The 144,179-nt window shown below is 41.3% G+C and overlaps 2 protein-coding genes across 6 annotated transcripts; both read right to left on the bottom strand.

Annotated features, from left to right (window-relative positions):
* Positions 1-35,476: 35,476 nt before the first annotated feature.
* On the bottom strand, positions 35,477-129,035 carry Txnrd1 (thioredoxin reductase 1). 4 transcript variants are annotated; one of them, XM_090328542.1, is made up of 15 exons: positions 128,932-129,035; positions 99,004-99,155; positions 61,594-61,716; positions 58,741-58,813; positions 56,034-56,153; positions 53,390-53,532; positions 51,350-51,465; positions 49,982-50,207; positions 47,066-47,158; positions 46,282-46,358; positions 45,351-45,507; positions 42,517-42,624; positions 42,031-42,126; positions 40,562-40,696; positions 35,477-36,020 (listed from the first exon to the last, which is right to left on the bottom strand). In XM_090328542.1, exons 3-15 carry the CDS (start codon positions 61,678-61,680, stop codon positions 35,952-35,954), a joined length of 1,500 nt encoding a protein of 499 aa, XP_090184668.1. In that variant the 5' UTR covers positions 61,681-61,716; positions 99,004-99,155; positions 128,932-129,035; the 3' UTR covers positions 35,477-35,951. The 4 variants fall into 4 exon arrangements, with proteins under 4 accessions (XP_090184668.1, XP_090184669.1, XP_090184667.1 ...); XM_090328543.1 differs by lacking the exons at positions 99,004-99,155; positions 128,932-129,035 and adding an exon at positions 79,889-80,036; XM_090328541.1 differs by lacking the exons at positions 99,004-99,155; positions 128,932-129,035 and adding an exon at positions 78,815-78,980.
* Positions 67,354-69,986, bottom strand: Eid3 (EP300 interacting inhibitor of differentiation 3). Of its 2 annotated transcripts, XM_090328539.1 has the most exons (2): positions 69,076-69,986; positions 67,354-67,790 (listed from the first exon to the last, which is right to left on the bottom strand). In XM_090328539.1, the coding sequence occupies exons 1-2, from the start codon at positions 69,975-69,977 to the stop codon at positions 67,781-67,783; spliced, it is 912 nt and encodes a 303-aa protein (XP_090184665.1). In that variant the 5' UTR covers positions 69,978-69,986; the 3' UTR covers positions 67,354-67,780. The 2 variants fall into 2 exon arrangements, with proteins under 2 accessions (XP_090184665.1, XP_090184664.1); XM_090328538.1 differs by lacking the exon at positions 67,354-67,790 and having other exon boundaries at positions 68,710-69,984.
* Positions 129,036-144,179: the final 15,144 nt, after the last annotated feature.

Below are 144,179 nucleotides of genomic sequence, written 5' to 3'. Positions count from 1 at the left end.
AAATACTAGGCTAGGCTGGGAACATAGGCTAGGGGTAGAGTGCTCACTTAACATGCATAAAGCTCTGGGTTCAATTCCTTGGTACCATATACACAGAAAAAGCCAGCAGTGGTGTTGTGGCTCAAGTGGCAGAGCGCTAGCCTTGAACAAAAAATGTCCAAGGACAGTGCCCAGGCCCTGAGTTCAAGCTCCAGGACTGGAAAAAAATACTGGTGGCTCACTGGTGCACACAATTCTTCAATAATAGGTGATACCTCATCAATGGGCTGACTGACCATATTCTTCACTCATTCTGTGTTTGGTCCTGGAATATTATTCTATTACAATTTTACTGGAATATTATGTTCTTGCCAAATGTGTGGAATTTCTTTATCCAGATCATAATTTTTCCTATCAGGTAAGGTGCTTCCAAGATGAGGTCTCACTATTTAGCCTTGGCTGGCCTCAAACTCCCCCTACATCAGCCTCCTGGGTGTTCAGATTACAGTCTTTGAGACTCTAATAGCCATTTAAAAGCAAGCCTTCCCTATCTCACCACCAGAGTCTGCAATTCAGTGTCTTTTTCTTTGGGCAAGCATCACCAGTCGGCACAAAGGTCATGGATGTGAGGCTCTCTTTATGAAGAAAAGCTCCTTGGTGTGCTAAAGATTGTTTAAATGCTAGGACAAATACCACGGACTGGATAACTCAACAGCGTTTCTCACTGTCTGCAGGCTGGAAGTTTAGGATCAAGGACCAACACAATGAGTTTTAAGAAAGGCCTTCTTCCAGGTTTGCAGATAGCTACCTTCTTGATGTATCTTCACATAACAACATAACAGGGAGATGATTGATCTCTTCCTCCTCCTCTTCCTCCTCCTCCTACTCCTCCTCCCTTTCTTCCTCTTCTTCTTCCTCCTCCGCCTCTTCCTCCTTCATCTTCATCTTGTTGGTCATAGGGTTGAACTCAGAGTCTGGATATTGTTCCTGAGCTCTTTTGCTCAAGGCTAGTGCTCTACCACTTTGAGCCATAGCTCCACTTCCAGTTTTCTGGTGGTTAGTTGGAAATAAGAGTCTCGTAGGCTTTGATGCCCAGGCTGGCATCAAAATGCCATCCTCAGTTTCTTAGCTTCTTGAGTAGCTAGGATTATAGGTGTGAGCCTAGCATCTCTTCTTATAGATTGAGGGCTCTCCCCTCAATCTAGTCACCTTCCAAAGTCCTCACCTCCCATACTAACACACTGGAGACAAGGGCTTCAGCATGTCCATTGGGGCAGGGCCCAAGCATATAGGGAGTTTAGTTTCCCATCACTGACTTGCAGTTTCAGTTCTTCCATGAGGTTCTTCCTCCGTCACCTACCAGGACAGTCCATAGGCAAAGATCTAGATGCTTCCTTTCACTCCACACCTTAACTTCAACCCCCTCCACAGAATCCACCAAAGAGTTTATAAAACACAAGTATACAACCATTACATACCAACTATGATATGGGATTATTTTGATTATCAGTGTCTTTGCAGTCACCTGAATTAATATTATTTCTGCACCAAACCTACCAATCATTCTCTTCCTACCCATCTCCCATTTATAACAGTATTCACCTTTATCCACAAACCACAGTGGTGTTAAGGGAATTCAAATTTGTACCAAGTGCTTAAAGAAGCCACAGATACCCAAAACCTTTTCATTCTGTCCATCACTAGCTGTAGTCCTGCATTTAGGGTCTTTGAAGAAGTTACTTTATATTAGTAAGGGTTCTTGGGTTGACAATTTTTAAAGACATATACACATTATTTTAAGAAAAGTAACTTAGTCAGTAGTGACTTATATATAGTGGTATATACCTATAATCCTGGCACTTGAGAAGCCAGGAAGGAGGAATTTCATTGGCCCATAAACCAAAAGCTCATAGTTTCTTGTCACCACCAATAATCACATAGTACTGAGGTCAAAGCCAATGACAGCAGGTGAGTAGAATAAAAATTGAAAGGGAAGGGGCTGGGAGTTTGGCCTAGTGGTAGAGTGCTTGCCTAGCATGCACGAAGACCCATGTTCAATTCCTCGGTACCACATACATAGAAAAAAGCTGGAAATGGTGCTGAGGCTCAAGTGGTAGAGCTCTAGCCTTGAGAAAGTCCAAGGACAGTGCTCAGGCCCTGAGCCCAAACCCAAGACTGGCCAAAAAAAAAAAAATGAAAGGGAAGAGATAAAACCATCACAATGTACTTAGGAAAAAAAACAGTCAACAAATGAATTATTAGAGCCTAAAAGCAATGTTTCCCAATATAGGATTAGCCCATAAAACTCAATAGCATTTCTAAGCACCAGCAATAAATCAAAAGGAAAAATAACTGCAAAACACATATTAGTTTTACATCTTTATGTCTCTAAATTGAGATGCTTCTTTTGTGGGTGGAATGACCACAAAATAGGAAAAGGAGATACTGTTCACATTCTCAGATAGTATGTTGGGACTAATAAGGAATAAATGACCCTCTATAGAGACACTTTAAAATTCCTAAAAAATAAAGGCAATGAAAAGTGAGTTCCATGAGTAATGTGACTTTCTCATTTTGATGGTATGTTTTTGTATTATGAGCTTGTTTTTTTTTTCAAATTAACCTATAGATTGATACAATTTCAGTTTTGAAAATCCATGTGGATTTTTAGAGAAACTTGCTAAACTAAAATCCTTCCTAAAGTTCAGGACCTCAGAATGAGAGATGAAAACACAGAGGTAACAAAAGTCAAGAGAAGCTGACCATTATGATACACAATGCAAGGTTTTGCAACCTTTTTTTGTTTCTGTTTTCCTTTGAGACAGGATCTCATAATGTTACCCAGACTGGTCTCAAACACTTCGACTTAAGCAATCTGCCCATCTTAGCCAACCAAGTGGCAGAGACCATATATACAGTGGCAAACATTGGTTAAGTTATCACCTCCTCCAAAGTTGTCGTCGTCTTCTGCTTCTTCTTCTTCGTCTTCTTCTTATTATTATTATTGTTGTTGTTGTTGTTGTTAAGAGTCTTTTCCCTACTTATAGCCTGCCCTAATCCCCATGAGAAAATCTAATCGCACATTTACAGTGATTTTTCTATTTTTATACTGGGCATAGATCAATTTTATACTGACAAAGAATTAAGATTTTTTTTGCCAGTCCTGGGCTTGAGCTCAGGGCCCAAGCACTGTTCTAGAGCTCTACCACTAGAGCACAGCACCACTTCCGGCTTTTTTCTATGTATCTGGTACTGAGGAATCAAACCCAGGTCTAGAGTACTAGGCAAGCAGTCTACCACTAGGCCAAACTCTCGGCCCCAGAATTAAGATGTTTTTAAACCTCCCCACAACCGATTTCCACTCTCTTGGGGGGTAACATTGCCTCTCATTGTACTAGCCAAAAATGCATGCTGCATAGGAGAGAGAGCCTTTAAAATATCTAAAATTACTGACTTGTAAATGTGATTCCTCTTTAATCATACTCACCAATAAATCACCAGTAAATGTTCACACACACATACACACAAGACAAATGTGATTCTCAAATTCATTTCCTTTTCCTACTATAACAGATTAGCACACATAAATCAGCATTCATTTGCCCAGCTGGTACCTGGCTTAGGTCCACCAGGCTAACATCCATGCATGAGTCTCTCTGGAGGGTCTGAAGGAGGCTTGCTTCTGGACTTAGCTGTTGGCCAAGTTCAGCTCTACACAACCATGGCATTGAAGTCCCACTTACCCACTGGCTACCAGCCCAGGATCTTTCTGAGCTTCTAAAGACTATCCATATTCATCTCAGGGCCTCCCTCCTCAGTGTACCAGGCCAACCGTATCTGATCAGGTTCTTTTCCTGACTCAAATCCCTCACATCCTTCTCTCCCTCATTTTTCCTCCTATATCTCTTTGAGGTCAACTTGGTTGGTGGAGGAGGGGGTTAGGGGATCAAATAAACATCCTTGCTTTTAAAGACAAGGCCCATCCGTATCATCTGGAATCATCTTCCAGTTTTGATGAGTGTAATTTTATTTATTAGTTTTAGATTTTTATTTTATTTGTAGGGTGATATATAGAGGGGTTCCAGTTATATTCCATTATGGGAAAATTCCTGTTGGACTAATTCAAGAATTTTATCCAGTGTGTACCAGCATAACTTTATTTAGAGGTACAAAGTTCCTTCTCTACAGTGCCCAGGTTAGTGTTCAATTATACAATCAGGGAACAGATACCTTGGGCCACTTCTTCAGCATATTGGCAGTCATTCTTTCTGCCTGTGATATATCGATAGAGATAAATCTGTGAATTTCCAGTGGATGCTTCTGGCCCTCTGTGGGGAGCACAGGCCGGCATGTTAAGCTGTGAAAACTGATTCCTGTTTCTTAGCTTGTCCCCAGGGAGCAGGAGCAGGTTGCTTTCAGAAGATACTGTGTGATGAAATGAGTCCTCATATTTCATAGGCAGAGGGAAGGGACTAGCACCACAAGGTGCATGGGAACCAGATTTAAAGGACAGTGAATATATATTCTCTTCCTCGCAGAGGCAGCATTGAGTTTTGTGCCTCATCTTCCATACATGGAACCACCACTTGGCACATGCCACATGCTAAGCTTTTTCACTTGCTGACTTCATCAAGAATAGCTTCCTGTTCTTTTGTCAGTCCTGGGATTTGAACTGATGGCTCTGCACTTGCTAAGGATGTGTTATACCACCTGAGACATGCCTCCAGTCAGTTTTGCTTTTGGTGTTTTTCAGTTAGGGTATCAAGCTTTTTCCCTAAGCCAACCTCAGACTGTGGTTCTCCTTTCCTCTACCTCCCACATAGGTGGGATTAAAGACATCTTGTTGAGATAGCGTCTTGCTAAATTTCTGGTCTAGAACTAAGATCCTCCTATGTCTGCTTCCCACGTAGCTGAGATTTACAGATACCAGCCTTCCCCCCACGTCCCCGGCACACACAGAAATCTGATGCCTCTCTTTCCCTTCCTTCTTTACTTGACCCCCTCTCACTCCATTCATGCACCATTTTCTACAAGAAGCCTTCACCCAACAAACAAAACTCCTTAGGGAAGTTGTGCATTGTTCCATCACTGGTCCTTGTTTCAGATGCATATTTACATCTCTGCCCCCATGAGACAGTGAGCTCCTGAGAACTGTGCCTAAGTAGGACTGGACTGCCTGAGGCCACACATTATTGGCCTGTAGGAAGTGCAGAGTAAATTTTGACTCAGGGAAACAAACTGGCTGTGAAGGGTGCTAAGCCTTAAACAGATCAGTAGAGACAGAGGTGATCAGAGAGCCACAAAGAAACTTAGGGCCTATGGAGGAGCCTTGTGTTTTGATTATGCTGGTGGTTACAGAATTGTATAATTTGTCAAAACTCACAGAACTGTCCACTTACAATTGGCATATTTGCTGCATCTAAGTTATATATTAATAAGTTTGATTTTAAAAACTAAAAATAGCCAGACACTAGGATACAGGCCTGTAATCCCAGCACTCAGGAGAATTGTTGAGAATGAGGCCAGCCTGAGCTGAAAAAGTAAGACTCTGTCTCAAAGGAAAGACAAAGAAAAACCTCCCCTTGCCAAGATTCTGGTTCTTCCATCCTGAGGTGGTGTCCTTTTTATGAAAGAACATCCCCTGTGATTCTCATCTAGGTGGCCAGAGGCTGAACTTGACTTCATGATCTGAGAAAATCTAGAGAGACTAATTCCTTGGTTCCCAGAAAGAGCTTTATCCACTGATAACCTGCATTCTTGCATCTGCACGCTTTTCCTTTATCAGCCAAAAATATTTATGGAACTGTGGCATCCAGAGCCAACCTTTGCCCCTATGGCCTACAGAGATAAGGAACGATTTCAGACAGGCCCACAGAAAAGGTGGGGCTGCTTCATGGTTGAGAAACAAGTGGCCCAAATGCTTTCCTCTCATTTTTGCTTTGTCCTCAACCTCAAATGCACATTACCCCTTGCTTGTGACCCTCCCATTGGCCCATGCAAAACCCTCATTTATTTTAGTAACATAAATTTAAATGTAGAAAAAACTAGGTTAACAACTTCCTAATTTCAGAATAAGATTTTTCTTAAATAATATGCATCAAACATATCTTGGAATGTAGATCATTTTAATTATATTAAAATTAAGACCTCCTAAAGGAATGCCAAGTCCAGATACAATGATACTGGTAAATTTGTATCCACAATTGCACTATTCACAATAGCTAAGCTGTGGAAGAAGCCCTTCAGCTGATATAGACATGCTGGAATATTATTTAGCCATAAAGAATAATAAAATCATGTCCATTTCTCAGATAAATGAATGGAACTGGAGATCATAATGTTGTGAGTAAATCACATATCTTCTCTGATACGAGGACATTAGACCTAAAAAGTAAGCATCCAACAGAATGTTGTTTCGTTTCCAGGTTTCTGAGTGTATTCTGTGGTTTCTTTAGTGGTTGAGTTCTTGTTTTATTGGTCAGGTGGAATACAGGGGACTTGTATCTGTTTTCTCACATTTTCTGAGGCTTGCTTTAGCTACTAAAATACAGTGGGGCAGACATCAAACAGAAATACAAAGTGGCACATCATTCCAGTTGTAATTATTGTTACAGAGGAAAAGTAGGTTAGTATGAGAATATAAATGAGAGAAAGATGGTATCTAATATAGGATGAGAAAACATGAGAGACCTCCCTGTAGAGGTGATATTTAAGCTGAAGCAGAAGATGGAGTGTGTGTGTGTGTGTGTGTGTAGACATTGTTTATAGGGTTCATGCATTTGCTTAACATGGGCTCAAGTTCAGAAAGCAGAGGATAGCCAATAGAGCAGGGCAGAATCATTGTACATAGCATAGTTAAAACATGCAGTATGAAGAGCAAGGAAAGAATACTGCAGGCTTCAAAAGAGAAGTACAGTCACACCAAATGGCAAACCCATCAGAATAACAGCAGATTTCCCAACAGAAGCCTTAAAAGCAAGGAGGCACTGAAATGATGTGTTCAAGAGCTGAAAGTAAACTTTCATCCTAGATTCTCTACCCAGCAAAGCTAGCATTTATAACTGAGAGACAAATAAAAATACTTCGTGATGAACAAAAGCTAAAGCAAAGCAAGGCACTGGCGATTCATGCCTGTAATCCTAGCTATTCAGGAGGCAGAGACTCAAGATCCTGGTTTGAAGCCAGCCAAGGTGAAAAAGTTCATAATTCTTACTTCTAAGTAACTACCAGAAAATCTGAAGTGGTGCTATGGCTTGATGTAGTAAAGCACTAGCCTCGACAGTGCCCAGGCCTTGAGTCAAGCCCCACAACTGACTAAAAACAAGACAAAACAAAAACACTAAAACAATTTAAAACCATCAAACCAGCATGGCAGGAAATACTCAAAGAAATCCTACCCACACAAGATAAAACTAAGCATAAAAGTAAAGAAGAAAGGGCTGGGAGTTTGGCCTAGTGGTAGAGTGCTTGCCTGGCATGCATGAAGACCTAGGTTCAATTCCTTGGTCCCACATACATAGAAAAAAGCCAGAAGTGGTGCTGAGGCTCAAGTGCTAGAGCGCTAGCACTGAGAAAGTCCAAGGACAGTGCTCAGGCCCTGAGCTCAAGCCCAGGATTGGCAAAAATAAAGAAATAAAAAAAATAAAGAAGAAAATAATTTTACCAGATGAGTACATAAGCAAATGACAATCAGGAAACTCTCGTGTATCTTACTGTGCCTCAACTCCTAGTGCTGTGACTAGATGAAGTTGTGCTGAAGGCTGAGTGAGTGGATGAGCTGCTCATCCTAGGCTCTTACTTTTGGAGAGACGATGTGTTAGAGTCAGAGGGCCAATTTCCTTCTCTTCTATCTCCTCCTCTTCCTGTAAATTTATGGGCACCTCATAGAATTTTCTTTCACCCAAATCTTGTGACTGATCATTTTATATAAAAAGATCACTGTTAAAGTGGAAGCATTTGTTTGGACTGTAATCTGTACTTGATAATACCCTGCATGGTTTCCAAGTAAGAGATTCTTCTCCATGGTCTCTAAATCACAACACAAGCACGAGAGCCAAAAGCTGCCCTTTCCCACACACTCTGCTACCCTCTTCAGAATCCATTTCTCCCTGAGAGCTGTGTTAGAGGACCCCTGCTGCTTCTCTGCTAGGGCTGGAGTCATTCCAACAAAGCAAGAACTGGCAACTTCAGCCATGTGGAAAAGTAGCCAAGACCAATAGACCTTCTTGGGGGTCATGGGGGTAAAGCTCTGATCTCCAGTGACTCCCTCTCCAAGCTAATTACCCAAATATTCATTAGGTAATTAACCTGGTCAAGGTTCACCCTTGCTTTTCTGAGGACTTTACCAGTGAGTTTTTCTCCTCCTGTCTTTTGAGTATATATTTTCTAAAGTTCTGATGGTAATCTAGATGATTTCAGACAAAAAAAGGAAGCCCTGTTTTGCCTACTTAACTGTCATTATTCCATACTTACCAGTTTAATACAATCACACACATTCTCTTGGATTTTTATTTTATTTTATTTTTATACAGGCTTGGTTTATTGCTATTTTTACAATCATAAGTTTGAGGCACGCTTGGGCTACATATCTAGATTTTTTGGCATATGTGATTTTTTCTTTCATATATTTTTATTGTAATTAATAGAGGGGTTACAGTTATATTTGTCAGATAGAAGGATCATTACTTCTCACACTTTGATACCGCTTCTCATGTTTTTGTCCCCATTTCCCTCCCCCCACCGCCTCCCCTCATCTTGTTTTCCCCCCTTCCCTTTCCTATTTCAAATAAACAAATAAACGTATATACAATATACCAGATAACAAGGTAAGATACTGTAACAATATGAGAATAACCAAGGAATAACAAAAGAGATGAGAAATGACATAGTACATTAAGAACAACAATCACATATTATATAGCTCTTGTTTCCATATCTTGGAGGTCCTCTCATTTAGCCTCATCCTATATGGTCTTTTTTAAAATATATTTTTATTGTAATTAATAAAAGGGTTACATTATATTCACCAGATAGGAGGTGCATTACTTCACATACATTGATACCCTTTCTCATGTCATGGTCCCCATTTCCCTCCCCCACCCCGCTCATCTTGATTCCCCCCCTTCCCTATCCTATTTTAAATACCCAATTAAGCATATATAAAATATATCAGATAACAAGGTGAAATATTGTAACAATTTGAGATCTATATGGTCTTTTGTATCTAGGTTTTAAGCTGTTGTAAACCTCTGCTAGGAGAGTCCAAGGTGTGTACTAATTATTACAAATAAGGGACACCATTGAGCCTATGTTCCTTTGGGTCTGCCTTATTTCACTTAATATGATTTTTTTCCCACTCTTTCCATTTTGGATTTTTATTTTTGTTCATGGTGCTTGTTTTTCTTTCTGAGATAATAGAATTTTCCAGAATGTTTGAGATGGGTAAGAGTCAGCTACCTTATTCTCAGTTATATTGAGAGTGAACCTCAGATGAAATTCTACGAGGCCTCACAGATGTATTTCTGGGTGAGCATGAAATTAATAAGCATATTGCAGCACATTAGTAGTAAATTTGGTAAAGTTTCAGTTACCTGACTTTTTTTTTAAAGGTAATATGTTCACACGTTCCAGCAAACATTTTCTTAAGGATTAAACAGCAAAATTCAAAGGCAGGAATTATTGCCTTAATATTAGACAGCCAGCCCAGTTGCTTTCCCTGACTGGACAGGAGGAGGTGAGGAATTGAGCCTGGGGCAACAGCCTTGTGGATGTAGTACAAGCTTTGTGAGCTTCTCAGCCTCCAATCACCCAAGCATGTGGTGTCTGAAACATACCTCATCTTGACTAACACTAATTTTATAAAACAAGAGTCCATTTCTAACATTGACCATGAATTTCACTAATAAAAACATACTCCCACTATTCTCTCTGCTAATTAGTAAGACATCTGGTGCCAATCAGATGGAAAACAGAAGAACTGGCAGCAGGTGTCGTCAGTGTGATGCTCTGATACTAAGTTAATCCACCACCCCAAGAGTGAATGTGGATTCCCCAGGCTTAGTCAATTTTGTAACAGAAACCATAGATTGGATGTGCTGCAAACCAAACATCTCCATTCCACACTTCTAGAAGCTGGACGATCCAAAGTCAGTAGTGCCAGGTGGGGGCCTTATTTTAGGATTGCAACTGCCCCGCCCCCACTCATGTTCCCACTTGGCAGAACAAAAATGATCTGCCTTTCCCGTCTCTTCCAGCAGAGCACTGGCCCCATTCATGAAGGCTCTCTACCATTTCAACCTAATCACCTCACAGAAGTCTCACCTCTCATACCATCAAATGCACTATTCGTGTTCAACAACTGAATTTTAGGAGGACACCTGCATTCCATCTACCCACTAACACATACATTCATAGCACATTGCCTACAGCTAAGGATCTTATAGTGAGTCCCAGGCTTTCCAACACCAACGCTTTTACTAACCTCAGGTGCATGAGCCCTTAGCAAGTTCATGTATCTCTAGTTCAGGGCCCAGGATTCAGGTGAGGAAATGGCACCCCCCACACACCCCTCCATCTTCTTTCTTGATCCCAGCCTACTCCTACCATTGCATCTGTTCCCTTCTTCCCTTTCTGGAAGAGCAGGGAAGAAACCACTGGTACTGGAGTCCCACTCCACACCGGCTAGGTGAATGCCTTTCTCCCTGAGTTCCCATTACATCTAGTCAAAGCTCGGCACCCCTACCAGATTAAGTACCAGCTCCTCCTTTGGAGCTCTCTGCAGGTGGTCCCCTCTTACCCACCATTTCACAATCTGTGACTTCAGTTACCCGGGAAAAGTCAATATCTACAAGAGGTTATGTGTAAAACTTTAAAAAAACTAAACAATTCATAAAAAATTTAAAATTGTATATCTGAGTAGTGGGGCGAAATATCAGGATTCCCTGTTGTATCCTACATGGGATGAGACTCAATCCTTTCAACCCGGGTTTCCACACTGTATACACTACCCACTCACCCGTCATTTAGTAGCCATCTCTTTCATTAGACCAACTGTCAGTATGGGTTTCCCTTACGTAGAAGTCTAACTTTGCATTAGTCATTCATGTCACATCTTGCCATGTGGACACTGCATGTTTTCACACTGCAGGAAGGATGAGCACAGTATACTGGTATGTTTATGAGAAATAGGGCCAGGCTCTGGTAGCTCACATCTGTAATCCTTGCTACTCAGGAGCCTGAGACTGCTAAACAGAAAAGCCTGTGAAACTTATTTCTAATTAACCACCAAAAAGCTGCAAGTGGAGCTGTGGCTCAAATAGTAGAGCACTAGCCTTAAGCAAAAGCTCAGGGACAGCATCCAGGCCCTGAGTTCAAGCCTCAGGACTAACTCTAAAGGAAAGAGGAGAGAGGAGAGGTAGAGAGGAGAGAGAAGGAGAGAAGAAAGAGGGGAGAGGAGAGGAGAGAGAAGAGAGAGAAAGACAATAGTTACATGATGTTTACAACAGTATATTGTTACCATGTTATTTTATTCATATTGTCAATCTCTTACTGTTACCTAATATATCAATTAAACTTTATCAGGGGTGTTTGTACGTATAGGTAAAACATCACACATCTGTGCTGGAGGTTGGGGAGGAGTCTTCAGGCTTTCACTGAGGTCATGGGATGTGAGTCCCCACAGGTAAATGTGGGGACTTCTGCTCTGACACCAGCTGACCCGGGGACACCCTGTGCTCCCCACTTTTGCTCATGATCACTCCTCTATTAGGTAGATCCTTTCTGCTCCTTGTCTCACTGCACTCCACCCCAATTTACAATTGCTGAACACCTATCATAGCGGGCACTGCCGAGAAGGAAGAATGACGGAGAGCACAGGTCCATCCCTTACGAGGTCTTCCTTTCTACTGCTGAAAACAGAAAACAAATCAGTCAACATGACAGTCACAGCCTGGGTAATTGCCGTTAACAGGGAGGAAGGGAGGGTGAACAAGTGCAGTCATGCTTCTCAGCGTACAATATATGGGCAAGGACGGGAGGCAGAAACTGGAGAATATAAAGGAAGAGGTAGCATTATCCAAAAAAAATGTACTCAGATGACCTGACTTGTGAAATTGTAACCCCTGTACAGGACATGTTAATAGTAACAATAAAGCTTAAGAAAAAATAATTGAGTAGGTGGGTGCCTTTCCCTGAAATTCCTGCAATGAGCTAGAATAGATTATAAGTGTGCAGACCTGAGCCCGGGCTCTTTTCTTGTCCACAGGCCTCATCCACTATCGAGTGAGCCCTGGAAAGTGTCCTATTCTACCTCCACCATGATAAAGAGAGGCTTGAGAAGACCAAGAGCTGGAGAAGAGCCCTCCAGATTTGCCTGGGGTTTGGCAATTGGACTAAGATGGAAGGGAAGCTTTTTCTGAGCCAGGAAGGACACTGTAAAGAAGGCATCGGGGTAGGCAAATGTGGGTGGTAGGGCTGGGTGTGGCAGTGCACACATGTGGTCTGGAAGGAAGCTAGGCATATCTAGGTCTGAGGCCATACTGGGCAAAATTGTGAGACTCTATCTGAAAAGTAAACTGAAAATCAAAGGGCATGGCTCAAGTGGTAGAGTTCCTTCCTAGCAAATGTGAAGCTCTGAAGTCAATCTTCAGGCTTTCACCACTCAAAGAAAAAGAAGAGAAGAGAATGAAAAGAAAGTGAGAAAAAGGTAAGGCACGGTGGGAGGGGAGGGGAAAGGAAAAGGGAAACACAACCCATGAGGCTGAACAGAGCTCAGTAAGGTGTGCGAGTGCAGGTCAGGAAGAGTGGAGGGGTGGTCTCTGCTCATCATGCAGCCTTCCCCCACCACTGCAGCCCAGCTTAGATGAGAACGCCATCTTGCCCCAGATCATCTGAATCATCTATGCAATTTAATAAGGGTGTTGCCAGAGGAGCAGAAGATAGGACACTAAGTAACAAAGGAAGCCATTTGTTCCTATAGGCATCATAAGTCAGAATATTTATTAACCTATAGGAAAATTCCTAAGGTCTTACTCAGTGAAGAAAAAAAAACACAAAAGAAGGCTGCAAAGCACTACCATGAGACGATACCATTTGGGGTGTAAGAATATATTTTAGGGGTCAGGAGTTTGGACTAGTGGTAGAGTGCTTACCTAGCATGCACCAAGACCCAGGTTTGATTCCTTGGTACCATATACATAGAAAAATGCTGGAAGTGGTGCTGAGGCTCAAGTGATAGAACATTAGCCTTAAGCAAAAGTGTCCAAGGACAGTGCCCAGGCCCTGAGTTAAAGCCCCAGAACTGGCAAAAAAAAAAAAAAGAATATATTTTATTCTGTGTTGTTTGTGTGCCTAGAATTAAGAAAGGAAGGATAGTAATGCAATTTTTGAATGTATATACTGAATATCTAGCTACTATATTTACCATTACTTAACATGGATATAAAATTAAGGTATTTGTGATAGTTAATTTTATGTGTCACCCTTAAATATTGAACCCCATGGTGCCCAAATACTTGGTTCAGCACTATTTCTAGATGTTTCTGTGAAGGTGTTTTTATGGATGACATTGATACTTGAATCACTGCATTCTGAGCAAAACAGAGTGTCGTGCAGACTCCAGGTGGGTCCCATCCAAACACTGGAAGGCCTGAAAGAGCAAAGACTGATCTTTCCTTTGCAAGAAGGAATTCTGCCAGCAGGCTGCCTTTTGCACTTCAAACTATAATTCTTCCCACAGTCTCCATTAGATTCTAGAAACACACTTTCCAAGCCTTGACAATTATGTAAGCTAATTTCTAATGTTCTAATGTTCAATTTCTCCCCATACATACATGCATGAGAGCACACACACACACACACACAATCTGATTCTCTGAAGAAACCTGCCTGCCATACTTCTATCATCAAAAAGGAAGTCTGCCTTTGCCTTAGCCTCTCAGGGGAGGCCCCTGGGGCAGGAGTCTGGTTTTTCCCACCATGCCAAGCAGCCCTCAGCCAACTGCTTGAGTTCTCAAGAACCCTCTATAATGCTCAAGGCAGCCAAAAGGGCCTGTTGGGCCAGGAAGGTAACTGTGAACCCCTCTCCATAGCCCAATCACTCTCACAGCCCTCGGCTGTAGCAACTCCCTGAGCCAAGCAAAAGATTCAAAGGTTTCTTCACTGTACTGAAATGATATTCATAGATTATTTCACCTCGCTGCACACACAATTTAAAACAAATCAATCGAATGTGTTGTCTGTAATAGGAAAGAAGAATAAAAGTACTTTGGAATGAAAATAACGGTAATTTAGAATAGAGTAACACCCAAGCTTCCAATCATTCCACACATTTATGAGCACCCCCGCCAGGCATGGTGGTAGATGCTGCACACTGAAGAAAACTGGCAGGAAGAAAGATGGGGCACCTGCGGGTGTGGGTTAACAACTTACGCAAGACCTTCTGGAAGTCTAACGAAATAATCGGTTTTATGCTCTTCTTAGGGTGATGTGTAAATATTTACTGGTGGTGTCAGAGCCTGGCACTGCCCTATGAAGGAGAGGGCAGGGAGTCGGAAGTAAGCCAGTTCTTCCCCTGATGGCTTGCCAACCCCAGGGCACACATTGGAATAGGGGCAGAATTCGGTTCTCAGCAGCTATTGGAGGTTTGCACAGATAGAAGAAAAGCAAGGGTTATACATCCCTTCAGGATGCGCAGGGGAAGAGAGAGAACAAGAGAAGTGTATGAGATGCCACTAGACTTGCTGGATCTTGGGGCCTTCGTAGAGCAAATCACCTTTCAGGCATCCCCTCAGCTCCCTCCACATCTCCTCCATTCTGGCTTCTCTGAGCAGACTTGATTCCCTACTGCATTCACATGACATTTAGAATTTCCCTCGGGCCAGCCCTGGCCACTGGAGCAAAAGAGTTCCCACCCATCCCCATCACAGCTTAACACTCACTCCATTTTATCTTCTCATGTTCACAGTTACTGTGTTAACTATCTGTCAGCTCTACTTTATCTCAATATCATTAGGGCAGGCTGAGGACATGGCTCAAGTGGTAGAGTGCCAGCCTGGCCTAAGGTATCAAATCCTACATGTGTATTGTGTGATGTTGTGTTGGTAACTGAAAATCATATATTTACATCATAGTAATTGTCCAATGCTCTATCAAGAACCACTCCCCTCCCCAATACACATATACACATACCACCCCCCCACACACACACCTAGAAGTAGATGTTTAAACACTGGCTGAGCTTTGGGTCCTTGGACCCCAAACCCCCTTTATTTATTCTCATTATTATTTCTTCTACATATTAGGTTTTGATATTAATGTGAAAATGCATTCTCTGTGACACTAGAACCATCTCATCTAAGGGATAACCTTTTTTTTCTTTTGGTCCTAGTAATTTAAAAAATAGCAATGGTTAGACATTAAAACTGGGAAGCAAATAAATAGCTGTGATAATGACTCCAATTTTTTTCTCTTTAGAGGAAACAGCAATACAGGACATAGTCATTTCTGATCTAGAAAAGATGTAATTATTGCCAGAGTACCTCATTACCGCTCTCTAGTCACAGCCTCAGCTTTTGCAAACACCATCCATTGTTTACAATGATCACTGGAAAGCAGGCTAGACTCTCTTGATGCCCAGAGGCTGCCTTGGAAGTTGGGCTTCTCAGTGCCAATTGTGAAAACAAGTCTGAAAAGATAATATTCTCCAAAAAGCCTAAAAGGGTGAGAAAAAAAGTGAGCAAGTATTTCTCCTGCACACTCACCAGGGAGGGGCAGCTGTAGGTTTAGAGATCTAATTAAGAAATGTTCAGAGCTGAAAGCCAGCTGGTAGACTCTGTCCACCGGCCACAGGGCTTCTTTCATGTCTAAACTTGATTGAACCATGCTTCCCAGGAAGGCAGCCCTAATGGAAAACAAATTCCACTGGGTTCCAATGGAGCCATTAATGTCTCCTTCCCCATTGCCAGAGATATTTATTTGCTTTAAAATACACACACTCATCTCAGTTCTATTAGGAGGCAGAGCCAGATCTGCTTAGAAGTAAGATTTGTTTCTGCCCCTCTCCCATATGGCTCTCCTTTCCCTGGCAGGGTTAGGAGACAGGACAGGGATCCACGATGGGGCCTTCAGGGTCTGCTTGTGAGCTAGAAGAAGAAGCCTCATCATTACCTCGAATTCTAAATCCTAACAACCCCCAAATTCTGTTCCTTCATAAGCTAACAAGCCACACTGCACCTCACAATCTTTCATCCAAATGCTTAGAGCAATGGGGGTTTCTGTCAAATCTTGAGATATCTTGGGGATGTAATCTATATCTATACACGAACATTCATTTATATGTCATATGAACCTCATATTCAAGGAGTGAAGGTAATTTGATACAATACTTTTAAAAATATTTTGAAGGTCGGCATGGTGGCTCACGCCTGTAATCCTAGTTTCTCAGGAGGCTGAGATTTGAGGATTATGGTTCAAAGCCAGCCCTAGTACTAAAGAACATGAGATTCCAATTAACCACTAGAAAATGGAATGTGGCACTGTGACTCCAGGGGTAGGGTGCTAGCCTTGAGCTGAAGAGCTCAGGGACAATGCCCAGGCACAGAATTCAAGCCCCATGACTAATAATAATAATAAATAATAATAATAATTTGAGGGGCTAGAATGTAGCTCAGTGGCAAAGCACTTGCCTAGCAAGTGCAATACCCTCGGTTCGATCTCTAGTACCAAAAAATAAAAGACAATAATAATTAATTGGGGCATGGATTGAAGTTTTACCATGCAGAATTTTTTTATATGAGCCAACATGTTGTCACTCCAATGTGAGATTTTGGGGGTTAGAGATACCCAAGTTGTATCAATGATTGGGAAAGATGATTGAAACACCTCAGAAATGTGTGTCCAAATCCTGGCTCTGGAATTCAGGTCATCTTCCTCCCCTCTCTAAGTCATGGTTTCTCATCCATTTTCCCCCTGGGGGTATGGGAAACTGTAATGGCACCGGGGGGCAGCTGCAGCATTGTTTAGTGCAATGCACAGGACTGCCTTGCAAAAGTTGCTTCTGGATGCAGCAAGCCTCCCCCGCCCTCCCCCCCCCTGCTACCTTGGAGCCCTGGCTATCTCAGGGGGAGGCAACAACCAAGCACTTTCTACATTAGCTTCCCCTAACTCCCAACCTTACAATGCCCTATTGTGAGGCACAAAGGGAGTGAACAGCCCATAGAAATGGGGACTGAAAGAGGTTAAGTCCCAGGTCTGCCTGTGTTACCTTTCAAGTCACTCTTCTTCCTCCCTCTTGTCTTCTTCTCTTCCTCCTCCTTTTCTTCTGGAAGTACTAGGGGTTTGATCTCATGGCATCATACTTGCTCGGCAGGTACTGTGGAATAACTTTCCTTGTCTTCAGCTGAGAAGAATTGTTCTTAAAGATTTAGGCCAATTTGGGTTTAGGAGTCAATAATAGTGATGAAAATAAATATATTTGTACATAGAAAATATGTCCAGAGGAAAAATGAAAGAACTCTTTCTACAGACATGCCAGTAGAAATCTCCTTAACATCTTCTGACGGGAATGATGTCACAAGCCATTCTCAAGCCAGTTATGGGCAAAGACTACCCAGGGGGATTACCAGACTGGCTGAGTTGAATCGAGTGTCATCTCTGGACTTGGGTTTCGATCTGGCTGTTCTGACTACCTGATACAGAATCAGGAAACAGCATGGCACTCTCTTGGAGAGAAAGATGCTTCTTCCTTATTTCCATTCTCTGTGACCATCCAGGTGGCTTACCTTCATTTCTCTACTCCATACTTTATGTATCTTACATGGGGACTGAGTTGGTTAACATAATTCAAAAGCTCAATGAGTTGGATAAACTTCTAATAGGGAATGGCTTTTTTAAATTATTAGTATTATTCATTCTGTCAAGAAGCTCTTTTATCTATAGATATACAAGTTTTATCCTGGTTTTTGTGAGAATCATTTTTTAAAAGAAAGTCTCAAAATAAGACAGAATTAGTAGATTGGTACTATATCCGATGTTCTCCGTTTTTAGAAATCATTATGACTCAAATGATTGTAGAATCTGATTTTCAAAGATGCCTTAATTAACTTTATCTTAAATTGCTTTGTGGGAGACACATATCATTTGAAAAATTGGTGAGAAGCATTATCATAAAAGCAGAACTGTGTGTATATTGTACATATCCAAAACCAAGCTTACAATTTTCCCACCCAAAGGATCACACACACACACACACACACACACACACACACACACACACTAAACACCCTCATCTAGCTAGATGTGGTAGTACACATCTGTAATCCCAGCATTTGGGAGGTTGAGATAGGAAGATCATGAGTTTTAGGCCAGTCAGAACTACAAGGGGAGTGGGGGGAGGGTAATGGGTATCAAGACATGTGAAAGGGTATCAATGTATGTGAATTAATGCACCTTCTATCTGGCAAATATCATGTAACCCTTTTATTAATTACAATAAAAATATATTTTAAAAAAAAGAACTACAAAGCAAGCATTCATTCATTTCAGGAATGGTAGCTTTATTCTTCCAGTTACCATGACTACAAACCATTTATATTAGTTACGTGCTACTACATAACAAATGCTCTAAAATTTAATACCAAAGAAAAAATCATGCATTACCTCACTGTTTCCTGGGTGCAGGATCTGAGCCGGGCCTCCCTGACTCACCTGCTCCCAAGCTCTTTCAGTATAGTCCCTCTGCTCCTGTGTCAGTGCTCATGTGCGGTCTGACCTGTTTCTCACTCAGGGACTTGAGTTTCAGTTCTCCCTGGCTGTTGCCCAGGTGCTTCCCGTGGTTCCTTGCCACGTGGATCACTCCAGCAAGATGGCTTGTTTCACTGAGATGTGCAGACTGAGAAGGTAACAGAATGCGCCATGTAGAAGAAATCCATTATCTTTGTAACAGAAGCGAGATCTCACCAGTTTTGCCATAGTCTTCTCATTAGGGACACATCACTAAGCTGGGCACTGGTGGTTCATGCCTGTAATCCTAGTTTCTCAGGAGGCTGGTAGAGCACCAGCAGTGAACAAGAACATGGGGCTCTGAGTTCAAGCCTTGGCAACAACACAAAAAGAAAAGGAAGGAGGAGGAAGATGGAAAGAAAGAGGAAGAGGGCTGGGAGTTTGGTCTAGTGGTAGAGTGCTTGCCCAGCATGCACAATGACCCAGGTTCAATTTCTCAGTACCACATACATAGAAAAAAAAGCCAGAGGTGTTGCAGAGGCTCAAGTGGTAGAGCTCTAGCCTTGAGAAAGCCCAAGGACAGTGCTCAGGCCCTGAGTTCAAGCCCAGGACTGGAAAAAAAAAAGAAAGAAAGAAGAGGAAGAGAGAAACATAACATGTCACTCAATCTGTCTGTAACTCAAAAGAAAAGGAGGAGGGGCTGTAGAAGGAGGAGGAGAAAGCACATTACTAACATTACTAAGCCCATTTGAAGCTCAAGAGGCGAACTGCTCCATAAGGGCCAGGGTACTGGCAGGCAGGTATGCACATAACAAACTGTAGATGATGCTTTGGCATCATTTCCACTTTTGCTCCTACCCTCATAACCTCAAAAACCTAGGATGGCCTCTGATTTATCCCTGAAAACCATGCAACCTGGACCTCCACAGCTAAAACCACCGAGAACTCTCAGCCAAGAAGCCCTCAATTCTGAAGACCCTGTCCACCAGTGAATGGGCAGACCACGATTATGGGTGGAAAGCCGTGGAAGACAGCCAAGGACAGAAGGAACTGGGCTTATTTTTCTGCCAGATGACCAATACCAAGATGATCAAGGGGCTCTTTGTAAAGCAGAGCTACTCAAACTTTTCCACATCAATATCCCTTGGAGCAAAGGAAATGGTCACTCAAATTTGGGGGCTGAGGGTTGAGTCTGAAGTTGACCAGGAAACCAGAAATGTAACCACTAGTTTTAATTTCATGTTCAAATTCTCTCCGATTTTACATTTTCCTTGATAATAGAGCCGCATTTCTTAATTACTTAGAAAAAAAATCTCCTAAAAGTTCCTACCTTCTTTTTGATGTATTTTGTTGTTGTCATTCTTCAGCTGATGAATACAATGCTAAAGTAGCAAGGACAAAAAAAATCTAGGCTGAATTGAGGTGAGCACATGTTCCATTGGGGGAGTCAGGACCTAGCTCTGTGGCTGTATCTTCTACGTGCCTCTGTTTCTCCATCTAGCAAATGGGGCTACGGACGAGGTGCAGTGAGAGCTGTTACTAGATCTCAGTGCACCTATAATGTCATGTCATGTTGTGTACAATTAAGAAGAAAAAAGTATTACTAATTAAACTATAATGTAACTATTTGTTAAAATGTCTATTTTAGACTTACTGGAAGTACTTTTTTTCTGGTGCAGAAGCTTCAATTCAGAGCCTAGCACTTGCTTAGTTTGTTTGACTGGAGTTCTACTACTTGAGCCATGCCTCTACCTCTGAAAATACTCTTTCACTCATCTAGAGATACTGCAAATCACTCCTAGGATAACTAAAGAGGAAAATAAAAGTAAACTAATTGGTGAAGTAATTCCCAAGACCAACACCCAGAGTCTACATCTTAGTGATTTTCAGCTGTCTTATTAGTAGTCGTTCCTTTTTTCCTTCTTTTCTTTCCTTTTTCCTTCCTTCCTTTCCTTCCTTCATTCTTTCCCTCCAAGCCAGTGGCTCACATCTATAATCATAACTACTTAGTAGGCTGAGATTTGAGGATTGTGGTTGAAAGCCAGATAGGGCAGGTAAGTCCGTAATACTCCAATTAACCAGCAAAAAGCCAGAAATAGGGCTCAAGTTTTATTTCTGCTGCTTTCTCACAGTGTCAAGCAATAATGACAAATGTGTGCTATCAACCACTGATACTGATCACAAGATATATCCTAACTATACAAATGTGAAAATTGAGCAAGGTGCAGTGCTCATATCTGTAATCTTAGCTACTGAGGAGGAGATTGAGGTCTGAGGATCACCACTGGAAGCCAGCCCACCCAGAAAAATCCATGAGACTCTTTTTTTTTTTTGATGAGTCACATGAATTCAACTTGACTGTCCCTGAGCTCTTCAGCTCAAGGCTATCGCCCTACCCTTGAGCCAAGCCCACACTTGCCATTTTTTAGAGGTTAATTGGAGATACCAGTCTCAGGTCCTTTTGTGCCCAGGCTGGCTTTGAACCTTGATCCTCAGATCTCAGCCTCCCGAGTAGCTAGGATTACAGACATGAGCCACTGTGTCCGGCTAATCCATGAGATTTTTAACCACTCAAAAACTGGAAGCAGCACTGTGGCTCAAGTGGTAGACTGCTAACCTTGAGCACAAAGAGGTTCAGGGTCAGTGCTCAAGCCCTGAGTTCAAGCTCCACAACCACCCCTACCACCACCAACAAATGTGTTATATATGTTGTGTGGGGGGTTTTCATCTTAGAATCAATGAGGTGTATGAATATTGCTAACTTATCTATGATAATGCTATCATAGCTCTCATTATGATAGAGAAAAGAAGGCTTGCTAATGGCTGTGTCACTAATGCCCATGTCACTTCTAATTGTAAGATAAAGCACGTTAACGTTGCCCTCCCCTCAACCAGTTGTTCAAGTGTACTTTGTGAATATGTTCCATTTGTTACTTACTCCACAAGGGTGCAATTTTTAGTTTGGTTACTTAGTTTGACTCAAATCAAGTCTTCAACAATCCATCTCCTAAGATGAGTGGGTCACTATCCCAGGAGTTCTGGAAAGGAAACTTCCAGATGGGTTTCACTTCTGTGTTGGATGATATATTTGAAGACAAAAGAAGCAAGCCCAATATGGTGTCCTTTTAGTCATTCCTCTCAGCACTCTCTAACCAGTCTTTGCAGGCACATGCCTCTGCATAAAGTTGCATGGTGAGTATAGTGAAGGCAGAATTGTTGTAGGGCTAGAACAAACCAGGCTTTGGAAAAGAGATACAGGAACACTCCTTCCAGCAGTTCTGACAAAATCAGAGTTTGAGAGTCACAGATGCAGAAAAAATAATGGTAGGCAAACTGAACAAGCACAAGACAGGCAAAAGATGGAAGAAGGGATAGAGGTGAGGGGTCATTTTTGCAGAACACATTCTCAAAAGAGGGCTCTTTTCCAAAGGCTTCTTGAAGGAGACATGTTCACTTAGTTATGAAAATGCAGTGGCAGATGTAGAGGAAGCTGGTTCTGTTAGGTTGGAATATTCCATCCCAAATCCAAGTGCAGTTGGAAGAAGCAGTTGGGAAGTGTGCTGTCTGATCAAGGAAGACATAGCAGAGTGGGCCTGCAACGTTCTAAGCATTGAGTTCCCTTGTCCCTTTCTATCCCTCCACCCTGCCACATTCAGAGCTATCTTCCTCCGAAGGCTGGAACCCTCACATATGGATGTGACTGACAAATCAAAGCACCATGATCACCAAGCAGAGCCTGGAAATGGCAAACTGGTCTACCTACTCAGAAATCACTATAGGTCTCTGGAAGAAACAGAGCAGAAATCACTGTAAAACAGTTGAAAGACTATTTTTTATTTTAACTACATGTAACCCAGGTTGCCTTACAAAGTAATTATTTTCATTTCATTTATTAATTATGGTCTTCTAATTTTAACTTTTATAAACCCATATAATGTTTCTGTGAATGATTTTTCTCCTCATATTATTCTGTAAACCTTTCTTCAAATTTAATAGTTGCTATATTATTTGTAATAACGGCATGACCTTGCTTTTTATTGATACATCACAGCTTATTTAACAAAACTCAATGATTTCTTCCAGTTGTTCACCCTTACAGGCAATGCTATGAGGAAAATCTTTTGCATATGGCATTTTTATGGGTCTACTTCTAAAGCTGCTTTTCATTTTCTTTCCTGCTTTTTGGAAAAGACAAAAACTTTCCAGAAGCCTTCAGAAAGAAAATAAATTTTCTCAACAGCATGATTTCATGGGTCCATTCCTGAACCAATCAGGAGAAGCATAGGAAGATCCTGGCACCACTCACTCTCACCCTAGAGCTACTCAGAATAGTGCCTGGCCCTCAGCAGGTACTCTATAAATATTTGGTGAGTGAATAAATGAATGAATAAGTGAGTGACAGCCTAGCACCAATGAGCTATTGTTGAATAAGAACATCAGAACAGCCTAGAGTTCTGGCATCCTCAAGTTCTTACCTAGGTTTGTTATACACTTACCTAGTGTTATACACTTGTTTGTTATACACTTACCTAGATTTGTTATACAATTATTGTCTAAAGGGTGTAATTCTAGCTACTCAGGAGGCTAAGATCTGAGGATTGTAGTTCAAAGCCAGCCTGAGCAAGAAAGTTCATGAAGTACAGCTGTAGTGCAAGTGATAGAATGCTAGCCATGAGCAAGAAAAGAACAGACTGTGCCCAGGCAAGCCTCAGGATAGCACTAAATAAATACATAAATAAATACCCATCCCTTCCTCAGCTGCCTTCCTCCTTTTAATCCCCTCCTCATCTTCCTTTTAATTTATCTACAGAGAAAGAATGTGTCCCCCAAATGTCCACATTTGAATCTTTGAGATTTGAACAAATATGTGCTGGGTTTTTGTTTTTGTTTTTTTGTTAGTCATGGGGATTGAACTCTGGGCCTGGACACTGTCCCTGAGCTCTTCAGCTCAAGGCTACCGTCCTACCCCTGAGCCACAGTGCCACTTCCAGCTTTTTGGTGGAGATAAGAGTCTCGTGGACTTTAGTGCCCGGGCTGGCTTTGAACCATGATCCTCAGATCTCAGCCTCCTGAGTAGCTAGGATTACAGGTGTGAGCCACTGCACCTAGCCAATATATGCTGTTTTTAAGGCACTAAGTTTGCACATATTTGTTACAGGGCAACGGGAAACAGGGTTGGGATGGGAAAGGAATACAAATTGATAACAGGAGTGATAACCGCAGGCAAACAGACATCAAGTGCTTAGCTGTGCTGTGCACCTGGCATACTTGAGACCAGTGTCATTCTTTTTTCATCTTCCAGGTATGAACCTAAGGGCCCCAGAGGTAGGTGGCTGAGGTGGGATTTGGACACAGGCCAGGATTTGGCAAAGATGCTGTACAAGTCTTGCCCAAGGCACAAGTTAGTGACAGAGTCAGAATCAAACTTCAGGCCTCCTTCTGGGATCCTGGTGACTCAGTCCTTGAAATGTCCTGGTGGGGTGACTGGATATGGTGGAGAGGGTGGCTCTGAGCAAGGCTGCTCAGGAAGGAGATTGCATTCAAAGACATCTCTTCAAGATTCTAGTCCAATCCTGGTTCAGATGGCTGCTGCCTCCTAACCAGAGACTCCGTGTGGCCATTGCTATGTATGCTGATCTGTTTGAGCCTCCAGGCCAGCTCCATCTCTCAATCTACCCTGCCTTGACAAAGGGTTACCAATACACCAGCCTAGAGCACTATGAGTCCTTGCAGATTCTCAACTCCAAAGCTGAGAAAGAACAACACCTCATTTTCCCATAACCCACCCTTAACTAGGCCTGCCTTGCTGAACCAGTCTTCTAAGCCACTGTTGGCCTCTAGGAGTATCTGCATGTCCTGAGCGCCATCTAGGGGTACCCAGAGTGGCACTGGGTTTCGCATTCTCAAATCTGGTCTTGGGGAATGGGGCAGGCTTTCTTTCCTCTGAGGTCTCTCCAGAGAGGCAAGGATGACTTGAAAGGACACCAGCCCCCTCTGATTCTAGGGTACATTACAGGAAACCAAGGCCAGTTGGTTCCTGAAACTCTGAATTTCCTTTAGGACAACCCATCTTGGATTTGGCCTGAGGGGTAGGAGTTTGTAAAAGCTTCCTGAGCACATATTCCTTCATTTGACAACTTACATAAACCAGACTGATTCCTTGAAAATACCAGTATGAACCAGATCGTTTGAATATAGCTACAACTGCTAAGAAAATTGAATTTATAATTTTAAAATGCATGAAACGAAGTCTCCAGAGCCAGATGGCTTTGCTGGAGAATTTTACCAAATGTTTAACACCATCTTCGCATGTTATCTTTCAGAAAATAGAAAAGGATGCACTCCCCAACTCATCTTATTAAACTAGCAACACAGCGATAGCAAAGCCAGAGAAAATTCAAGAAAGGAAAGCACAGATCAATATCTCTCACCAACATCATTAAGAAAACATTAATGGCAGTATTCATCAGTATCTGCCAAGAACTGTATGCCATTGCCAGGGAAGTTCATTTCACAGATGCAAGACTGGCTGACTGGCTGACTGTTTGAAAATCAGTCAGTGCAACCCATCATATTAATGAGCTAAAAAAATCAGAAATCACATCATATGAACTAATACAGAAAGAATATCATCCTATAAAATACATTGCCCATTCATAATTTTAAAAACTAAATTCAGAAAAATGAAAATAGAGTATTTCTTCAATAAAACACTTACAAAACCTATATTTAATAGTAAAAGACTACATGCATTCCCGTTCAAACTGTGAATGAAGCCAAGATGTTCAGAACTACAAACTTCTGCTGTGTAAAATATTTTGCGAAAAGGGTAAAAAGATAGGTATAGAATGGTAGAAAATACTTGTCAGCAACATAACGAAGGACCAGTATCTGGACTATATATAGAATTCTCACCAACCTCCATAGCTCATGCCTGTAATTCCAGCCACTACAGCTAACATCCACACGTGCTGTGACTCTAGTTCTGACTGTATAGTATTTTTATTAACAGATGTTTCTCCCCTGTTACATGGACTATATTCTACTCACTATACTGACCATACTTATGCAGAGACTAGAGGGTAAAAGAGTGGCCACTGAGTCCAGTCTGTCTCAGTTCAAATCCTAACTCTATGAATAAGGAGCCATATAAACAAGCCACATCTATTTCTTCTGTCTCATTGTCTGCACGTGAAAATGGATACAAGAAGCACACAGGGCCTGGGGGAGGGGGAGAGGGAGAGTGGTGGAGGCCTGGTTCAATTGGTACAACTGGTAGAGCACTAGCCAGTGAGCAAAAGCAGCAGGTACAGAGCTTGAGCCCCAGCCTCTGATCTAAAAGAAAAAGAAAGAAAAGAACCAGAGAAGGCTTGCTACATGGTGTTGTGGCAAGAATTTATCATGAATTACTGCATGTCAACTGTCAGGTCTGCCGAAAGGAAACCCCACATAGTTCAGTTGCGTGAAGAAAGAGCAGACTCCTGCCGCCCAAGATGGAGTCGGGCTAGCAAGAGGACTTATGGCAGGAAGTGAGAGATTATATAGGGGGAGGGGTATAGCCACAATGGAAGTGGATGTGATCTCAGAGGATGGGCAAATATCTCAGACTGGGAGACCTCCCACTGCCCCCAGCATGCCAGTTGCCAGGGTTACAGGTGCTGGGCAGGTATTTCCAGGAGAGTCTTCCAGGTGGACCTAACATCAACCACTTAGAATGGTGCCTCGAAAATTCTCCGGCTGGGAGTTTGGCCTAGTAGTAGAGTGCTTGCCTAGTGTGCATAAAGACCCAGGTTCAATTCCTTGGTACCACATAAATAGAAAAAAGCTGGAAGTGGTGCTGAGGCTTAAATGGTAAACTCTAGCCTTGAGAAAAGTCCAAGGAAGTGCTCAGACCCTGAGCTCAAGCACAGCACTGGCAAAAAGAAATTACAGAATTCTCAATGATGTGAATTATAGTTATCATTAAAGCCATGGAGTCTATCGAGAGACTATCATAGTCACCCGGAAGCAGCAGTTTAAAGTTTTCAGGATGGCAGATGGAGGCCTCCAGCTACCTCTAAAAAGGGTCAGGAAGATGTCACAAGAAGGATACAGGCCACCACTGCATGTCCCTTGCCCATGTCCCCTTTAACGGGTGTGCAGTCATTTCTCCATGGAGATGGTATCTAGTGTCCCTGGGGGTCTCGGGGCTCTTGGTCACAACTTCCTTTTATATGTTTCTCACTTGAGGGGGCCAAGCCCTTCTGGTCTTTTCTGAGTCTTTCAAACTTAGCAAGCCATACAAAGTAGGCACTTTGTAACAACTTGTTAAATGTCCCTGTTTAAAATAGATCTAAACATCTTTGCTTGCTTGCTTTTCCTTCCTTCCTTCCTTCCTTCTTTCCTTTCTTCCTTCCTTCCTTCCCTCCCTCCCTCCCTCCTCTCTTTCTCTTTCTTTCTTTCCTTCCTTCCTTTCATTCTTTCCTTTCTTTCTTTCCTTCTGTCTTTCCTTCTTTCTTTCTGTCTTTCCTTCTTTCTCTTTCTTTCTCCAAGACTGGGCCTGAACTCAGTACTAACACTATCAACTGAGCCATGTCTCCAACCTTATCTAAGCTTTTCAATATCCATCTCTCCCTGCTTCATCTCGGGACCTGCTCTAACCAAGGGTTTCCCAGCCACATCCTTTCTGTTGAGTCATGAAACAGGAAGGTCTTATATTCACTTGAGAAATCTTTCCCTAGGATTCTCCTAATCCCTTCTCCCACTTAAGAGACAGCAAAGACAAAGGGAAATTGCTGGATTAAGTAGTTAGGAATCTAAGTTGCTTCTTCGTTTTAAAGGATCGAACACAAGAACACTTTATGTCGACTCCTTAGTAATACTCGACGGCCTAGTGTCACTAAGTATGGAGCTAGGCAGTAAGCACACCCACCAGGAAGAGAGTGCTTCTAAGATAGATCTTTGAAGGCTAGATTGGCACCCGTTTGTCCTCCCTCTCCCCTTTCTGACCAGTTGTGCCCATGGACACACTACCCAAACTGCTTTATCCAGGTTATTTAGGTATCCATCCATTTCCTTTCCAGATACAGTGGGCACACTGTCATGTCATTAAATCCACAAGGCCAAAACCTTAAAAATGGCTGCACCATGTTCCCATGTCATGGACCACTCCTTTCTTTAGTTCCTTGGTTTGAGATTTCAGACTGCATCCAGATTTTCATAGCCATAAGTATCCTTATCCCAAAAATCTCAAGAAAAGTCTCTAGAGGAATTGCTGTGTCCCAGAGTCTCTGTTTTTTACAGCTGTCAGTATTTGGTGATTAGCATGACCACAATTTCTCATGGTGCAGAGAGGCTGTCACACTCATATTCCATAGCACTGCCTGCAGTTGTGGGCAGACCCATGATGCAACCCAGACTTCGTATTTCCTTCCTGAAGGCACAAGGACATCTGCAGTAAGTGAGATGAATCAAGACTACAAACGGTCTCAGGAAGGTTCCAGAGCCAGAAGTACAAAATGAACTTTCAGTCTTCAGAATGTTCACAGTTTGGGTTTATGGAGAAAGAGCATTCCTTACTTACTGAATGTTCTGGCACTTTTGGCAAGGAAGACTGGTCTAGGATGAGAGGAGGTAGTGCAGAGTAAGGACAGGTCTCTTTCTTGGAAGTCCAGATCTGTGCTAAATCCTGGCTTTACCTATGATAAGCTAGCTCTCAATGGCTTGACACCTCTGGACTTCAAGTTTTCTCTTCTCTGACAGAGCTGAGAAGACTACAAAGGATTAAATGTATGAAATACTGGTACATCCTTAACTGGCATTGAGTCAGCATGAATCAGGTTATTAAACTTGACTTAGGAAGCCAGGTACCAATGTTCATGCCTGGAATCCTAGCTACTCAAGAGGCTGAGATCAGAGGATTACAGTCTAAAGCCAGCCAGGCAGGAAAGGTTGTGAGACTCTTACCTCTAACTACCAAAAAATTCAGAAGTGGCACTGTGACTTGTGGCTCAAGGTAGTAGAATGCTAGTCTTTAGTGAAAAAGCTCAGAAAAAGTGCCTAGGCCCTGAGTTCAAGCTTCACGAAAGAAAAGAAAAGAAAGAAAGACCTTGACTTAGTAAATAGCAGAGCTAGAATTCCACAGCTCTGGATTTTCCAACCATCCTAATAAACACCTAGACCAATTCCCACAGAATTCGCCCAATTAGGAGGCCAGAAATCTAAACGGGGAAAAGGCCCACCAGAAGCTGTGGAATTTTTTCAGTGGTTCCAAGTGGCTTCTTTTCACCACGAGCACTCTGGGCACTCGGCAAACTGATGCCCTTGTGGAATGGGGCAGGAGTCCAGGCCAGCCATTCAAAGGCCTCTTCAGAGACCTCTTTTGCTGTCCCAGAGTATGGAGGTTAAAAAGGACTTCAATGGAGCCAAAGCAAAGCCAGCCAAACTCTGGTCAGAACACCAGCAATTCCCACTAAGTGCCAGTGTCATCTAGAACAGCAGCCACCCAGGTTTGGTGCAAAGGTGTTTGTTTGATGTCTGGTTAGGCTACAGCAGACTGCTGGATGGGAGGGTATCAGGGTGACCAGGGTGTCACAGATATGCAGGGACAGTGTGACACGGGAGAGAGGGGGCAATGCAAGAGTACAGCCACACGTTTATCCCTACACATACCTGGAAGAACCCATAGCAAGCTCTGGATTGTTTGTTAAGTTTGAGGGAAAAGGGAAAGGGAAGGGAAGACAATGGGAAACCAGTGTTGTCCACATGGAGTCAAGAACCTTGCTCACACCAGCTTGTGTTTGCCAAGGGTCATTCTGTCAGACCCAAATTGCCTTCTACCCAGAGGGTGTGCATGGAAAGTTCCAGAAGCCCCCTGTCCAATGGCGCCTTTCACAGTTCACCCAACAGATACTAGGAAACAGAAAACTAGCCATCTGTTTAGCAAGTCCCACAAGGGGCTGTGCCTGACCAGGTATTTAACTTAGGGCCCATGTTTGCTAGGCAGGCACTCCAAAACGTCAGTCACATCTGACTCTAGCCTCTTGTTGCCTTTTTTCTGAGATAATGTCTTGCATTATGCCAAGGCTGGCTGTGATCCTCCCATTTGGGCTTCTTTTGTGTCACTGGGGACGACAGGCACATACTACCATGCTTCCCCAGGAGCTGGGACAAGACCCAGCACTGCACGCAGATATTGGGTGACAGAGGTTCTCATGAATTTTTATGGCTGGCCTTGAACTGAACCTTCTGATCTCTGCCTCCTAAGTAGCTAAGAGTAACAGGCATAAGCCATCAGTACCCAGTTGCAGGGGCTCCTTTAAGAGTGCTAAACCCTGTTCTAGAACTCTTCTCTGTGAAACATTATCCAAGGGGTGTATTCGTTGTTCAGAAGCAATGATTATTAGTAAATATGTCACTATCGATTATTCCTACAAATTAATTCCCATTGGGAGATACTATGGTGGGTACAGATGGGAGCTTTGAGAAGTTAGATACCAGTGGCGCAGTTCTCTAACCTAGCTAATCTCAGAAGGCTGAGATCTGAGGATCGTAGTTCAAAGCCAGCTCGCGAAGGAATTCTGTGAAACTTTTTTTTTTTTTTTGTCAATCCTGGGACGTGAACTCAGGGCCTGAGTGCTGCCCTTGGGATTTTTCAAGGCTAGAGCTCTACCTCTTGAGCCACAGCACCATTTTTCTGGCTCTATCTATCTATCTATCTATCTATCTATCTATATCTGTATGTGTGTGTGTGTGTGTGTGTTTATGTGTGTGTGTATGTGTATGATACTGAGGAAATGAACCCAGGTCTTTGTGCATGCATTCTACCAGTAGGCCAAACTCCTGGCCCTCTGAAATTTTTATCACCAATTAACTACCAAAAAAGCTGGATGTAGAGCTTTGGCTTAAAGTGGTAGAGCATTAGCCTTGAGCAAAAAAGCTCAGAGATAGCACCCAGGCTGAGTTTAAGCTCCAGGCCTGGCATGTGTGCACACACACACACAGAGTTGTCTTACCCAGGGAGTCGCTTCATTATAAAAGTGGCTTTGCCTGCCACAAGGAGCCAATAGCAACACCCAGCTCTGTCTTCAGTGTGACAAACGAGCTGCTTCCAGCCCTTACAACTATCCCAAGGAAAGAAAACCTGTTCTGGCTGAAGGCCACTGCTCTGAAATTACAGGACTGGAAGCCCCAACATGGTCTACCTGTCAGTTCATCAAAAGCAGTCCCCTCGGCCTCCCAGAGCACCACAGCTGCAAGTGGCCCTGCAGACCACACACAATCCCAGCTTTCTATGCTTTAGTGAAAATAGGGGAGAAATGGGTCTCACACATTCTCTTCTTTAAAGCATCCAAACATTCAAGCAAGGACCTGCCACTACAGAAGAGCCAGGGACATGAGCCCTCAGTGGTATCTCACCTGTTCTGGGACAGCAGGTGAGATCAGACACCCCCATTTCCCTGTGGCCAGGAAGGTCATCCTTCCATCCCAGCCTGCCTTATTTCACAAGTATGTGACACAGGATCACTAGATAAACTCTGGAGCCATAGCATCCTGTGTCCCTGGATGTATACACCTTGCCTCGCAGAGCGGGAGAGTGCACAACTACCCTAACAGGCAGCAGGCCTGGAAGGAATTTTGTCAGTGTTAGTTCTCCACACCCCCAAATTATTTGCTTTTATTCAATTCCCAAAGCAAAAGGTGTGAATAGCCACATATAGGAAAATTCATTCAACATCGCCCCTTTCCCATGCCTAGTTACCAGCTCTGTATAATTACTACAACTCCTGTGTACCTGCCAGAAAAATTCTATGCATGTGCAAGCAAACACAGCTCTTGGGTTTTGTATTTACTTTCAGAATTAGTCTCCACAGCAAATGAAACTGCTTTCCATTTGTGATCTTAGTTCAAACAAGAGTGTTGACACTGAAAAGAAAGGGGGATTTGCTTTAGAGCACAGTGCTAGGAAACAGGGAGGTAATGGTGAGATGAGTGAGGCCCCTGATGACAGCAGACCCCTCCAAGTTCCCTGGGCTGGGGGCAGGGGTAGAGAGGGAGGGGGGAAGCAGCGCAGGGAACCTGGTTCCCCTCTCCTCAGGGACACAGACCCTAGAAAGGGACTTGTAAGAGGCCCCCTGATGAAAAGTCATCTCCTTCTCCCACCACCTCTGTTCATCGAGGAATAACAGATAGCTTAGGCAAGGGGCACAACCCCAACACAAGGCCACTGAGAGCCCATGCAATAGACCTGAAAGAGACACCATGATCACTTGGACCAGTCTCTCTTCCTGTAAGTGATGGAGGTTTATATAAATCGCTGACCTTACTTCCCTTCCAGAAAAACATCTTGTGAACATAATCCATTCAGAAGCTGCATAAAGCCATGGGGGAAGGGAGCAGCATTCTAAGTGTGCACGAACATGTCTGGCCCCACTAATGCTTTTGCTCTTTTGTGCTTTGAGGTCTAAGTTTAAGGAATCTTTGGGGGCTGGGAATGTGCCTTAGCATGCATGAAACCCTAGGGTTGATTCTTCAGTGCCACATATACAGAAGCCAGAAGTTGTGCTGTGGGTCAAATGGTAGAGTGCTACCCTTGAACAAAAGCAGCTCAGGGACAGTGCCCAAACCTTGAGTTCAAGCCCCAGGACTGGAGGAAAAAAAGAATTCTTAGCTCCTCTAGTTTGGAGCTATTTTTTTTTAAATATCAAATCCAGTTGATTTGTTAATAAACACTCAGATTTAAGTGTGTTAAGTAGTGTTAGTGTAGTGTTAAGTAGCAATCCTATTTTATAGAATCATCTCTAAACTAATCATCTCTAATTTTTGCTTTAATTTCTATGTCCTTCAACTTTTTAACACTGTGTCTTATCCATGTAAGCAAAGTTTGTCTGGGAATCTGGCAGAAATGTGGTCTGCCATCCCCAGAGGTGGACACTAGGGGGCATGCCTTTTCTTAGGTTGTTGAAAGTGCTTGTGTGTAAGTAAACTACATAAGCAGAGCTTAGGCAAAGAACTGATGCCAAATCCTATTTTCTCACGTGAAAATGAGCCCATGCCAGCCCTGAAGGTTCAGACAAGATTGACTGAAGCAATGCATAGCAAAAGTCTTAAAATGTGTAGTTCTTCCTCTTTGACCAAATTTCCTACCCATAATTTTCCATGTTTTTCTCTCAAGTTCCTTGAAGGCCTTCATTCTCCTATGCACAGTGCCAAGGATCTACCCATTACCTTTTCTACAATCAACAAATGCTCTCAAGATTCCTAACTGCACTCGTATGCCACATGGCTAAGCATATTTAAGCATGTAAGGGGGAACTGCAAAGGAGGTGGCATGGAAACACACACAATTGGAAAAAAGAACTGACTTCTGGTGCCGGCAGTTCCATGTTTAGCTGTTTCACCCTAACATCAACTATCTAAGTAACAGGCTATGCACATGTTTCTCCACTGGGTAACAAGTTGGTTTTCTAGTCTGATTACTTGCCACCATCAACCACAAATATTACAATTGTTTCATATCTTTGCAAACATTTGACACCATCACTCTTCAGTCTTGATAGTTGTAATAGCAAAGGTTCTCCAGAGAAACAGAACCTCTGTGTGTGTGTGTGTGTGTGTGTGTGTGCATGTATTATGAGAAACTGGGTCACAAGATTATGGAGCTGAAGAGGCCCCACGGTTCCATTCCCACCTGCAAGGAGGCTCAGGAAAACCAGTGGTATGGTTCCAGTTCAAAACCAAAGACTTGTGACCAGGGTAGCCTTTGGTGTCCCAGACTATGGCCAAATGCCAGAAGTCTTAGAAGCAGCTCAAGGAATTTGTCCTTCTTGTTCTATTAGGACCCCTCAAGGACTTGTACCAAGAACATGAAGGGAGTTTAACTCGGTCTCTTTCAAAATTTTCATTTTCAGAATGACCCCTTACACTTCGGAAATAACACCCTGCCATCTATTGGACAGCCATAACCTAGCCACATGGATACTTAAAATTGATCATCAGAATGAGTATGAACTGACATCTCACCACAGTGTATTTCACATACTTTACTATTTGAGAAACATGTGAATCAACCATTGCTGACATAAAAGAAAGAGATTAGGCACCCCCACTGAATCTTCCTGAGTTTACAGGCAGGGATATGGTGCTGACAGTGTTGACTCCAGCCTCTCTATACCCAAAGGACTTCTGTATTCTCAGTTCAGAGATGAATAAAACATTCCACAGCCTTGCAGTGCTCATGAGAATCAAGAACACCAGAGCTGGTGGGCAAAGAACTGGGCATCAGCTTTAATGGAGTGGCATGGTCTCCTTCCAGTTCAAGTTAGAACAAGCTGGGAAGTGGAACCAGAAAGCCAACAGCACTAAAGTGTAATCCTCAGCAGGTGCCACCTCAGCTAACTGTGTGACATCACTAAGACGACTTCAACACCTGCATATTCAGCCCAAACTGGAACCACTTGACCTGCCTTCCAAAAGCCCCAGACCATCATGCAGTAAGAAGGCACATGTGACTATGAGCACTTTTAAATATTTCACATTGCTTTATTATTTTAGAAAATTTGTAACAAAAATACTTGGAACTGAAACATGAGTTACAGTACAGTGGGTAATTATGAATCTAAACAAGACAAGTCTATAACGTCTAACCCTCCTTGTGGGGACAGAACATTCCATTCTGCTAAGAGAGAATCACAACATGATTAGGCACAATTACCTCATACTGCCCTATTGTTCTAACCTCAGAGACTGTCAGACTTGAGGAGAGGGATTAAAAAATAAATAAAACTCAACACAAGTCCATCAGTTCCCCTTTCCTCCTCCCATTGTCTTCACCTGCAGAAGGGGCAAACTGAGGTGGAGCCTGTGAGGTGGCTTTGGGTTCTGCTGACGTGTGGGTTCCCTGAGGTGGCTCAGAAGTACACTGTAAAACAACCACTGGTGCAGCAGCGGAGAGGCACCAGATAAGGGAGGGCACGGGATGGGGGGGTATGAAAAGAAGCTATGAAAACCAGACAGGAAGTCTGTTGTCCACAGCGTGTGTTTGCAGCCCAACGTACGGCTGAAATAACCATAGCCAGTACATTTACACACAAGTGCCTGAGGAGTCAACATCTCTATCAAAATACAAGGTGGAATCCATATACACTTGTGCCAAAATTCCATCATCTTCAACAGAAAAAGTCAAAACTGCACGGCTTTAAATGAAAAATCCTTCACATCCACCTGTGTTCAAAAATAATAATTTATGGATTAACATCTTTAAAGCAATTACCACAAAAGATGTAAGTCATTAAGCATGGAAAGACCTATTTTTTGATGAATGCAGTTCTTAGCAAGGGATAGGATGATACGACAAAAAAAAAAAACAAAAAAAAAAAAACATGGTATTTTGTGATTTTAGCTTAAAAGCTAAACCCACTAAACAAAAACAAAGTTTTAAGCAAATCAAGTATTTTCCACTGTGAATGATCTCAGCTCACTTAACTCAATGCACAACACACTAAATTGAGTGAGACAGTTGGTGTTTTCCCCCCAGGCTATGCATCTGCCTCTAAGATGCCTGACAGACAGTAGGAATGCTGATGCTGGGGAGCCTGCACAATGATAGGCTGCTCTGAGAGGGCTGATCAAACACCACTTCCCTTCCTCAACAGAATCTGGTACTAACAATCAGTGACCTTGTGCGTGGGGGTGGATTCGCTGAGTTACTTGCGGTTTTACCTGTCTGGACATAACTATTAAAGGAGACAATGTGAGCCAGTCAGAAAAATGTAAGCATACATTGTAGTCATCCAGGGTTCTCTTTTACAGACAAATCTACTCAACCAAACAGTATATCTGGATATTGTAGTCATGACTTGTTTTATGACAAAAATAGATTGCTATTACCTTTCATCTCTAGAATCACTAACCTCCTGGAGAAAAGAGAAACATATAATCAACATTCACTAGTTGAGAATGACAGTAAGAAAACCTACATAGGAAAAGCATGCTGAACTGATTCGACAGCTGTTCCGTCACTGCCCACCACTTGGGCTTGAGGCTGGTGACTTCATGGACGCATCCCTCTGATGCACTGCCGAGAGTCAGCTCAAGTCCGTTACGGTGACCCCAGTGTGATGCTGCCTGCCTTCTGCCCAGAGACCCCGGGCCTTAGGAGCCAGTACGCATAGCATCCTATACAAGTGCCCAGAGCCTTCTTCAAGACTTCACCTTGGATGTTGGCAAGGATACAAATCAGTGGTGCGCAGTTTTGGCAAGAGCATCTACACTGGGGTTTAACCTCAGCAGCCGGTCTGGAGGATGTTTCCCCCAGAGCGTTTGGTCACCGACAACGTGGTAAAAATCTGTATGGAAGAAAAAGGAGGCAGGGCATTGTCAGACTCCTGAGCAAACAGGGTGATAGGTTACATCGCATACTTTAAAAATGACTTTGGAGACCATTTTTGAATGAACAGAACAGGTAAATGACCAAGGATGTCCTCTTGCATGTTACAGGCCAGGCCAGGTAAAAGGAAGAAACTTAAGTTCTAGTTTATGAACGCTGTTTGCATGGGATAAACAAAACCAATGTTACCTAAGTTGCCTGGCAGATCTAAGAGAAATTCCTGGAAAAATAATAAAACTGATGAGAAGATATAAAATACCCTGTTTCAGATGCTTAGCAATAAAGCAGAGACAAAGCCTGTTGTTTTTTTTTTCCCTATACAGTCAACAAGCTCAGAATTAAGTAGTATCTTAAAATTTTTAAACATGAATCCAGAAGAAAATAAGGACAGTCCATATCCCAAACATAAGGTATTCATCCTCATCAGCAAAAATACAAGCTGGGTGTGGTGGCTCACGCCTGTAATCCTAGCTGCTCAGGAGGTTAAGATCTGAGGATTAAGGTTCAAAGCCAGCCCGGGCACAAAAGGACTTGAGACTCTTAGCTCCAATTAACCTCCAGAAAACAGGAAGTGGGTCTTGGCTCAAGGGTAGGATGGTAGCCTGGAGCTGAAGAGCTCAGGGACAGCACCCAGGCCCAGTTCAAGGCCTATGACCCACAAACAAACAAAGAAACAACAAAACCATATAGACTCCTGAAATTCCCTTTTATACTAAAACTACATTCATGCTAAATTTTGTAATATTTTCCTTAGCATTCTTAAATTCAGTGCAAATGGCCTTAGTAAACTAGTATCACTTTGTTGAAACACAATAAAATTCCTTTGTTTAAAAAACTGACTATGGATAAAGACCGAGAGACAATACGAGATAATGAAAATAGCTGTGTGAGGACCTCAGTATTATGCACAAATTAAAGTATCATCAAATGTTTTCTTTTACATTTTTTATCCCATTGTAATAGGAGGGAACATATTTAAACAAATTCCAGGCGCATGAGTTTGCAAGCTTAAACTCTTTGTTTTTCAGGGAATTGATTTAGAAATAGATTTATACAGATCCAGCAAGAAATAGAAGCCTTTGTTTTTTTCTATGCTAATAAAATGCTTATATTGAGAAAAGGAAGCCAAGCTATCATTGTTGATTAGTCTAAATGATGAATAAGATTCATTTCTATCAAGATTTCTCTCATATACAACTATTTTATGACTTTCATAAAAGCACCTTTTTGGGTTTAAGAAAACCCAAGCAGCCAGGTATTGGTGGTTCATGCCTAGAATTCTAGCTACTCAAGAGGCCAAGATCTGGAGATCATGGTTCAACAAAGCCAGTCTGGGCAAAAAAAAAGTCTACAAGACTCTTTCTCTAATTAACTACAAAAAGCTGGAAATGGAGCTGAGGTTCAAAGTGGTACAGTGCTAGCTAGCCTTAGAGCATAAAAGCTCAGGAAGAGTCCAGGTTCCAAGTTCAAGTCCCAGGACTGGCAAAAAAAAAAAAAAAAAGAGGGAGGGAGGGAGGGGAAAAGAAAACCCAAGCATTGGGTACAGGTATTCACAGAGGCCAAGCACTGGCAATGCACTCCTCCTCTCTGCCAGCCACACAAGGCTCTCCCTCCAGAATAGAATCTTTGTTGTTAAAAGAAATTAAAAGGTTGGGTGCTGGTAGCTTATGCCTGTAATCCTAGATACTCAGGAGGCTGAGATCTGAGGATCGCAGTTCAAAACCAGCCCAGGCATGAAAGTGTGAGACCCCTCTCTCCAATTAACCACCAGAAAACTGGAAGTGGTGCTGTGGTTTAAGTGGCAGGGTGCCAGCCTTGAGCTGAAGAGCTCAGAGACAGCACCCAAGCCTAGAGTTAAAGCCCATGACTAATCAAAAAGAAAAAGAAAAAAACAAAACAAAACTAGATATGCACTTCTAATATTAATTTAAAACATTTTTACTTATTTTTTTATCTTTAAGTTGTTGTATAAAAGGTTTTAATTCAACATGTCAGTTTATATTCCAAAGAATTTTTTCAAATGTTCTCTTCTTTTGAGCAACTGTTTTTCTCTCCTACAAGGAGACCTGATTAGTTGAAATTACTCCTCAAAGCACAATGTAATCAGTGTCCTATTCAGTGACTGCAGCCTCCAAATCCAGAAGACAATTTTACCAGCTGTCTCAGCCTGAGTAAAGTTTGGCATTGCTGCCAACTACCCAAGGAGTTAGAACCTAGCACCTTAGCATAGAAGAGATTCCCCAAGACTACCCTAACAACCAAAGTTGTTTCATATGATTAGGAGTTTCACAAATTCCTTTGTGTTTTTGTTTTGTTTTAATTCTGGCTTCTAAACATGTAGAATTCACAGCCAGGGATAAGGAATGAAAACCAAACCTTCCAAAGAAGAACTACTACTACTACTACTACTACTACTACTACACACACACACACCTCCCCCTTCATTTGCATCTTCTATAAAGTACTCCAGAAAAATATAAGTGAAACATTCAGCTTCTGCCTACATATCAAAGGCCAGAGTTCTCCGAGCTGCTGATATGGAGCATTTCCAGTCAACTCTGTATGTTGGGTATTATGTCCATCTTATTAATTTGGAAATGCTGTGAGAGATTGGCCAGGTTTCACCAAGATGCATTTGTTGAGGGAAAAGATAACTCAGGTCTGTCATCTAATACATAAATTTCCACATTTTCTCACTGTGGTATGTTTAATTATGGTAACCTGCAAAATCAAGTGCTAACTCAGATCTATGAAAGTAATCCTACTTGAAAACATCTTTGCAGATAAAATGAAGTTAAAATGAGATTGTTGGATTAGTGATCCTTAATCCAATGTCTGATGTCCTTGTAAGAAGGAAAGCTGACCATTGAACACATAAGGAAATACAGCCACACAAAGACATAGGGAGGCAAACTGATTGGAAGGAGGCAACTTATAAGCACAGGAATACCAAGATCCAGTAGCTAGGAGCTAGAAGAGGCAAGGAAGGATCCTTGTTCTTCGCTCAAATTTTTGGCTCCTACTTACACTTTGGTTCCAGATTTCTAGCCTTCTGGACTATGGCGCTTTAACCATAGTCCTACAAAACTAACTCACTCAAAAAGCAGTTAATTGGCTCCTTCTCTACACTGATAGCCTTGATACATAACACTGAAGGAAAGACATATCACACATTCCCTCAGAGCATTCATCTAGACTCTTGGTTTGTAGGGTTTTGTTGTTGCTGCTGTTGTTTTTGCCAGTCCTGGGGCTTGAGCTCAGGATCTGGACACTGTCCTTGGCCTTTCTCAAAGCTAGCGCTCTATCACTTGAGCCACAGCACCACCTCTGGCTTTTTCTGTGTGTGTGGTACCAAGGAATTGAACTCAGGGCTTTGTGCATGCTAGGCAAGTACTCTATCACTAGGCCATACTCCCAGTTCCAAAATAGCAGATTTCTATGAAGTATGGCCAATCATTATCTAGCATACCTCCTTAGAGAAACACTAATATTTTATACTTCCAACCAAGTCAGGTGCACACTCAAGAGCTAGACACCACTTCTAATCAAGGGAAGGCAAAGCAAGAGGAAGCTCAAATATTTTTCATATCCTTTTAAAGGTGGACTTTCACGTACTCAATTGTGCATATGCATCCAGGAACAAAACTCAACAAACGAGATCGGCTAGCTGCCAAATAAAATCTGGCTTGAATGGATACATATATGAATTCACATAAGCAAGTACAAGTATGCACACAGTGGAAAACACTGGCTATGGCAGACAGACAGAGCTGTGATTAAAACTCTACACTTGAGCCACCACCTCTCACATAAGCCCTCATCTGGGCAGCCAGCATCACAATGCTCAATCCCTGTATGATCAGATACTGGAGAAACACTGACACCCAGAGGCCTACATTGGTCAACTTCCACCACAGTCATTTGCTTTTTTTTTTTCTTTTCCTTCCTTTTTTATTTATTTATTTATTTATTTATTTATTTATTTTTTTGCCAGTCCTGGGCTTGAGCTCAGGGCCTGAGCAATGTCCTTGGACTTTCTCAAGGCTAGAGCTCTACCACTTGAGCCTCAGCACCACTTCCAGCTTTTTTCTATGTATGTGGTACCAAGGAATTGAACCCAGATCTTCATGCATGCTAGGCAAGCACTTTAACCACTAGGCCAAACTCCTGGCCTCTTTTTTTTTAAAGTATCACTTTCTACTCTCATCTTTTTTGGAACAGAGTTTAAAAGGCAGATATCATTTAGCCTTTAAATTACGCTGGGCAACTACGAATTTCTAGATGTGAATGGCATTATTAACTAATCATGATGAAAACAGTTTAGGAGATAAGCAAAATAAAAGAGATATCTCTATAAACCATTCTTGAAATATTTACCTTTTTATAGCATGAGTTTGTATCAAGAACAGGAAATATTTGTAAAAGGAAAGCTCATTTTTAGAGATAGCTCTGGCAGAGCAGAACAGCAGCATCATAGCTGGTAAAGTGTAAAGGACCCACCTCTGCACAGACAGGGTGGATTCCAATTGTGCTGTCCAGCTGTGCTTTGGTCATTCCACACTTGAGTGCCGCTGCGAAGCCCTGGGTCACTTCTCCAGCATTTGGACCCAGGACATGAAAGCCCACAACACGTTCCTACAACATAAATAATAAGAGGTAAATTTGTTTTTCTTCCCCTTTCATCCCATCTCTGCAGCCTGGATTACTTCCTCAACTTATTCCAAAAGTCATGCACTTCAGAAACAGCTAGAACTGCAGGCGTGGTGGCTCACACCTATCATCCTAGCTACTCAAGTGGCTAAGATCTGAGGATCACGGTTCAAAGCCAGTACCAGCACTAAAGTCCATGAGACTCTTTATCTCCAATGAACCACTAGGACAGGAAATAGTACTTTGGCTCAAGGGGTAGGGTTGTATCCTTGAGCTGAAGAGCTCAGGGACAGTGCCCAGGCCCAGAGTTCAAGGTCCACAATTGACAAAAAAAAGGAAAAAGAAAAAAAAAAAAAAAGAAAAGAAAAGAAGAAAAAGAAACAGTTAGACTTGTATTTAGGGTAAAGACTCTTACATGGGCCAAAGAGCGTCAAGTGACAATAAGGAAAAAAGCCCAATGTAAAAATGCCTGCAGTTCCTAAGCTACTCAACTACTACAGGAAACATGGTGAAAGGTCAGAAGTGCCCTCCTGTCCTCTAGATGTTTTTATCAGTGGTAATTTTGTGAGGCTTATATGCAGTTACTCAATAAAACATAATGTAACTTAACGAATGATTGTTGTCCTTAATGTACTATGTTATCCCTCATCTCCTTTGCTGTCCCTTGGGTATCTCATATTGTTACAGTATCTCACTTTGTTATCTGATATATTGAATTTATTTGTATTTGGTTATTTGAAATTTGATAGGGAAGGGGCGAAAACCAAGACGGGGGTGGGGGAAGGGTAATGGGTACCAAGACATGTGAAAGGGTATCAATGTATGTGAATTAATGCACCTTCTATCTAAGATCCTAAAAACAGCAACAAGACCCTACTAGTACAAAAACACTTTTAAAAGCAAAAGGAAGATACCTGCAATTTTAAAATACCTCAGGTGACTGCTACAAAAGCAGAGAAAGGCACTACAGTCTATAGCTCAGTTGACAGATTTCTTTCTTTTCTCTCCCTCTCTCTTTTTTTTTGGGGGGGGGGGAGGGGGCCAGTCATGGTGCTTGAACTCCGGGCCTGGGCACTGTCCAGAGCTTGTCAGTGCAAGGCTGGTGCACTACTACTTAAGTCACAGCACCACTTCCAGTCTTCTAGTGGTTAATTGGAGGAAGAGTCTCTGGTACCCAGAATGGCTTTGAACCACAATTTTCAGATGACAGTGTCCTAAGTAATTAACTTTACAGATGTGTGTCATAGGTGCCAGGCAGGTGACAGATTTCTAGAACAACTCTCCATTCTCATCTCCTCATAACAGAGCATGGTACTTACATTATCTTTAAGATTGCAGATTACTTTTGCATAACACCTGTTGTTATCTCTTGATGGAAGTGTCCATTCCAATGGCCAAAAGAAGCTATGGTAAACCTAAGAAGATAAAAGTACAATTTACACTCCTTACCTTCACTAGCTTATCATCCAACACTAGATATGGCAAACAACAGTACATATTCTTTAATAGCTAGAACAATAAAATGCATGAAATAAATGCAATCTCAGGATCACAGCTCAAAGTCCCTGTGACTCTTATCTCTATTTAGTCAAAAAGACAGAATGGAGCCATGGCTCAAGTGGTAGAGTTCAAGTCTTGAGCAAACAAACATGAGGACAGTACTCAGACCCTAACTGCTAAAGCCCCAAGACTGGTGGGCACACATGAACACATGCGTGTGCACACATACACTTTCTAACACAAAGTCTGGAGGAAAAAATAAAGTAGTAACCTAATATAGGAGAAGAGATGAAAAGAGAACTTACTTCAATGTTTTCTTCCCCAAATTTCTCTATAGCTTTCTCTTCAGAAAGCCCACAAGAGCCATATTCCAAAGGAGTAAAAACAGTTGTTGGAACGTTTTCATAGTCACACTGTTGAAAAAGGGAGGAAAAAAATTAATAGGCACAATTGTAACTTACCAAAAAAAAGTTGTACTTCAAACAGCTCAATATTGGGAAAGAGACTTAGAAATTTCTACCAAAAGCATACAAAAGATTTGTGTGATTTCTCTATTGATCTACCAACTGTTGCTATGAACAATAACCATGCTTTCTTGTCTTACAAAAGTAGCCATAAACAATTCAAGTATACTGATAATCTCAATTACCAGTGACAAAAACAGAAGTCTTGGGAAGCTCAACTAGGTAATATTATTAAAAGTCCCATAAAAGCATTTTACATCATTGGTTCAATAATCCAGAGATTATTTAAAAAGAAATCTTTAAGGTAAAATCAGTTACTGAAATCATATTACACTAAGAACAACTTAATATGTTGACAAAGCTCCACATATTGATCGAGTTTTGATTAAGTATTATCAATATTAACAACATGGTAAAGACTCTGAAAAAAAAGAAATCCCAATAATTGGGCAGTGGTTCGCCAATGCATACTCTCAATGGACTATTATGCAAACATTCAAAGAGCAGTGAAAACCAAAGAAGCAAAAAGAATGCTCATGATAAAAATTTGTGGGATCAGGAGTGTGGCCTGGTAGTAGAGTACTTGTCTAGCATGCATGAAGCCCTAGGTTTGATTCTTCAGTACCTTATACACATGAAAAAGCCGGAAGTGATGCTATGGCTCAGTGGTAGAGAGCCTTGAGAAAGCTCAAGGACAGTGCCCAGGTCCTGAGCTCAAGTCCCAGGACTGGCAAAAATTAATTGTGAAGCATATACACAAGTTTCTCTCCTCTCCAATTTCACAAAACTCTCAAATTCAATGTTAATTGTAAAAACAAAACAAAACCCTACAATGCCAAAGAGCTATCTTAATGCCATTCGGTAAAACCCTAGCAGCTATATCTGTACCTGGCTACGAGCCTAAGTAAAATTCTGCATTTAAGATAGAACTTAAATCATCAGTCACTAATTAAACAATAGGGTAGGATGATCTACACTAGAAATGATATAATTCTTTTTCTCTAAAATGAATACTGCTTAGAGTTCTCTAACCCCAAAGTAAAGGCAGACATCCGTTTCTAGCCATAATAATGTATCACCAAGCAGATTTGCCCTCCTGCTTTAAATCAGAAAACCAGAAGAAAGAAGTATTTTTAAACACTGACAACAGATGGCACAGGTTTGTGACTCCTTAAAAGAAGGGGAACAAATGAAAGTGGCGCAAGAAGTAGAACTCCAACAAAGCCCACAAGTCTTCCTCATAGGCAGACAGAAATCGCAGTTCATGGGGCTCTCAGATCTGGGGATGTCTTCTAATATTATGGGTAACAAATGGGAGAAATGCTCAAAAGAAAATGAAAAGAAACACTGGCTTTTCCCTTAGGACTTCTGTGCTATACAGTGTGAATAACTGACATAGCTGTGATCTCTTGCATGGTCACCGAATAGTTATTGCTGGTACAGTAAAAAAAAAAATCTTCTATCTCAGGAAATCACAAACTCTACATTGAATAACAAACTAAATGAATTTAAAACTCTATTTCTAAATGTACCTTCTTGATTTACCAAACAGTAACTACCACAAAGAATATAAGACTAATTAGTTTTATTCTACTCTGGTAACTCAAAGCCCTCCTACTTCTAAGCTATTTATTTCACATTATGAGATTTTATTATGACATAATCCAAAATAACTCCCAGTTACTAGCATCATTCTGTGATGTTTATGGTACTGTAACCAACCGAAATAATCATGTACACACAAGGAAAATGTTTAGTAACTAAGTATTTTGTTTCTAGGACCCTTTTAAGAACAATTAGGGTATATTTAGCCACCCTATCTATGCAACATAATGAATTTCGAATTCTTACAGTGACTTAATTTTTTTTTCAAACATTAATATTAGCATATACTACATTCTACAAGAGCAAAAGATACTTTTTTTCAGGGTTTTTGTTAATATTTTTTATTGTAATTAATAAAAGGGTTACATGACATTTCCCATATAGAAGGTACATTAATTCACATACATTGATACCCTTTCACATGTCTTGGTACCCTTTACCCTCCCCCCTACTGGCCCCCAAAAGACACTTTTTTTTTTTTTTTTTTTTGCCAGTCCTGGGCTTGAGCTCAGGGCCTGAGCACTGTCCTTGGACTTTCTCAAGGCTAGAGCTCTACCACTTGAGCCTCAGCACCACTTCTGGCTTTTTTCTATGTATGTGGTACCGAGGAATCAAACCCGGGTCTTCGTGCATGCTAGGCAAGCATTTTAACCACTAGGCCAAACTCCCGGCCCCAAAAAAGACACTTCTTAGAAAGGGAAATAATGCCCAAACAAGCTTAAACCATCTTTCCCTAATTTACCCAAACCTTTAAATTTACCCAAACCTTTACCCAAACAGGGTCCAAGAAAGCTTTAGAAATTGTACTTACAGTGGGAGCAATGAAACCTACTACAATAACAATCTGGGTTTATTCTGAGTGGGATTCCAATGACCATTTTCTCACAAAATTACAAATGTTATGTAACCGCAACACACTGATTGGGATACAGCTAAGAAACTAAATCAGGATGTCATTACCAAAATAACCAAATTATCCAAGACACAGAAAAGTTCTCAGCAGCACCCCCTAGAGGGAACTAAAAGATTATTAAAGAGTAACTCAGCTGAGTGACAACCACAGCACTTACCTTCACAGTGGAACCAGCATAAAGCCTTTGAGCCAGCAATCTGCCTGCCTGGATAGCCACTGGGGTAAGCTCCAGCTTTCCCTCCAGTATGTCACCAATGGCATAGATGTAAGGCACATTAGTCTGCTCTTCATCTGTGACCGGAATTTTTCCAGTCCTGCAAATTCAGTTAATTAAAACTCATCAGTTATCACTATGAATCAAACAGAACTAAATTCTCTTTCTCCCTTAAAAGCCCCAAACTGACATCATCTGAACACAATATTCAAAAGTACTAGACAAAACAAAACAGCTCAGAGGAACCAAAATGTTCAGTGACAACTTGGCCTCAAAGAAATAATAATAATAATAAAAAAAAAAACTAAAAAAAATCTTATATCATGCTGGTTAAGAATAAAAATTCTAAGTTGTAACAGTCACCAGAACAAAACCAGTGAGTGCCATTTAAAGTTTTCTAAGACTAAAGAGAGAATACTTATCGGTGCCAAGTGGCTCATACCTATAATCCTAGCTACTAGCCCATAGTCTATAATCTCAGGAGGCTGTTACCTGAAGATCATGGTTCAAAGCCAGCCCTGGCACTAAAAAAGTCTGTGAGACTCTGTATCTCCAATTAAACACCAGAAAACCAGAAGTGGCACTGTGGTTCAAGGGGTAGTGGTAGCTTTGAGCTTTAGAGCTCAGAGACAATATTTAACCCTAGAGTTCAAGTCTCATGACTGTCAAAAAAATAAATTAATAAATAAAAACAAAAATAAGAGCAAACAAAAAAAAACCTAAACAATTCAGAAAAAGTGCCCAGGCCCTGAGTTTAAGCCCCAAATCGGCACACTCCTCTTCTTCCTCCCCCTGCCAAAAATAAAGAAAAAGAAAACGAAACTATCAATATTGTGCCTGAAACAGTACAAAATATAACAATATTGTTTCTTACTTTTCATTTATCCTCACGCCCACAGTTTCTAAGCCAATACTTCTTGTACAAGAGTCTCTTCCTATTGCCAACAACACCTGAAAATGTAATATACTATTATTAACAAATTGCTGCAAGGTATTTATATTTTTTATTATTAATCTAAGCCCATCTTCCATATCTGAGAATAAGTATTAATTTAAAAAAGCTGTATGGAGTTACTTGTGAAGCAAAGTTAGAAGGATTGTAGTCCAAGCAAAAAGTTAGCAAAACCTTGACTTACTCACTAAGCCAGGTACAGTGGTTCATAGCTATGATACTAGCCATCTTTAAGGAGAAAGAAGGATCATGGTCCAAGGCCATCCTGGGCAAAAATGACATGATATAGCAGGAAGCCTTTCCCATTTCTTACAAAAAGAAAGGAAATAAATGTCTAAATAAACCTAGAAGAACTTGCCAACAAAGACCACAGAATCTGTGAATGAATTAACTTGTCTTCTAAACAGCAGGAGATGTGAAAGGAAGAATGCAGGACAGGAATGTTCCAGCTCACTCAAAACTTCTACTGCCTCTTAATGGCCATTCTTGTAACCAAATTATAGTGTAAGATACAGTAGAGACAATATGAAGCCATTTGATGCCCAAACAAATTACAATATCAGAGTAATTCAAGTATCTTCAAATGGGCATGGTATTCATGCAATACAGAAATAGTAGTCATTCCCAGTATACAATCGCTAGGTGTAAGCATGTCATCCGTATCATCTGTGTTTTGATGAAATACTGACTTTAGCCTATTCCTTACCGTATTGTACTCTCCTTCAATGGTCTCTTCACTGTTGGTGGACTTAGATATTACCCGGAGTCGTCCTGGTGTTCCTGCTTCAATTTGTTCAATCTGTAAAGAGATAAAGTTTTGCTCTGAAATAAAGACAATTATCAAGAAGGATAATTGCACTGTTCCCTTTTATCTAGTTAACCTAAAGCTGAAACATAAAATGTGGCCTAAAACATTTGCCAGGTGCCACTGGCTCACACCTGCAATACTAGCTACTCAGGAGGTGGAGATCTGAGGACCACAATTTGAAGCCAGCTTGTGCTGGAAACTTGGTGAGACTTTTTTTTGGTCAACCATGGGGCTTGAACTCAGAGCCTGGGCACTGTCCCTGAGCTCTGATCTACCACTTTGAGCCACATGGCTACTTTTGGCTTTCTGGTGATTATCTAGAAATAAGAATCTCACAGACTTTCCTGCCCAGACTGGTTATGAACTACGATCCTCAGATCTTGGCCTCCTCAGTATTTAGAATCATAGTTAGGAGCCACTAGCACCAAACTCTATGCGACTCTTATCTCTAATTAACTACCAAAAAAAAAAAGGCTGGAAGTAGAGCTATGGCACAAGTGTTTCCCTTGAGGGAAAAGAAGAAAAAAAAAAGTCTGGTATTAAAGCTCTTCTAGTTCCCATCTCCTTCATTTTTAAACAACATTAGAATGTTAAATAATTAGTTTCAATAATTAGTTTTAATAATTAGTTTAATTCTCCCTTTTTAATGTTGTTCCCTAAAGGGACTCTGGATTCCAAATGGTTCCTAAAGAATAAAATACAGATATGAAAATAGAAAAGAAGAAATCTAGTTCCTAACAGTTAACCTTCAGCTTTTCATAGTTTCTAGTCTCAATTTACCTAGAATTACTAGTCCTATTGAGAGACTCTGTTACCTAAATTCAGATTCCCTTTCTGACAGTAGATGTCCAGAATTCATTAACAAAGGACAGATATGAAAGAGGCCCACAATGATTTAATAACATCTAGAAGGACCTAAAAATCATAGTGGGCAAGGAGCTATATGTTTTTTTTTATCATACAGTGATTCAACAATTGGTAAGGAAATAAAAAGGAATGCGCCATTGCTGATACTTGTGCTATGGCAGGAGACAGGACAAACCAGACTACTATACTCAGTTGTCCACAGTAACCTACAGACCAGTAGCTACTTAGAAACTCTACCACCTGGAAACACTGTCAAGTTTGTAGCTCATCTCCAGCAGCCAAATCACAGGGTTTTTATTAAGTACTAGCTGGGGAAAAAATCACAATGATCGTGGACATTTTCTATGCTGCCTTAAAAATACAATTCTGAGAACACTGACAAAAGTCATTTTATTTTTGACATCAATAAATAGGAAACATTTCTTCTTGAATTCCCTTTTCTTATATAAGCTAAACCTATTTTGAATACACTGAAAGTCATTGCTGTATAAACAAATAGTCTAGCTTTCAGTAAATGTCTACAGCTTAGGATATTTGTTTTAAAATAAAAAGGCCTCATCCAGTCTCTACCTTTATTTAGTTGGCTCTAGTCAGGACTTTTCTGTATCTACAGAAATTTTTACACAGAGCCTTTAGTAAAACACAATTATTTTCTCCAACCAAAATGCTTTCTCTTTCATCCCTCTCTTCTATCATTTTACTATGTCACTTAACAATACAACATAAACTCTATACCCAGTTAAATCAGACACCATGAGCACTCTAGTCCATCAGTTTTTCAACAACTCACATTATATATATATATACTAAAATATTATATATTAAATATAAGATGATACTTTTCTGTCAATATTCAAATAGTTATCTCCTAGTTACAACCATAATGTAAGCGTAGACCTACACCTTCAATCCCTAAAAATGGCTAAAATTATACAAGTACTGGTAACTCCCAAGATAGCTGAAATTTGATCCTCATAACAATATGATATGAATTCACTATAGACTTGTTAAGTGGTTGTTAATGTAATCCTCACAAAAACTCTTGAGACAGGGGCTATCATCAACTTCACTGAGGCTTCAAGGTTAAATACGTCTTAAGTCATATATATGGTAAGAAATCAGCAGAACATACTGGTGTGGTGGCTCACACCTGTAATCCTAGCTACTCAGGAGGCTGAGATCTGAGGATCAAGGTTCAAAGCCAGCCGGAGCACTAAAGACCATGAGACTCTTATTTCCAGTTAACCATTAGAAAACCTAAGTGTTGCTATGGCTCAAGGGGTAGGGTTGTAGCCTTGAGCTAAAGAGCTCAGGAACAGCCCCATGATCCACACAAAGAAAGAGGGGTTGGGGGGAAGACAAGTCAATCAATCAATTCATCAGCAGGATAGTATTTAATTCCAGGCTATGAACCCAAAGCTCACTATCTATCAGTAAGAGATTCAAGGCTGTGCAAAGCATTCAGAGTAAAAAAATAACTGAATCTCTAAACTTTAATAAACAGTCCCACCTTTACCTGCACTAGAGCAAATTTTCTGAGGTATAACTAAGTAATAAATTTTGTCAACCTTATGAGGCATGTTAACAGACTCATTATGGTAAGTTAACAGACTATGCCATATTCTCAGGGAAAATGTCTAAGGGGTGGGGAGGGATCAGTCATCTTAAAGCCCAATAATCATCTCTAGTCCTATTAGGAAACAAAAATGGCAAACCTAAGAGAAATACATGGTAAAGACCCAAAGGAAATGAACCACTAATCTATGAATAAGAGCAAAGCTATCTAAGCATCAGATAAGTACAAGTTCATGTGTATTTGACAGCTAAGGTATCACAGCATTCCTGAGTGTTGGTAATGTTCAAAGGATGCCCTCACCTCTGATCGCAACTCTCTTTTTGCATTTTACAGGAAATTAGAGTCAACTACCCCTAGATAATCCTACTTACCTTAGTTGGTACAAACTGCCTTATAAACTTGATACCGTGTTCTTCCATGTGTTCACCAATTTTGTTGGCCATATCTTGGTCAAATCCTCTCAGAAGAATGGACCGTACCATAACAGTAACATCTAAACCAATACCAGCAAGGAATCCAGCACATTCCAAAGCGACATAGGATGCTCCAATCACCAGGGTCTTACCCGGGCAGTAAGGTAAAGAGAAAAGATCATCACTGAAAAAAATTTAAGAGAGGAAATGTTTATATAATGAATAATGACTAAAGTAAATTGCTTTACTTTCATGAGTAGGAAATTTGAAATATTTAAATTAGCTACATATACAACATATGCAAGTTTTCATAAGGTCTTAGATGCATTCATTTTCTTTCTTGTCACTTAGTAGCTTTAGAATTAGTTCATGCTGCCACAGACCAATTGCAGCAAACCTTATAACTTCTGATACTAGTTGAATCTAGCCACACAAAATAATGATTAACTACCTAGAATACAGTATATATTTGCACACCTAAATCATATTCCCACCCTCATCCTATGACTCCACTTTGTCCCAAAGTGGAAAACTCATGTTACTTCTAATCTAAAATAACCATTATTAGTCGAAAGAATGGTAGGAAAAAATTTTCAAAATCTTATTTTTGTAAAACTTAAAAAATTCGGGCCAGGAGTTTGGCCTAGTGGTTAAAGTGCTTGCCTAGCATGCATGAAGACCCGGGTTCGATTCCTCGGTACCACATATATAGAAAAAAGCCGGAAGTGGTGCTGAGGCTCAAGTGGTAGAGCTCTAGCCTTGAGAAAGTCCAAGGACAGTGCTCAGGCCCTCAGCTCAAGCCCAGGACTGGCAAAAAAAAAAAAAAAAACTTAAAAAATTTAAAGTACCAAATACAAAAATGGAGCCTGATGACCTGACTGTTTATGGCCCTCAAAATTTCAATGCTGAAATCCTAGCCCAAAGTGCAGTTTTGAAAGGTGATTAAGTCATAAAGGTAGGGTTCTTATGGATGAGATTAGTGCCATATAAAAAGGACCTATAATCCTAGCTACTCAGGAGGCTGAGATTTGATGATCAAGGTTCAAAGCCAGCCTGGGCACAAAAGGAGACTGCTATCTCCAATTAACCTCGAGAAAACAGGAAGTGAGGCTTGGCTCAAGGGTAGGGCAGTAGCCTTGAACTGAAGAGCTCATGGACAGAGCCCAGGCCCAGGGGTAGGGTGGTAGCCTTGAGCTGAAGAGCTCAGGGACAGTATCCAGGCCACGTTAAAAAAAAAAAAAAAAAAAATCCAAGAAATGAACTAAGAAGGTTTAAAGAAAAAAGCAGAAGCACAAATATACCCTGGGATTTCCTATTTCTCCTCACCTGCTGATGCAGTATTCTTTGTCACCAGGGATGCCCAGGTAACGTGGTCTTTCACCAGTTGCAATGAGAAATCGCTCTGCTGTATAAATTTTTTCTTTGCCTTTATTATTTGTTGCCTGTAGGGGAACAAATAAGTCATTTCTAAAGAAGTAACTTATCCCTTACAAATGTAAACTTCATAGTTAACAAAGGGTGTTCAGCAGTGTCTCATTTGATCCTCATAAAAATCTCACAAGGTGCCTATGGACTGAAGTTTAAAGTCAGCCTAGGCAGGAAAGTCTGAGAGTCTTATCTCCAATTAACCAGTAAAAAGCCAGAAGTTGAGCTCTGGTTCAAGTAATAGAGAAATAAAACTCAGGGACAGCACCCAGGATGAGTTCAAACCTTCAAATGGTATAACAACAACAATTGGAAACTCAAACTGGGAGCTGGTGGCTTAAGACAACAATACTCTGGATGCTGAGACAGGAAAATGGAGGTTCAAAGCCAGCGTGGGCAAACAAATCCTTGATATTCTTATCTCCAGTAAAAAGCTGGAAGGGGACCAGGAGTTTGGCCTAGTGGTAACAGTGCGTGCCTAGCATGCACGAAGACCCTGCTCCAGAACTTAGATCATAGTCAACCCAGGTGTGGCCTGGAAATCTGAAATTCAAATTTCTGAACAGTATAGTGTCTGGCTCATTACCTTCCACCTCTAAAAAAGAGAGAAAGAAAAAGAAAGAAAGAAAGAAAGACCAGCACTCTAAAACTTGAACCAATCCTCCAGCCCAGCTTTTTGCTGGTTACTAGAAATGGAGTCTTGACTTTTCTGACTAGGCAGGAAAGAAAAGGTTGGAACAGCATTCCTAAATGTCTCAACCTCTCTAGCAGCTAGGTCTACAGGCATGAACCACTGGGGCTGACCATTTAAGTGTTCCTGCAAGTACCACATACATAGAAAAAGCTGGAAGTGGTGCTGTGGCTCAAGTGGTGGACCTCTAACCTTGAGAAAGCTCAAGGAAAGTGCTCAGGCCCTGAGGTCAGGCCCAGGACTGCCAAAAAAAAAAAAAAAAAAAACCTGAAAGTAGAGATGTGGCTTAACCTTGAACAAAAAAAGTAAGAACTCAAGGATAAATTTCTTTGAAGTTCAAACCTCAGTTACTGACAAGAAAGGGAGGGAGTGAGGAAGGGAAGGAGGGGGGAGAGAAAGGGAGAGAAAGAGACAGAGATGGAGGGAGGGGGAAAGGGGGCAAGGGAGAGGGGGAGGGAAAAAGGGAGGGGGAGGAGAAGTGGGAGAGGAAGAGGGAGAGACAGAAGTTGGTAACTAAAGCTGAGTAGTTAATGAACTCACTCAAAGTCAAAATGCTAACAAGTAACAAAGTCACATCTCAAATGCAGGCATCTGGTCTAGTGTGCTTACCTTATTCCAAAGGCCACAAAAGATGTGACAGCAAAATCATCAAACTGGGGGCCAGGAGTCTGGTCTAGTGGTAGAGGGCTTGCCTAGCATGCATGAATACCTGGATTCAAGTACCCAGTACCACATACATAGAAAAAAGCCAGAAGTGGTGCTGAGGCTCAAGTGGTAGAGCACTAGCCTTAAAACAGTCCAAAGACAGTGCTTAGACCCTGAGCTCAAGCCAGGACTGGAAAAGAGAGGGAGGGGGGGATTATGAAACTAGGGGCCAGTGGTTCACGCCTGTAATCCTAGCTACTAAGGAGGGTGATATCTGAGGATCTCGGTTCAAAGCCAGCCCAGGCATGAAAGTCCGTAAGACTCTTATTTCCAATCAATTACCAGAAAACTGCAGAAGATCTGTGGCTCAAAGTGGTAGAGAACTAGCCTTGAGTGCAAAAGCTCAGGGATAGCACCCAGGCCCTAAGTTCAAACCCACAACTGACAAAGCAAAACAAAACAAAACAACAAAAAAAACCCACAAAACTGGATAGCCTGGGTTACAGTGGCCTTTCATTTTATTATAGTACTTTACAATATTTTCTACCTACAGTTACTTATTTAGGTCTACACAGGATTGTTAAGATTATCACTATTACGATTACCTTAATCCTGTGAGGACCAATGAACTTCCCATAAGCATTCTCATAGGTGACTTTTTTCTCCCGGAGAGCTACTCGGTAGCCCCAGTTCAGAGAACCAATATGATTCTGTACGGCTTCTGTCATCTTGTCCCAGTCATGTTGAACTACGTAAGAAAGTAAGACAAAAAACACTTAGGTCTTAAACTGGTAAGTCTTTTAGTAACCAACTGCATGGAATCACGGGTACTATGGGGAGTGTGGACCAAGCCTGCCTTTCTGGCCTCTGACTACAAAAAGGAATGGATGAAAATGGAAGAGTGTATACCCCACCCAGTGATCCAACTACACCAATCATCAATGTTTTACTAAACTGTGTTCACATACCACTCTTATTTTTTAACCAGTGTTACAAGTATTTTAAGCAAATCCAAGATATATATCATTGGTCAATGAATTAGGGATGCCCCCATCATATAATGCTAAGTATTAGCTCTTTATTACCTTAGTCATTGTATCTTTATTAGTTCTGAATTCAAGGTTGAAAATAAAATTTAAAATGTCATAGCTACATGTCATGTTATATGACAACTACAGAAATACTATTTTGCTAGAAAAGATCTGCAATTTAGAAAGCTGTATGTTACTACCTATCTGACTAACTTATTAAAATTATACTTATCAGAACAGAAGAAGTTAAATGCAAGGCCTAAAGTTCAAGCCCTGATACCAGTACAAAAAAAAAGTAAAACAAAAAAAGCTGGTAACTTGAGGGATGAGTAGGGTTAAGAGAGATGAAAAGGATGATGGAATAATGAAAGGGATTACACTTATCAAGATGCATTATACTCATAAACATGTTAAGCTGAAATTCCTTTGCACAACTATTTATATAAAGATCTATGAATAGGTAAATATCTACATATAGATGCATATATATATATATCTTCATAGATACACATATATAGATATATATCTCTGGGTAGAAGAATATTCTCTCAAATGCCCTTCATACTACAAATCTCAAATTACAGTTATAGATTAGTGTTTCACTGTTCAAGGATTAGAGCAAATATACCAGTAATCATACAAAACTGATTTCTACAACTTTTCAAGTCACTGATTCTACCTTCAACTGATCTAGGGATTCTACGTCCTAAATATGTTTTAATCCAACATAGTCTAAACACACTCTGCTTCAACAAATAATGTCCCCCATTTCATCATGAAACCAACTTCTTTAGAGATAAAAAAGCAACACCTTCCAAAGAAAACAAATGTAATCTGTACACTTTTCATGCTATGAACTCTTCATGTGTGACACATACCATCTGAGGATTCAGTTGAAAGAATTGTCATTTCCCATTTAGAAGTATCATATTCCACACATGCTTGCACAAGTATCACAGTCCACACATGCTTGCCTAGCATGCACAAAGACCAAGGTTCGATTCCTCGGTACCACTTACATAGAAAAAAGGCCAGAAGTGGTGCTGAGGCTCAAGTGGTAGAGCTCTGGCCTTGAGAAAGACCAAGGAAAGTGCTCAGACCCTGAGCTCAAGCCCAGGACTGACCAAAAAAGAAAAAAAAAAAAATGAAGGCAAAGCCAGTGGCTTATCACGTTTATAATCTATTTACAGCTCCTGAGAAAAAAATTCATGACTACTTCTTACTTTACAGCTAAGTGTAGTAACATCCACCTGTCATCTCAAGCTACTTGAGAAGCTAAGGGAGGATAGCAGTTCAGGCCAGCTAGCCATAGGAAAGTTTGGGAGATTCCACTTCAATGGAAGAAAGCTGAGCAGCTAGGGTAGAACATATCTATCAACCCAGCTGTGGAAAGCTCAAAATAGGTAAACCTATATATGGTTAATTAAGACCTTATCTCAAAAATGATCAGTGCAAAGCCAGGCAGGTGGCTCACACCTGTAATGCTAGCTACTCAGGGAGGCTGAGATCTGAGGATTAAAGTTCAAAGCCAGCCTGGGTACAAGAGGACCTGAGACTCTTATCTCCAATTAACCTCTAGAAAAGAGAAGTGAGTCTTGGCTCAAGGGTAGGGTGGTAGGATGAGCTGAAGGGCTCAGGGACAGCACTCAGGCTGAGATCAAGCCCTATGACCCACAAAAAAACAAAAAAAAATTCAGTGCAAAAAAAGGACTAAAGACATGCCTCATCTAACAAATGTTATGTTCTGAGTTAAGACTACTGTACTGCCAAAAGAGAGAGACAGACAGACAGAAAGGGAGAAGAGAGTGGGAGACAGATGAGAAGGAGGAGAGAGCAAGAACAAAAGAAAGAAAAATATATACAATAAAAGCAATTTTTCCAGTTATTTGCTATCCTCAGTAGAGAGCCGTGCGCAGTGGCTCATGCCTGTAATCCTAGCTACTCAGGAGGCTGAGATCTGAGCATTGCAGTTCAAAGCCAGCCTGGGCACTAAAGTCTGTGAGACTCGTATCTGCAATTAACCACCAGAAAACTGGAAATGGTTCTGTGGCTTACAGGGTAGGGTGGTAGCTTTGAGCTGAAGAGCTCAGGAACAGTACAGCGCCCAGGCCCAGAGTTCAAGTCCCACGACCGACCCTCACCCCCCAAAAAAGATAGTACATTGCAAGATCATAGTTCAAGTTCCCAGAACACAAAGGTAAAGCTTTTCTTCCCATACCGGTATCTTCAACTTTCCATCCATAAGTGCTTGAGTCTTTCAGAGCTTGTCCTAACAGAGCTGCTTGGTGCATCAGTTTTTTAGGTATGCAACCCACGTTGACACATGTTCCTCCAAGACCTGTAACAACATTGAGAAGTCAGCCTGTAGCCTACTTTACAGGCTTGCAAAGAGCCAATAATGAAAAAGAATCTTATTTTTGTGTGCTTAATGTTGCCAATAATTTTAGTCCTAAATCTCATGACAATTCTAAGCTCAGAAAGCTTGAACACAGTAATATCATTCTAAAACAAAACAGAAAGGCAAATTTCCATATACTTTAAAGATTAAAAGTATACTGATATTATTCTACATTGGCTCACGCCTATAATCCTAGCTACTCAGGAGGCTGAGATCTGAGGATCAAGGTTTAAAGCTAGCCTGGGAACAAAAGGCCCAGAGACTCTTATCTCCAATTAACCCCTAGAAAAAGGAAGTGGGGCTGGGCTCAAGGGTAGGGCCATAGCCTTGAACTGAAGAGCTCAGGGACAGTGCCCAGGCCCACAGGTAGGGCACAGCGGTAGCCTTGATCTGAAGAGTTCAGGTACAGCGTCCAGGCCGAGCACCCATGACCCTCAAAAAAAAAAAAAAGTATACTGATGATACCAGAAAGTGAAACTTTACTGTGTATACAACTATTGCTATTGAATGTGTGAACAAAACTGATAAAAGGGTTGTTAATGCTAAGCATCGGCAGACTGCAGGGTATCTGAAATTAAGCATGACAATTTGTTTTGATGTGGGGTTTTTTTTTGGAGGGGGGAGGGGGGAGTGTTGGTTGTGGGACTTGAACTCTGGGCCTGGGCATTGTCCCTGAGCTCTTCAGCTCAAGGCTACTGCCCTACCCCTTGAGACACTGCGCCACTTCCAGTTTTCTGGTGTTAACTGGAGATAAGAGTCACATGGATTTTAGTGCCTGGCTTTGAATTGCAATCCTCAGATCTCAGCCTCCTCAGTAGCTAAGATTACAGGCATGTACCACCACACCTGGCTTATATGTATATTTTTAATGAGGTAGCCTATAGTATTAATTTAATCCTTCAAAGGATCCACGCTTCATTTCCTGCTTTCTTCCCTTCCCTAGAAGGTATTATATCTCTGTACTTAAAGAACATTGTGCTAGCTTATGACTATCAGGACAAAAGGGAAGCAAGGTGCCTAAAATGACAGGAGTCAGAGTACAAAGAATGAAACATAGGACAAAGGCATGTCCTTTGAGACCACTACTATGAAGTACCTACTCCACAGGCAGGGGGATATATCTAGCACCAAGAATGGTGCCTGACACAGAGTGACAATAAGTACTTACTGAATGGATAAATTAAGAAACTGTAATGTCTGATTTCAACTTCTAGCTATTGGCCTCCTTCTAAAGCAAGCAACTGTATGTCACTCTAGATAAAATTTACCTATTCCTTTATTCTCCTGCCTTCAGTTCCTCAAAGATTTCTACTGTGTGCTTGGATTAGTACCAAGTCCTGGTTCTAGCCCTACTTCAGAATAACCCTCTAGTCCCCACAAAACATAACCATATCTCTCGGAGCCTACTGAGAAAGAAAGAAAAGCTGTGTGGAGGTTCTGCTTCTGTGTTTGGCATAACTGGCTCGTTCTTGCTCTTTAGGTCTCTTCTTGATGTCAGCACCCTTGCTTAATAAACTGCTCAGGTTAAAACTGTCCTTCAGTTCTTCTTTACTCCACTATGTATAATTTTACAGAAACACTTATCACATTTTGGGTAAGTTCTTGCTCATCTTTTGCCTCCACACTAGAATATAAACTCCAAAAGGACAAAAACTTTTCTCATACTGTGATCACGGTTCCATCCTTATGGCCCTGGTTTATAAATAATAAATACTTGTTAAACTGATAAATAATAAACATATAGTTCACCAAGAATCAAACAGCAAGGCTAACCATTCAATTATCTGTTCCTAGTTAGTTCTCACTGACTGGAGGGGATAATATTTAAAATAGAATGTTCAAAAAGTTCAAAGTTTGAAGGGAAAACTGTAAGAGAGCAAGAGGAATGACATCATCCAAAAAGAAATGTACTCTTTACTTGAACTATGTAATTGTAACCCCTCTGTACATCACCTTTGTAATAACAATGCTTTAAAGTACATATGTATCTATACATATATATGTATATATATGTTTATGTTTATATATATACATTTAACAGACACACACACGTATTTGTTGGGTTTTATTTATTTACTTTTTTGGATCAGCTGTGGGGCTTGGACTCTGGGCATGGACATTGTCCCTGAGCTCTTCAGCTCAAAATGCCCTACCCCTTGAGCCACAGAGCCACTTCTGGTTTTCGAGTCGTTATTTGGAAATAAGAGTTTCACATCTTTAGTGCCCAGGCTGACTTTGAACCATGATCCTCAGATCTCACCCTCCTGATTAGCTAGGATTACAGGTGTGAGCCACCACGCCTGGCTTAAAAATATTTTTAAAATTACTTTAGCCTCTTAAGTATGGAATATTATGTGGATACCTTGACTATCCCATAGAATGTATATTTTCAGCATTTAAGCTGAGTCCAATTTAACTTAGCTCAAGTGAGAGAATTTCACTTTTCCAATTGGATTTTAGTGCCATTCAGATCACTTTCAGAAAAATATGCTTCTAAAAGTCACTCTAAAATGTTCTAGAGGCTTACCCCATCTAGTTCCAAGAGGAGTTGGAGTGACAAAATCCAAAACCATCACCTTCTTGCCATATTTGGCTGCCTCCTAGAAAATAAAATTATAAACAATAGTCTGGAAATGAGTTTCTTAAACTTACAGTTTTTATTAAGCTGTAATGCCTAAAGCATTATAATTACCGGTTACTAATACTTGGGAATTTCATATACTAAGATGATCAGTTCCAACTCCAAGATAAAAATTAAGGATACTAAGACAGATGTGATGGTAGTTTTAAAGTTTATGCAGATAATGTCTGTGTAACTGTTACAAAGCTAGAAATCTCACTGCAGCATTATTCACCATAGCAAAGATATGGAACCAATCTAGATGTCCCTCCGTTGATGAGTGGATCAACAAGATGTGGTATTTGTACACAATGGAATGCTATGCTGCTGTCAGAAAAAACGACATGGACCCATTTGTTAGGAAATGGAAAGACATGGAAAAAATCATATTAAGTGAAGTAAAGCCAGACTCAAAGGAACTTAGGCTCAATGGTTTCCCTCATTTGTCATAATCAGTAGAAACCTTGGGCTCTACTAGCAGAGATTTGCAATAGAGCAAAACGTTGATACAAAAGGCCATATAGTATGAAGCTAATTGAAAGGACCTCCAGGATATTGAAACAAAAGCTATATAATGAATGATTGTTGTCCTTAATGTACTATGTTATCTCTCATCTCTTTTGCTGTCCCTTGGTTATATCATATTGTTACAGTATCTCACTTTGTTATCTGATATATTGGATATATTTGTATTTGGTTATTTGAAATTGGATAGGGAAAGGGGGAAAACCAAGATGGGGGGTCAGGGGGAGGGAAATGGGGACCAAGACATGTGAAAGGGTATCAATGTATGTGAATTAATGCACCTTCTATCTGGCAAATATCATGTAACCCTTTTATTAATTACAATAAAAATATTTTTTAAAAAGCTAGAAATCTTAGAATCCTACATAATTCCATAATTCCATGCAAACAATAACAGATCAAGCAGAAATCTAAAAAAACAACAAAAACAAAACAAAACAAAAGCAGTCATTTCCAAGCCAGGATAAGTAGCTAGGAAAGCCAGTTTACCAGCCTACAGCATTATCTCAACTTGATACTATAATATGTCTTCAAACATATTTCCAAGTTTTACCTAATTTGCTACGTCAGAATATTAGGGAAGCTTTTCTTCTAAAACTTGCCTAATATTTTTAGGAATGTTTCTATTTCTATTTGGGAGGAGTGAAAGGAGCTGGGTTCATTTTTCAGAGTATCTTTATCTTTGTGGGAGAATAAATTCTGTATATACTGGGGCCACTCACTTTCCAAAGGTTATTGGAGAGGACTAAGTCTGCCAGACTACCTTTTACTGACTGTAAGCCATAACTTAGTGTATATAATCATTTTATTTTAAAAAACCTGTTACGGGGGGCCGGGAGTTTGGCCTAGTGGTAGAGTGCTTGCCTAGCATGCATGAAGCCCTGGGTTTGATTCCTGGGTACTACATGCACAGAAAAGGCCAGAAGTGGTGTTGTGGCTCAAACGGTAGAGAAACTAGCCTTGAGAAAACTCAAGGATAGTGCCCAGGCTGAGTCCAAGCCTCAAGACTGGCCAAAAACAAACAAAAAACAAAACCAAAATCAACAACAAAAAACCTATTGGTGAGGATGACAGGCATAAAGGCTCTTCAAAGGGGCAATATATAGAATCAAGAGCCTTACTCCTAACCTTGCTCATTTATACATCTTCATTCTAATCATGTCTAGGCCTACTACTCATCCTCTTAGATCTCATATACAGCCAGCAAATCATTTGTTTTGTTTCGGTGTTTGTTTTTTTTAATGCCAGTAGTGGGCTCTAAACTCTACATATAATCAACTGGTTTATTCTGATCATGGCTACCACTTAAGTCACTCTCCAGTCTACTTTTTGTTTTTTGGTCCATCAGGGTCTGGGTGCTGTTACTGAGCTTTGTGGTCAAGACTAGTTCTACCACTTTGAAACATAATGCCACTTCTGGTTTCCTGGTGATTAACTAGAGATAAGAGTCTCATGGGCTTTTTTTCTGCCTTGGCTGAAAACCAAGATCCTCAGATCTCAGTCTCAAATTGGTAAATTACAGACATGAGCCTCTAGGAGGGGCAAATCTTTTTTTTTTTTTTTTTTTTTTTTTTTGGTGCCAGTCAAACTTAGGGCATCTTGGTGCTATCTCTGATCTTTTTTGCTCAAGGCTAGCACTCTACCACTAGAGCACAGGTCCAATTAGAACATTTTGGAAGTTTATTGGAGGCAAGTGTAGTGTGAACTTTCCTGCCTAGGTTGGCTTCAAACTGTAATCTTCAAATGTAGTCCTCTTGAGATGGTAGGATTATATTTCTGAGCTACCAGCGCCTAGTGAGGCAAATTGCTTTTACTAAGTTTGGGAAATATGACAGCTCTTTATCCTTCCACAGGGGAAGAGAGGTTGCAAATAGGGAAAACAACAAAAGTGAAGGGCAGGGGGAATCAAATATCAGTAAAGAATAAGATATATTTGCTACATTTAAGCAATTCTTATACAACTTTATCTCTGAAAAAAAATTAAGCAAAAATGGATAAAAATGTGTCTTAAACCATTGGCCAAGTACTTGGTATTTTAAAAAACCAAACAAATATTTCAATTTGGAAAAGTGATTTATAAAGTGGTCCTCTAACATGTCCTGCCAAAGTTAATATATCAGAAAAAAAAAATCTCAAGAATGGATCAAATAAATTCTTCAAAGAACTGGGAGATCTGTGCCAGCATTTGAGTATTTTATCCATGACCAAATAAACCCAGAACAGAAGGAGGCTTGCCTTAGCAGCTGCCAGTCCTCCAGATCCGCCTCCAATGATGATAAGATCAAAGTCATAGGACCCAGGTTGGTCTTTAGAGCTGTTCATTTCTAATGGCTTTTGAAGTTGACTTTCCTGATAAGCCTAAAGAAAAAAACAATGGAAGAGAAAATAATTTAGCTTAAAAGAAGCAATGCCACAAAACCTTTAGAGGAAAACTTTCTCTAAAGAAAAACACAATTTTCAAAGACATATGGTATTTGTCTTCCATTACAGTCTACAAACAAATATCCTACGCTCCCTTAAGTGTTAGCTAATATTCTTCTTTTCTGTTTGGTTATGACATTCTCAAAGCTTCCCACATCACTACCACTCACTTTGGTTCATTTAGTACTTCTACATATACGTAGAAAGGATCCTGACAGGCCAACAAAATCAACTTAGACCTAAGTGAAGTTAGATTGTCAGCCTTTGATTGCTAGAATTATTTAAATATTTTTATTGTTACTATACAGGTGAGTTGTACAGAGGGGTTACAGTTTTCATGATGTACAAAAGAGTTACATTTCTTTTTGGATAGTATCACACCTTTCTTCACTCTCTCCTAGTTTTTCCTTCCTTTTATTCCTAGAATATTTTTTAAAGAATTTATTAATATTGATTTTTACATCATATTTCAAATGACATGTTTAACAAACAAGTGTTCAAGAAGGGAATCTCTATATACAATCACTGGCATGTAGTTTTTAGAACATAATCAAAATTAGGCTAAGGCCTTGTATATCATAGATACATATTAATTTATGAAATAAAACATGTCTATGGAGTCATAGGTTTTTATGTCTATGTACTTGTTTATATTTCCAATACCATATCCATAACATTGGTTACGCAAATATTGAGTTCTCGCTCTTGTACTCTTTGGATCTAATAGCCACATATTAAGGATACCATGCGCCTTTTGTCCCTTTAGTCTTGACTTGTCTCACTCAACATGATTCGTTCTAAGTTCATCCACTTTCCTGCAAATGCCATTATTTTACCTTGTCTGTTGGCTATGTAGAATTCCATTATATATACATATATACACATTTTCTGTATCCATTCATCTGCAGTAGGGTATCTGGATTGTTTCCATAGTCTGGCTATTGTGAATAGTGCAGAGACAAACATAGCTGAGCAGGTGTCCTTATCATATCTTGGGTTATGATATTCAGGGTAGATGCCCAGAAGTGGTATGGCGGGATCGTAGGGAAGATCAATTTTCAGTTCTTTAAGAAACCTCCACACTGCTTTTCAGAGTGGCTTAACTAGTTTACAATCCCACCAGTAGGGTTCCTTTTTCTCCACAACCCCGCCAGCAACTGTCATTGTCTGAGTTCAAAATCTTGGCCATTCTTGCTGGGGTAAGGTGGTATCTTAGGGTTGTTTTTATTTGCATTTTCTTTATGACCATAGATGATGAACATTTTCTCACATGCTTTTCTGCTATTTTAATCTCTTCTTCTGATAAGTCTCTCTTTAGTTCCTTTGCCCATTTAGTGAATGGTTTGTTGGGTTTCGGGGGATTAGTTTCTTGAGTTCCCTGTAGATACTGGATATTAAACATTTGTCAGATGTATTATTGGTAAATATCTTTTCCCAGTTGGTTGGCTGTCTCTCTACTTTTGTGACTATGCTTTTATCTGTGCAGAAACTTTTTATTTTTAGGTAGTCCCATTTATCGAGTCTCTCTCCAATCTGTTGTGACTCTGGGAATCTTTTGCCTGTGCCTATGAGTTCCAGTGTCTCTCCTACGCTATCACATAGCAGTTTCATGGTTTCCGGTCTGACATTGAGGTCTTTGATCCACTTTGAGTTAATGCTTGTGCATGGCAAAAGGCTAGGGTCAGTTTTTAGTTTTCTGCATCTGGCTGCCCAGCACCAATAACTGAAGACTGTGTTTGTTCCACTGTATATCTTTGTCAAATACAAGTTTACTATAGGTATGTGGTTCTATTTCTGGGTCTTCTATTCTGTTCCACTGATCTTCTGGTCTGTTTTTGTGCCAATACCAGGCGGTTTTTGTTATTATGGCTCTATAGCAGAGTTTGAAGTCTGGTATTGTAATACCATCAGCATTGCTCTTTTTACAATTGTTTTGGCTATTCTAGGTCTTTTCTTATTCCATATGAACCTTTGGATTGTATCTTCTATTTCAGTAAAGAATGTCTTGGGATTTTGATGGGGATTGCATTGAATTTGTATATCAATTTTGGCAGTATAGCCATTTTCACTATGTTGGTTCTCCCTAGCCATGAGCATGGGATATATTTCCATTTCCTAGTGTCCTCTTTAATTTCTTTTGTTAGGCTTTTATAGTTTTCATTAAATAATTCCTTTACATCTTTGGTTAAGTTAATTCCTAAGTATTTTATTCTTTTGGGGGCTATTGCGAATGGGATCATTTTCTTGATTTGGCCTTCTGTTTGTGTATTGTTGGTGTACAAGAAGGCTACTAACTTCTGAAGGTTAAGTTTGTATCCTGCCACTTTGCTAAAGTAGTTTATTAATTCTAGGAGTTTGGGAGTGGAGCTTGTTGGGTCACTCAAGTAAAGGATCATGTCATCTGCGAATAGGGATAGCTTAATTTCTTCTTTCCCTATGTGGATCCCTTTGATGTCCTTTTCTTGCCTTATTGCTCTGGCTAAGGGTTCCAGCACTATATTGAAGAAAAGTTATTCCTAGAATTTTTGACCCAAGTTTTATTTTTCTCTCGTTAAGGAAATAGTGCATGCGTGCATGCGCGCATGTGTGTGTACTACTTTGAACTGAGGACCCTGCCTTCTCAGCTTCTTCATTCATTCTTCCATTTGAGCCATGCCTCCAATTGCAGCTTTTTGTGTTAATTAATTGGAGATAAGTCTAACAAATTTGTCTGCCCAAGCTGGCTTTATACCTCAATCCTCAATTTCAGCCTCCTGAGTAGCTGGGATTATAACCACATTAGAAAAAAAAAAAGCATTTGTTTGAGAGTTTTTGTTGAGTTTGTTTCAACACTGAAATCAAACACCAGGCCATGTGCATTCTAGCTAGGTAAGTGTTCTACTATCGAGTATACCTCCAGCTCTGGCAAGGATTTTTAAGTATGATTCCTTCGACTGACATATGCTTTAAGTCTCAGTGTCCATATACTTGGCATGTGACAGGTTTTATCATTTAAATGTTAAATTATTTTAGAATTCCTTTCATTCTACTAGTTTTCAAACACATTAACTGTATTTCATATTACTTTACAGTTTTGGTAATGTATTTAATACTGCCTTTTATTGAAATAAATACCAGTACTAACAAGAAAAACTTACTGAAAAAATTAACATGCACATATTAGAATATTATTTTTAAAAACAAACTTTTAACCTCAATAACTAAAGTCCCCCAAACTTACCGGCTCATTCTGTACATTTTTCTCCTGCCTACAATCAGGTGTGGGGGATGAAAGGACGAACTTGGGGTCAGCAGAACATGGTGCCTGAAGTACGGAAGGGGATGCCATGGAGGAATATGGAAGAGGAAGCACAGCCCTGTGGGTGCCCCTGGGCAGCATACCAGATGCACAGGGTATCTCAGGGGCTGAAGGGAGAATGCGTGGAAACCAGCAGCAGTGGGGACAAGTCTGCACCACCCTGACAGTCTGCACAAAAGGTCTAAGGTGAGAAACTGGTAAACACAGCCAGTACTCATCAACGGGCATTATAGCTGAGACTCCTCCTTCAATGCAGAGCACTGTGGGGGAAAAATAAATTGGTAATAACTGCCCCTCTTTACTGGCATGCATAGATGATGATAAACACAAAAACCTATTGTTGTAAAGGAGAACTACCTGTTCTTGGAACCTTCTCCCCAACAACATATCTAGTAAAACAAGTGAAAGCAAGCATATACGCATGCTAAAAACGCCACATGCTACTCAAAGTTTATAATCTATTCTATTTGGCATTGTAGGCCTCAACTAGGTCCTAGGCGCTGTCCTTGAGCTTTGGTGCTCAAGGCTAGCATTCTATTACTTTGAGCCACAGCTACAATTCTGATTTTCTGGTAGTTAATTGAAGATAATCTCACAGACTTTCCTACTCAGACTGGCTTTATGATCCTCAGATCTCAGCTCTAACTAAGATTAAAGGCGTGAGCCGCCCAGCTATAATCTATTCTTTACTAAAACTCTGTATCTGAGCTGGGTTCTTACAGTTCAACCTTAAAGTAAAATTCTATAAAATTTTACCCCCCAAAAGGGATAGTTAAGGCCAATGCTTCTGTTCTAGGGAACAACTGATCCTAGAACAAAGCATGTTTTTAACTTTTAACCTAACTTGAAATTGCTATCATTCAGTAAATGGTATCCCAACTATAATATAGTATATATTAATATAAGATAGGGCCAGCAATAACACATACCTGTCTGTAATTCTAACTATTCATGAGAGGCAGAATCAGAATGATCATAGTTTAAGGTCAGATCAATCAAAAACCAAGATACTTGTATCTAAACCAAACTGGTTTTAAAAAAAATGCTTGTCATCAAAGTTACACAAGAAGTACAGGTAGATCCTGATCCAAAATGGCCTTGGGCAAAAAAGACCCTATCTAAAATATAAAGAAAACAACAAAAACTACAGGTATAGCTCATGCAGTAGAGTGCTTTGCCTAGAGTTCAAAGTTCAGTACAGCCCAGAACCAAATAAAGTAGGATGGATGGAAAACAGCTCTATGAAGCAGCACATAGACAGGGTAAACAGAGGCAAGAGAAAAATGTCCAAACTCTCCTCCAGCTACAATAGCTCGAAACAGTGACTACTAACGGGAGTTGAATGAATTCTCAAACTTTTCAGTTCCAGGATCCCTCTATTATCTTATTGAGGATTCAAAACAACTTTTTTGTTAATGGGTTTTAGCTACTAAAATTAACTACATTAGAAATTAGAAGAAAAAAAAGAACCAACTTTTCAGACTAGTGTGCTGTTTTTTCCTTCTACTACGATATCTCTGGTGTGGAACTGAGTTGGGTTAATGTATTGCTGCTCTAGACTAGGTGACTTGGACTAATCATCTAATCCTGAAGGGTCTCTTGTATTTTCTTTTTTTTTTTTTTACAGTCCCCAACCCCTATATTCCCAAATTGCTGGATTTCAGAGACATAATTCATGTTACCTAAGTGGCTAGAAGAAAGAATCCCTTTAAGCTACTAGTTCATCCTTTCATACTGCCCTGGGCTAAGTCAAGCAGCTCTGGTGTGTGTGTCTGGTAGGCAACCCACTCTCCATGAAAATAACCTCTCTGCCAAACCTGATCCAGGAGACAGGTTATCTTATTAACAGTGTGGTATCATTCTAAAGCATTCCCCCAGATATCTCACCAACACTGTTTTATTTATCCATCCCACAATTCCTAAACAATCTCCTTTCTTAAAATACCAATTATACATATTGTCAAGGCACTTAGCACAAACTGTTTCCCAACATGAATGTTCTTTGCTCCATTTCAGCTAATCCTGTTTTTTTTTATAGATTTTTATTGAAGGCTGACAGTCCATTTAGGTGTTCTTTGTCTGGAATCCCTACTGTCATCACACCGTCTCACCAACTCCATGGATCAGTTATCTTCCACTTCTGCATTCTCAGTGCCACGTGAACATGCGTGAATGAAGGCCTAGCAACCAATCTCTATATGTACTAAATGGCTAAGCTCCAGTTTCTTCATAAAGTTAAAAATATAGACAAAATAAAACTACAGAGTAGGACAAAATGGGTTAGGCGCTTTCATTTATTCCAAACGTGACCTAACTTTGCCATTTATAGGTGATCTTGGGCTAGAATGCCTAAACTGTCCTGGCTGCTTTGTTTATAAAATCAAAGATATACTTATTCACTCCATGTCAGTGTGATGTAGAACCTGTCACACAGAAGTCTTTAAATACATCAACTTCACAGTAAAGCACAACCAGAGACCTCAGAAATGATGGATGAGCTTTCTATCACTGAGCTTACATTCCCCCTCCCACCAAATAAACCCCTGTATGGTTTTACACTAGTGACAAACATTTTGATAAATTAATATTTTCAGCAGAGAAATGCCTAGCCCTCTAAGAAATGCAAGCTTAATTGGAACAAATATTCCAAGTTGTTGCATGATGAAACTTGGTATAGTATGTGCTTCTCAAGGCCATTCTGTACTAGCAAAAACTGCAAAGGTGTGTCAAAGAAATTAACCAAGAAGATAAAGCTTACAACAATGTTTAAAGCATGTTATAAAAATATTTTCTGCTACCTGTAAAAATAGATGTCATTTTAAATTATTGCCCAGCTTAATAGTCAGCTTGTTCCCATAAATATGGTGGTTCTCTCACATCATTTGTCACAATTCCATGCACCCAATCTTGTTATTACCCTACCTACAATGCTTTTCCTGTCTTCTAATTCTTCATGTGTCAGTCCTTAATGTTTCAACTACTTAGCAGTATAGCAGTTTTTGTTGGATCCATTTACAGGAAAAACTATTTGGAATACACTACTCTTGACTAATAAAGCATATTATCTGGGAATTTTAGTCTTACTATGGCATCTTTACTACTTTTTTTTTTTTTTTTGCCAGTCCTGGGCTTGGGCTCAGGGCTTGAGCACTGTCGTTGGACTTTCTCAAGGCTAGCACTCTACCACTTGAGCCTCAGCACCACTTCCGGCTTTTTGCTATGTATGTGGTACCGAGGAATCGAACCTGGGTCTTCATGCATGCTAGGCAAGCACTCTACCAATAGGCCAAACTCCCCGCCCCATCTTTACTACCTTAAAGATAACTTTTCTTGATCAATTTTTTCACCTACACTTTCCCAATTTGTTTAGGAGCTCCTTACAGGATTTTCTTAGTTCACTGTAATAAGGCTTAAGTATTATTATAGAGTATTTTGATTTTTTTTGCAAGCTGGCCAATACCTTCTATGAAATTCAAAACTTACTAACAATCTTATAGGGCATTCAAAAAAAAAATCCCCATAAGTGTGCTGAGAACCTTTCATTAAAACAATAATCTTATAAGTTACAAAAAAAATACACTGCACAAGACAATTTCAGATGCTCTTAGAAATGTAAAAGGTAACATATAGTATGTGCTTCCATTTTGATTCTATTTTGAGATGTTTCAGAAGAATAGGTTTCTATACATAAACAAAAATCTTAGTATGAGTTTTTGATCATAGCCTCTGAAATTTCAAAAGTTGCCACAATGTTTTTCCAGTCCTGCAAGCTCAATGATATAACCCCTTGTTTTCTGCCAAAGAAACCAGGATCATTTTCTTCATCCATCTGATTAATATTAATTGGCTCTAGTATTGGCAACCTATCTTGATCAAGCCTTATTCTTGCAAAACCATCTCTTATAATAAAAGAAACATAGAATATATTTTCCACAGTCCTAGAGAATGAGTGTGGATCAACCACAAACTCAAAATAGGAGACAGGACTATCAGGATACTTTTGAAAGCAGGTTTGCAACAATCCCAAGATTCTTTCAACTTCTTTTTCTGTTGCCTCTTGGTTAGAACTCGGGTCCAGTTTCCTCAATTTTGTAGGCATAGCCCCATTTCCTTCCAGTTTGCGCATTTTTTTATGATGGTCAAGTCGGGGCTTTCGTGAAGAAGGTTCTGGCTTGAATGAACCAAAAACAAAGTGAAACGACTCGGCCTGCATTATCCAGGATGTTGCTTCCTTCTGCACTGCCTTCCAGAAGGAAAGAACGACACTGTCATCACAAACACTGAAATCATCACACTCATCGTCCAACCAATTCAGGCCCGCAGCTCGAAAAAGAAAGCCACAAAACGCTGCCTGATTAAAATAGCTCATACCAGAATTCAAGTGCTTTGCTTTTTCTTTACCCAAATCCGAAGCCAAAACAAGAAACTGAGCATCAAGGGCCGCCTCCCTCGTTCGGTTCACTGCATCAAAAAGCACATTGGCTTCCTCGAGGGCCTCGGTTAACGAGTTGCTGGCCGTGTTCACGATGTCGTCCCGGTTCTGCTGGACGCTGTTGATGAGCTGCCGGTACTGCTTGCGCAGGATCCGGCATTTCCCTTCGTCCTCCCGGGCCGCCAGCAGCTCTGGGTCCAAGTCCTCCGAGTCGGCTGAACTGAGGTAGTCGGAGCAGTCACCCGCCCCCACCACCACATCCAGCTTCGCCGTTTCTCTCCCCTCCACCTGCTTAGCCCAGCGCTCCCCACAGGAGAGGGGCTCCTCCAGTTTCTCAGGGCCTCTCTTCAGCGGCCCTTTCTCCTCCGACATGTTGGCAGCCGGCAGTAAACTACCAACACCTCTCAAGTCCGTTGGGCAGGCCACTGGGGCAGGTAGAGTTGGAGCCGTTGGAGGGCTCCTGCACATGCGCACTACAGCTGTCCCGCCCCCAGCCCAGCCCGCAGGACAGCCCCGCCCCCTCTACACCTGCTCTGTGAGCACACTCAGGGGCCCTAGTGCCCGAGAGAAATTCCCCTACAAAGACCCGCTACTGCAATTTTTAACCATTACTGGCAATTCCATCGATCTTCAAAGCAAACTTTAGGGCCTTGTGACAAAATTTAAGGAAGATTAAAGACTGTCATGCCTACTACATCTTCTTACAATGGTCGACAGGTGTGTTTTTTGACTGGCTGGCCGGCAGCAAGCTTGAATTCAAGGCCTTGCACTTGTTAGGCTGGCACTCTAACACTTGGTCTTGATCTTGAGAATTAAACTTAGTGAAGGCAAATTTCCTATAAGGCTACCAGCTTGAATATGAAGAGTCTTAACAGTTAATTTGCAAGGTAGATCCTTGGTATTTGCTATACAGTCTGTCTCCACCAATCCCCAAAGCCAAATTCTCTCCCATTTTCCCAATCTCAAGGACCTGGGAGATGTGGACAGGACTGCATGTATGTGCCAAGATAGGGGTCTCACAAAAAAAACTGTTTATCTACAAGTCCGCCACAAGCCACTGACTCTAGACAGATCTGAATTCTGAAAGGTGTACAAAGCCATGAAGATATTAAGACACAACTGGAAACCTATGGGAAGCTGGAAGAAGGGGTCAAGTTACTAGGCAAGTAGGAAATCATACATGACAATGGAAGGAAAACATTTTGCACACTCCCAATTCAAGAGACAACAAAAGCTTTCCATTAGGGAAAGTGACAATGAGGATGAAAACTACAAACGTGGAAATTTCACAATGAAATCCTCCTGTAATAAGTTAATATTTTATAGCTTTTCATAACCATAAGTGCCTACACATAACAAGAAGTGTGCATTGTCCCTGTCATTAGAAGGGTTTTAGAAGTCTAAGAACTAAATCAGCCTGACATTAGCAGGAAATTTCTGAGAAATGAGTGAAGAGCCTAGTAGTTATTCCAAAATCTTTGTTACTTGGGTATATACATACAGTATTACCTTGCCCTATTAAACTGTTAGGTTTTTAAAAATAAACACTGGACTTAAAATCTTCCAAACAGGGCTGAGAATGCTTGCCTAGTATCATGAAGCCTTAGGTTTGATTCCTTGGTACCACATACACAGAAAAAGCTGCAAGTGGTGCTGCGGCTCAAGTGGTAGAGCACACTAGCTTTGAGGAAAGCCCAAGGACAGTGCTCAGGCCCTGAGTTCAGGACCCAGGACTGGCAAAAAAAAAAAAAAATCCAAACAGTTGTTCATACATGCAGCACCTGAGTACCCTCTGACTATACATATTAATGTATATCACAAACTGTGTTTCACATGTTCTTAAGTTTTAGAAAGTCCAGAAGCCTTCCTCTTGCTTCTCCTACCTCCCATTAAAAAGTCTGCCTTACACCTCCAATGAAATCAAGGGGAAGAAAAAAAGAAAATCACCCCCACTCAGGATAATTAAAGAACCATATTCTTCCCAAGTCTGGCAATTATAAACTAATATTTAACCCTGTTTTAGATCCTTTGGTGAAAAATCAAATACCCAAAGATCCATATCCAAAAAAGTTTTCTGTTACAGTGGACCATATGCAGTAATTATATATATATATATATGCATGTACATATATCCAATTATATATGCAATTTTAAAACTTAACAAGAAGGATCAAAAAGTTAAGACAACCGTCCTACCCTAAAATCTCTTGCTTTCCTGGCTCAGAGTAAACTGATTGTCTACTATAAAACTTATCTAAGAATTTCAGAATGTATTATAATCATTGATTCTTCAAATCATTAATACCATTTACAGGTTTCTGAGGTGACAACAGCCCAACACAAATTGCTAGAATAACAGAATGTATCAAAAATTATGACCAAAATGGTGGTTGCAGCAATGGAAAGGAGACAGAGGCCAAAAGCCCTAAGTTCAAGACAAACCTAAGCAGTAGGGAGACCCTGTCTCAAAAATAAAACAAAGGGATTATGGGCATGAAGCAAATGGTAAAAGTGCTTACCTAGCATGAAAGAGGTCAGGAAGAAAAAGAAGACAGGGGAGGAGGAGGAGGAGGAGGAGGAGGTGGTGGTGGTAGAGGAGGAATCAAGTTACTAAACTGCTGAAGGTCAGGTATCATGGTACATGCCCATAATTTCAGCAGTTGGGAGGCCAAAGCAGAAAGACTGAGAGCTTGAATCTAGGCCAGGCAAGCAAAATCCTGTCTCCAAAAAGGATCTCTTCCAATGTTAAATTCATTCTATGAAAAATCAACTTGCCAGAGTAGCAAGATATGAGGAACCTTTTTTCCACCTTAATTTTCTCAAGAACATTTGCATGTTTTTGCCCTTTTTTTAAACATGTCAAAAGTAAACACCATGCTCAAGATATATATCTCTGTTTATACAATGAATTTCTTTCAAAAAAGCATGGACTGTAGAAGTTCTGGACTTAATCAATTCATTAGTATTACTGTAAGCAGGCTGCTTACCTGTGGCCACCAACTAATTTTAAATGGGAATACTAATTACAATTTTCAATATTACTGCAAATTGAATCATGACTTCATAATGGGTCAGACAGCATTTTTAAGAATGAGAAGATAATGTGAAAGGGTATCAATGTATGTGAATTAATGCACATACATTGTGCATTAAAAAAAAAAGAATGAGAAGATACTTATTGAAACCTAACATTTCAAAGATGTAACAAAGTTTAATACGTATTTAATACATAAAAATCCTGTATTCCAGCCAATCCTTTAATTCCCATTGCTGCTTCAGGAACAGAAAAATATTATTGATGGTTGTCAGTAAAAGGGCAATATAGAAATTTATGTCACAATAACAAAAACCAGTAATAAGAATTTTATCATATAAACATTTTAAACCTACAAATATTGGAACTTGTAAAAAGTATGTGTAGAACTTTGAAGACTAAACTTCTTTCCCAGATATTCTGGAGAGACACAAAAAACAATCCTGACTTTTTATTTTTGTCTAAATGGCTTCTTAGATTTCAGCAAATATTTTTAAAGTATAGTAATCAATGGCTTTCACCTGTAATCCTAGCTACTTCGCATGAGATCCTAGTCATAAGTAAGTTCTGGCAGGGAAGTCCATGAATCTCTTGCCTCCAATTAACCATCTGAAAATGGAGCTATGGCTCAAGTGGTAAAGCACCAGTCCTAAGTAAAAAAGCTCAGGAACAGTGCCCAAGACCAGGCCGCACAGGTACACAAACAAACACACACACACACACACACACACACACACACACACACACAGGCAGTATCCAAAAAAGCTTTGAATAACTGCCCTATTCAAATACTACTGGTGTTATTATTATTTTGCAGTGCTGAAATCAATTCCATGGCTCATGCTTGTTAAGCAAGTATTCTACCACTGAGTTACTTATACAGTCCTAGCCCATAACTCATTATTATGGGTGAAGTCAAAAATAAAATGAAAGTCAAGCCAAATAAGTAATCTGAAACATCTGAAAGCACATTAACATCTCTATTCTTGCTCTGTGGCCAAGGCAAGCACCTAATGATACTTAAAACAGTGTGAGTTACAGTGTCAAGCTCAAGATTCCTTTTACCCCTTAAGAAGTCAGCAATGATCAGAGCACGGTGTAAATGGATGGAGCTTGTGGGGACCCTGGGCTCTGAAGCCTCAATTCAAGTAAAAAAATCAAGTGCTTCCTTAATTTCTACTATTCAGTATGATTTCATTTGTAAAATCATTCTACTGCACATTTTAAGTTTGCCTACAAACAGTTGTGATTTGTGATTTGCTTTTTAAAGCATCATACACAACTGTTAGTTGACTTATACATATCTATTTTGACAGTTTGGGGGGCTGAATGCAGGCCTTGTGCATGCTAGTCAACCACTCTGATACTGAGTTATATCCCTATTCTGATAAATATATTTTTAAATATATACACTATCTTACAGATTTGCTGCACACAAAAACAGTGCCTCACCAGTGTTGAGATAGCACTGAGATAGATACACTTGGGTAAAATACTGAAGGCTGACAATGTTACTGTCATACAGCTTCTTAAAATTCTAAACTACTTCCCAATATGCTGCTGAACAACTCTGTAACAATTTAGTTTCTATCTCTACCACCATTCACTCAACAAATATTTACAGAATGCATGTTATGTGTTTTTAAAAAATGGAAGGTAAAGAAAATGTATGGTTCCTTTAATTTAGTAGGCACAGTGGAATGAAGTTCCAATCTGCTAGCCTCCAAAACCTCAAATGAATGTGTCGCTGGTGAGCCAGAATTATCACAAGAATGCCAGGATTTGCATGTGTTCAATCCTAACTGGTGAAGTAACATTGCCTAAAGGAGGCAGACATCCACCACAGAAGTAACAAGAGAGCCAGAGGCATGAGAACACTAGAATGGGCTTCACTGACTCTGTATGATCTCTAATACCTTTAACCCTCAAGGCCTTTATTTTTCTCCCTGCAATAGTAGCTAACATCACTTCCTCCAGTGAGCATTTAGAACCTAGCACATGAGAAGCGTTCAATAAATGGCACCAACTATCCAAAGACATTCACTTAGATGGGAGCACTAACATACACTTGCAACTACACAGAAAAAGCCCAGCTGTCCACCCTTTTTATATGTAAGCCAAAAACTTACTACTGACAGAATTCCTCATTTTCCAGAAACAAAATTTGGAGGAATGCTATGGGGACACAAGAAGATGGAAGCAATGGCCAAATGAGGTCTTGTATTCCCAACAGGTAGGGAACTGGAAAACTGGGTTTGGACAAAAAGAGATGTCAAGAATTGAAATGTACATGAGAAGGAGTAGCAATGATTGCTAAGAAATGTATCTTCTATCTGGTGAATATAATCTATCCCTTCTATTAATTACAATAAAAATAAAATAAAAATTTAAAAATAAAAAGAATTGAAATGTAGAACAGAACAAGGAAGAAACTTTTATAGGGACTCAGGAGCCTACAACAGTACAAAAGCAGAAGAGATGACCAGAAAAGCAGGTTGGGCATGACCCCAAAAGGCACACTAAATAGTGTGTCCTTCATTCTTGATGCAGAGCTAGTGTCAGGGAAGTAATAGGAAGATCAGCTAGGGGGAGGGGGAGGAGTTCTAAGTAGGAAGCCAGTTAAAGATGTGGAGATAATATAAAGAAGAGGAGGTAAGTACCCCGATACAGGCAACACTAAAATGGAGGAAGTAGTCAGACAGACTTGGGCAAGTAGATGGGAAAGGCCAGAGGAAATTTAAAGCCTGGATCACCAAAAGAATGGTGATACCACTGTAATCAATTTGTGGACAAAGCAAAAAAATTTGTGTTGTCACTGAAGAGAAAGAAGTAAAAGGACATGTTTCATCTCCAAATGGATTCTCAGCACCAGGAACATTTATCTATAGCCCCAACAATCCATGCCTCATCCATTCTTCTTATTTGCCATACTGGGGATCCAACTCAGAGCTCTGTGATGCCATCAAGTGATCTACCACTAAGCTATATCCCAAGCCTGTGACCCACTGAAATCTCAGTAGTACTTGCCCCCTATTTTCCTCTGAAGAGGTTTCCTCTCAGAGGTTCTCTGAGCCAGAGAACCTTTCTACTTTCCGTACCTTGAAGGCAATCCTTCAAGTAATTACAGTACTAAAAGTAGTCACAGTACTACTTATTCTCCAAAAAGAAGTAATTATCTCAAAGAAAAAAATACAGATAAATACAGTTTTCTGCCTGTTTGGCAGTGTTTGGTAGAGCGGTAAGAAAGAGGATGGAAAGAATTAGTCACTACTCACTTCTTGAAAGCTGTTTAGTGAAGAGTCTGACATCTGGTAACTTTAGAAGGCAGACTTTATACAGCAGTATCTACCTCCCAAACGTGGACAGTGGGGACAGCAAGCTTGAGAATAACATGATGTCATGTACCCAACTGTCTGTACAATTACCATTTACATGTTAATAATGCATTACTTTATGCCTGCCATCTCTTCCATTATGTTAAAAGAATGTCTAAGTCCCATGTTGCCAATTTTAGTCTTACTGTCCAAAATGTTTGTATCTATTGATATCTTTTTTGTGCCAGTACTGGAGTTCCAAGTCAGTGCCAGATGTTCTTGCGTGGCATCTAGATCCTCTCCAAAAAAGAAACAGCCAGGCACTGGTGGCTCATACTTGTAAACCTAGTTACTGGGGGCCCTGAAGGATCATAGTTCAAAACCAGACCAGCAGAAAAGTCCCATGAGATTCCAAACCATAAAAATGCCACACTGGAAGTGTTGCTGTAGTGGCAGAGTGCCAGCTGTGAGCAAGAAAGTCTAATGAGAGCAAGAAGACCTGAATTCAAGCCATTGTCCTGGCACCAATGAATGAAAAGCAGCTCTTAGGCCCCTACCAACAGCATATTTAAAAGAATTCCAGTAAAGCCCAGCCAAGGACTCATATTCTATGCAGGTGGTAGCAGGCTTCACTTTCAGAATCCCATGACTATATACTACACTTTAGACATGTTACTTATGCCTACCAATTCTTCCCTGAAGGGTTTTCCTTCACTCACCTATAACAACTCATCTGGAAAATGAGGTGGATTTTGCTGTTGCCATTGTGGTGGCTTAGAGAATAAGAGAAGAAACAATGTGAAAAAGAGGAAGGAAAAATAGACATTTTAAAGTGTTACCTCTACATTATTTATCCTATAACTAATGTATGAAACTTTTTTTTTTTGGGGGGGGGGCTGTCCCAGGCCTGAGCTTAGGGCCTGAGCACTGTTCTTGGGCTTTCTCAAGGCTAGAGCTCTACCACTTGAGCCATAGCACCACTTCCGGCTTTTTCCTATGTATGTGGTACCAAGGAATCGAACCTAGGTCTTCGTGAATGCTAAGCAAGCACTCTACTAGGCCAAACTCCCAGCCTAATGTATGAAACTTTATAAGCCATTTTTAAAAATAAAATAACAGTTGACCTTGGGACTGTAGCACTAACTGTTAAGTACTCAATTTTCTAGTTTTTTTTTTTACATTGGTGTGGGGCTTCAACTCAGGGCCTGGACATTGTCCCTGATACTCTCTGTGCTCAGTTAGTGCTCTACCACAGGGACTTTTCTGCCCAGGATGGATTCGAGCTGCAATCTTTAGATCTCAGCCTCCTAATTAGTGTCCAGTTTAGATGATAGGTTTTGAGATTGCAGAACTTTGGATTTGAGTGAAGAAATTGCCTTGAAAAAGTTAAGTGGAGGCCAGGTGCTGATGGCTCATGCTTGTAATCTTACCTACCAAGAAGGCTGAGATTTAAAGATCATTGTTCAAAGCCAGCCCCAGCAGGAAAGTGCATGACAATCTTATCTCCAATTAACTACAAGAAAACTGGAAGTGACACTGTAGTTCAAAGTGGCAGAGTACTAGCCTTTAGCAAAAGAGCCAGGGACAATATCCAGGCTCAGAGTTCAAGCCCCTCGACCAAAAATTTTAAAAATTTTTAAAAAGCCAGGTGCCCATGGCTCATGCCTGTAATCCTAACTACTCAGGAGGCTAAGATCTGAGGATCAAGGCTCAAAGCCAGCTTTGGGCACCAAAGTTCATGAGACTCTTATCTCCAATTAACCACAAGAAAACTGGAAGTGTCACTGTGTCTCAAGTGGTACAGTGCTAGCCTTGAGCTGAAGCGCTCAGGGACAGCGCCCAAGCCCAGAGTTCAAGTCCTACAACCAGGGGGAAAAAAAAAAACAACTCTTTATTCTCACTGATGTTAAAATCAGAAGCATAATCCAAAGCATCAATAGGATTATATAAAAACCAAATGTCTATGTAACTGTAAATTTATGACACAAGTGAAAGAAGGATCAGTCATGAACATTAATAGATCTCCTTCATTTTAGTTGCAAACTAAAGATCTGAGTAATACAATTCATTTAAAGCTACAACCTTCTTTAATTTTCTTCAATTATTTTCCATTATTTTGCTATATGTCTTTGGTTTCTAGCTCCATTTCCTCCACTCAGTTATTTAAAAAAAAAAAGGAAGTAAGACTCTTTTAGAAGAAATGAGTTACTAAATAATGAAATAATGTCAACTAGTTGTTAATATCCTTCTGAAAGGCACACAGGAGGTAATGTTCAAACGTGAGTCCCATTTCTCTTCTGCATAAATCACGGCGGAACAATCCGGCTACTGGGGTTGGCAGACTTTCTCACTTGGTAATTATCCAGAGCAGCTGTAGACCAGCACCAACCAGGTTGTCCATTCTGGTGACACCCAGTGGCCCGATCCCGGCGGCCAGGACCCTGTCACCCCGGGAGGGCTTGCGAGGACTCGCGGCCAGCCACAGAGGACGGACTCTCTGTCTCCTCCCCATCGGCTACCTCTCTTGTGACCTCAGGGCGTGCTGAGGCTCTCTGAGCCTGGGTTTCGGGGCCCCTCGCCCTCAGAAGGTTAAAAGGGAGGACGACGGTCGGGGCCTGCCTCGAGAGGAGGAAGGTAAAGCCTTTCCTGCCTCCTTTCTCGGGTTGCCCTCAACCACGGCCTCCACGCCGCCGCCGGCGAAATGCCAGGCTGCTTCCCGTGCACGGCGGAGGAGAAGGAAGGCGGTGAGGAGGGGCGGGCGGGGGAGGCGGAAGGAGGGGTCCCGGGGAATCCCGGAGAGGGAGCGGCGGCGGCGGCGGCGGCGGGGAGGGGGGAGGCCCCACGGAAGGTGCGGGCGGGTCTGGGGAGCCGAGGACCGGGCTCCACCGGGGGCTCGCAAGAAGCCTCCCGCGGCGCGCGCACTCGGGGCTGGGGAAGGGGCCACGTGGCTCCCCTACCTCCAGGGCTGGGCCGCGGCGGCCTCCGTCGGTCCCTCCGTCGGTCCCCAAGCCCAGGCTGCCGTGGGTCCCGGCGGCGGGCGGGCGGGCCGGGCCTGCTTTCTGCGGGGCGGCGGCAGAGGTGGCGGAGGTGGCGGAGGCGGCGGCTGAGGTGACCGCGGCCGCCCGGCAGTGGCGGGAGCGCTTTCCGCGGGGCGGGGCGGGGCTTCCGGCCCCCGGAGACTTCCACCAGCGCCGCCCACCCCGCCCCGCACTCTCCGCAGAAAACATGGCCTCCAGGCTGCCGGGAAAGCGAGGGCTTGCGAGGGGTTCCAGCGGCCGGGCCGAGAGATCCCGGGGAGGCGCCGCTGAAACGAAACCCACGTGCCTAGCGCCGGCGCCGGCTGACTGACCTCCGCTCGCCGGATCACTCCGCACCCGCGGACCCTTCGGGGGACTTGTTCAAAGGAAAGGATTTGAAGATGGGGCCGGGAACTCAGGGCTCACAGACAAAGGCGGTGGACGGCAAATGAAGGGCAGGATGAAGAACTCCCCCGGACGCCGACATCTGCCCGGTTCCCGTGAGGAACGGGTGGGGGCGGCCGACACCTCGGGAGCTGGACGGGACACACGACCGCACTGGACCTGAAGCCATCCCCAGCCCCGCCGAGGGGGGGACACCGAGGCACAGAAAAGGCGGGACTCGAGCCGGGCCCCCCCACGGTGGTGGTCTGCGCGGTGGCCCCGCCGGCCTGCTGCGGTGGGAGCTGCCCGTGCCGAGGCGCACAGCACCCTGATGACACCTGCTCGGCCAGGTTCCCGGCGTCTGCGCGTCCGGGCAAGGCCGTCCTTGGGTCACCCTGTCTCCATGCTGTCAAGAGTCCGCCCTCCGCGTTCCCAGACTCCACTTCCGCCGGGTCTGCAAACCGTCTCCGCCGGGGAGGTGGAAGGCGCCGGCCGCCACGGGCCGCCTCGCCACCCAAGGCCGAAGTTGTCGGGGGGGCGGGGGGGGAAGGGTTTCTCTCCCCCCCCAACCCCCCGCCTCCAGCGCCCCGGTCCCCGCCCCGGCCTCTCCCTTCTCCCCCATGCACTCACATCGTGGCCGGGACCCAGGGTGACGGGGTCGCCGAGGCCCGGGGCTGCCGCCCACTCCGGACTCCGAGCAGCCTGTCTCCGCGGAGACTGCGAACGCAGTGCCCGGGCGGGCACAGACCCCGGGAATGGGCACCCGGAGGCCGGCGGCCACGCGAAGCCACGCCCTGACCGGGAGGAGGGCGGCGAATGGCCCGTGTCAGAATGACAAAGCAAAATCCAGCCCACGTGCAGCCCGGAGGAGAGAGCTCACGCCCTGGTGATCGTGTGTGTGTGTGTGTGTGTGTGTGTGTGTGTGTGTGTGTGTACACTAAACGACCTGGAGCCAGAATCTAGTGATGTGTGTGTGTGTGTACACTAAACGACCTGGATCCAGAATCTAGTGATCGTGTGTGTGTGTGTGTGTGTGTACTAAACGACCTGGAGCCAGAATCTAGTGATTGTGTGTGTGTGTGTGTGTGTGTGTGTGTACTAAACGACCTGGATCCAGAATCTAGTGATCGTGTGTGTGTGTGTGTGTGTGTGTGTACTAAACGACCTGGATCCAGAATCTAGTGATCGTGTGTGTGTGTGTGTGTGTGCACACTAAACGACCTGGAGCCAGAATCTAGTGATTGTGTGTGTGTGTGTGTGTGTGTGTGTACTAAACGACCTGGAGCCAGAATCTAGTGATTGTGTGTGTGTGTGTGTGTGTGCACACTAAACGACCTGGATCCAGAATCTAGTGATCGTGTGTGTGTGTGTGTGTGTGTGTGTGTACACTAAACGACCTGGATCCAGAATCTAGTGATCATGTGTGTGTGTGTGTATGTGTGTACTAAACGACCTGGATCCAGAATCTAGTGATTGTGTGTGTGTGTGTGTGTGTGCACACTAAACGACCTGGATCCAGAATCTAGTGATGTGTGTGTGTGTGTGTGTGTGTACTAAACGACCTGGAGCCAGAATCTAGTGATCGTGTGTGTGTGTGTGTGTGTGTATGTGTGTGTGTGTGTGTGAACTAAACGACCTAGTCTCAACTTAAGGCAGAACTTTGCAGTAGTAAGTAATCACATGAGGCTCTCTCTCTCTCTCACACACACACACACACACAAACAACAGAGCCTGGCCCCCATCCAGACATTCTGATCACCTTGGGACCTGTACACTGTGTGACCTGGGTATCTGGCTTTTAAAAAATCCGAAGGTGGTTCTGGTTGACAGCAAAGTTAGGGAACCCACTGCCCGAAGGTAATGGATTACTCACTTCGGTAATTCCCTAAAGGAAGTTATTGTCTGCCTTTTTACAGGAACGTGTAGTTTACCCTGACTAATCCTGAGAAGTGATGCATTCTCACCAACACTTCCTCCTGGTCCCACTTGGGTTTGGGGTTGCCTTGTTTGCTCCTTGCTGCTGCCAAGGAGGGCCTTGCCCTGTCATAATACCCACCTCTTCTATTCTTCTCCACCTTTCCTCCTAGGTAGGTAACTGTCAATGGTTGATAAATAAGGAAATTCATCTTTCCCTCCTCCTAGTCTAGACAAGGCCAGAGTAAAGGAAAAGGACACAGAGGTGAAAGGGTAGTTGGCTTCTAAATCTGGCTAGGGCACCACACCTCCTCTGAGTTGGCAGGTCTCCTGCCTTTCTTTCCAAGGTGAAAGTATGAGGCTTAGTTTAGCTTATCACCAAATGCACACACTAAACATATGGTCCAGTTCATGGGAACAGTCCATGAGAGCCACCCCCTGACTCTGGGCTAAGACAGATAATGGCCTTAGCTTCAGGTGTTCCAGAACAATGTAACTAAAGAATGAAAACTGTGAGGAAAAGAAAACTGGTGCTAAGAACCCAAGAAACCCCATGGCTGACTCCTGAACCAAGTTCTGCATTAACCATTTCTGTACCATATCTCATATAATCTTATAAAATAATAGGCCATGAACAATGTCATGAATGTCTCATTCTTAAATATATACTTTTAAAATACAGCTTACTTTTTAAATAGCATGATATCAACGGGAGAGAGATTTTTAAATCTTTTTTTTTTTTTTTTTTTTGGCCAGTCCTGGGCCTTGAACTCAGGGCCTGAGCACTGTCTTTGGGCTTTCTCAAGGCTAGAGCTCTAACACTTAAGCCACAGCACGACTTCTGGGGTTTTTTTCTATGTATATGGTACCAAGGAATCAAACCTGGCCCAGTGTTCGCGCAGGCTAGGCAAGCACTCTACCACTAAGGCCAAACTCCACACCCCTTAAATCTTTTAAATTGAAATAATATACTAAATACCCCTGGTAAGGGCTTTTGCATTGACAAGAATCTTGTATGGACAGATAGGTCAAAGCGATTGTAATCCATATTTTCTAACAACATAGTAAAGGTTAGATGAAGCATTTTTAATATCCCATTGCTCTTAGGTAATATTACACAAATTCCCAGGGTAATTTCATAGTGGGTTTTTTTTTTTTTTTGTCTTTTCTTTTTTGGCACATTAAACCTAGGACATTGCACTTGCTAGGCAAGTGTTTTGCCACTGAGCTACATCCCAGCCTGATTTTCTTTTTAAGTTAAAAAAAGGTCTGGGAGTGATGATGTGGCTCAAGTGGTAGGGCTCTAGCCTTGAGAAAGCCCCAGGACACTTGACCCTGAGTTCAGTCAACAGGACTGGCAAAAAAAAAAAAAAAAAAAAAAAAGTGCATACATTTTCACATTAGAAGGCATTAGATGGAACTGTTGGGGGTGAATGTATTTAAAGAAGATGGTCCAGGTCAGATCCATGGTACATCAAACTGCAAAGGGGAAGGACTCAGCAAAGGAACCTCATAAGAACTGGTGGGAGGTGGGCTTCTGGTGTCTCAGAAGCCACTGAAAAGTCCCCCAGACAGGAGGAAAATAGCATCAACCACAGGAAGAGCTGCTGAGAAATCGTGTAGGAGAGGGGCTGGTGGTGGAGGTTAGAGGCTATTGTTGAGTTTCATGAGAATGATGAGGAGAAGAAATTCAGATAAGAGTTCAACCAGGAACAGAAAGACGGGAAATAGCAGTAGTAACTTTAGCTAGCTCTTTAAAAGACTTTTACTTAAAAAAAAATACAGACTAGAACATAAAGAGAGGTGTTTTGGTTTTGTTTGTCTAAGACAGAAATGATCATAATGCAATAGAGGAAATATGGGAAGTTTGTTACAGACCAAAGGCTTTTGAATATACATTTATTACCCAGCAAAGACTTTGAAGTAAAATCCAGATTCTATCACTAACCAGAGAGTCCAGTGACTCAGCCTTCCAGTTTATCTTATTTCTACAAGACCCTCTGTGGTCCTTCTACCTCTTCATCTCACCCAAACCTTTCCCTTGACTCCTCCCCCTAGTCATTAGCCTTCTCTCAGTCCCTTTAATTACTCTGCCCTTTCTCACCATATGGCTAACTCCCAAGTAAGTGCTCAGCTCATCTAGTTCAAACGCGTCTTCCTTGAGGAAGCCATCAAAGCAGTCAAATCCTCCTATAAAACATCCTCAGTGAAGCATGGCTCAGGTAGGAGGGTGCCTGCTAATATGCATAAACCATCAGATAGCAAGTTTGAGTCCTGGTCTCAGATGGAAAAAGAGAGAGAGAGAAAAATGATCATTTATATGGAAGTAGCTCCATGCTTCACTTTCTCTTGTCTCTCTTTGCTTCAACCATCTCAGAGGGCTTAACTTGAGAACTTTTTTTTTTTTTTTTTTGCCAGTCGTGGATTTGAGCTCAGGGCCTGAGCACTCTCCTTGGACTTTCTCAAGTCTAGAGCTCTACCACTTGAGCTTCAGCACCACTTCCTGCTTTTTTCTATGTGTGTGGTACTGAGGAATCGAACCCGGATATTCATGCATGCTAGGCAAGCACTCTACCACTAGGCCAAACTCCCAGCCCCAACTTGAGGACTTTTTATTTCTTGTCATTACTGACAGCAATATATCAAAAGTCTTAAGTGGAAATATTAGTCTGAAAACTTAAAAAAAAATCCTCAGGTCACTGTCCTTCTACTTACTACTTATCACAGTATTTTTATTTATAGTTATCTGGTCAGTATCAGCCCCCCCCCATAGGTAAGCAATGTACACTAAAACTGCATTACATTGCTATGCAGATAGGGTCCATATACCTGATCAGTAAGCATTGAAAAGATGCTTAGCACAAATATGGGTCCGAAGCCATTTTTGTTTGATTCATTTCAATATGCACAGAGACAAGGATCATTATTCATACTCACCACTATATTCCTGACATGTAAGTATAGTGTGCACACATAGTGTTCACCTGAAAAATATTTGTAAAATCTAGAAAATGAGGACATTACTAGTTAATTTGTGAATTCTACCTTTTTCTGCAGAGGACAGACACTTGTCAGGAATCCTAAATTCTCCTAGAAAGGTGAATTTGACTTTCAAATATTTGACCTATTTCATGTTGGGTATGGTAGTACACAGCTGCAATCCCAACATTTGTGAGACTGAAACAGCTGGAGATCAGCCTGGATATATAATGGGGCTCTAACCCATAATACCAAAACAAAACAAATACAATTTAAATGTCAGTGGGAAGGTGGAGATAAGAACATAGTGGTGGTCTGAATTATATAACATCTGTAATATGGTTAGGAAAGTACCTGACCTAGTAAACGATCAAACAGGATAGTCTGTAAACATCACTGAACCCAGAGAAGCAAAGATGGTATGGCAAGGCTTTACAAAGGCAGTGATCTTCAGTTCATACCTTGAGGGATAATGAGGGCAGAAGAATGGCAGTAGGAATGATGCCTAAGAAATTTTCAGTGACTAGCATGTGCTCTGCATGAATCTAGCTCTTTCCAGGATGGGCTTAAAATCCTTATGATCTGATAAGAGACACCATCATTTCATTTTTACATTTAAAAAGAATGGAGGCATGAAGACGGCAAATCTCTTGCCCATGATCACCCAGTATAAACAACAGAGCTGAGACTGACCCCAGCCCTTGAGTTTTGCCACAGTACTGTTTACCTCTTGAGCAGAACCTTCAAGGCAGAAGCAGCTATATGTATAGTCACAGGAACAATGTAGAACTCAGAATCCAAAAGGGAAATGAAGTAAAGACAGGTTAGACTTAGTTTGAGGTTCACAGGCAGGGAAGTGTATATTCTCAATGAATCCTCAAAATCATCCAAGTAGCACACCCAGGTTATATTAGAAATTAAGATTCTAGAACGTTAAGAATCTTGCCAAAGTTGAGTGTTGAAAGGATAAAAATCAGGAGTGCTGACCTACAAACTACTGTTTGTCATCCAATTAAATAATATAGAGCTCTCCTTACTTGGTATGTAGGACCACCTAGACCAACCGATTGAACTCAGGTCTCTCTCATGGATCTCTGAACTAGTGCCACAGCCTCACCTAGCTTTCTACTAACCTGATAGTTCCAAAGGAAGGGAAAAGTTTTCAGTGTAGAAAACCATTGGCCTGAAGTGCCTCAAGAATGCAGGCTCCATTCTAGTCAATTCTCAGATGTCTAATAAAAACTGGAGATCTGCCACCCTCTGTCCCAGACAACAGGTTGTGCATTAATGATGGTAAGCAGCCTTTAGATCCTACAGATGAAAGAAATGTCCTATAACTTATTATTATTAGCTTTTAAATTAATAACAGCTAGTATGGTGAGGAACATCCTCTTCTAATTACTCTAGGAGCCCAAATTCTAGAAAGTTTATGACTACGAGTCACTAGTGGAGGAATATGCTCACCTCTATGAAGCTGAGACTGAAGCTGAGCTCTGGATGTACCTGGATCATAGCTAGCACCTCTAGGCTCTGGGCTGAACCAAGAGTGATCTGTTTTGTCTGGATGTATTAAGATCAGTTTTTCAGGTTGTGGGCATAGCTCAGTGGCAGGTTCTTGCTTAACATGTATAATATGCTGAGTTTAACCCTAGCTCCAAAACCAAACTAAAACACTAATTTTTCCACTAAATGTGGATAGGAATCTTGTTTCCCATCAAAGACTAAAATTTACTTACAGATTTAAAATGTTTTCTTTAAAATCATTTAATGTCAGGAACTCTCTGAAATTTTGTTACCTTGATAAGGCTTTATCGGTTAATCATTAAGTGAATTTTGTCCTTTTTAAAGGTAAAACATACTCTAGGCCTCTAGTCATTAGCCTTTTTTTTTTGCCAGTCCTGGGTCTTGAACTCAGGGCCTGAGCACTGTGCTTGGGTTTTCTCAAGGCTAGCACTCTAGCACTTGAGCCACAGCACCACTTCCAGCTATGTATGTGGTACCAAGGAATTGAACCAGGTTTTTATGCACTCTACCACTAGGCCAAACTCCCGGCCCCTCGTCATTAGCCTTTCTAAGAATGTGAAGTACTTAAAACCTCACAACTATCTTGTAAAGACCATACTATAGAGCTTTTGTTTATTTGATTTTTTTTTCCTTTTTCTTCTTTGAAATAGATCTCTTTTCCCGGGCTTGTCTCAAATGCCTAGATCTTTCTGCCTTATCCTTCCAAGTAGCTGGGACTACAAGCACCTATATTTCTATATATGGTTATATGGAAATTATTTACTTATCGTTTCAGCTGTTCCATCTTAGTCAAAAGTAGAATAATATCAGTTCTTCTGTCTGGAGAAGACTTCAGAGCCAATGACTACTTGAAATAAGGTTCAATTTCCCAGTCTCCTTTTGACACATATATGGTGAGGTGACTAAAGTCTGGACTAGGAAATAAGTGTACTGTTAAGGCAAGGGCATGTCCCTTAAACACACTTCCAAGTGATGGTTAGGGGTGGAATGTAAATTGAAATAAGAAAATAGGAGGAAAACTAGACCTCAGAGTAAAGTGCAACATAAGCTCTAGGCAGGCTACTACAATGTGGACTTTTAGGTAAGAGAGAAATAAACTTAAGCTTAAGCCATTTTTGTTGGGTTTTGCTATCATATGTGACTAAAATGAATTGTAACTAAAACACTACATTTCAGGAAATGTATTTTATATTACAGAATACACAAAAACAAAGACAGAAAGGGAGGGAGGGAGGAAAGGAAATGGGGGGGGAGTTGCTTTACTTCAGAAACTTACCATCTGGATAAAGCTCCTGTTCAACTTCACAGATTTTCTAGGTGCTTCATAATATTTCCAAGGCTTGATACTTTATAGCTTATACTTTTCCTTGCCTGTGCCTCCAGCTCACCCAGACCTCTATATCTACCAGCTTACATAACCACTTTCAACCGTCAATGTCCAAAACCAAAGCCATCATCTTTCCTAGTCTCATCCTGTCTACTCTCTTGACAAATGACAGCACTTTCTGTAAGGAATCCTTCACGAGAAATTGAGCAGCTTCTCCTTCCCTCTCATCCCGCTCTACATTGTAAGCATCTATCTTCTATAAAAACTTTCTCCTAGGAAAGAACCAGATCTGATTCACCACTCATGTTTCTTCAGTACCTATTTCACTGCATGACAGATGCAAAACATTATTAATGTTTTATGTATTTTCCCAGACCGTTTGTTATTCTGTTTAAAGCAAGATATTTCTATTTTCCAAAAATATATATTAAACTCTACTTTTTCATTAAATATTATGATACAGGAAATTTCCCATGCTGTTAAACCTCTTCATGAATCATTGAAATGGGTGCATCATATTACATGAGTTAGCAGCTTCTACCATGTGTCACAAACTATGCTAGGATTTTATACACATCCCCACTAGATTACCATGTTGCATGTGAGGAAACAAAGGCTCAGAGGAGACAAGAGTCCTCCACTTGTGGTGACTATGACTAATGATCACGAGCCCTAGAAACACAGGACTTGCCATGATGTAAGAAGTCTGGGTCCTCAACTATTCGCTGAAAGGATAAAAGACCTACAGTTGGCCAGAATATCAACTTTAAACAGAGATTTATCTTGTAAAAATTTAAATCCCTTTAATATTTAGATACATTGAGGGGCCGGGAGTTTGGCCTAGTGGTTAAAGTGCTTGCCTAGCATGCATGAAGACCCGGGTTTGATTCCTCGATACCACATACATAGAAAAAAGCCAAAAGTGGTGCCGAGGCTCAAGTGGTAGAGCTCTAGCCTTGAGAAAATCCAAGGACAGGGCTCAGGCCCTGAGTTCAAGCCCAGGACTGGCAAAAAAAAAAAATTTAGATACATTGGAAGGAAAAAGCATGAATTAAACACTGCATTAGATGTATTACAAGTTTCATCCTGTTTGATTCTAAAAATTCCACCAGACTAGGTAGCACTATCCCTCTCTGCCCCCCATCTTGGTATGAACTTGAACCCAGGTGTGCATGATACAAAAGCACATTTTCTATTATTTAAGAGAAATCCTTATGTGTAGTATGTGAGGTGTTTTCCCCCACCCTCTTCACATTTTTTTTTATAAAGAAGTGTGCTTGAACAAAGGTAAATCTGTGCAGATTCTTAGCTGAACATTGTTTAATCACTATCATCCACTCCCTCTGATCCATTTATAGGAGAGTAGAGCACCCCATGTGTGTTTGTGTATATGTGCAGGAGTTAGTGAGTGGAACCAAGGCCAACAAAAATAAGCCCAGATTACATGAGAGAACATGTTCAGCATTCATTAGAGGCTGCCTTCAGGAGCTAGATTCCCCCCTTTCAAGTTCTGACTCTTATCTATTTACAGGTTGTGTAACCTTGACCAAGTTATCTAAATTCTTTGCACCTTCATTTCCTCTTCTGTGGAATAAAGATAATGGTTGCATCTTCCCATGCCTTTCATGATTCAGTTAACTAATACTGAAAGTGCTTAGAGCAGTGGCTCATAGATGTTGCTACAGAAATATTTCCTTCTCCTGTTACCATCGTCCCATGAGAAATACCAATTCAGTTAATGAAATATACCAAATTTGAGTGAATTATACTCAGATTGTGTGATATAGCATGTGGGCAAAATGCTGTACCTCATTTATAGCCATAGAAACATGAAGTAAAACTTCCTACCTCTCAAGTTGGCAAAAACTTATAAAACCCTACTATTATTTCTTTCTATTCACAAAGTACCAGGAGCCCATTGAGCTTGTTATGCACACACCATTTAAAGGAATCTAGAGTCTTAGAAATGTTCCTACACTAGCTTAGAAATCCATTCAGTAATCTGTCCCAACAAAATAATTCTGAATATAGCAAAATTTTATGTTCAGAGAAAATTTTTTTTCTTTTTTTTGGTGGTACTGGGGTTTCAACTCAAGGCCTTGTTCTTGATAGACACTCTACATTTGAGTCATGCTCTCCATAGCTTTGGTAATTCTCAGATATGGTCTTACATTTATACCTAGGGCCAATCTTGGTCTGTTTTCCTCCTATAGTTCCTCTTCAAGTAGTTAAGATCACAGATATATACCACTATGTCTAGCATTCTAGCTTGTTGGTTGTGATATGATCTTGCTAACTTTTTCTACATGGACTGGAACCATGTTTCTAATCAACATCTCCCACACAGAAAATTTCTAACTTGTTACAGCATCAGAAAAAGTTGGCAGCCAAACTCATATGTAGAGACAGTGCTGCTAATACTTCTGGGCATCTTTTATGTATCCTGTATTATGTTCTGTTTTGCTATTTAATTAATGTTTTTCTTGTTATCCCAAGAAGTGATTTAAAATATTCCATGTGCTTATTTAAATAAGTAGTTTACCAATTTGTTTTGGGAACTTACCATCCTCCTGCCTCAACTTCCTGAGTGCTGAGATTATAGATGTGATTTGCTTTTCTTTCTACACTATGATTTCCAGAATATGTGGGGTTTTGTTTTGTTTTTGTTTTTGTATTCTGGTACTGGGCTTTGAATTAGGGCCTCTACTCTTACTCAGCTTTTTGATCACAGCTGATGCTCTACCAATTGGTCTAACGCTTCAGTGCACCCTTTTTTTCCTGGTTGAAATGAGAGTTTCCCATTTGGATTCAAATTTTGATCTGCAGATCATGCCTCTTGAATAATTAAGATTACAGATATGAACAATCAGTGCCTGGCCATAGCCTTCAAATTTGTTTAAATTATCAGTTTTTCTAGATTAAAAAATACAATATTTAAAGACTATCTTAAGCTTCAGTCATAAAGAAACAGAACAGTCTCCATGGATCCATATCTCTGTCGGGATCAAGCTTCTCTACTTGCCTAGTCTTGTCTACATTCTTTCATCCAGGCATTTCTGAACATATTTATTCACTCTAAATAAATAAGGCATGATGCTTCCTACACTGTTTTTACTTACAGCCATGAATTTCTTCCCTATTACCTTTGTCCTTCTGGGAACTCTATCCAACATCATATCATAGCTATTCCATAGCCCTAGAGTCTTTACAGATAACCAGATTAAACTGAAACTACAAAGGTGGTAGATACAAAGACACACAATGATCTTGAAGGATGAGGTTGTACCTCATGTATCTTTTCTCCCCTGCCAGAGCATGGCACTGAAACAGATGCCAAAAGCACATCCCTTGAAGGAATAAGCAATACCAGTGGTGAGACCAGAACTAGAATATGGTACTTCTGCTTAGGAGGGGTTTTTATTTGTACATGAAAGCAATCCATGGGGCAGGGAGTTTGGCCTAGTGGCAGAGTGCTTGCCTAGCATTCATAAAGACCAGGGTTCGATTCCTCGATACCGCATACATAGAAAAAATGCAGAAGTGGTGCTGTGGCTCAAGTGACAGAGCTATAGCCTTGAGAAAACCCAAGGACAGTGCTCAGGTCCTGAGTTCAAGCCCGGGACTGACAAAAAAAAAGTAATCTAGGCCAAGTATAATAGTATACACCCATAATCCCAGCTACTCAGAAGCTAGAGGTTAAAACCTCAAGATCAGACTGGGGAAAAGGTAATGTCTAGACTCTGTCTCATAAACAAAATAAAAACAACTAACAAACCATTTAATAAAATGATTACCAGGAAGCTAAAACATGTTTGGAAGGAGGAGGGCAATAGTGGGGAGGGGGAGCTCACAAATGCAGGAAGGGTGAACAAATGCAGTCATTATATGCAATGTGTATTGTGTGAAAACTGAACTATGTAACTTGAAGGTAGGAATGGGAATGGAATAATGGGGGAGGATAGTGGAAGGGGTGATATTGATCAAGATGCACTAAATTCATAACCTAACTTCTGGAAGTAAGACCTCTTCACATGACTAATAATAATTTTTAAGGCTAGAGGCAACTCCCAAGCAGTAGAGTACTTGCCTAGCATTTACAAGAGCCTGGAATTGATCCTGGCATGCAAAACAGAAATGCAGTCTTTGAACTACACTGTCTGGAAAGAAGACAGGCCTGGCTTGACAAGCAATACCAGCAAGTTATTCCAACACTGAGTATCTTGCTTTCTCCCTTGTAAATTAGAATTAAATCTAGCAACTCCACTGTTGTGAGGATTAAAAGGGAATGTGAGATACTGACATAGAAAAGGAACTCTCCCTCCAATGGAAGGTGTGAAATTTGTTTTCTATAAGCAGCCAGGAACCAGGATGATAAATATTGGAACCCTCAAGCTTGTGACATGTGGCACTTTGGGAAAACTTGAATATGTCTTCTCAAAATTTATGACAGCCACTTCCAGGCAAAATTTGGATAATCACATTGGTGTTGCTCCTTAGATCCTTAGATCAAAGTCACTGAGAAGACATCCAAAGCAAAGACAGAAAGATCCTGTATCAGCAAGCCATATGCATGAAAAGCTCATACATAGCATAGTAAGGATATGGCATAACCTCCAGTTGCAACAGACCCCATGAGTTCAGGAACACCTATCATGATACTAATGCCAGGACATCATGCACAAGGCAGGCAGGGCACATCATGAAAGGACTTAAGGAAGTAGGGAGGGGCCAGGAATTCCCAATGGTTTGATCAGAAAGCCAGCCACCCTCATGCTAATACATTTCTACATGGTATTTGTTTGTCATAAGGTGATATCACCACCTGCCTTACTGATAACATTTTGAAGATTAACTAGAGGAACCTGCATCATCTGGTGCAGGAAGTACAGTATGCATGACTAGTAGCCCCACACCAGCACTGATGCCATAACCTTCTGCGGGGTGAGCGCCTCACAGCAATACCAGTCTCAGTAGACCTGAGTTCACTTGAATGGTGAACAACCTCAACTTTAAAAGACTGGTCTAAAGTGCAGCACAAAAGAAGAAGAAAATGTCAGAGAGGAGAGGCACCAAGCTTCTCTTCTCAATTTGCAGTTGAAGCCACTGCAAATATAGGAGCTCACAGGTAATTATCCATCTGGTTAGACAGTGCACTGCACCAGGCATCACATGACCTCAAAGGAAGATGAAGGAGATTTGCTTAAAAAACAAAAAACAACAACACTAACAAGCAACTCTAATTCCATTAGAGCAGGAAGCACATCGGCCTAATAGGCTGCAATATTTCCAGGGCTTAGGACTGAGCCTTACATACAGCAGGAACTGCTGTATATCTGAATGTCTGTATGCTGTATGTCTGAATGAAGACATTCATCTGATTCTATACAAAATACTCTTGTCTATCCATTGAGCTTCTGGCTCTTTACCTAATGTGTCACATGCACTCTGGGGGAAACAGCAGCTAAGGCTGATGGGAAGATGGTGCCAGTAAAGGCCCTCTCCTGGAGCCATGCAGAAACAGGTGAAGGTGGAGAAGATTCAGGAAGCCAGTACTCTGAGCTGCAGCTGCAATTCCAGTTCCTTTACTGTAAGGTCTTTAAGGACACAGACTAATCAGATATACCTCCATATACTTCCGTGTGGCTGGGGCACATAAGCACATGTTGGGATAGCTCCTCATATGTCTTCTTTTTTTTCTTTTTCTTTTTTTTTTTTTTGCCAGTCCTGGGTCTGAATCCAGGACCTGAGCACTGTCCTTGGGCTTTCTCAAGGCTAGCGCTCTCCCACTTGAACCACAGCACCACAAGTTTTCTACTTTACCCATTGGATTTCCAGCTTCATGCAACCGTTCCCCACAGAATGTTTCCTGAAATTTTTTTCATGGACCATTATCTTTACAGATCTTTTATATCTGTGAAATAACCTCTGAACACATTTCCACTTAAATTTAATTAAAATACTATTTGAGATTACTCCACAGAAAGGAGATTTGCACAAGGTAATAAACTTACCCTAAACCAGCAAATAACATATGCTACAAGGCTCAAGATTCCCAGGAAGAATGTTTGTTAATGAAAGACTAGGCAAAGACTAAAAATGACTGGTTGTAATAGTCACAAAGAGAAACTACCTAGTAAAAGTCCACAGAACAGTTAAAAAAAATCTTATTAAGAAAAATACAAGGGGCTGGAGTTTGGCCTAGTGGTACAGTGCTTACCTAGCATGCACGAAGACCTGGGTTCGATTCCTTGGTACCACATATACATAGAAAAAGCCAGAAATTGTGCTGTGGCTCAAGTGGTACAGCTCTAGCCTTGAGAAAGCATAAGGACAGTGCTCAGGCCCTGAGTTCAAGCCCCAGGACTGACGGGCATAACAAAGAAAAATACAAGCCAGACAGAACTGACTGAATGTACAGCTAGCATGTATCATATTAAATAGAATTTTACCTGTTTGGTCAAGTTTGAGTAAAAAACTAAGGAATACACATAGATTTAAATGACTCCTTTACCTGTAAGAAGTTGGGAGACAAAGGGGATGGAAAATAAAAGGTTACCATCAACAGGTAAGTGTCTTGTCCAGCTTTGTTATTTTCCTCCTCAACCAGTCTTCTCTGTAAATTTTCTAGTTCATCTTTATATGTGAACCCACAAGATACTCTCTGTTGACAGTCTGTTCTTTAAAAGAGCATCTGATTCTCCTCTATTGTCAATGATTCACCTGGAAGGCTTTATAAATTGCATTTTACATGTTTGGTGACTCAGTCTGCTCCTTTACCATATAATAGGTTTCATGATAACCATGCTTCATAAAAGCACTAGACTAGCCAGGTGCTGGTGGCTCATGCCTGTAATACTAGTACTCAGGAGGTTGAGATCTAAGGATCGTGGTCTGAAGCCAGCCTGGATAGAAAAGTTCATGAGACTCTTACCTCCAGTTAACCACAAAAAGCCAGAAGTGGAACCATGGCATAAGTGACAGAGCACTAACCTTAAGCAAAAAAAAAAAAAAAAAAAAAAAAGTCCAGGGAGGGAGGGGCACCAGTGGCTCACACCTGTAATCTTAGCTACTTAGGAGGCTAAGATCTGAGGATCAAGGTTCAAAGTCAGCCTAGTCAGGAACGTCCATGAGACTCTTATCTTCAATTAACTACCAGCCAATTGGAAGTGGTACTATGGTTCAAGTGGTAGAGCCATAGCCTTGAGCTGAAGATCTCAGAGACAAGCCCCTCAGGCGCTCACGCACGCACACACACACACACCACTGAACTACTTAGTATTTTTCAAATGTAAGTCACTTTTTCCAAATTTATAACACCAAATCACATTTGAATTACTGATAAGGAACTTATGAGGCAGATTTTTTAAAAAGAGACTTTTACCTACAATACACAAACAGCCTGCCTTTAATATTCCTAGAAACTTTAGAACTACATTCCTCCAGATACCACAACAAAATAAAATAGGCCGAAACCTAGAGTTCACAGAGATTGTTCAGTCAAGACCATACACATGATTCTGGCTGGGTGCTGTGTCTCACACCTATATTCTTAGCTACTCAGGAGGCTAAGATCTGAAGGTCACAGTTTAAAGCTAGTTTGGACAGAAAAATCTATGAAAAACTTATCTCTAATTAACCAGAAAAAATCAGGAAGTAGTGTGACTGTTTTGAGCAAAAAGCCAACTGAGAATATGAATTCAAGCCCTAGTACCAGCATACATATCTGCATGCACACACACACACACACACACACACACAAGTATATACATGTATATATATATGTGTATACAGGATATATATGTATATATATATGTGTGTATGTGTGTGTATTATATACATACATAGAGAGGGGATGGAGGGGGGGGGGAAGGAGGAAGAGAAAATGTATTCTGGCCCCAATGTAACTTAAATTACTAAAGCAGTATGCTTTCTCAGTGCACAGAACACTGAAAGAGCTCTCTCAGAGGAAGTATAAGATTTTTATATAAAAGAGAGATCAGGTTCCCACATACTAACTCAGAGGTTTTCCTCTTATACACAGGTAGCACCTGAACCCCAGCCTGAGTTCAACTCCCCAGGGCAACAGACATATAAAAAGAAAAAACTTCTAAAAAAAATTAAGAAGTAGGGACGTTAGGATGGGGGACTAGAGACATGGCTGAAGCATTGGAGTGTCTGCCAAGCAAGAGCAGGCCCTGCACTTAAACCCGAGTAAGAAACCAAAACAACAACAACAGAAATATATAACTGGAATCCCTTGCCAACAAAAAAAAAATCAATTCATCATAACACTCAGTTTCTAAGATTAAAATAATGTCTATACATACAAATAAGACTCTTAAAAATAAGACTTTTGATCAATAACTTTGGCAAAGTAGCAGGATAAATAAAATCAGGCCACAAAAATGAATAGCTTTTCTAGATATTAACAATGTGGTACAAAGTAATTGAACCCAGGTCTTCGTGCATGCTAGGCAAGCACTCTACTACTAGGCCAAACTCCCAGCCCTACACTATTTTTTTTTTAATTCCAGGAAAAGGAAACATGCTTTGTCTTTTTTTTTTTTGTAAAGTAAATCCAAAAGTCATCAAAAGTTGATTATATTCAAAATGTAGAAAATACACTCTGTGGATTCCAGAGTACACAACATCCCAATTCAAAAAATGGTTTTGTAGATTATTTCTGAATGATCTTTAGTAGAGTCCTCTAGTACAAGGTTAAGACTCTGCGTAGAATAACAGAAGTGCCATTTTCTAGAACATCCTCATTGATAAACATAGAAGACAGCAAACTTTGCCTGTTGAACAAACAGCCTGTTGGGCAATGGCAGGGGACCTAGACTCAAGCCAAGGATAGGCAACACTGAGTCATCACTTACCAATTCCACCTGTGCACTTTTGGCTTCTCACTGAAATACACAGAGGAAACAAATGCCCATTCTCTGAGAAGATAATTCAAAACCCTTCTTCACAGTTGTGCATACGTAAAGCAAATATGATTGATCATGTGTCAGGCAATTAGTGAGAAACTAACTTTATGAAGAAGTTCATTTCCCAACTTGAATTAAAGCAGATTACTCATCCCAGAGAGAAAGTATATTATGCAGATTAAGCATAAATATAAAAACAAAGTTTCTCCTTTCTAATTTATTCATATCACAATTGTTAAATAAGATAATAAAAACCAAAGGAGGAAATAACCTGGGAGAAATTCTACTTGGAGGTTATTGCAACTAAAATTAATGTGAACGCTATGAATATAATTTTAGCTGGGTGAGGTGGCTCAAGCCTGTAATCCTAGCCACTCAGGAGGCTGAGATCTGAGGACTGAGATTCAATGTCAGCCTGGGAACTAAAGACCATGGGACTCTTATCTCCAATTAACCACCAGAAAACAAGAAGTGGCTCTGTGGCTCAAGGGGTAGGGTGGTAGCCTTGAACTGAAATGCTCAGGGAAAGCACCCAGGCCCAGAGTTCAAGCCCCACAACCAACAATAACAACAAAAATTATATATGTGTGTGTGTGTGTGTGTGTGTGTGTGTGTGTATTGTACCCTGTTTTTACCACTTAACCACCTTTCCTGGCCCAAAAGACTGACTGTTAACTTCCATAATAATTGGTTCAATCTGAAAATAGCGTGAATATCCAAACAACTAAAGAATTGGTATTCACTAAAATAAAACAAGAGGCTGTCTGCTGGGCATACACAGGAATTATTAAGGTAATGTCATTAATAAAATTGTCAGAATACTACATATTTAAGCAAGTATGTAAATAACTAACAATCCAATAATAGATTTAATTAAATAAAACTGGGGCAAATAAAAGGGCAAGGTTTGAAAGACTGGAGAGCTAGGAAATTAGGGCATTGGTAGACATCAGGGATAAGAGAGAGATAAGAATGATAAGTGTAATTATAGCCTGACAACCTGGGAATTGGAACAATGTACTGAGATCTACCTGTTTACAACTAAAATAATCCTGCCACTAACCCAATTCTTCATTGCACTACTACAGCAAAATCACAACTGGAATTTTCTAGTTCTTTAGTGATACTTAAAACTATAAATAGAGTGATCAAATAACACTCAGCACACAGCACATAGTAAGTGCTGAAATGGTAGGTGTTAATCTTGTTATAATTAATTTATAGTTGGAATTAAGTCAGAAATTTGTTGCTCACCATCCAAGATTTTAAGTCCTAATTAAAAAACAGGAAGAGCAAGTAGTTCTTTTAACAAACATGTAGCATTTACTATGTGGCAGGCATATTGTATGAATTTTTGAAATATTAAATACAACAAACTCATGACATAACTACTATTATTATACACATTTACAGATGAGGAAACTGTGGCACAACAGGCAAAAAGGCAATAACCATGGTCACATGTCTAATAATAACTCACAAAGTTGAGAACCAAACTCTGAACTGGATGTCTAGGCTCCTTCTTATCCTTTTATTAACAATAACAACAACTAAGATTGTAAAGCAATATAATTACAGACCTGAAAAAATCTCAATAAGCAGTCTAAGCCCTTCACTTTAAAGATAAATTAAAAAGGTTGGAAGCTCTCAATCAAACAAGATAACTGGAGCTAATTAAGTTCCCAGAGGCCAAGAATTATAGAGCACATTTCTAATACCAAGTTCTCTTCTAAATTTTCTAACAATTACTGCCTATACCTACATGGGTCGTCACTCCCAATTTCCTTTTTAAATCTTTATTCTTCCTTCTCAGTTTGACTAAAGCCTCTAGGGATGGATGGATGGATGTGGCTTTCTGCAACCCTATTCCCAAAGTGATGACCCTCCCTCCCCACAGCACCACAGCATGTGGATGGGGACAAAGCCTAGGCTGGCATGTGACTGCGTTCAGTGCAAAGAAAAGACACAAGGTTCTTCCTCTTTCAGCTGCCTTTGTCATTATGTATCTACCTTTTTATCTTACTTGGAAAATGAGAACATTTCACACACACACACACACACACACACACACACAAACACACCACAGAGAGAGAGAAAGAGAGAGAGAGAGAGAGAGAGAGAGAGAGAGAGAGAGAGAGAGAGAGAGAGAAACCTATTCTTATGTAAAACTTATTACAAAAGGTGTCTAATTGGTAATCCTAGATATTCAGGAGACTGAGATCTGAGGCTTAAGGTTCAAAGCCAGCCCATGCGAGAAAATCCATGAGACTCTTATCTCCAGTTAGCCACCAGAAAACTGAAAATGGAGCAATAGCTCAGAGTGGTAGAGTACTAGCCTTGAGTACTCAAGGACAGCACCTAGGTCCTGAGCTCAAGCCCCATGACTGACAAAAAAAAAAAAAAAAAAAAAAAGTCTGAAATCATCCTCCTTGAGATTTGGAAAATCAAGGCACAAGTTGAGAGAAAATTAATTTAATAACTGCCCTACTGGTGAGCTGGGACAGATGGCCAGTTATGTCTAAGGATCCATTGCATTGGAGGAGAGTGACAGTGAAAGACAGAATAACTTGCTAAATTTCAGTGGCATGTAAATGCCCTGAGCCTTCTTTTGAAGCTTCAGGTCCATTGGCCTGTCAAGTCTCATCTTCTTTCTGAGGCTAGTTCCCAGTGCATTAAACCAATCCACCCTAGAGTTGTATTACTGATCTTTTATCCAGGATAATCTAAGATAAAGAAGTAAGTAGGAAACAGAGCAAAATCATCTCTAACAACCAGAACATACTTACTTACCAAAATTTAGAAATAACAGTTCCTTATAAAGATTCTGTACGAACATGCCTAAAACAGCAACCCATTTATCCCACTTTAAACTTCCTTGAACTTGATGACCTCTGGACTTTGCAAAAGTTTAGAGAAAGATTTTACTTAAGCAATGAGATATTCTTAAATTACTCTTCAATTACTTTGAAGCAAGCTACACCCTTTCTAAAGTGAAACCCAGTTGTTTGCATTTGACTTTAACTCTGTACAATTCCCACAATTTACACCACCCCTGGAAGGTACAGACTTACCTGAGTACAGCATTGGCATGTAGACTGGTTCACAGGGCTACAAGGCCACGGTCTCCTGAAGCCCCCAGCTAGGCTCTGGCATGTGCAAGGACTGTGCTTGGTGGATCCCACTGGGTTTTCTGGCAAAGTTCGAATAGGGTAATGATCCTTAGCTAGAAGTAATGGGAGCAAAGATGGTAATTATTCATTAGAAAGGAAAACATGCTATTGCATTTGCTAATATTAGGTTCACCCTATAAGCTATTCAATTTTAGTCCAAGGTCAAAGGAAGGAATCTAAGGAAGGACTCATTGAGTGTACATGTGTGCTATGTCACTTGGGATTCCCAGCTCAGATGACCCACATGCAGATCATCATGCATCAGATCAGCTCCTGAGGAATCCTGACATGACAGGCCATAATCTGAGCCCCTCCTGGAAGCAGGTGAATAGGGAAAGGTTCTCCACATTGAGGGCAACAGTGTACCCCATCAATTCTCCCATTTGTGATTTAAATGAGAGAGATCAAAGGGCAGACTTCAAGCCCCTTCTCATACAACCCTGATCAGAAGGCAGAAGCATAATACTTGACCACTTTTTTGCCTCCAAGACAAGTAGACACAGGAATCCAGCTGCCTTTGTCATACCCACCAAGCAAGGTTTCATTTTAAAGAAAACTTTGGAATTTCTATTTCCTCCTTGGGATTTCACTTGTGTTAATCAGATGTCAACGTGAACATGATCCAGCCTAGTGGTATGCTAACCCCCATATGACAGCATTGTGACTGGAGCATTCTGGTCAGCCAAAACCACCAAGAGATTGCTACCTTGGGCTTGTAAAAAAAACTTAACTACCTTCTTCAGAGCCTCCAAACAAACTAACCTTGACCCTACCCTTATCCCTGGCTACTAAATTGGCTTCCTCTCACCTGTTTATCTAAGACTCATCCAGTCTTCTCAAGATTTTCACAGCTGACATTTGTAGTTTCCCAGAACTAAACAGTGCTGTCTCATGGGCATGCTTATCATAATCCCCATTTCACAAAGGAAACAGAGGAGTTATACAACTTCCCCAAGGCTGCACAACTTAAAGTCGAGGATGGAGGTAGTGAACAAATCCAGGTTATTTTTCTCTAGAATTCAGTGAAAAAGTTACCAATTTTAAGGTCACAATTCTATAGTTTTTAGTATTTTCAGAGTTGTATGATCATCATCAAAACCAATTTTAGAAAATTTTCTTCACCCCCAAAAAGGCCCCTCTTCCCATTAACAGTCACTCTCTTTTTCTCTCCTAACCTCTAGGCAAGCACTGATCTACTTCATGAAATTAAACAATAAGTAGTTTTCTCTGGCTGGTTCCTTTCATTTAACACACTCCTTAAGGTTCATCCATGGTGTAGCATTCATCAGTGCCACATTCCTTCATTGTCAATGTTCAGTGACATGAACATACCACCTTTATTTGTCTATACATGAGCTCTTGGAAATTGGACTGTTTCTGTCTTTGGGCTCTCATGAATAAAGCCTCTCCAAACATTCATATAGGAATGATTGAAACCTGTTTTCAATGCTCGGGGGTAAATGCTTGGGAGCAGAATTGTTGGGTTATAAGAAAACTCTGCTAATCTTTTTGAGGAACTGCCAGAATGTTTTCTGAATGGTTCACACCAGCTACTCTGAAGGTAGAGGTCAGGAGGATTGTGATTTGAGTCCAGCCTGAGCAAATGTTACCAAGACCCCATGTCAACAAACAAGACCAGTAGCAAGAAGCACACATTTTTAAGCATATCAAAAAAATAGATTTACTAAGTTTCTAATTTGTAACTTTTAATTTTTTAATATAATTTTATTGTTATTCCTATTAAAGTGTTGTGCAGAAGTATTACCATTTCATAAGTCAGGTATTGAGACCACACTTTTTAAATCTCTATTATAGCAAGACAGAATCACCTACTAATCTTGTGTATGTGTATCAGAAATCACATGGTACTTATATTTAAAATATAGAGGAACTAGAGGAAAGCTCACTGAGATTTTACTTGTCTAGCATTCACAAGTGCCTGGGTTCAATTCCTAGTACAAAAAACAGGAAAGAGAGAAAGAAAGAAACAAAGAAAAGAAAAGAAAGATCCTTAACTTTGAGCTGTGAACTATGGGTGCCATGGTTAACTCTTTCTGCCCCCTTCATTCGTATGTTGAAATTGTAACTGCCAAGGTGATTATATTTAGGAGGTCAAGGCTTTGGGAGGGATTAATGCAGTTATAAAAGATCTCTTGGAACTTCATTTCTTCTACCAGTTGAGGCACTGAAAGAAGGCTTCATCTATGAACAGAAAATGTTTCTTCACCAGACACAAAATCTGCTGGGACTTGTATTTTAGACTTCCTAACCTCCAGAATTTCGGGAAATAAAATTTGACTTGTTTATAAGCCACCTAGTTTAATGAGAAATAAGTTCTTCTTAAAGAAATAATGAAATCTGAACTATTTACAGAATCTCAAAAGAACAATAGGGTTTACATTTGTTTAAAAATATGCCAGAGCTGGGAGTTTGGCTTAGTAGTAGAGTGATGCTGTGGCTCAATTGATAGAGGGCTAGCCATGAGGAAAATCCAAGGACAGTGCTCAGGCTCTAAGTTCAGGACCCAAGACTGGGAAAAAAATTCAGGGGGCTCACATCTGAGGATCATGGTTCAAAACCAGCCTAGGCACAAAAGTCCATGAAACTCTTATCTTAACTACCAGAAAAAACAGAAGTGGCACTATAGCTCAAGGGACAGGGCAGTGTTCTTGAGATGAAGCACTCAGGGACAGTGCCCAGGCCCAGAGTTCAAGCCCCACACCAACAAAAAAAGAAAAAAGAATATTCCAGACCAGGGCCAGTAGCATGGCCTAATGGTAGAGTGCTTGCCTAGCATCATGAAGACCCAGGTTCAATTCCTTTGTACCACATACACAGAAAAAGCCAGAAGTGGTGCTGTGGCTCAAGTGGTAGAGTGCTAGCCTTGAGAAAAGCCCAAGGACAGTGTTCAGGCCCTAAGTTCAAGCCCCAGGACTGGCAAAAAAAAAAGAAAGAGAGAGGGGGGGCAAAGAAAGAAAGAAAGAAAGAAAGAAAGAAAGAAAGAAAGAAAGAAAAAGAAACAAGAACATGCCAGACCAGACTATACCTGTTGTAGCTGTCTCCAAAAAACTTTATAGTGTAAGGTATACCTCTCAACTATTGCATCAGAATCAGCTTGGTTGCTTAGGTTTCATTTACAACCTACTGCATCAGAATTGCAAGAGAGGGAGCTCAAATCTAAGTGTTTATGTGAATGTATTTGTATTTTCAAATATTCACTGGTAATTCTAGTGTGCCCTCTTAATTGAAAACGATTAGACCAAGCAAAGCAACATGACACACAACTAGAACCTCATCAATGACACATCAAAATGTTTTAAAGTTGGATATTCAATTTCTCTTTCCTATATTTAAATTTTATTTTAGAAAACAAAAAATAAGGACACTTAGAGGTGACAGGATAAAAAGTTAGGAGAGAATCTTAGAGTCAGTAGGTCAAGCTAGTCCTTCTACTGATGTAGAACCCAAGGTCAAGACAGATCATTCATTGGTAGCAGAGTCCGGGCAGTCATACAAGTTCTTAATTCCATTATACCTTACTGACTCCTTCAACTTGACGGGATGACTGACTCCAAAAGAAGGCGACAAGTCCTTACATAACATCCATGCGAAAGGCACCACCCAGCTATTAAGCTCAGAAGTTTGCTAATGCACAGAACCTGATATCAAGGACCAAGGCAAGAAAAAACTGCAGCATTACTAGGGAGAGAGTATCTACTAGAAATTTTAAAATTGATAAGTAAGTAAATAAATGATCACCTAACTAATCAAAGTCATTGGAATGTTTCCTTAACCTGTGCCTCTTGTAAAAGCATATAAAAGGTTGTCTGTAAGTTTATCATGTTTCTAAATTTTTGTTGATTCTAATTTTTGAAATAAAATTTGCAGCAGTATTCAAAGAAATACATTAAGTAAATGTTATAATAAAAGCAAAAAACCAGGTGATCAGAAAAATACAGATAAAACTGTAACAAAAATTTCTTCTATTCTGCATCAGCTTTTTTTTTTTTTGATCAGTTGTGGGGCTTGAATTCAGGGCCTGAACAATGTCCTTGGGCTTTCTCAAGGTTAACGCTCTACCACTTAAGCCACAGCACCACTTCCAGCTTTTTCTATGTATGTGGTACTAAGGAATCGAACCCAGGTCTTCATGCATGCTAGGCAAGCACTCTACCACTAGACCAAACTCCTGGTCCCTGTATTTCTAATATTTTATCCATGAAGTATCTATAATTGTCCAGTAAAGGGTCATAATAGACTTTGCTCCACTTTTATATTTATAAAAATAGATAAATTAGAGGGGATTGGGATGGCCCAGAAGTAGACATAGGAAAACATGTTATTTTGTTTTGTTTTATTTTTGAGGCACAGTCTCACTATGTAGCCACTGGGCCTCTAATTTGGTATGTATCCCAAGCTGCTCTTGAACTCATGATTCTCCTGCCTAAGCCTCTTAAAGTGTTGTAATTATAGTTGTACACAATCATCTCAGTAAGAAAATGGTATGGTAATGATGACGTGGCATTTTGAAAAGGAAAAAGGGTTCTTTATTTTGTTTTGTTTCTATTCTCCTTTATAACAACTAAGCTTATAAAGCCTATTCTAGATCTCTAACAACAAAGCAGCATATAAAACTTTTTGTAAACTTCCAGGAGCAATAACTTCCCCAAATCAGAATCAAGTATAAAATAAAGTATCAAGAGATTATACAGAAAAATAATAATAACATCTCTTTTATTGCCAGTCCTGGGCTTGAGCTCAGAGCCTGAGCACTGTCCTTGGACTTTCTCAGGGCTAGAGCTCTACCACTTAAGCCTCAGCACCACTTTTGGCTTTTTTTCTATGGATGTGGTACTGAGGAATTGAACCCGGGTTTTCATGCATGCTAGGTACGCTCTCTACCACTAGGCCAAACTCCTGGCCCAGAAAAATAATAACAACTTTAAGGCAAAAGACTGTCATAGGGAAAATAGTTATTAAAACAAAACAAAGGGCTGGGAGCATGGCCTAGTGGTAGAGTGCTTGTGTAGCATGCACAAAGCCCTGGGTTTGATTCCTTGGTACCATCCACACAGAAAAAACCAGAAGTGGTGCTGTGGCTCCAGTGGTAGAGCACTAGCCTTGAGAAAGCTCAAGGACAGTGCCAAGTCCCTGAGTTCAAGCCCCAGGACTGGCAAAACAAAACAACAACAACAAAAAAGAGAGTTCAAGCAAACTGAAAAGAAAACAGTACAGAGCCACAAAATGAGCACAGAAGAACTGATTCGTCTGTAAGAAAATAGCAAACCTAGAAGAAAATATCCAAGTTTTAATAATTCGAAATACAAAGGCAAAATTAAAACTGAACATTAAAAGTGGAAGCTTCTAGTCATGAGGGAGAGAGAGTATGACAGTTAATACAGTTTCTGGACACTCTATTTAAGGGGTGAGTATTAGCAAAGCGGGTGGCAGTGAATGAGAATGGATATGATTGAAGTAGTTTGTTTGCACATATGAAAACAGAGCAATGAACTCTGTTGAAATTGTCTTAGGTGTTGGGGACCGATTGTGGGGTCAATGACCTTGGACCTGACCTTGGACCTACACAACTGTATACACAAGGAAGTAACTCTTATCATGATGACTTTAAGCAATGTCAATCAGTTCTTATCATGATGACTTTAAGCAATGTCAATCAGTTCTTATCATGATGACTTTAAGCTATGTCAATCAGTTCTTATCATGATGACTTTAAGCAATGTTAATCCTTTCTCAATTATCCTATATGTGATTTGTTTACTATTTTGTATGAATGTAGCCTCTGGCAGTTCCCTAGTTTTAAGAAGAGTATTTAAGGTCGGAACTTAAAATAAACGACACAGTCTTAGGCAGCAGTCTGGAGCTCACAGACTTCTTGGACCGCTGACTTGGGCTGTAGTCCTCCCGAACTCCATCTGTTTGTCTCTCTTCTATTTTTTCCTAGTCCTTGCCCCTATTTCAGGAATCCCAATCCACGAACCCTGGTTTGCTGCCGGCTGGCCCCGGCAACTGGCGCCCGAACAGGGACCTGAAAATCTGGGACAAGGTGAAGGACCCCCCCTGTGGTGAGTAACACGTCGTAGGACTATTAGGAGAGTGTATAGTCAGGAGAAAAAATTATGGGTCAAGTTAATAGCTATATGTCATATTTACCAATCTTAACAGGCCTACTTGAAGCCCACGGAATGTGGGTGGAAAAAGGGGTACTTCAGAGCTTCCTACAGTTTCTCGAGGAGGCATGCCCGAGGTCTATAGAGGAGGAATTCCAAAAAGCCTGGCAGCGGATAGGAAAAAGAATTAAAGATTATTATAATGTATATGGCCCCGAAAAGACCCCAGTAGAGGCTATTGATGTATGGAATTTAGTAAGTGAAGGCATAGATCCTCAAGATGAGAATGCTGAACTTGAATTAAGGGAACTTTATGAATTAAAGGACCCTTCTGAAAAATCTGAGGCTGAGCCATATGCCGCAGCCCAAGAGAGTGTAAGTGAGATCTTGAAAAGGGAACAACAACCAGCAGATATTGAGTATCAGAATTCAAATTTTAATATGAGGGAGGAAAGTTATGATGAGCCGATGGAGGACCGGATAGCTACAATAGAAAAGAGGTTAGAAGAAATGCTACATCTACTATCTAAAATGGGGATAGAGCAGAGAGCCCCCGCAGAAGTAGGAAAGAAATATGACCCTCAGGCCACTATGGTGTCTGATTCTAAACCTTATCTCTCACACCCACCGCCTCCGGCTGCAGCCTTACGGCCTCAATCCCTTTTCCAACCTTTCAAGCCTAAAGGCCCTAGCAATAAGTCCCTTTTAACAGGCACTACAACCAGGCACAGTGCATCGCAATTAAACCTGGCTCAGGCTGCTAGAGAGAGGGAAGATATTTCAGAGCCTCGATGCTTCCCTAGTTTAGTTGATCAGGATGAACAAGTATACCATCAACCTGTTACTGTTAAACTATTGCAGGATTTAAAGAGTGCCTGCTCCCAATATGGGCCAACTGCCCCTTTTACTCAAGTAATATTAGAGGCCGCGTGTGCTGGTATTGTATGCCCAAATGACTGGAAGCGGCTTGCCAGAGCATGCCTTAGTGCGGGAGAGTACTTATTATGGGAGACAGAGTTCACTGCACAGTGTCGGGCTAAAATTGAAACAAATAGGTCTAAGAACCTGCCTTACACTTTTGATCAGTTGTTAGGAGAGGGAATCTATAAAAACACCGAAGATCAATTGGGTTATGCAAAGGAAGCCTATTTACAAATAAATGCTGCGGCGAAAGAGGCTTGGAAAAGGTTATGTAATTCCAATCGTACAAAAAATTTAGTAGAAGTTAAACAGGGACCGAATGAACCTTATCTAGAATTTTTGTCTCGATTAATGGAGACTGCAGACCACCTAGTACAAGATGAGAACGTAAGGAATATTATAGTTAGACACATAGCCTATGAAAATGCCAACGCCGCCTGTCAGGCGGCTATCAGACCCCATAGGAATAAGGGAGGAATCACGGACTTTATTTCACTATGTGCTGATATTGGACCCTCCCATGTACAAGGCCTTACTTTAGCCGCTGCTCCTCAAGGAAAGACTGCTACTGAATTTCTAAAATATAGAGGCCAGAGGCCAGAGGCCCGGGCTGCTAGACCCCCAGGGCGTTGCTTCTCTTGTGGACAAATAGGACATTGGATGACGCAATGCCCACGCCAGGCCAAGTTAAAGAGAGAAAAATTACCTGGCACATGTCCACGCTGTGGTAAAGGGAAGCACTGGGCTAAAGATTGCAGGTCAAGAACAGATCGCAATGGCCGCCCGCTTTCGGGAAACTGGAGAAGGGGCCAGCCTCTGGCCCCGCAAAACCATGGGGCAGTCCCTCCCTCTTCTCGGCCACAAGTAAATCTTCTAACAACCCCCCAAAATCAGTCTCCAGCCTCTTCCGTGCCACCCCAGGCAGCGCAGGATTGGACCTCTGTTCCTCCACCTGCTCAGTATTGACCCCAGAAATGGGGACACAAGCTCTCCCCACGGGGGTCTTCGGTCCCCTTCCCCCGGGAGTGGCTGGATTGCTGTTAGGGCGAAGTAGCTCAGCCCTTAAAGGGATACAGATTACACCTGGCAAAATTGACCAGGATTTCACTGGAGAAATCAAAGTTATGGCCTCTGCCCCGAAACACGTAGTATCAATCCCAGCCGGTCAAAAATTAGCACAACTAATACTTGTCCCTTTATCTCATGGGGAGATTGCTAATTCTTCTGCCCCATGCGGACAGAGAGGATTTGGATCATCTGATATCTATTGGGTACAAAGCATAAAACAAGAGAGGCCTGAGATGACTATATTTATACAAGAAAAACCCTTTAAAGGAATATTAGACACAGGAGCGGATGTGTCTGTAATATCTAAAAAGCATTGGCCAGCCCAATGGCCCCTGACAACCTCTATGACTTCCCTACAGGGGATTGGGCAAGCAACTGACCCACAGCAGAGCAGTGCGATCCTTATTTGGAGAGATGAGGAAGGGCACTCCGGTCATTTTCAGCCATTTGTCCTGGATCATCTGCCAATTAATTTATGGGGTCGTGATATCATGGAAAAAATGGGAGTGTATATGTTTAGTCCTAGTGCTGCGGTCACTAAGCAGTTACTTGATCAAGGCCTCCTCCCCTTTAGGGGACTAGGCCGAGCAGCACAGGGGGAGCTAGAGCCACTCCAACCCCAGTCTCACCCCCCGAGGCAAGGATTAGGGTATTCTTTAACGGGGGCTGTTGTTTGTCCTGCCCCTCATGCTGATCCCATAAATTGGCTCTCAGAAGAACCGGTATGGGTCGAACAGTGGCCTCTTTCTCTAGAAAAGATCATTGCAGTTCAGCAGCTGGTACAGGAACAGATAGACTTGGGACATGTGGCCCCTTCTAACTCTCCATGGAATTCTCCAATTTTTGTTATAAAGAAAAAGTCAGGTAAATGGAGGCTGTTACAGGATCTGAGAAAGATAAATGCAACTATGGAACTGATGGGAGCCTTACAGCCCGGCTTGCCTTCCCCCATGGCAATCCCAAAAGATACTTATAAGATTATTATAGATTTGAAGGATTGTTTCTATACTATACCCCTGGCGCCTCAAGACTGTAAGCGCTTTGCCTTCAGCGTCCCCTCTGTTAATTTTAAAGAACCCATGAAGCGATATCATTGGCTTGTGCTCCCACAGGGCATGGCAAATAGCCCAACTTTATGTCAAAGTTTTGTAGCTAGAGCCATTTCTTCCACCCGTGAAAAATTCTCTTCTGTTTATATTGTTCATTATATGGACGACATCTTGTTGGCTTGTTCTGACCCTACCGTCGTACGACAAGCCTTTGGACAACTAAAGCAAGATCTGAGCCGCTTTGGCCTTATAATAGCAGCTGAAAAGGTTCAGGAACATCCCCCTTTTACGTATTTAGGCCATATATTAGGCCCACACTATTTTAAAAGCCAAAAAATACAATTAAAAACTTCACACTTAAGAACTCTTCATGATTTTCAGCAATTTTTAGGAGATATAAATTGGCTTCGGCCTTATTTAAAGCTGTCCACTGGAGAGTTAAAACCCCTCTTTGATCTCTTAAAAGGAGATACCAACCCTACATCCTTGCGCAATTTAAATCCCGACGCCGAGAGGGCCATCCAAATCGTAGAAAAGGCAATTTCCCAGCAACAAGTGAACTATTGTGACTACTCTAAACCATGGGGAGTTTACATTTTAGCTACTTCTCACTCCCCAACTGCTGTATTGTGGCAGGATGGCCCACTTTTATGGCTTTATCTACCATCAACACCCGGCAAAGTGCTGACCCCCTACTACGAATTGGTAGCTAATCTGATACATATGTGCCGAGTGGATTCCCGTAAATATTTAGGTCAGGAACCTCATTTTATCTGTGTCCCATATAATTCACAACAACAAGATTGGCTATTCGCCCATTGCGATTCTTGGGCCATTGCTTGGGCCAATTATACGGGAAAAATTTTGCATCACTACCCATCTAACAAACTCCTCCAATTTGCTGCGTGTCATACGTTCCTATTTCCTTCCATAGTACGGGCCTCGCCTTTATCTTCTGCCGCTTTAGTATTTACAGATGGATCCTCTAATGGAACGGCTGCTTTGACCATTAATGGGAAAACTCAATCTTGGGTTACGGGTTTTTCCTCCGCCCAAGAGGTAGAGTTAGAGGCTGTTTTACAAGCACTCGTCCTGTTACAAGACGAGCCCTTTAACTTATACTCAGACAGTCAATATGTAATTCGTGCTCTTCAAGTCATAGAAACTGTTCCCTTTATTGGAACTACTAACTCCAATATCCAGACCCAATTTCGCCAAGTACAAACTTTGCTTTGTTCTCGCAACCACCCCTGTTTTTTTGGCTTCGTTCGAGCTCACACTAATCTTCCTGGCCCTTTAAGTGAGGGTAACGCAGTTACTGATTCTTCCACCAGAGTTTATTTAACTCAAGTTGAACTTGCTAAGCAGTCACATGCCATCCATCATCAAAACAGCCGAGCCTTGCGCTGACAGTTTAAATTATCTAGAGAAGCGGCACGTCAAATAGTTAAAACTTGCTCCAACTGTGTGCCCTTCTCACCAGCTCCTCATTTAGGTATAAATCCACGAGGACTGCTTTCTAATCACATTTGGCAGATGGATGTCACACATGTTCCATCATTTGGCCGATTAAAATATGTTCATGTTACTGTAGATACTTATTCTAATTTTATCCTAGCCACCCCCCTTGCTGGGGAAGCCACTAAACATTGTATTTCTCACTGCATTCGATGTTTTGCTGTGATGGGGATTCCCTCGCAAATAAAAACAGATAATGGCCCTGGCTATGCAGGCCAAGCATTTCAGTCCTTCTGCCATTCTTATAATATCACTCATATTACAGGCATTCCTTACAATCCTCAAGGTCAAGGCATCGTGGAGAGAGCTAATGGATTATTAAAACATCAAATTGCTAAAATACAGAAAGGAGAGTCGTATCCCGCTACCCCTGTGAATATACTTAATCATGCTTTATTTGTTTTAAATTTTTTGAATCTGGATTCAAATAATTTATCTGCTGCTCAGCGATTCTGGGAAAAAAGAGAGCAGCGTGCTTTTGCCTTAGTAAAATGGAAGGATCCCCTAACTGGTGCTTGGCACGGACCAGATCCTGTTCTAACCTGGGGTAGAGGGCATGTATGTGTTTTCTCACAGGAAGAAAATGATGCCCGCTGGCTGCCAGAACGCTATGTTCGGATTGTGGAGAGTGACAGTGGTCATCCAAGCAGCGACCCACTGGACCTTCACCCCCAACCCTCCAGTAATGCATCCAGTAATGCGGAAAAGACCTGAATTCATGTTTTTGTGTTAAGTGTAAAAGTCTCTGTTTCTTTGTCTTGTTCATGTTACATATTTTTTCTTGTCCAGTTTTGTCTTTGAAATTGGTACCAGTTTTAAATATGGATCCTTATGTTTTTTCTAAAGTTTTGTTTTGAACCTGGTTCTCACCTGCAAGAGTAAAATTGGCAAAGCTCTCTTGACACAAACTTCCGGAAAATGAATGGCCAATATTAATTTTGTGCACTTTAAAATCTTTGAGTATGAATGTGTGTGAATGAGTGAGTGAACATGTTCAAGGTTTAATCAAGAAAATCATTTAGGTTTGAATTATTGCATTGTTTTAAAGAAGGGGGAGAATGGAACATTAGCAAAAAAAAAAAATGTACTTGATGATTGTATGACAGCTCTTAAGTCCCATTTAGAAGGTCGAATCAGTAGATTGGAGAGAGAACTCCGAGAGCATCAAGGGAGGCACTTAGAGCCGAAAAAAGAGCCTCAAGAACCTACTAGTAAGGTCCCAGAACAGCAGAGACAGATCACGTTGAAAACTACTGCAGCTTCTGAAGAATGAGGAATTGCCAGCACTTCAGATCCACCAACAGCCAATATCAAGCCAACTGCTGTTGTTTCTACTCCAAGTAAAGTGACAACTGAAGCTATGGTTGGGAACCAATCAACACCTATGGCCAGTACCCGTCCAATGGTCACATCTGCAACAGTCACCAATCGAACAACTCCGCAGATCTAAGCCCCAGATGGATGAATCCCCCCCCCGAGAGGAATCGCAGTCAAGGATGGGATAAGAGGGGACGCTCTCTGACCAACCTAAGACAGGGCCTTCAGCTTGATCTGAAGAAGTTCCCCATGACGGGTAAGGCAGAGTCAGCGATCCACCCAACCTAAGACAAGCAAGTCGCATCTTTTAAAAGAAAGACGGGGGAGATGTTGGGGACCGACTGTGGGGTCAATGACCTTGGACCTGACCTTGGACCTACACAACTGTATACACAAGGAAGTAACTCTTATCATGATGACTTTAAGCAATGTTAATCCTTTCTCAATTATCCTATATGTGATTTGTTTACTATTTTGTATGAATGTAGCCTCTGGCAGTTCCCTAGTTTTAAGAAGAGTATTTAAGGTCGGAACTTAAAATAAACGACACAGTCTTAGGCAGCAGTCTGGAGCTCACAGACTTCTTGGACCGCTGACTTGGGCTGTAGTCCTCCCGAACTCCATCTGTTTGTCTCTCTTCTATTTTTTCCTAGTCCTTGCCCCTATTTCAGGAATCCCAATCCGCGAACCCTGGTTTGCTGCCGGCTGGCCCCGGCACTTAGGAAGAGGGAAGAAAGTAAGGGACAGCAACAGAGAGGATGAGATTGATTGGAATATATTGTATACATGTGTGGAAATACATACAAAAACACATCGTAGGGCCTGGAGTTTGGCCTAGTGGTAAAAGTGCTTGCCTAGCATGCAAATGAAGAGCCTGGTTCAATTCCTCAGTACCACATAAATAGAAAAGTTGAAAGTGGTAGTGTTGCTCAAGTGGCAGAGCGCTAGCCTTGAAGAAAAAGCTCAAGCCTTGAGTTCCAGCCCCAGAACTGGCAAACACACACACACACACACACACACACACACACACACTACAGTTAATGTATGCTAATTTTTCAAATTAAGTTAAAGATACTGGTTTGGGAGAATAATTTGACCCTGTGGTTCGTAAGCCATTGAAATGACCTTTCCTCTTAATTTTCTTATCTATTACTTTCTGGATATAAGGACAAAAGTTATACCTGACTCAGCTGTCTTTCTCCCTCCTGAGGCAAAGAGCAAAGAGCTTCTAGGTATTTCCCAACCCGCTTCCCCCTTTCTATTTCTAGGCCTCAGCTTCTTCTTCAACTAGTTATTACCAAAGATTCCATCATAGCCCCACTGACTACCAGAAGCGGTTAGAAGCAAATGTCCATAACCAGGGGAATAGCAGCTCCCCTATTCTTTTTTTTCCCAATCCCAGGGCTTGTACTCAGGGCCTGAACCACTGTCCTTGGGCCTTCTCAAGGCTAGAGCTCTACCACCTGAGCCACAGCACCATGTCCGGCTTTCTCTATGTATGTGCTACCAAGGAATCAAACTTGGGTCTTGGTGGATGCTAGGCAAGCACTCTACCACTAGGCCAAACTCCTGGTCATTCTACAATAATTTTATTGGCTATATATAATTCAAAAGTCAGGGAAACATGGAAATGGTTTAGTGTATTGTTATTCAAAAACAAACAAGGCACCAACTCCTATGTACTGCATATTTACCATTTTGTAATTCTTAATATAAGAAACATAAAGCAGGAAATCCAAAATGATCATGATAGTTATATAATATGATAGAACTTTGCATGGCTTTCCTGTATTTCCTGTATAGTTTATACATAGCCACATTGCATATACTCCTGTTACATTTGTTAAGTATTCACAAAATTCTTTTTGACTACACTAAACAATGAAATTCATTCAACTCTTTTTGTTTGGAGAGATAAAGCAAGATCTCTGAACTGTGGGTTTCTTGACAGACTAACTCTAAATCCTTGAAGTCCCACTCAAGGAAAATGTTCCCAACTTAATACTATTCACTTTTACCTGCTAAAAATGACTGTTCACCACCAGTGACCCCCACCATGAAAAGCCTACAGAGAGCCAGGTGATATAAAAGAGGCAGTACCAACCTGAATGGCTCTCAGCCAGAGACTGTACATTTATGTAGAGCTATCTAAGTGGTATTTATGTAAGTGATACTTGTTTCTTCAGAGAGACCTCATTATCTTCTATTCCTGTGACAACACAAAAACATCCCACACATGAAGAATCTAAAGTAACTGGGGCAACTGGTATTCAGAAAGGCAGTATAAAATAACATACAGTGAAGGTCAATAAAGTCACTTTCTTATTTAAGATAAGCCTCCAAAAATGCTTCAGGGCAAGTAGGTCATTTCAAAACAAGAATTGATGAGAAAAATCTCTGTGTCAACACATCTGACTTCATCAGGACCAAAGGCACAGTTGTTCTAGGCCAGAATAACACAAATGAGGAAAGCATTCCTTTGAAATAGAAATCTTTGAAAAGTCTTCCTACATTATCCTGAAAAAACAAATACAGTAACTTTCTGCAAGTTGCAATAATGACATCTTGAATCAAAAATATCAGGACAAGAGCCAGGAGTTTGGCCTAGTAGTAGAGGCTTGCCTAGCATAAATGAAGACCCAGGTTCAATTCCTCAGTACCATATACAGAGAAAAGCCAGCAGTGACCAAACAACGGACAAAGGCCTCATATCTAAAATATATCAACAACTCAAAAAATTTGAATCACTCCAAAACTAATCTCCAAAGTAACAACCATCCCATTAAAAGATGGGCCAAAGATTTAAAGAAAGTCTTCTCTGAAGAAGAAACAAAAATGGCCTATAGGCACCTGAAGAAATGCTCAACATCTCTGGTCATAAAAGAAATGCAAATCAAAACAACTCTAAGATTCCACCTTACTCCAGTTAGAATGGCCAGGATCAGGAAAACGAATAATAACAGATGCTGGAGGGGATGTGGCCAGGAGGGATCACTACTACATTGTTGGTGGGAGTGCAAACTCATTCAACCACTATGGAAAGCAGTATGGCAGTGCCTCAAAAGGCTAAACATAGAACTCCCCTATGACCCAGCAATCCCACTACTTGGCATTTACCCAACCATCCAGAAACAAGGGCATACTAAATCCACTAGCACAACAATGTTCATTGCACCATAGCAAAGATATGGAACCAACCTAGATGTCCCTCAGTTGATGAGTGGATCAACAAGTTGTGGTATTTGTACACAATGGAATTCTATGCTGCTGTCAGAAAAAAACGACATGGACCCATTTGTTAGGAAATGGAAAGACTTAGAAAAAAATCATATTAAGTGAAGTAAGCCAGACTCAAAGGAACTTAGGCTCAATGGTTTCCCTCATTTGTCATAATCAGTAGAAACCTTGGGCTCTACTAGCAGAGATTTGCAATAGAGTAAAATCTTGATACATAAGGCCATATAGTATGAAGCTAATTGCAAGGACCTCCAGGATATTGAAACAAAAGCCATATAACGAATGATTGTTGTCCTTAATGTACTATGTTATCTCTCGTCTCCTTTGCTGTCCCTTGGGTATCTCATATTGTTACAGTATCTCACTTTGTTATCTGATATATTGAATTTATTTGTATTTGGTTATTTGAAATTTGATAGGGAAGGGGCGAAAACCAAGACGGGGGTGGGGGGAGGGTAATGGGTACCAAGACATGTGAAAGGGTATCAATGTATGTGAATTAATGCACCTTCTATCTGGCAAATATCATGTAACCCTTTTATTAATTACAATAAAAAATATATTAAAAATTAAAAAAAAATTAAAAAAAGCCAGCAGTGGTGCTGTGGCTCAAGTGGTAGAGCTCTAGCCTTGAGGAAAGCCCAAGGACAGAGGGTAGGCCCTGAGTTCAATCCCCAGGACTGGCAAAAAAAAAAAAGAAAAAGAAAAAAAGAAAGCAAATGCAGCAAAAAAGGAAAAAGGGAGCATGGCATTTATAATTGATTTTTTTTTCAGCATTTCTGTTGGCCAGATTACCTGTTAGAACTGCTAGCTACAGGAGTATCTTTCTAAACTTTTCTCAGAAGCCATAGAGTGTATTCCTGTTTAGAAAAGTCTGGCTCATTTACTTTTATTCTGTTTCCTTTGGTCATGTCTCTGGTAGCCCAGCTTATACCTGGAAGTCAACCAATCTTGCATATATCAGTCTCTGGCAAATAAGAATCCCTGGGATCGATCTTATTATCTCCTTCATGTATATGGAATTCCAATGACTTCAGCAACACAATCTATCTCTAAAGTTAGCACCTGGACTACTTGCCCTCAACATATTATAGGCAAATCTCTGGTGGTCCTTGAGGTCAAAAGTATTGTAATAATATGTTACTTGGGCCAAGAGTGTAGCCTTGTAGTAGAGTGCTTGCCTAGCATGTATGAAGTCCTACGTTCAATTCCTTGGTACCGCATAGGCAAAAAAAGCTGGAAGTGGTGCTATGGCTCAAGTGGTAGAGCACTAACCTTGAGAAAGCCCAAGGACAGTGCCCAAGCCCTGAGTTCAAGCCCCGGGACTGGCAATGAATGAATGAATGAATAAATAAATAAATAAATAAATAAATAAATAAATAAGATGTGACATGCATTTTCTTTTCTTTTCTTTTGCCAGTTGTGGGGCTTGAACTCAGGGCCTAAGCACTGTCACTGGACTTTTTCTCAAGGCTAATGCTCTACCACTTGAATCACAGCACCACTTCCAGCTTTTTTCTATGTATATGGTACGGAGGAATGGAACCTGGGTCTTCGTGTATGCTCGGCCAAACTCCTGGCCCTGGGACTTGCATTCTCAATGGGAGCTAAACTCTAGTCACCTAGGATTAAAAAAGAAAAACAAAATACCTTCCCTTGGAACAAGTGAATTGAACTCAAGTTCCCAACTTCTCAAATATTACAGTAGAGCTGGGCTCTTGTCTAGGATTCTCTCTCTCTCTCTTTTTTTTTTTTTGCCAGTCCTGGGCTTGAGCTCAGGGCCTAAGTACTGTCCTTGGTCTTTCTCAATGCTAGAGCTCTATCACTTGAGCCTCAGCACCACTTCCAGCTTTTTTCTATGTATGTGGTACCACGGAATCAAACCCAGGTCTTCGTGCATGCTAGGCAAGCACTCTATCACTAGGCCAAATTCCCAGCCCCTTGTCTAGGCTCCTCTGAAAGAGAACAAAGACTGTTTTTACTATGAGATTTCCAATTCCACACTTCTTCAAACCAAATGGAGATGAAGAAAAGAAGATGTATTCTGATACCTACTACTGAACAAACCCATCCATTTCCCCTCCTTTCACTGCATGAGGCTACAAATACCTGTTTTCTGTGATGTGGCCCTGAGGAGACAATAATTAGACAATCATTATTAGAGTTCACTGATTATAGTTTTCTGTGCATGATGTCAAGGTCAAGTGCCTCTCAGGGCTAACAAGAGACTCATGAACTTCAAAGCTAAGAAACAAGGAAGCCAAGAGAGCCCAAATGAGGCAAGGCTACACATACTGAAACTACTACTTGTTAGAACTTGAATTTTTGACATCAACAAGTAACAAAATCATCTCAAGTGTGATGATAAAAAGTTTTATAGGACTCCCCTCTACCTACTGACATAGCTTCTGGGTGTGCAGGTTTGTCACATGCATGCTTTGACTGTTGCCTACAGATAAAAGCACACCGACTCATGAAACTAGAAGAAATCCAGGATTTCTGTGGGTCCCATTACCCCTTAAGGAAACTATTCAGCTCAAAGGTAAAGAGCTTCATAAACACATCAGCCTCTCAGAAGATCCCTTTCAATAAAGCAATGATGTTTAACAGTATTTTATTTAACCCACAAGACACATCAAATATTATATTTGGATTTAATAAGACTTCCTCAAGTAAGAAGTTTTTCCATAAAAACCTAAGAAGTGGGAAGCTTAAACAAGCATGATGTAATATATAAACTGAAGGCAAAGATGATTATATACGTGGAGGGATTTTTGTTTGTTTTGACAGCAGTGGGGTTTGAACTCAGGGTCTTGAGCTGGTTAGCCGGGTGCTCTACCAGTTCTTTTTGCTTTTCTTTCTTTCTTTCTTTTTTCTTTCTTTCTTTCTTTCTTCCTTCCTTCCTTCCTTCCTTCCTTCCTTCCTTCCTTCCTTCCTTCCTTCCTTTCTCTTTCTTTCTTTGCCTGAGACCATAGGCAACTATTCCAGAGGACCACCCAGAAACAGTCACGCACAGAAGAATTATAAGGAGGTTTATTGGTACAGCCATCTTCCCCCACCAAGGAAGGAGAAACATGGCAGCTGCGCCCCTAGTCACCACGGGGCTGGCAGTAGGAAGTACTCTGCTAGGTCTGGGTGGAGAGTAGGAGTGCCCACCTATCCCGAAAGGAATAACTGGGCAGGATGGGGTTCAGGTCTGGGAGCAGAGGGGTGCCTTCCACAGTTGCAGCTGGAGGCTACAAGCTGTTCCGGAGATTTGCTGGGAGGGGCTGAGGATCCGAGGTGGGGAGAATGCTAACAGAACAAGACTTGAGCGCAGTACCTGACACTTTTCTCATTGTCGAGAGCTCTACCAATTGAGCCAAATCTCAATCCCAAGCCTTGTTTATTTCTTGTTTTTTTGCTTCTGTTAGAGAGAGAGAGAGAGAGAGAGAGAGAGAGAGAGAGAGAGAGAGAGAGAGAGAGAGAAAGGGAAAGAGAGAGAGAGAGAGAAAGGGAAAGAAAGAGAGGGGGGAGAGAGAGAGGGGAGAGAGAGAGGGGAGAGAGAGGAGAGAGAGAGAGAGAGAGAGAGAGAGAGAGAGAGAGAGAGAGAGAGAGAGAGAGAGAGAGAGAGAGAGAGAGGATCCTGTTCCTTTGGGTTTGTTTTGGCCTGGTCTGGCCTCATCCTTCCTGTCTCTGCCTCCCACATAGCTATGATGACAAGCTGGTGCCACCATGCTCAGCTTTTTATTGATGATACAGGGTGTTGTGAACTTTTTTCTCCTCAGCCTGCTCTCAAACCTCTATTCTTCTGGTTTCCTCCCAAGTATTAGGTCTGCCCAGGAGAACAGCCCCTCTCCACTTCCTTTTCACCTGTCTGAAACCAATAATCACCTGACTGTCAGTCATCTGAGTATGAGTCTGCAAAGGACTCCAGACTGAGGTCACTTCCTCATCTGCTGAGGTCACACCCAGGACTGCCCTGCTCATGCCTCCCTTGGACAGTAAGAGGTTCCCCAGGCTCTGAGATCATTTGCACATCTTCTTAGTCTTGCCTCCCACCTTTCTCTATATAATCAGGGTCAACACAAGTCCCCTCTCTTTCTTCTCTTTTCTTCTCCCTATGTCTCTGCATGCCTCCATCTTGGGCTGCCTCCCAGTATGCTCTTCCCCAATAAACTCTTTTCTGCCTGAACCATGAGGTGGGTTTCCTCTCCTTTCTGGCAAAGCTTACACCAAGTAGCCAGGGTTTCCAGTGTGAACTACTGTGCCCAGCATGACTGTGCTTTTTTAAAGTATACAAGGTATGTGACATGCTGGAAAAGTAAAACAGAAGTACTTGTGGCAACACAAGGCAAAGAGTTCACAGCACATGAAGATAGACTTCTGATGCCAAAACTAAGAAGGACATAGGACTTTTAAGTGCTATGGGGGAAACACTGGGACAGTTTTTGAGCTTTAAAAGGGTTTTTTCACTCTTACAAAGAGTGAAAAATCATTTTCAAATACAAATAACAGTATTTTGAATGTTAATATAATTCTTCAAAATAAGTTCTTCCATGCCAAGTTACTGACTTGCCCACACCAAAAGAAGAGACTGAGTTAAACCTTAGCAGTTACTCAGTTGTGCATTTCAGCAGCCAAAACAGGAGAAAAGTATCTTAGATAATACATGTGAATTACCCTGCATATTGTGTAATCTTATAAAATGCTACGTATTTTTGTCATATATTTTTATTGTAATTAATAGAAGGGTTACATTACATTCACCAGATAGAAGGTGCATTACTTCACAAACACTGATACCCTTTCTCATGTCTTGGTCCCCATTCCCTCTCCCCCACCCCCAATGCTAGGTATTTTTATTAGGAATTACATTTCTTATGCTTACATTTAGAGGCTTAATGTAGAACTTTCTGTGAGTCAGACCTAGAGACTTTTACAGCTTGAAAGCATTTACTGTTCATCTATTCATTTTACATGGGCAAGGGAGGAAACTAAGGCTCAGAAGGGCTCTGGAACAAAACTCTGTTCCAGAAATCTGAGGTAGCACTTGGATTCAACAGAAGTCCTCTGGTTTCAAGATTATGCTCTAGTGGAGTTGTGGCTCAATGTGGTAGAGTGATAGCCTTGAGCTGAAATGCTCAGGGAAAGTGCCCAGGCCAGAGTTCAAGCCCCACAACAGATAAAAAAAATCAGAAAAAAGTAGAAGGAGCATAGCCTAATGGTAGAGTGCTTGCCTAGCATGCATGAAGACCCAGGTTTGTGGCTCAAATGGTAGCTTGCTAGCCTTGAGGAATGCCTGAAGACAGTATTCAGGCCCTGAGTCCAAACCCCAGGACTGGCCAAAAAAAAACATTATGGTCTATAGGTTACTGAACTTATAGACCTGAAAAGATTAGGGGAGTCTGTCAACTTAGCATCACAGGCAAAGGTCAGTGGGCCTACAGCACTCTGCGGGCCATAGCCTAACCCGCTCACCTCCGCTCTGGCATCTCAGAGTTTCTAGGACAAGAGTTAACCTGGCACTAGATATAAGACTAAAACAGTCCTGGATAAGGTCCCCCAGGTGCTGGCAGTCTTCCAAGGCATTTTAAGTGCTTGTTTCTAGGGGAAAACAAAGTCCTTTGAGGGGATGGCAGAATCCTGGCTCCCATCAGATTACACAGGCAGTATGTAGCTCAGCTGTCAAAAAATTTTCTGCCTGAATCAAAATCCCAGCTCCCCATCCTCCATTCCCTAGTTGTCTTCCCTTTACCACACTGGGCCTGAGATTCCTCATTTGCTTGTTGCCATGATGAAATAAGTTAATACATGTTAAAGTACTGGGCCCAGTCCTTGTATCGTTGTGGACAGGAAAAAAAAAAAAAACTACTTACTATGTTTCACAAGAAGTCTCAGAAGTGACAAAGGACATGAAAAGCTTATTTCATCCAGGAATAATTACTTGTGTCTCCCAGCACCTTTAACAACATTTACCACACACATTGTTAGTAACAAATAGAGTAAATGCAATCTAGTGAGACTACCTTAGGCCTATGTCTTTGAAAAGCCACAAGATCATATTTGGGGTGTTGGAAATTCCTTACTGAATGCCATTCTTCTCTTACCTTCATAGTGAGGGCAGTTTTGTCTCTGTGAGTTGTCCCACTGTAACATTTCAAAGTCAGAGGCAAAAGAAATGGTTGAAAGAAGTTCCGAGGAGAAAGAGATTCCTGGGTTGAGCATAGCCAGGAAGAAATCAGAGCAGAGAGAATGAGCTGATGCAGCATGATCAGAAATTTACTGAGCCACTACTACATGCCATGTAGTATCCCATGAAGAACATCTGACTCTCATCCTTCCCTTGAAGGCCAACATAGTAGATTATGCTACACAATATACTACACTGAGGGTCCTCAAACAGAGGTAGGAGAGCCCAAAAGTGTTCACAGAGGTCAAACTCTGGCTACAAAACTGTCATTTGTGCAAGAAGTATTTGCCCAGCAAAAAGGAGAGGAAGGGGCATTTGCTCTGAGCAGAAAAAAAATGTTTAGAAACGTGAGTGAGGGATGCTGGCAAAGTCAAGTGGGATAGGGGGTGGGGGCACCTGAGAAAGGACAGCTCAGGGGGCAAGGGAAACCTGCAGAAGTTCCTTCGTTCCCCAGGGCAAGAGTACCTTTTATTTCATCCAGTGTGGGTGACTTGTTTGCTGAGGAACTCAACCAATGGGAATTCAACAAATGGAAATGGAATTCAGCAATGTGGAAATTTCTTAGCCAAGGTGAAAGAAACCATAAACTACACAATCCACCTTGAAATCTACCCCTTACCTCCCACTACTTAGCTCACACCAAGGGCCAGAGAGTCCATTTTGCCACTGTTGTTAATAAACATTATGCACACTCTTTTTTTTTTTGCCAGTCCTGGGCTTGAACTCAGGGGCTAAGCACTGTTCTCAAAGCTAGAGCTCTACCACTGGAACAAATCACCACTTTCAACAGTTTCTATGTATGTGGGACCAAGGAATCGAACCCCGGTCTTCCTGCATGCTAGGCAAGCACTCCCTGCCCTCCACACTCCTTCTTAAGCCTGCTGCCACTGCCCTGCCCTCAATCCATCTGCTAGACCCAGGCAGGCTTGCATTCCCCTACTTATCACCCCTCCCTACCTCCAGCTGCCTCTTACTGATTCCTGAATGTTCCCCTCTGCTTGACTGAGGGCCAAATTCCAGCTCAGCTTTCCTTTAGTTCTAGTTCCTGGATGGATCTCCCTCCTCCCCAGAGCAGCCTGGCCAATTCCTGAGGACATTCTGGAAGACCTCTGGGAACCCTACTGAACCATACAATGAAGCCTCACTTCCTGTCCTCTCTACCGGAATGATATCCCTGACAAGCTAGACCAGGGCATGGGAGCTGCTGACTCCCCTTACTCCTTCATCTCTCTATACACAAAGAGTGGAAATCGAACTCCTGCTCTCCTAGGTGAGACCACTTCACTAGTCCTAGAACAAACTTGATGGTGGAGAGCACTGTACCCACTTCAAAGCAACCATGCGGTAAAGTGCTCAGTGCAACAAGGAGCAACATGTGACTAGATCTTCAGGCAGCAAGCCCTCCAGTGCTCACAGTGATTCTAAGCCTTTTGCAAGCTGTTCAACATACTGGAAAATGAATCTGGGAAACATAGTCAAGGGAATTAAGCATCTGAAAATACTTTTAAGAGGGCTGAGAATGTGGCTTAGAGGCAGAGTGCATGAAACCTTGGGTTTGATTCCTCAGTACCACTTAAACAGAAAAAGCCATGGTTCAAGGGGTAGAGTACTAGCTTTGAATAAAAAAAGCTCAGGGACAGTGCTCAGGCCCTGAGTTCAAGCCCTGGGACTGGCAAAAAGAAATAATAAAATACTATTAAGAGCACCAACTAGCTCACATATACTCAGGAGGCTGAGATTTGAGGATTACGGCCCCTGGTTCCCCTCTCAAAGCTTCCATAAGACTCTTATTATGGTGTGGCTCAAGTGGTAGATCACCAACCTTGAGCAAAAAAAAAAAAAAAAAAAGCTAAAGGACAAGTTCAAGCCTTAGTACTGGCAAACACACCACCACAGAAATACTATTAAGTGAGCCAGTATTTCATTACTACAGTGCATATGCACCATCTCAGGAAAAAAAATTGCAAAACTTGGAAAATGAAGGAGGACACAGTCTGAATGTCTTCTCCATGCCATAGTTTAACAAGTCCACGTAAAGGTCCTTTGACTCTTTAGTGGAATGCACGGTTCATCTGATTGGACTGTTTGCTACTTTATCAGTAACTGGTACATTTCTGCCTAATAAGCCCAAAGACTATAGTTTTATTATCCTGTAGGTTATTAACCTGCTTTGTACCTACTAGCAAAGTCAATTCAGCATTTCCTTAACTATGTAAATCTCCATATCTTGAATTCTTTTTTGCCATCCTACTGGTTCCTTCCTTTTACTGATGAATTTAATAAAGGAGTAAAGTTTTACACATATTTATTTTAATGCTTTGAAAACCTCATTTAACATGTGTAATGACACATTTGACACATTGTCCACAACCAGTTCTCTGCACAGTGTTGACAAAAAAACTACTCTCTGTTCTACTACTCCTCCTATAGGTTCACAGGGACTTTCTCTTGCCCCGCCACTGCCACACTGCCATGACATGTTGACATGTGCCAGCTTATCCTTGTTCTATACATCTTGTGGTTTAATTCAACTGTTACTAACATTTGCACACTGGAAAAGGGCACAAAAAAAAACCAGTATGGGTAGGGCTCCCACACGGCTCAGGGAAGCTGACTGCTGGCCCCTCAGCTCACCCCAGACCCTGCCACTCCCTATGGCTTATCAACTGTCCTCACCTATGGCCTCTGGTTCTCCTCCCACGTTATTTCTCCACCTGATGCTCAGCTCAGTGTTTCCTCTACCAGATATGAAAGGGAACACTTCTAAGTGTGTGTATGCACACCTCCTACAAACACACTCACTCATGGCAAAAAAAAAAAATGTCTTTCATGCATGAATCCAAGTTGGTAGCACATTTATAAGATTGTGAACACATCTGAAAGTTGAAAGGTGAAAACCACTACACTATCATTTAAATAGATAAGTTGTTTTTAGCATTCACTAGTGCTCTCTGTTAGACACTTACAGTTACAGATGGGTAGACTAGTTGCTACCAGGGTGGACAGAGAGCTCAGCACATGCTCTCTGATGCTTTGTAAGAGAAAAGACAACACATCCAGATTAGTGATTCCTTCTTCCAGAACTTAAATCAATCAATCAGTCAATGAAAAATACTTTCACAACAAAGTAGTTTACAAGTTTGAAGCCAGAATTGATGGCATACACTAAGGCAGTAGAATAAAAAGGTCAAGGCTGCCAAGAGTTTGGCCTAGTGGTAGAGTACTTGTCTAGCATGCCTGAAGACCCAGGCTCAATTCCTCAGTATCACATACATAGAAAAAAAATGAAGTGGTGCTATGGCTCAAGTGGTAGAGCTCTTCTAGCCTTGAGAAAGTCCAAGGACAGTGCTCAAGCCCTGAACTCAAGCCCAGGACTGGCCAAAAAAAAAAAAAGTTCAAGGCCACCCCAGATGACATTTAAGGCCAGCCTGGGCTATAGATTTGAAGTCTTGTCTCAAAAAAAAAAAAGTAAAGAATAATACTTATGCAAATACAGATACCAATACAAAGAAGTAAACACTTCAGCATGAAGAGCCAAATAATGGACAGACTTCTGTTAAAATTTCATCATTAAAAACATAATTGTTAGCTGGGTGCCTGTGGCTCATGCCAAGATCTGAGGATCGAGGTTTGAAGCTAGCCTAGGCAGAAAAGTCTGTGAGATGCTTAACTCCAATTAGTCATCAAAAGTTGGAAGTGGAGCTGTGGCTCAAGTGGTAGAGCACTAGCCTTGAGCGAAAATGCTCAGAAACAAAACCTAGGCCTGAGTTCAAGCCCCAGGACTCCCATTAAGAAACAAATATCTCTTTCCACAACCACCCAGTAAAGCATGCAATACTAACAAGTGAATGGAAATCCCTAGCAATACAGAAGGCTTTTTGGCTCTACCCCCAGTTCCCTATTTCCTCTTCCTGTCTCAGACTCAGAACTCAGTGATCAGCTTCCATGATCCCCAACTGTTCTCTGTAACCCAGCCTCAGCCCTACTGCTGAGGATTGGTACTCTGCCCTGAAAAAGATGGGCTGACTGACTGAAGCACCTCACTGCAGTGTTCCCACACTTTGGTTCTGACTGGATTACCCGAGGCTTCCAAATGCTGTGTCTTGGCCCAATCCTGGAGACTGAGATCAGGAAAATTAATTTTTAACTTAAATATCCCCAGCCTGAATGTAAGTCATTGTGACCTTTGGACTTCCCTTTGGGAAACACTCTCTGTTCCTTACTGGTTTAACATAGCATCAGTATTTGGGGTATTACTCATTTTAAAAAGAAAAATTTTCCTTTTCCAGGTTCCAGTAGCTCATACCTAGCTATTCGGGAGCCTGAGACTGGAAGAATCACAGTTCAAAGTCTGTGAGTCTTGGGGCCAGGAGTTCGGCCTAGTGGTAGAGTGCTTGCCCAGCATGCATGAAGACCCAGGTTTGATTCCTCAGAATCACATATACATAGAAAAAGCTGAAAATGGTGCTGTCCTGTGGCTCAAGTGGTAGAGCTCTAGCCTTGAGAAAGCCCAAAAAAAGTGAGTCTTTCCTAATAGCTGGCAGATACCTGCCATTCAAGCTTCATGGAAGGCTGATACTGGGTGAAGCACTGTTCTAGTCCAGGCCAGAAAAGTCCATGAGACTCCATTTCAATGAAAGAAGCTGGATGTGGTGACACACACAACTGCTCTAACAGCTACAAAAGGAAGTAAAAAACAGGTGAGACTACAGTCCAGGTGCAGGCATGGGAAGAAAACCAGATCCTATCTCCAAAACATCCAGTGCAAAAGAGGTCTAGAGCTGTGGCTTATCTGCAAAGCACCTGCATAGCAAGCATAAGGCCATGAGTTCAGAACTCAGTACAGCAAAAAGAAGCAAAATTGCCCTTTGCCAGGTAGACCCACTTACTGTAAGGTAGTATACCAAAGACTACAGGAGACACAGTCATAAACAAGGCACATTCCTGATTCTCAACACTCCAGCAGGAAAAAATGTTTACAAGCTAATTAAAATCAAATGGAACATGCTGAGGCAGAAATACAGATGAAATGCTAAACCCTTCCTGCCATTCTCCTGAAATAGCTCAGACCCATCCACTTTTATGATTACACACCATGACGCTGCATTTTCTCCATTTCACTGTACCATCTACAAGGGCTGGGATCATGTTTTGTTTACCTGTGAGTCTCCAATGCCTGAGAAATAACAAACAAATGTTTTGTAGCAGACGCATTCAAGCGAGACAGTCTTCCTCATTAGCAACTTGGGCCAGATTGTAAGATGCCTCACATTACATTCTGGTTGCTTATTTAAGATATCCGTTTCTTGAAACTGTGCCACCTCATCCTACATGAGAAAATATCATATAGTCCAGCATTTAACTAACTATGGTAAATAGATTCTTAATAGTACTCGGAGAAGGTGGCTTCTAGGGTGCTCATAAGTGATACTCAAAAGACCATGTCTTGTGAAAGGGTATCAATGTACATGAATTAATGCACCGTCTATCTGGCAAATATCATGTAACCCTTTTATTAATTACAATAAAAAATATTAAAAAAAAGATTGTGCCTTATATCTAATTAATAATCATGTGATTTTGTTTCATTATATACATTAAATGTACGTGAGAGCAGTGAAAGAAAGGCAAGGAATTTAGAAAAAAAAAAAAAGACCATGTCTAAGGGTCTAACAGTCGTTGAGTGGATTTGATCAAAGTATATGCACCTTGGTATATAATCTTAACAAAATCCCTCATAAAGAGCAGATGTCCATAGTGTGTGTGCGTGTGTGCATGCATGCTTGCACGTGTGTATGTGTATGTATGTGTGTGTGTGTGTGTGTGTGTGTGTGTGTGTGTGTGTGTGTGTAGGACACATTTCTAGAACAGAGGCAGATGTAGGGGTTTATGTCTGTAATCCCAGCTACTTGGGAGGCAGAGATTGAGAGGATCAAAGTTTGATAGCAACTTGATAGCAAAAAGTAAGCATGGCCTGTCTTAAAAAGAGTCCATACTTGTCTGTGAAGTAGGATAACCGTTGTCTGAAGCTGACCCAGAGAGGAAAAACACCAGATTCTACCTGAGAAACAAATGAAAAGCAAAGGTCCTGGGGCTGTAGGGCCCAGTGGTACAGTGCTTACTTACATAGCAGCAGGAGGCCCTGTGCTCAAACCCTAATACCACCACAGCAAAGCAGAGCTTTCGCAAGATTAATACTTGAACTTAGATTTAAGTTTCAAAGAACAAAGCAGAGACAGGCTCTAATGGCTCAAGCCTATAATCCTAGCTACTCAGGAGGCTGAGATCAGAGGATCCTAGTTCCAAGCCAGCCTAGGCAGGATAGTCCATGAGACTCTTATCTCCACCAGAAAACTAGAAGTGGAGCTGTGGCTCAAAGTGGTAGAGCTCTAGCTCTACCTCAGAACAAGGAATTTCATGGACAGGACCCAGTCTCTGAGTTCAAGCCCCCATAACCAAAACAAACAACACAAAAAGTAAAGCAGGTAGCCAAGCACTAGTAGCTCACATCTATAATCCTAGCTGCTACTCAGAAGGCTGACATCTGAAGTTGATAGCCAGATCAGACAGAGAACTCCATGAGCCTCAATTAGAAAAAAAAAAAAAAGTCAAACTGGAGGCATGGTTCAAGTGATAAAATGCCAGCTATAAGCAAAGAAGCTGAAAGAAAGTTTAAGGCCCCGGGACAAAAACATGAGAAGGGGTAGCAATGCTTGTTAAGTAATGCACCTTCTATCTAGTGACTACAATGTAGCCCTTCTATTAATTACAATAAAAATATATTTTAAAAAGAAAGTTTAATTCCCTGAACATACCCCACATGGCCCCCACAAACCCATAGATTAAGCAGGTGCAACTGTTCTGTGTAGGCTAAGGTACAGCTGAAAGATAGAGTGTTTGCCTAGCAAGTACAAGGCCCTGGGTTTAATCCCCAGCACTGAAAAAAGAACAAAAAGAAATCGAAAGTGTGGTTATCTTTGGTATGGGAGTAAGACATTAAGGGGCTCCTGGGATAGTGGCAAAGTGCACTTCGTAAACACTTAGCAAGCTGAATTATGATAAATGGATTTTCCTCTCTATTATAGTATACTTCAAGTGAAGGAGTTGAACGGATAACTAAAATGTGGCACCTACATACAAGGAACAATATTTAGATTTAAAAGGGAATATAATATAAATGGAACTTGAACACATTATACAAACTAAAATACACTAATCACACACACGCATGGTCAAGTACAGAATGATTCCATGCAAAGGAGAAATTAAATGTGGTCAATTTACAGAAATAGTAAGTGAGCAGCTAGGTGTAGGAAGAATGGAGACTTCTTTTCCTGGCATGGTTTCAGAATATCAAGGGGAAAAAGTGGTGGCCATCCGTCTACTCCACCACAATGTGAATACACTTAACTGTTAAACACACTTCAACATGGTTGATTGCAAATTTCATTATGTTAGGCCCTGAGTTCAAATGCTGAAAATACCTTCCCCTTCTCCTCCCCCCCCAAAAAAGGTAAATATAGTTAAAGAAAAAAATCAGTAAATAAAAGGTATTCTGTGGGTATCAGGAGAATCCTGGGCATGCTTCACAAAAGGCCTAGGGAGGCAGGCACCTCTTTAAAACCCTTCATTATACTGACAACTCAAACGACGGCCACAAATTAATTGCTCCTCCACCACTCCATCCACCATCTCTATCCCAAGTCCTCAGCTCTAGCAGGACAGAAATCCTCTATCCCTAGATGAGTCTGTCCCTTTAAACACCTGCCAACCCTCCTTGAGCCTACCCTTCCTCCGCTTTCCACCACCTGCTGCTTGGTGAGCACACAGTGAGCTGGACAGAAACACTTTCCACAGCAATTCTTAATTCCAGCAGAAGCAAGGCCCTTTTTTGAGTTCTCTAGAAACTCAACTTGCTCCTCAACTCTCTCAACTTGCTCCTCTGTAAAACCAGGTTGAGGAAAAAACCATCCTTTGGGTTGGGGCAGCCCCACCACCCTCTCCACGCTTAGTGACCACTGGACGGTACCACCACCTGGGAAGTGCATGGAATATAGAGCAGGGCGGCCCCAGGGGAAGCCAGAGCGGGGCTGGGGGGGAAGGGCGTCCAAGGGGGTGCCCGGCCCCGCCCCTAACGCCTCCTGTGGTGACATGGGTGACGTGGCTGTACTCCCCCTGGGGGCGCGTGCAGCCACAGTTCCTGGGTGTTGGTGGGCACGTCCTGGGGGGTCGGCCGTTGCCCCCTCTCGGAAAGCCGTCGGGGTTCGGTGGGCGCCCCTCGGCCAGGCCCTGTCCTCTCTGCGTTTTGAGGTGGGGAGAGGAGGGCGCCGAGCTGGGTGGGTCGCCAGACACGGAGGGCTTCAAGGCCTAGGGCTGAGCCTCCTACCGGGAGGCCCGCCGCGCCGGGCCTCGGTCGTACCTGACGAGGCTGGGTGCTCGCCCTGGAGATCCGGAACCAACAGCGGCTGTCGGGAGTGACCGGCGCTGTCTCCTTGCGTTTCCGCGCAACCCTTGGCGCCCGACGACCAGAGAGGGAGACGCTAAACGGAGGCCCTGGAGTGGAGCCTGCGCGCCCCCTGCCGGCCGCCGAGGGGCGGGGCGAGCGGTGGGCGGGGCGAGCGGTGGGCGGGGCGGGCGGTGGGCGGGGCGGGCGGTGGGCTTTCCCTGGGGCTCAGCCTCTGTCTATTTGCCAATTCGTGAAGTGGGTTACTACCCTCATCTTCATCATCATCATTACTATTATCATTGTGCCAGTGCTCAGCTTTCTTTGCTCAAGCACTCTATCACTTGAGCCACAGCTCTACTTCCGGCTACTGAGTAGTTCACTGAACTTTTCTGCTAGAATGGCTTCAAACTAGGACCTCATATCTCAGCCTCTTGAGTAGCTAGGATTACAGACTTGAGCCCAGCTAGCATCCAACTGTATTTTTCCCTTTCTTTCAATCTACAGAGTACCCAGCCCATGCCTTTCCTTTGTTCTAGGGTTTGAGGAGGTCTATAAAACAAGTTTCCAGCTTTTAAGGAACTTTCCAGTCAGCTGAGATGTAATGGGAGTGTCTGGTTGCCAGATGTGTGGCAGTGGTGTGGGCCTTTTGTTTTGATTTGAGTTTGTGGCTGCATCTCAGGGTCAGGAGGCTCTAATAAATACTAGGTGTTTATTTGCTTGCATATGGAAAGCAAGTGAAAAGCTCAACCAAAATTGTTCTTGTCAATGGGGCACAAAGCCAAAGTAGATGTTCATGATAACCTAATTCAGGGGTTTGGTGTCTATAAAATAGTAATGAACATAACTAAGTCATGACATTATAAAGAAAAATACTCCTCTCCTCTCTGTGTCAGCTAGGTGTGCATTCCTTTGTTCAGCTGGAATGTTTGTTTCAGAGATTTTTTTTTAACCAGTTGTTCAATTTATGCTAAGATCACCATTTTACCTTCAAAACACCAATGATATCATCTCTTTTTCTCTAGTTAAAGCACACATTCAACTGCAGTGGGGTCTTTTTCTGTTATGTAAACTATCAGGCAGAAACAGTAGAGAATCATGTACCTATGTGTGTCATCCTATTATCTATGGAATAGGACAAAAATTTCATGAGCATTTAAGCCAGACACCCCAGTAAGTCCTTTACCACAGTCATGTCTGAATAATATCCACAAGAGCCTAAGTACCAAGGACCATCATTATTGTACATATTTTACAGAAGAAAATTATGACAGTCCATAGCCTAATTATCCAAGATAACATTAAAAAAAAAGACAATAACCCCCCCCCAAAAAAAAACCCTGGTTGGGGCCGGGAGTTTGGCCTAGTGGTTAAAGTGCTTGCCTAGCATGCATGAAGACCCGGGTTCGGTTCCTCAGTACCACATACATACAAAAAAGCCGGAAGTGGTGCTGAGGCTCAAGTGGTAGAGCTCTAGCCTTGAGAAAGTCCAAGGACAGTGCTCAGGCCCTGAGCTCAAGCCCAGGACTGGCAAAAAAAAAAAAAAAAAAAAAAAAAAACCAACCTGGTTTTCCTTTCTTCCAAACTTCTTTTTTTGTTTGTTTGTATTTGAGATACTTGAATTCCAACTCATAGCCTTATGATTGCCAGGCAGTCACGCCACAACCCCCTGCTCATTTTTTCCTGGACTAACCTCAAATCACTAGTCCTCCAGATTTTGCTATCTGGAGTAGCTGGGATTGCAAGGCCTGGCTACTTCATTCAGCGCAAGCTTCTGTTCTTAACCTCTAACCTCTCATCATCCTAACACTGAAGTCTGCTAATCCCTGAGCATGAAAAGAATGCTTCTCTAAATTATTTTTTGAGCTTTAATTTAATTATACCTGAATTGTTTAAAGAGCATCAAAAGAGAGGACATTTCTATGCCACCCAATAATTATTCATTTTACTGGATCTGTCACAGCACTTGATTTCCTTGTCTTCTCTTTGGAACTAGCATTCCCAGATTTCCTCCTATTATGCTGCACATTACTTCCAGCCTTCTGGTGGCTGCCCAGTCTCCTGGCATTTCACACTGAAATGTACTAGGTCAAGGCACCAGTGGCTCATGCCTGAAATCCTAGATACTCAGGAGACTGAGATCTGAGGATAGCAGTTTGAAGCCAATCCAAGCAGGAAAGTCCATGAGACTCCAGGAAACTAATCAGAAAAAGGCTGGAATTGGTGCTGTGGCTCAAGTGCTGGAATACTAGCCTTGAACACAAAGAGACTCAGGGATAGATCCCAGGCCATGAGTTCAAGCCCCAAGACTTGGGCTGGCTTCCAATCATAAACCTCAAATCTCAACCTCCTGATTAGCTAGGATTACAGGTATGCTCTGCCAGCACCTGACAATGGTGTTTTTGTTATTATTATTATTTATTATTATTATTATTATTATTATCTGCCAGTCCTGGGACTTGAACTCAGGGCCTGAGCACTGTCCGTGGGCTTTCCCAAGGCCAGAGCCCTACCACTGGAGCCACAGCACAACTTCTGGCTTTTTCTATGTATGTGGTACTGAGGAATCGAACCTGGGGCTTCATGAATGCTTGGCAATCACTCTACCACTAGGCCATGCTTCTGTTCCCTGGTAAATGTTGTTTTACTTTTTAAATTTAATGTTACTGTTAGAGTAATGTACAGAAAGGATACAGTTACATTTATCAGGTGGTGGGTACATTGTTTTTATTAAAAGATTTTATTAACACTTATTTTTTAATATATTTTTATTGTAATTAATAGAAGGGTTACATTATATTCGCCAGATAGAAGGTGCATTAATTCACATACATTGATACCCTTTCTCATGTCTTGGTCCCCATTTCCCTCCCCCCACCTCCACCCCTCATCTTGTTTTCCCCCTTCCCTATCCAATTTCAAATAACCAAATACAAATATATCCAATATATCAGATAACAAAGTGAGATACTGTAACAATATGAGATAACCAAGGGACAGCAAAAGAGATGAGAGATAACATAGTACATTAAGGACAACAATCACTCATTATATGGCTTTTGTTTCAATATCCTGGTGGTCCTTTCATTTAGCGTCATACTATATGGCCTTATGTATCTAGGTTTTGCTCTATTGCAAATCTCTGCTATGAGAGCCCAATGTTTCTACTGATTATGACAAATGAGGGAAACCATTGAGCCTAAGTTCCTTTGAGTCTGGCTTACTTCACTTAATATGATTTTTTCCTAAGTCTTTCCATTTCCTTACAAATGGGGTGATGTCATTCTTTCTGACAGCAGCATAGAATTCCATTGTTAACACTGATATTTTATATCACATTTCAACTGTCAAGTTTAACAAATAAATATTCAAGAATGGAATCTTTATATGTAATCACTGGCACATAAATTTAAGAACAAAATTAAAATTAACTGAGATCTGAGGATCAAGGTTCAACGCCAGCCCAGGCACAAAAGGACCTGAGACTCTTATCTCCAGTTAACCTCTTGGAAACGGGAAATGGGGCTTGGCTCAAGGATAGGGTGGTAGCCTTGGACTGAAGAGCTCAGGGACAACACCCAGGCCGAGTTCAAGCCCCATGTCCCACAAAAAAAAATTAAAATTAAGCTGAGTCTTTGTGTATCGATCTATATAATATATCAATATGTCTATAGAGTATATATCCCATTATAGATTTAGATGTCTATATACTTATATTTATATCTCCAAGTTCATGTCAATGACCTTGAGTGTCTGAGTATTGAGTCATCACGCTTGTACTGTTTGGATGTAATATCCACATATTAAGGAGACCATGCGCCTTTTCTTCCTTTGGTCTTGGCTTATCTCATTCAACATCATTTGCTCTAGTTTCATCTACTTCCCAGCGAATGCCATTATGTAATCTTGTCTGTTGGCTATGTAGAATTCCGTTGTATATATGTATCACATTTTTTTTGTATCCATTCATCTGTAGTGGGGCATCTGGGTCATTTCCATTGCTTGTCTATTGTGAATAGTGCAGCGATGAACATGGCTGAGCAGGTGTCCTTATCATATCCCGGGTTAGGATACTCAGGGTAGATGCCCAGGAGTGGTATGGCTGTGTCATAGGAAAGGTCTATTTTTAATTCTTTGAGGAACCTCCTAACTGCCTTCCAGAGTGGCTGTACTAGTTGACATTCCCACCAGCAGTGCAGTAGGGTTCCTCTTTCTCCACATCCCTGCCAGCATTTGTCATTGTCTGAGTTCAGAATATTGGTCATTTTGACTGGGGTAAGGTGGTATCTCAGGGTTGTTTTATTTGCATTTCCTTTATGACCATGGATGATGGGCATTTTCTCATATATTTCTTTGCCATTTTTACCTCTTCCTCTGATAAGTCTCTCTTTAGTTCCCTTGCCCATTTAGCAACTGGTTTGTTGGGTTTGAGAAGTGGGGATTAGTTTCTTAGTTCTCTGTTGATGTTGGATATTAAGCATTTGTCTGATGTATTATTGGTAAATATCTTTTCCCAGTTGGTTGGGTGTCTTTCTACTTTAGTAGCTATGTCTTTGTCTGTGCATTAACTTTTTATTTTTAGGTAGTCCCATTTGTCCAGTCTCTCTCCACTCTGTTGTGACCCTGGGACTCTGTTCAGAATGTTTTTGCCTGTGCCTATGAGTTCCAATGTCTCTTCTACTCTATGGTGTAGCAGTTTCAGGTCCGACATTGAAGTTTTTGATCCATTTTGAGTTAATGTTTGTGCATGGCAACAGGCTGGGATCAATTTTTAGTTTTCTGCATGTGACTGTCCAGTTTTCCCACCACCAATAATTGAAGAGGCTGTGTTTATTCCACAGTTTATCTCTGGCTCCTTTGTCGAATATAAGTTGACTATAGGTATGTGATTTTATTTCTGGATCTTCTATTCTGTTCCCTTGATCTTCTGGTCTATTTTTGTGCCAATACCATGCTGTTTTGTTATTATGGCTTTATAATAGAGCTTGAAGTCTGGTATTGTAATACCATCTGCATTGCTCTTTTGCCTAGAATTGTTTTGGCTCTTCTAGGTCTTTTGTTGTTCCATATGAACCTTTCAATTACACTATTTCCATAAAGAATATCCTTGGGATTTTGATGGGGAATTGCTTTGAAATTGTATATCAATTTTGGCAGTATTGCCATTTTCACAATGTTGATTCTTCCTATCCATGAGCATGAGATGTTTTCCATTTGATTTTATTCATTAGGCTTTTATAGTTTTCATTAAATAATTCCTTTACATCCTTGGGTAGGTTAATTCCTAAATATTTTATTTTGGGGGAAACTATTACAAATGGGATCATTTTCTTGATTTGGCCTTCTGTTTGTGTATTGTTGGCATACAGAAAGGTTATTGATTTTTGAAGGTTGATTTTTGTATCCTGTCACTTTACCAAAGTGGCTTATTAGGTCTCAGAGTTTGGTAGTGGAGCTTATTGGATCACTCAGGTAGAAGATCATATCATCTGCAAGTAGGGATAATTTGATTTCTTTTTTCTCTGTGTGGATCCCTTTGATGTCCTCCTCTTGCCTTATTGCTCTGGCTAAGGGTTCCAGTACTATATTGAAGAAAAGTGGAGAGAGTGGGCATCCCTGTCTTGTTCCTGATTTTAAGGTAAATGGTTCTTGTTTTTCTCCATTTAGTATGATACTAGCTGTAGTTCTGTCATATATGGCTTTAATTATTTTAAAGACTATACCGCTTATCCCTATTTTCTCTAGTGTTTTCAACATGAATCGATGCTATATTATGTCAAATGCCTTCTCAGTATCCTGTGAAATTATCATATGATTCTTAACCTTAGCTCTATTAATATGATGTATTACATTAATTGATTTGCAAATGTTAAACTAGTCTTGCATTTGTGGGATGAAGCCTACTTGATCATAGTGTATAATTTTTTTTTTACTTTGTCTCTGGATTCTTTTGACTAGTATTTTGTTGAGAAGCTTTGCATTTGTGTTCATCAGAGAAGTTGGTCTGTAGTTCTCTTTTTCTGTTGGGTCCTTCCCTGCTTTGGTGTTGAGTGTGATATTGGCTTCATAGAATGAGTTTGGGATGGCTCCCTCTGCTTGTATTTCTTGGAAGAGTTTCAAGAGTATAGGTATTAACTCATCTTTAAAGGTCTCATAAAATTCTGTAGTGAAACCATCTGGGCCTGGGCTGTTGTTAGTTGTGTGTTTCTGATTGCTTCCGCTATTTCATTGTATGTAATTGGTTTGTTCAGTTGGCTTATCTTTTCTTGGTTCAATGTGGGCAGCCTGTGTTTATTTAAAAATCATCCATTTCTACTAAATTTTCCTGCTTCATGGAATATAAGCCCTGGAAGTACTTATTCATGGTGGTCTGGATTTTTTGAATGTCAGTTGTGATCGTTCCCATCCTGGTAAGTGTTTTTTAGGGCGTTGAGTTGTGGGGCTTGAACTCAGGGCTTGGATGCTATCCCTCAGCTCTTTTGCTCAAAGCTAGTGCTCTACCATTTTGAGACACAGCACCATTCCTGTTTTCTGGTAATGATAGTCTCATGGGAACTTTTCTGTCCCAGCTGGCTTCAAATTGCAATCCTTAGGTCTCAGCCTCCTGAGTAGCTAAGATTATAATCTCAGTGTGAGTCACCAACAAATGGCTTAATACAGTCTTGAACAAGTGGTGTGGACCTGTCATTTCAGGTCAAGTCTGAAGATGAGTCTTCAGGTGAAAGAGGAGAGGTAAAGGCAGGCAGCAGATGAGACTTCTGGCAGCAAATTATACCATCCTTCCAGAGGAAGCTCTTTAACACAACACAGGAACTTTGCCTGGGCAGATGATGACAGAGGGGCCAGGAAGAGGGACCTTGGAGCGGGTTGTAAAACACCTTGAACCTCATGCCAAATATTTAAATTGATCTTATCTTAGTTTTTAGGGAGTATGGGAATCTTCTAAAAGATTTCAAATGATTTTACAAACCTTTGATGATACTATCTCTGGCTGCTGACCAAAAAGTAGAGTGGGACAGAGCAAGAGGCTAAGAAGAGCCCAGTTACGAGTGAGAATTTTGACAAACATCAAGGCACTAAGGCAGTGGCAGGAGAGTGGGTGGGATCCTGGAGACGCAGCTCAAAAAAAAAATAGTTGGGATTTGGCCTCCTAAAACAGTTCTACGAAGAACTGATGATCAGAAGATTTATAGAGTGACAGGAGCTTGAAATAAGCAGCTACTGACCTCCCTTGGCAAAGCGCAGAGGCAACAACCCACCCACTAGGCAGTTTGATTCCCCGGACCCAAGAGGCTAGGCAGGAGGTACTCCTTGAAGAAGCACAGCCTTTCTCTTCCTTCTTTCTTTCCTTCCTTCCTTCCTTCCTTCCTTCCTTCCTTCCTTCCTTCCTTCCTTCCTTCCTCTCTCTCTCTCTCTCTCTCTCTCTCTCTCTCTCTCTCTCTCTCTCTCTCTCTCTCTCTCTCTCTCTCTCTCCCCCCCCCCTTCTCTCTCCCTTTCCCCTCTCTTTTTCTTCTATTTCTATGGCTTGAACTCTGAACATCCGTGCTCAAAGCCACAGCTCCATTTCTGGCTTTTTGTAATTAATTGGAGATAAGAATGACAATGGCCAGGCATGGTGGCTCACGCCTGTAATCATAACTACTCAGGAGGCTGAGATCTGAGAATCAAGGTTCAAAGCCAGTCTGGCCACAAAAGGACCTGAGACTCTTGTTTCCAATTAACCTCTAGAAAACGGGAAGTGGGGCTTGGCTTAAGGGTAGGGTGGTAGCCTTGAACTAAAGAGTTCAGGGACAGTGCCCAGGCCCAGGGTAGGGCAGCAGTCTTGAGCTGAAGAGCCCAGGTCTAGTTCAAGCCCCATGACCCACCGAAGGAGAAGAAGAAGAAGAAGAAGAAGAAGAAGAAGAAGAAGAAGAAGAAGAAGAAGAAGAAGAAGAGGAGGAGGAGGAGGAGGAGGAAGAGGAGGAGGAGGAGGAGGAGGAAGAAGAACAAGAAGAAGAAGAACAAGAAGAAGAAGAACAAGAAGAAGAACAAGAAAAGGAAGAAGGGCAAATTTTCTGCCCTTTGAACAGTGATCCTCAGATCTTAGCCTCCAGAGTTGTTAGGGTTTTACAAGCATGAGCTAACCATGCCTGGCTAAGCACAGCACTTTTTCATTTTCATCTCAACAAATCTGCCAAGTCCTGTCCTGGATGGTCAGTGGAATGAGAGGGAAGAGAAATGAGCATTTAGCATCCATTAGTTCTTCCATACTGCTGCTGTCTGTACTGAGCATTGAGGGGAACAGACAGCAAAGCCATGGCTGTCTCCCTGAAATTGATTAATTTAAGGGCAATTAATACAGTGACCAGGAGTAATAGGGTAGAGAGATGGGGCAGGCACTATGAGGTTGGGCTGTGGGAGGACTGTCATATCATTTTTCATCCAGAAAAGCATTTTTCTTCTTCTTCCTCTTCCTCTTCTTCTTCTTCTTCTTCTTCTTCTTCTTCTTCTTCTTCTTCTTCTTCTTCTTCTTCTTCTTCATCTTCTTCTTCCTCCTCCTCCTCGTCATCGTCTTCTTCCTCTCTGGTCCTGGGGCTGACACTCAGGGCCAGAGCACTGTCCCTGAGCCTCTTCATGTGCACGACTAATGACTAGTGCTCTACTAATAAGCAGCTGTAGCACTTGCAGGTTTTTCTGAGTAGTTCATTGGAGATGAGGCCACAGACTTTCTTTCCCAGACTGGCTTCAAACCATGATCCTCAGCCTGCTGAGCAGCTAAGATTGCAATCATTAGCCACCGGTGTCCAATTTGAGAAAGCATTTTTTTTCTAGCCAACTTTATATCATTAAATTCTATCCAATACATCTCTGCAACTAGCCTTATAGCTTTAAAACTCCCCAAATGAAATCCAATAATTAATTGTAATTCTACATGTACACAGTATCCTTAGGAGACTTCTTTTTCCAGTTATTCTTCCTCCCACTCTCTTTTCCTCCCTCCCTCCCTTCTTCTCTCCCTCCCTCCCTTCTTCTCTCCCTCCCTCCTTCCCTCCCTCCAACCTGATGTCTTCTAACAGGATCTCAAATGTGCACCTCAGGCTGGCTCAGAAGCTTCTTCCTTCTGCCTCCTCCAAACTTCTGGTGTTATAGGCATGTACCACCATGTCTAACTTTTTCCATTTTCAAAGTGGTATTAAGGTAGTAGAGTTAGATTGAAATTAAAGTGGTTAAGAGCCAAGATTACATGTAATTATAGAGATAAATAGAGCCAAACTGATCATTTTTAAGCTAACCACATAATCTCACAATCAGACTTTGTATTCTACCAGGAAATACCTTGTTCTCTCATGATTTTAACCAATAAAAATATTCAAGAGGAAATGAATAAGCAATTTATTCATTTTGCAAAAAAGAATCATGACTTAATGTGCTAACTGAAACGTATCTACAGCTAAGAATTTATTTTCTAGAAGAAAAGAAAAACCCTATATTTCTTTAATATTTTCTATAGTTTCTTTTACAACTTTCCCCCAACTTTTTAATAATAAAGACTTAAAGATAATTTGCTTCTCCAGGACTACCAACTATATATAATAAAGATGAAATAAAATACTGTTTTTACACCATGCCCTGCACTTTTAACTTCCATAGCTGAAATAATAGCTTTTATTACACTAGTAACATATGCTCTTAAAAATCCAATGGGACTGGGAGTGTTGCCTAGTGGTAGAGTGCTTACGTAGCATGCATGCACAAAGTCCTGGGTTTGATCCTTCAGTTCCACATACACAGAAAAAGCCAGAAGTGGTAGTGTTGCTCAAGTGTTAGAGCACAGCCTTGAGCTGAGGAACTCAGGGACAATGACCATGCCCAGAGTTCAAGCCTTACAACCTACAACAACAACAACAAATCCAATGTATATACATACCTCTAAACTATAGCAGAATTCCAGTTGCCTATGCTTGTAATTCTAGCTACTTAGGAGGTTAAGATCTGGGGATCAGGGTTCAAAGCTATCCTGAGCAGGAAAAAAATTCTATGAGATGGTTATCTCCAATTAACCACTGAATGATAGAGAACCAGACTTGAGTGAAAAAGCTAAGCAAGAGTACGAGGCCCTGAATTCAAACCCCAGTAGTGTCACAAAATAAAACAAAATGAAAATGAAAATGAACCATACAACCTTATGGGTGGGAATGAGACACTGTCCAAAAATAAAAGTATTGTTAACTTATATAACTGTAACCCCTTTGTATGTGACCTTTATAATATGAAGAAATGTTTAATGAAAAAAGCCTCCAAACCATAGATAAATATTCATATTAAAAAGGTCCCTATTCTCAATGTACCAAGCCATTCTGGATCTCAACAAACATTCATTCTCTACTTCCTTTTCTCTAACAGAACCCAAGGGTTTTGTTGTGGTGGTAGTTGTTTATCTGGCTGTTGTGATTTCACTTTCCTATCCTCCCCTATGCAAGCCACCACTGGGCGGAGAGGAGGAAGTAGACACTGGTCTGAAGGCATGATCTAACTGCCTTTAAGTCAGTCATAGTGATCTTGGTTCTCCTTGCTAGAGATGGCTTAAACAAAGACATGGAATCATGCAGGAAATCAACTGGGGCACTTATGCCCTGTTACTCAGCAGGTAAAGATGGGAAGGTCACCAGCTAGAAGGAAGGCAAAGGTAGGTGGGGTATAAACACAAAATCCCATCAATGAATTAAAAAAAGGGCAGCAAAAGGGGGGCCGTGAGTGCCATGAGTGTCCCATCAGAGTGCTGGCTGCAAGAACCATCATTGACAGACAGCTCTGCAGAGTCTAAGGTCCCCTAGAAGCTGCTTCTTGCTACAAGTTGCCACTCATTTCTGAGAATCATGGGATTCCTTCACAACAATGGCCTCCTGTAAGTTTAACCTAGCGTTCATTTATCTTGCTGTCCCCAACAAACAATGCACCTCCTTCCTAATTAGTTCATGTGGATCTTCTGCAGTCTTTTTCATGACTGTGTAGCACTCTGTGTAGAGATGTGCTCCCATCCCTGAGCCTCCATCCGTGGTATTTATGCTGTTCCCTTTCTCTGCCTCAAAAGATGTAGGGAAAGCAATGGGAAGCCTCTTCATCCTTAGATGCTAAAGTACTTGTTCTTTCACTTCATATCCCCCAAGTAGGGCTACTTTTTGTAGTGGGACTTTTCTTGGTAGTACTAAGATTTGAACTCAGGACCTTCCACTTGTTAGGTCAGTGCTCTATCACTTAAACCACACCCCTAACCCTTTTTACTTGGTGTGTGTGTGTGTGATGGCACTGGGGCTTGAACTTGGAGCCTGAGAGCTGTCTATGAGGTCTTTTGCTCTAAGCTAGTGCTCTACTACTTGAGCCTCTGCTCCACCTCTGGCTTTTTGTTGCTAATTGGAGATAAGAGTCTCTTGGACTTTTCTTGCCTGGGCTGGCTTTGAACTGTGATCCCCGGATCTCAGTTTCCTGTGTCGCAGGACTGCAGGCATGAGTGACTGATACCTGGAAGTTAGGTCATTGGGGTATGTCTTTGAAAGGGATAGTGGAACCCCTGCTAATTTCTTTCTTTCTCTTCACTTCCTGGTCACCAAGAGGTGAGTGAGTGAGTTTCCTCTGCCATATGCTAGATCCCTCTTCAAATTTCTACCACCTCCTACTAGCACCATACCATAATATATTCATGGCCTTGTAAAAGGCTATAGATCCTTTGGGGAAAACTGGATTAAAAAAAAGACTATCAATTCTCAGCAATGTATTTTTAAACAGGTTTTAGCCTTCCTTTCATTTAAGGAGTTCATGACCTAGGGAAAAACTAATCAAGGGCCAAGACTCCATGATTTTTATGATTCCACTTAGACTTTTGCTCACCTAGAAGTTCCCGCTTATGCCAATCAAGTGATAATTTAAGTAGGCATCCTTACCTTCTAGGAATGTACACTTAGCCAATGCTAAAGTGGTTGATGCCAACCTGACTATTCTGATTCCTTTGTCTGCTATCTCCTAGGGCTTGAACTCAGGGGTCTGGACACTGTCCCTGAGCTTCTTTTGATCAGGGCTAGCACTCTACCATTTGAGCCTCAGTGCCATTTCCGGCCTTTTCTGTTTATATGGCATTGAAAACTCAAACCCAAGGCTTCATGCATGCTAAGCAAGCACTCTACCACTAAACCACATTACCACCCTTGTCTACTGTCTTTTTCTTTTTCTTTTTTCTTTTTCTTTTGCTAGTCCTGGGGCTTGAATTCATGGCCTGAGCACTGTCCTTGGACATTCTCAAGGCCTAGTGCTCTACCACTTGAGCCATAGCACCACTTTCAGCTTTTTCTATGTATGTGGTGCCAAGGAATCGAACCTGGGTCTTCGTGCATAATAGGAAAGCTCTAGGCCAAACTCCTGTCTACTATCTTTTTTATTTTTGCCAGTCCTGGGCCTTGAACTCAGGGCCTGAGCACTGTCCTTGGACTTTCTCAAGGCTAGCACTCTACCACTTGAGCCACAGCACCACTTCCAGCTTTTTTCTATGTATGCGGTACTGAGGAATTGAACCTCAGTCTTTGTGCATGCTAGGCAAGCACTCTACCAATAAGCCAAACTCTCGGCCCCCTGTCTACTGTCTTTAAGAGATCTGTACCCACCTTGCTTTTGGCAGTTACATGTGTCCACTTAGTAGAGATCTAATTATTCTTGTTCCATTAACTTTCAACTATAATGAGTCAGACTTAGAAAAGAGAGAGTAGCTATTTCATGGAAGACAAACTTTCTCAGAGAGACCTGATGGTGGAGTATCACCTGAGATTATATGTATAAAAGGAAACGTAAAAGCTGCTTTGGCCAGAAATCTGGACATCATGCCTCTTCTATGCATCTGTGATCTTTGTTCTGAACCCTTCCAAGCTGACCCATGCATAAACTTAAATCTAGTCCTCAAAATAACTAGAGTAAATGTAACCCCACCTTATGGAACTAATGCATGCTCATATAAAAAGAGAAAATGATTTTTTTAATAACTAAAGCAAAAAGGTTCAAGTGGTGTAATTGGAATGTCTACTTGCCAAGAAGGAGGCCCTGAATATCAATATAGCTTCTGGCACCACAAAGACAAAAGAAATAAATGAACTGTTTCCTGATACTGCAAGCAAAATGAAAAGGCTATATTTGACTTGTTAGTATAACTACATTCAGAAGAAATAATTAAACCAAAATAAGAGCAGATAACTCACTTTGGGGACCCACTCATTTTGTGTGTGCATGTGCATGTGTATGTGTGTGTGTGTGTGTGTGTGTGTGTGTGTGTTTGTGCACTTGCACATGGCATGTGTGCCAGTACTGGGGGTTTGAACTTAGGGCTTCACACATTGGCTTTTTCACTCAAGGCTGGCATTCTACCATTTTAGCCACATCTCCATTTCCAGCTTTTTTCTGGTTAATTGGAGATTAGAGCCTTATGGACTTTTCTGCTTGGGCTGGCTTTGACTCGCAATCCTCAGATCTCAGCCTCTTGAATAACTAGGATTCCAAGCGTGGGCCACTCATGCCTGGCCTACTTTAAAAATATTTTGAAAACTAGTAAACAAAAGGAAAGACTCAAGCACTTACCCTACCTTTTCCATGGAAATTATACTTTAGGGTAACCAATTGATTGATGAAGATGAAAGAAAACCACATTTCTATACTCAAAACTAGAAAAGGCAAGTGATGATGCCAAGTCTTGGATCAAGGATAAAGATTCATTTGGAAAGCTGCAACCTAACCAAAGAAGAGGAGAGGCTAGGATCAACAAAAACCACCTTTGGACATTCAGGTATGCAAAGCAGCTTTGTAAAGAAGGAAAACAAGAGGAAGGGAAGCCATTCACAGGAAAGAATGAATAATGGCTGGAGACTTCTATGTGCCTCCTAGTGGCCAGAAAAGGGATATTGTCTGAGATACTCTTGCTATTTCCAGCCTTGAAGAGGATAGGAGAGAGAGTAGGTTAAATTCAGGTCAATAAACCTTATATTATGGCCCTGAACTAAGCATTTTTTAGATAATTAATGTGTCTGCATGCAGAGTTAAGCAGAAGTTGTGCCTAAAGGTGAAAGAGTACACATGCCAAGCGTGTTCCTCTCATTCATCACACATCGTGCAGCCTCAAATGAAGAGTGCTCTTGCCTGAAGCAATCTGGAAGAGCCTGACGGGTTACCTAGGCGACTGCTATGTTATCATCACAACCCACATGTCAGAGGTGTTATCTAGAGCAGAGCTAGTGGGAGACTCATAATATATTGCCCAACTTCATGATATCCCAAACTAGCAGTTTTAAAGTGAACAAGCGATGCGAAAGGGCTTATTTAGGTTTTCACTGAGTTGCAAGATGAAATTTCTTTTCATATAATTAGAAAATGTTCATTGTAGTCCAAATTTCTCTTCAGACTAATTTTATTATCAGAGTGATATACAGTGGAGTTACAGTGGCATACGTAAGGTAATGGGTACGTTTCTTGTCAAATATTGTTTACTCCTCCCTCCTTTGTAGTCTAACTAAAGTGTTGGACTACATGGATCCTAAAACTGACTGCAGATGGAAGTGTCTCTGAAGAAACTCCTAAACTATCTGCTCTGATTAAGTGTCTAGATTATTCTTCCAGCCCTCAGGAAATATACAGGAATGAATGGCATGATAAAGAACCCTATGAATACAAATTAGCAAAAATCTAGGCTATGGTAAACACCACAGCCATAAACCATAAACTATATGGTTTATTTAATGAGAAAAAATGTAAATAAGAAGAAAATGACATAAGGTTGGAGGTATGGTTCAAGTGGTAAAGCACTTGCCTCATAAGTACAGGTCCCAGAATTCAAATCCCTATACTGCCAAAAGGAAGAAAGAGACAGGAAAAGAAAATACTAGAGATCAAATGATATTTAACACAGCATCCATTCCTAACATAAATAGAAGCTACCTGGAACCTGACTCAAACTAAAAGAAAAGACAGGGCTGGGAGTTTGGCCTAGTGGTAGAGTGCTTACCTCGCATGCACGAAGACCCGGGTTCAATTCCTCCGTACCCCACATACATAGCAAAAAGCCGGAAGTGGTGCTGAGGCTCAAGTGGTAGAGTGCTAGCCTTGAGAAAGTCCAAGGACAGTGTTCAAACCCTGAGCCCAAGCCCAGGACTGGCAAAAAAAAAAAAAAGTCAAGAAAAGAAAAGCACGGCTATGGGGCCGGGAGTTTGGCCTAGTGG

The sequence above is a fragment of the Megascapheus bottae genome, chromosome 2, assembly GCF_031878675.1.
Source record: "Megascapheus bottae isolate mThoBot1 chromosome 2, mThoBot2.hap1, whole genome shotgun sequence".
NCBI classification, from domain to species: Eukaryota; Metazoa; Chordata; class Mammalia; order Rodentia; family Geomyidae; genus Megascapheus; species Megascapheus bottae.
This window is presented reverse-complemented; position numbering and strand designations above follow the sequence as displayed.

Excerpts from the sequence above, each read along its gene's own strand:
- Eid3 (XM_090328538.1), bottom strand. The coding sequence starts at position 69,977 with ATGTGCAGGAGCCCTCCAACGGCTCCAACTCTACCTGCCCCAGTGGCC.